This window comes from Haliotis cracherodii, unplaced genomic scaffold (assembly GCF_022045235.1).
Source record: "Haliotis cracherodii isolate W230 unplaced genomic scaffold, xgHalCrac1.p SCAF_10, whole genome shotgun sequence".
NCBI lineage: Eukaryota > Metazoa > Mollusca > Gastropoda > Lepetellida > Haliotidae > Haliotis > Haliotis cracherodii.
This window is the reverse complement of record NW_027266265.1, coordinates 35,847,264-35,985,864: the sequence shown is the minus strand read 5'-3', so window position 1 is coordinate 35,985,864 and position 138,601 is coordinate 35,847,264. Positions and strand designations below refer to the sequence as shown.

Genomic DNA, 138,601 nt, shown 5'->3' with positions numbered 1-138,601 from the left:
CGCCAGTATCATACATTCACGAGTATATTCATGTAGTGTAAATGTAGTATCAATATAGTCCCATATAATTATTATATTATTTTATTTCACATTTCTATCTCAAACAGCTTTAAAAATACATTCACATTTTTTATATGTTTTATTTTGATTAAAGCTGAAGGTAATCCAATATGTATAATTGGTATATATGTGTTTGTCAAATGCACGTTTATTGAATGGGGCATATGTTACAGACAAGCCTGGTTGAGGGATCATATGTGCTATGTAATGAGAGGCAACAGAAACAATATATCTCCATATGTTTGACTTTCAACAGAAAATACCTTAAGCTAGCAATACTATATGAAACATGAACTGTACTGGCGCTTAGCTCTCAAAGAATACTTCACCGTGGTTTTATTTATTATAACATAATTTGATTGTTTAAAATGTTAGCTTTAAAAAATTGCATTATACACAACTGCTGATGGGTGTCTTAGTCACGTTATCTTTGAAAATCCATCAATCTTAATGGCACACATTTACAACACTTCAAACATGATAGGGGTCATGTGGTTGCAAATATATTTCTTACCCCTTCATTTGATCAATTTGTTTTTACACAAAAGTACCACGCATTACTTTCTACAAACTGTTGCGGGAATGAGTGATGGTTAAATGTACCATTGTCAAATTTAACAACCGTTCTTTCAATTTAGAATTATATAAATTCAAACTCAGTATACTTTCTATTGCCACTCAGTTTAATTTACATACACTGCTTAACATTTGCTAAGGACCACACATTTGACTAAAGACGCTGGTTCTCTGCAAACGTTGAGTAGTATATGATATATATTTATGTATACAGTAAACTACGGTTATAACGAACACGCTTATAACGAACTGACGGATGTAACGAACTATTATTTTGGTCCTGTCTATTTGCTGTATATATTACGTACATTTGCTTATAACGAACTACGGTTATAACGAATTAAAATTAGTGGTCCCTCTAAGTTCGTTATAACCGTAGTTTACTGTATATCTAAACATTAGTGACAGGAATGTGCTTTTGTTAGTAACAATAATATTTGTGACCTTTGTGACCCGATGGTGCTTTGTAAATATTTCGAAAAATGTATTTTCATATGCGTTTAGACATTGTACATGAAACTTCGCATTTGATATGTAACTGTATGTCGTTTTTTCACTGAAGGTTAGAAGCATGTCGTTAATACACACAACATATTTTCTGTTGTTTATCAGGGGAAATATAGACACACAGCTAAATAGTGGATAGAACGTCTACCTAGAGGGCGGAAGGTCCGGGTTTGATCACCTGACCGCGTCATACCAAAAGACGTTAAAATATTGTACTTGTTGTTACCCTGCCTGGAGCTCGGGAATAAGGAGATAAGAAGAACCTGGTCGGCTCTGAGTCAGTATACTGCGTGTGACGGGGTATCCATGTTAAACTGCGACATGGTACCTCGGTTTGGCTAGCTCTATGCAACCGGAATAAATTCAGACTTTGTAATCAGTGTTACAAGATTGATGTACGTTATGATGGTTAAGTTATCATACTCTTGGTTTTGCTGATTTGAGGAACACGTTTGGGGCACGGGTGGCACAATCGTTTAAGGCATCGTAATTCGAGTGACCCCCCTTATATTTATAAGCAGCCAGTGATTGTGGGTTCGAATCGCGGGTCGCCCGGATTATGATAGGTTTGTGCTCGTGGGTTTCACCAAAAGTGAAACTTAAGGCTTATACGGCCTGCATCACTTCGGGCTTTCTTTCTACATCAGGCTGACACACCGTGAAATAACTGAAATACGGTTGAAAGTGGCGTAAAATCAAACTCACTCACTCACTCAAAAGAAATGCTAGAATCCCAGTAAGCTCAAGTCTAGACCCTCTTATAAAACAGGTTATTGTTCGGGGCAACTAGCTTGATGAGTCAGCAGTTGTATATATTTGTACTCATTTGAAACGAGTGAGTTGGGTTTAACGCCGCTTTTACCACTTTTGCAGTTATATCGCGGCGTGTCAGCATCGCGGCGTGTCAGCTAATTGTGGGAGAAAAGTGATGCCACAATGGTGAATCATTTAATATGGAAGGACATCTATGACTAATATAATGAAAAACTTTACAAGGTTCAAAAGGACATATGTTTATGTGAAAACTAAATAACAATGATTTATTTGCACATTTGTATTTCAAGGTATCAGTACAAAAAATAATGTTTTAATGTTTTTCAAGTTAACGATTGTGGAACAAGTGTTATATTTGGGATGACACTTTCTTAGTAAAAACATTTGTTACATTTGACCACTTTCTAAATGGCATTGTGTTCATAGCTTTCTGCCATGGGAGCCGTGCCAACTTACCCTTGTGAGAGGGGTACACAAAGTACGTGATCTAGACTACAAGTTGTCGGACTTTCATTTTTGTGGAAGCCTCGGTGACTGAGTGGGTTAGATCTCTGACTTTGTGTGCTGGCGATTAGGTGCCTCATTCTTTGCAGTGTGGGTTCGAATCCCGGACGGGACTCAACCCCAAAAAAGTACGAGAATCTGTACTTTACTAAGAAACATTTATTGCATTTGACCACTTTCATTGTGTGTTCATAACGATTATGGAGTTTATTTAATAAGAATGTTTCCAAGTTAAAGTCGCTTCCTATGGGCGTTTGGTATGGAATTATATATATTGTTCAGTTCTGTATTTATATTTGTATGATATACTGTATATATGAATAGCTTAAGTATAGGTCTTCAACGATGTCAAAAGGAAATTACGATACTTTAAATAAACTATATCAAAATAAGCTCTCTTTTGTGAGTTATAAAAGTGTTTTTGTTGACGCACTTTAACTGATGAATTGATATCGGTTGGAAGCCGTTTTGAGTGAGTGAGAATGATTTTACGCCGCTTTTTTAGCATTCCAGCAATATTACGTCTGGTTACACCAGAAATGGGCTTCACACATTGTACCCATGTCGGGAATCGAACCCGGGTCTCAGCGTGACGAGGTCTGTGGGTAAGTGATTCCCGACATGGGTACAATGTGTGAAGCCCATTTCTGGTGTCCCACGTCGTGATATTGCTGGAATATTGCTAAAAGCGGCGTTAAACATCATGCACTTGGAACAGACTGCAGCACAGAATCCTCACGAGGTATTTTTAAAAAACAACAACAGGTGACTCAAATTTAAGGGTGGTTGGGTGCGTAAGTCATCAAAGCGTTCGCTAGTCACGTCGAACGCCCGGGTTCGATTCCCTACGGGTGTAAAATGTGTCAAGCCCATTTCTTGTGCCCTCAGCCGTGATATTGCTGGAAAATTTCTAAAAGCGGCGTAAAACCATACTCACTGACTCACTCACTCGATTACCCATGGGTACAATGTGTGAATCCAATTGTTGGTGTTCAATGTTAACGAGGACCGCCTCCGTGGTCTAGTGGTAGAGCGTCCGCCCGGAGAGCGGAAGGTCCGGGGTTCGATCCCCGGCCGCGTCATACCAAAAGACGTTAAAAGATTGTACTTGTTGTTACCCTGTCTGGTGCTCAGCATTAAGGGGCTAAAACAAGGACTGGTGGGCTCGGAGTCAGTATACTGTGTCTGAGTGGGGTATTCATGTTAAACTGCGGCATGGTATCTCAGTGAGCTAGCACTATAAATCGGCATCAGTCCGGGCTAGTACAAGCACACACACACACACACACACACACACACGTGCATGCACGTCGCTATATAAGTGCAATAATCTAGGACGCGACGTTAAAACCCATTTCACCTCACCTCACCAATGTTAACGAAAGCGGCGTAAAGCCATTTTCACTCACTCAAGTGCTGCCGTAATATGTCAAGTTTTGATTATTAAAAACTCAAACACACTGATTGGTGGGCAGTGACAGGTTAATGGAACTCGTACCACTCTCAGCAATTCACATAAGAACTTATGTGAACAGGGACCGAACAAGACACGGGCTCGGCATGGTTGGAAGGCTTCTCTGTCGTGACTGCCACGTCTTACATAAACACGACAGGGAGTCATACATCAAGTCTAACAGGAAATTACCAAAGGCGTCAAATAACCTGTTTGTGAGAAATCTGCCTTTACGTAAGCTTCGACATATTGATGGTATTGTTTTGTGTCAGTCTCCAGTGCATTTCGTACAACATCACGATATGCGCAGTGCGCGCATAACTTTAATGTGTTTCCCGGCGATTATTTAATTGGACATGAATCAGGTTTCTTGTCAACTCATACATATGACGGCGAAGTCTTTGGTTGGCATTTAGAAGTTTTAATGGAAAGGAACGTTTTTTATTCTTTGTCACGACGTTTCAGAGCTACTCCTTGCTCCTTCTTCAGGTGAACGCTGAGAAAGCGCATAAGCGAGTTAATTTATATGTTTGATATATATAATTATGATATGTTTACGGGGCGGTCGGGTAGCCTAGTGGTTAAAGCGTTCGCTCGCCACGCCGAAGACACGGGTTCGACTCCCGACATGGGTACAATATGTGAAGCCCATTTCTGGAGTCCCCAGCCGTGATATTGCTGGAATATTGCTAAAATATAATGATGAAGTCGATGAGGTTAATAGAAGAGGATTCAATATAAGTACACTGGAGGTGTAGATATGATAAGGTCCTGGCTTTTGTGAAACAAGCAATAGGTCAATGAAGATGTCCATTGTGGCTGATGATGTGATTAGAGGACAGTGGAGTACATGGCGTAGATGCCTTGGTCTGTTAATGGCTGGCTTCTTTCTTTGGATTTCGATGCTTTCTTGAAATTTCCTCTCTTTCCAATGACTGATGTTGGTGTGGAGAATCTTGGTTTGTGGTCAGGGTTTTGATGAGATGTGCCGAAAAGGCTGATTTCATGTCAGATCTTTCAAAAGAGGTATTGTTTTCTTTTGTTCTGGATTCATGTACACAACTTAATTAAACACACCTTTATCGCTCTCAATGGACATCCCAAACATCTGTTGTAGAAAGCCATCAGGAAAACCCCAGAAACCCAACAATCAGATCCAGTTCCCAAGTCCAAACCAGCCCCATCGATCACCCATCCTCGTCAGCGTCCAATACCAAGGCCCTACCATTCACAAAAACAGTTAACATAGAGGTGATCTTCACTTCCGACAGGACACTGAAAAACATGTTACAGGCCAACGATAAAGGTCTCATCCAGTCCACCTCAAACCCCAGGGGATGTATGTATGAGGTATCATGCAGTTGTGGACACAAATACATTGGAGAGACTTCACTCCCACTAGCCACCAGGATAAGAGAAAACGATACCTCTGTTGAAAGATCCGATATGAAATCTGACATTTCGGAACGTCTCATCAAAAATCCTGACCACCCTATTTCCTGACTACAAACCAAGATTCTCCACACCAACAGCAGTTATTGGGAAAAGAGGAAACGTCAGAAAAGCATCGAAATCAAAAGAAAAAAGAAAGCCATTAACAGAGACCTACCTACCCAGTGTACTCCACTGTCCTATAATCACATCATCAACCTCAATGGACATCTTCATTGACTTATTGCTGGTGTCACAAAAGCCACCCCTTGTCATCACTACACCGCCATTGTAGTTATCAACCTCAGTGGACATCTTCATTGACTTATTGCTGGTGTCACAAAAGCCACCCCTTGTCATCACTACACCGCCATTGTAGTTATCAACCTCAGTGGACATCTTCATTGACCTATTGCTGGTGTCACAAAAGCCACCCCTTGTCATCACTACACCGCCATTGTAGTTATCAACCTCAGTGGACATCTTCATTGACCTATTGCTGGTGTCACAAAAGCCACCCCTTGACATCACTACACCGCCATTGTAGTTATATTGAATCCTCTTCTGTTTATCCTATCAGCTTCATCATTATATTGAAAGCTTTGTACATTAATCATATCCTATTGGCTTTGTCAATTTGATTTTATCTTTGTACATTCATCCCACTTGTGTTGTGTACACATAACATGATAACATATCATTCTCATGAATATAGGGGTGGTCGGGTAGCCTAGTGGTTAAAGCGTTCGCTCGTCACGCTGAAGACCCGGGTTCGATTCCCGACATGGGTACAATGTGTGAAGCCCATTTCTGGTGTCCCCCGCCGTGCTATTGCTAGAATATTGCTAAAAGCGGCGTAAAACCAAACTCACTCACTCATGAATATAGTGACAAAGAATAAAAGAAGTTGCTATCCTGAAACAGTGTCAAGTATGTATATGACGGCGGTCTGTAAATAATCGAGACTGGACTAGACAACCCAGACATTGACATCATGAGCATCGATCTACGCAATTGGGATACGATGACATGCATCAACCAAGTCAGCGAGCCTGACCATACGATTCCGTTAGTCGCCTCTTACGACAAGCATGGGTTGCTGAAGACCAATTCTAACACAGATCTTCACAGGTGGACAAGCATGGGTTGTTGAAGACGAATTCTAACCCGAATCTTCAGTGATAACCAGCATCAATGTTTCCTCCAATATCAAGCTGACACCTTGTGGTTTAACAAACATATGGTTCATTTCGGAGATGCACAACACAACTTGTTCATTAACTGACGTCGTCAAAGGCACCGTTATTCACTGTGCAGAGTTGTGTCCCTTATGCATGTCAGGAACATGTGATGATAGGTTTAAATTAAGTTCGTCTGTGTGTCTGGTCATATTTTTACGTTTGTCAGCACAATAACCGTATTCATGGGTTTTCACCAAAATGGCAAACGTCAAAGACCTGCATTACTTCGGGCTTTCCACCCATATCAAGCTGCTGCGCCATGTAACACTGTTCAAATTAGCGTGAAACAAAATTCGATCACTCACACACTGAAAACAAAAGTAGCAATGATTAAAAAAAACTTCAAACTCGGTACTAACCTTTCATCTTCAGAGATGGCAGTTTGAAAGAAGAAATAAGATCACATAAAAACTATGAAATTATTTTTGCCTACAGTTATATCTTAAATAGTGTACAAGTCCATACACATATGCAATTTGTCATGATTGGCGCTTTTGTTCGCCAAGTATCAAGAAGCCCTAATTAAAACATTTGTTCGAACGCAGACTGATGCAAATGTCAAACGGTGATCACACAGCACCGATTCAATAGACGCCGTGTCTCGTGCAGCCAGGACATAGAACTCCTAATGGGGAACAGTGTATTGGATATATATGGATCCGCGGGTCCTACAGGTCGCTATGTTCATTTAACATTGATTCGGCTATTGGCCTGTTGGTCTATATTAGTCCTATATAGACTCCCGTTTGACCATGCTATACAAACGTGGTCAAAACCTACAAGCACAATGAAACAACTATCATTAAGTCCCCCAGAAAACTCCATTAATAGCCCCTGACGCGTAATGATGTCTCAATTTTATCTCTCACTGAATGACGCCGCCTAAGATTCTTAGCTTTGATGTTCTGTCTCGGTACGGCGTATGGATTAAATTTCACCATGACATTTTGAAATAACAGATTTGTTCTGGCGTGATTGTTGCCATGCTGTGGCCTCGCTCCAGGTGGACAAGACGGTGATGACGTCGTATGTCCATATATTGGAAAGGAATATTAGTTGAATTAGACAGATGATAACAGGAGATGGAGACTGGGGGAATGATTGAATGTGCTAAGATGAGGTGAAATGGGGTCCAACGCTGCGTTCAAGATTATTGCACTGCTATACAGCGTGTGCTTGCGAGTGCGTGTGTGTGCGTGCGTGTGTGCGTGTATGTGCGTGCGTGCGTGTATGTGCGTGCGTGCGTGTGTGTGTGTGTGTGTGCGTGTATGTGCGTGTGTGCGTGTATGTGCGTGCGTGCGTGCGTGTGTGGGTGCGTGCGTGCGTGTGTGTATGTGTGTGTGCGTGTGTGTGCGTGCGTGCGTGCGTGCGTGTATGTGCGTGCGTGCGTGCGTGCGTGTGTGTATGTGTGTGTGCGTGTATGTGCGTGCGTGCGTGTGTGCGTGTGTGTGTGTGTGTGCGTGCGTGCGTGCGTGTATGTGCGTGCGTGCGTGCGTGGGTGCGTGCGTGCGTGCGTGTGTGTGTGTGTGTTTGGCTGCATGTTATAATCTGAGCTAGCCCACAATGATACAATGCCGCAGTATTAACAAGGATACACCACTCAGACATGGTATACTGGCTACAATCCAACCAGTCCTTCTTCTGTCCTCTAATACTGATGCAGGCTAACAATGGTACCATTTCTTAACGTCCTTTGGTGCCACGCTGCCTGGGGTCGATCGACCGACCATCCGTGCTAGAGCAGGCGTGCTTCACACTAAACCACGGACGCGGTCTTTGACTGTACTTGAGCACCGTTACAAAAAACAATGTAAAAACCTACAATACGTAATACTGGAAATTCTTATGGTTTATTTGTTGTTTAACATCGCACTCCGCAATGTTCCAGCTATATGACGGTGGTCTTTTAATAATCGAGTCTGGACTAAACAATCCAGTGATTGACATCATGAGCATCGATCTACGCAATTGGGATACGATAACATGCATCAATCAAGTCAGCGAGCCTGACCACCCGATCCTGTTAGTTGCATCTTACGACAAGCATTGTCGCCTTTTACGGCAAGCATGGGTTGCTGAAGACCTATTCTAACCCGCATCTACACAATTCAAATACTGGAAAAACAGGTACATGTTTTGTTTGAGACAAGACACGTGTTTTGAAAAAGGACACAATGTCTTCGTGTTCACATACATCATATGTAATATGTTAAAGACTATGATAGACGATAATTTGAAATAATATCATTTGATTATTCAGATTTATAATAATTATGAACATTGCATCTTTCGTGTTAGCATCAACATCCGTCGCCTACATGTACGTGTACAATGCAACCTCCAATAACATATATTTAATGTCTTCTTGGAAAAAATGTCACCTTGTGCAACCATTAATAAGCCATACAGACGTGTTTATGAAGCAATCATTACATGTGCCTGACAATGCATCGTCCAGAAAATAAGTTCAAACGGAAAGCAATAATTACACAGACGGTATTGATTTTTTCCAAAAACCGACGTACTGCCACCGTCGATGTATTGATTCTGTTTCTGCCATCCCAAAGACGTCGATGCTGCCACGGTCACAAGACAAAACGAAGTCCAAATGATACCATTGATATGGCAAAAACCACTCAAGGCCATCTGACATAAAACAATGGTCACTCAAAACTAAATGGAAGCGACAAATGTTATGGAAATATTTAAACATTTCCAAATTATTAAAATGTATTAAAATTAAAAGAATTCTTTTTTGAAATTTATTAAATATCTTTCACATTAGCTGCCGCGATTGTACAACTGGACCTACAGGAAAAGGGCTTGCTCTCGTAACTATTATTGTTTCAATAATCACTCACATTCTAGTTTGGAATTCTAGATACTTAAAGGAAACCGAATGATTGAAATATATACTGACAAGGCTTAACTAAAATTAAAAAAACAAAATTGACATTTTAATTTTGTTTCCGATTTAACATAATAAAACAGAAATATAGATACAGATAGATAAGTATAGTGAGTGGGTAGGGTTAACACCTCCCTAAGGGAGGTAACTAACGGTCGGGTTGAAATACAGAGCTCTGGATCGATGACGGGGACAGCCGTGAACCCGAGGAATTAATATATGCGTGAGTGAGTGAGTGAGTTGGGTTTAACGCCGCTTTTAACGGTATTCCAGTTATATCAAGGAGTGTCAGGTTAATGTGGGAGGAAAGCCTGAAGTGATGCAGGTCTCAGACGTTTACCACTTTGTGAAACCCACGGGCACGAGTAAAGTTCTGACATTATCGGAGCGAACCGGAATTCGAACCCTCATTCAAGATTCCTGGCGTTTCCAAGGGGCGCAAATAGTCCGTGTCCATTGTCAATATATGATTAGTTATCCAGCATGTTCAAAGCGCTACATTATTAGATAAATGGGGTTTAACGTCGCATCTATGATTGTTGCGCTTATATAGCGACGTGCATGCACGTGTGTGTGCCTGTCGATTTATAATGCCAGCTCACTTAGATACCATGCCGCAGTTTAACATGAATACCCCACTCAGACACAGTATACTGACTCCGAGCCGACCAGTCCTTGTTTTAGCCCATTAATGCCGAGCGCAGGGCAGGGTAACAACAAGTACTATCTTTTAACGTCTTTTGGAATGACGCGGCCGGACCCTCGGACCTTCCGCTCTCCGGACAGACGCTCTACCACTAGACCACGGAGGCGGTCATATCGCCAAGGAAGCGGCATATAAACAGCATCAGACAAGGAGGAGATCAAGTTCCATTTCATGACATTGTGCTGTTGCTTTCTGCACAGCAAATAAGAGCGTTCTTTAAGATTTGACGCCACGCCATTGCCACCTCGTCGTGTGGCCAGTGTGTGACGTCATCAATGCTAATGAAATGTCTTTTGACGTTAGAAATTGAGAGCAAATACGCACCTTTTTGTGGAGTTACGAAAATACATTGCTCTCTAACATTAAGATATCATCGTGCTTTCTCATAAAATGAACGTTTTATCTACATGTGATTAAATCTTTTTAAAAATTAAATACTGTTAATGTGTACATTTATGCGAAACTAGAAACACGGTAAGGGACAATCTCATTAAAATCAGACTTTAGTTCTCGCTACCGCTAAACAAAGACCTGAGGACATCCCATTAGGGGTCACGTCAGAACGACCTTTTATCCGACCAATCAGAGCGTCGCTTACCAGATCATAAAAGTGACAGTCGGAATGTTATTTCTAATCATGCAATCTCGAAAACTTTAACACGGGGTATTCCGAACGATAGTTACGGGCTTAACGATTGAATCCACACAATCTAGACTGTTAGCCATTTAAGAATGTTCTTTTGTTCAAATATGTTTCCAAGCGTAGTCACCAATATGAAATTAGTGACGTAAAGCACGAGAAAGGCGCCTTCTGATTGGCTAATGTCGAGTTATTGTCAGTCATTCCATTGGTCGGTCAAAGTTCGCGCAAGGTCTGTCTGTCGTGACCCGTAATGGGGTGTCCTCAGATCTTTGTTTAGCGGTGTCGAGAACTCAGATCTGATGTTGATGAGATTGGACGTGCATCCCCTTTCCTCACATGAAGCTGACACACTTGAAATAAACTGAAATTACCGAAATAACAGCCTTATAACAAACTGAAAATAACTCCTCCGTCGCATTCATAGTATATGTGGGGTTAAATAGTTCCCCAGATGGGAACAGTGTGTGAAGCCCATTTCTGGTGTCCCCCGCCGTGATATTACTGGAATATTGCTAAAAGCGTCGTTAAACCATACTCACTCACTCACTCACTCACTCATTCACTCACTCACTCCAGTGAGCTGAAAACTTTGTGAGTTGCGAACGCCACAAGTAGGGTAGGGCATGCTTACCCTTTTCGCGAACACCTGTTATTGATTTTCATGAATCCATTCATATAACCTTCACATCTGTTTAGCCTTGGAATTTCTCATCTCGGATAATCGATACTGGTAAATCTAGCGTTGACGTTCAATATTTTACGGGTGCCAGACAAGCGGGTGTCACTGTACAGACATTAGATATTTCGTTATGAGACTTGAACTCATTACCCTGTTGGGGAAAATATGAATAAACGTTTCTCCTGCGGCTTGGCTGATGCTATTCCACCTGTGGCAGTGATGGGATGGATGAGCTGTCGGTCGATGACACACCACTCATCATGAATGAGTACAGACGCAAGAAAAAACTTTAACATCGAGGCCGGTCATCAGGTGCGTCCGTTTCATCTGCGTACCTGACGCAACGTGTTTCCACTTCAATTATGCACTTGTGTCATTTCACTAATGAGTTTGAGTTTATTTGATAGATTTCATTATCTTTCGTGAAAGATATATAGGGTCCATTGAGTGCATGAGAAACTTCAAGGCAGACAGTGAGTGAATGTTGTTTTATTCTGTTAAGTTTTATGCAGTACTCGTCCGGCTGCGTCAAGTCGGGCTGTAAATAATCGACTGTGTGACACACACCATGCACGATAATGCCCCATTTGTCAGACACCCCATTTGTCAGGCACCCCATTTGTAAGACGCCCCATTTGTCAGACACCCCATTTGTCAGACACCCCATTTGTAAGACACCCCATTTGTCAGACACCCCATTTGTCAGATGCCCCATTTGTCAGACACCTCATTTGTCAGATGCCCCATTGTCAGACACCTCATTTGTCAGATGCCACATTTGTAAGATGCCCCATTTGTCAGACACCCCATTTGTCAGATGCCCCATTTGTCAGACACCTCATTTGTCAGACACCCAATTTGTAAGACGCCCCATTTGTCAGACATCCCATTTGTCAGGCACCCCATTTGTAAGACGCCCCATTTGTCAGATGCCCCATTTGTAAGACTCTCCATTTGTCAGACGCCCCATTTGTCAGACACCCCATTTGTCAGACACCCGATTTGTCAGACACCCCATTTGTCAGGCACCCCATTTGTAAGACGCCCCATTTGTCAGATGCCCCATTTGTAAGACGCCCCATTTGTAAGACACCCAATTTGTCAGACACCCAATTTGTCAGATACCCCATTTGTCAGACAGTTTAGTAGGGGTGGCTTACAAAAATATGTAAGGCTTACCTGTTGTAATAATAGATAAGTTCTAATATACGTAATCCCCTGAGTTGGAAAGATCAAATAACCAAGGACCTTCATCTACTCAGATATAAATGAACTTACCACATTGAGAAGTGAAAACCTTTTAAACTTATTGAATGAACTCTTTGATGATGTAAATATCATGTCACTAAGATCTCAACAAAATTTGTCTGATTTTTCTAAAGTATGTATGTATTTTCACAGACTAAAAAAAATCACAATAATGACAGGGATGCAGATAGGTACACCTCAGGGGGTGCCTCAGCGTCACAACAACACGAACAAGACTATGAAGCCTCGTGTTCACTGAGAACTGGGCAGATGCCGATTTATAGTGCTAGCCCACTGAGATACCATGCCGCAGTTTAACATAATTACCCCACTCAGACACAGTATACTGACTCCTAGCCGACCAGCCCTTGTTTTAGCCCCTTAATGCCGAGCGCCAGACAGGGTAACAACAAGTACCATCTTTTAACGTCTTTTGGTATGACGCGGCCGGGGATCGAACCCCGGACCTTCCGCTCTACCTTCAGACCACGACTAACTTTGTGAGTTATATTATATACAAGTTATATTTTGTATCTTAATGACTGCTTTGATTTATTTGTTATATTTTTGTGCTGTTTGTTTGTTTGTTGTTTAATGCCGCATTCAGCAATATTCCAGCTATCTGACGGCGGTCTGTAAATAATCGAGTCTGGACCAGACAATCCAGTGATTGACAACATGAGCATCGATCCACGCAATTGGGATCGATGACATGCTTCAACCAAGTCAGCGAGCCTGACCACCCGATCCCGTAAGTCGCCTCTTACGACAAGCATAGTCCCATTTTACAGCAAGCATGGGTTGCTGAAGACCTATTTACCCCGGATCTTCACGGGCCTATTTTTGTGCTGAAATATATGAAGTAAATAAATGATAAAATCGTCTAAGGCGCCGCGATTCGCTGTGCAGAGTTGCGTCCCTTGAGCACGCCAGAAACCCCTATGATTGTGGGTTCGAATCCCGGTTCACTTCGATAATGTTTACAGTTTTGTCAGCACCATACCTGTGCTCGTGGGTTTCACCGAAATGGTAAACGTCTGAGACCTGCATCACATCGGGCTTTCCTCCCATATTAACTTGACAAGCCTCGATATAACTGGAATACTGTTTAAAGCGGCGTTAAACCCAACTCACTCATTCAAGAATTCTTATTTCGAATATTAAGCAAAGAAAATAAATTATGAACTCTCCATATCTCCGTCTGTTAAAAACAACTTAAAATCAAAACAATTTGATGAGAATTAAATTAATTTAGATTCTCCAATTCTCGTCGCAACTTTAGTACTCTCGACAAAAAGCTTTCAATAAATTCAGGCTAATTGTATTTTCTTGTCAAAATAATATGTTTATATCATTGAGTGACATGACTAAGCTAATATTTTTTAACAGACAGATATATTTGTGTAAAGGCCATTTGGCTCAATGTAATGGTGAACGCCCTAAGCAAGGATGATTCACTACAAAACAAAACTGATAAGATTTGACGTGATATTTTCATGGACAAGCTCGCAAGCACGATCTGACGATCACGAATACAACAGCTGCCGAACGTTTATAAAACCAGTTTGTATCCACGCCAACGCAGGTTTTTGAAACCAATTACTTTGGCTCAAGGGGACAGATGTCCTTGTTCCATCTCATCACGTGCACGTGATGGCTTGTCAAGGCTTTCTAGACGTTCAGTTTTAACAAACACGTTTGCTTAGGGATGCATATTGTGTTGTACGGGTTATCACTTTAGAACCAAGGAGGATGTGCTTGTTGTTAACACAGTTTTTACATTTCAAGGCTTACTGTATTACCTTATTGTCGTCGGAAATCATTTATTATATTGCTTTAACAGCTGTTCAGGCGACCTGCGCCACGTGTTTGTCATACATGTGTTTGTGCTTGTCCTTCGTGATATAAGTATTATTATAGCTACCGAGCATGCTGCATAGCCGATAGACGGGCGAGTCAAGGCTGGGAATGTATCGGAATCCATAGTCTTATGTACCTGAGTTAGTGAGTGAGTGAATGGGTGAGCGAGTGAGTGAGTGGTTGAGTGAGTGAGTGTATCGGAATTCATATTCTTATCTACCTGAGTGAGTGAGTGAGTGAGTGAATGTATCGGAATTCATATTCTTATCTACCTGAGTGAGTGAGTGAGTGTATCGGAATTTATATTCTTATCTACCTGAGTAAGTCGTTGAGTGAGTGGTTGAGTGATTGTGTGAGTGAATCGGAATTCATATTCTTATCTACCTGAGTGAGTGAGTGAGTGAGTGAGTGAGTGAGTGTATCGGAATTCATATTCTTATCTACCTGACTGAGTGGTTGAGTGAGTGAGTGAGTGAGTGTATCGGAATTCATATTGTTATCCACCTGAGTGAGTGTGTGAGTGAGTAAGTGAGCAGCTATACCACGGACGACTTCTTGCAGTTATTAAAGGTATATACATAATGTCATTATACGATACTAACATGAAATTACGCTAATAGTTCATGTAAGATGGATATACATGATGTTTATATAGTTGGACAGGTTCGCTAATAGGTTTCATGTGAGCACGGATCGGACTGTCACTAAAATCTGACAGTACTCGAGTGACCGGGATTTTAATGATCTGAATGATTTTTTCAGATCTTCCATTTGCCCGCCCTCGGTAACTAAAAAGACTGAACTGAGTCATCTGTGATATGAAGTGACAGGCAAGTGAGGCCATGTTACACCAACAGCCGACCAGTATGGGTTTTTACAAGTGATGGGTTTTACAAATGTATGGGTTTTGACAAGAGTGAGTGAGTGAGTTGGGTTTAACGCCGCTTTTAACAGTATTCCAGTTATATCGCGGCGTGTCAGCTTAATGTGGGAGGAAAGCCCGAAGTGATGCAGGACTCAGACATTTACCACTTCGGTGAAACCCACGAGCACGGGTATGGTGCTGACAAACCTAGAAACGTAATCGGGGCGAACCGGGATTCGAACCCACAATCATAGGTTTCTGGCGTGCCGAAGGGACGCAACTCTGCAGAGCTAATCGCGGCGCCTTAGACGACGGGGCCACCCGTGCCCCCGTTTTTTACAAGACTGCGAATGGCAATCAAATAGCTACGACAGGTGGCGGAAAAGTGTTAAGACTAACTATGATTGACAGCGTTGATGGAGTTGGCTGCTAATTATCTTTATAACATAGATTGTGTACTTCCCTCCACCAGAGACCATATAATAGAGGGACGGCCCTCCCCAACAGTTTATCACTAACCATCAACGCTACGGTCTGGCATGTAACTGATACACCCCGACCCCCTGCTGTTAACTTCCCGGAACCGCTGCACGTGCGCAGATATTCACGAATGACCAGTCTGGCAACCACGTAGACAATATTACATAATATCCGGGGCTAGAGATTTCTCCGACTACGACCAGCGACAATCCAATAAAACGACGGCCCGAAACAGATTACAATAATCTTAATCTTATCTCTCATTAGCACATGTCAATTGGCTGTAAATAACTGCTAAACAGGTGTGTCTTCCGGGAAATGCATGTCTTGATAAGCCCGATACATTTATTTCGATTAACATTCGGCACAGCCATGGACGACTTCATTCACTGGGACGATTACGACTTGGACCTCGATATTTTACTTGGAGAATTCACAGACTACGACCAGGGGTTGGTTTCGGATGATTCGTGGTCTGAAGAGAGTGACAGTGATGTTACCGGTACCAAACCGTTGGTAAAATCTCCCAAAAGGTTTCAATCAAAGACAACAATTGGAAAAGAAGACACGACGGCTGTCTACGAGTGTCCCGAGTGTTCCAAAACCTACAAAACGATTATAGGTTTTCGGGGTCACGTGAAGAAGAAGCACAACCGATCCTATATCAAAGGTATTATAATTTAGATCCATTCTATTTCCAAAAATCAGTTAATTTATGTTAATTTATGTTACAATTGTATAACTATTGTCAATAAACAAAGTTACAAAATCATTTACAGATGTCACGGATAAATACTACCCGGTGAATTACGCAGGTGTAAATAATCAAAAACAGTCGCCAGCAAGACAGTTTTATCTGGTCACAATATTCTCGATATTACGAGTGAGTGAGTGAGTTGGGTTTTTAACGCCGCTTTTAACAGTATTCCTGTCATATCACGGAGTGTCAGCTTAATGTGGGAGGAAAGCCCGAAGTGATGCAGGTCTCAGACGTTTACCACTTCGGTGAAACCCACGAGCACGGGTATGGTGCTGACAAACCTAGAAACATAATCGGGGCGAACCGGGATTCGAACCCACAATCATCGGTTTCTGGCGTGCCTAAGTGACGCAACTCTGCACAGCAAATCGCGGCGCCTTAGACGAATGGGCCACCCGTGTCCCCTCGATGTTACGAAACAATAACATTAAAAAAATTCTCAAATTATGTTCAAATTATTTAATAAATACAGACCAGACTGATTGGCAAATAATCCTATTCTCGGGAATAGGGCTCGTGTAAATGCTTCAAAATTACTATCAGCCAGTAAAATGACGCTATTAATTCCCAGTATACTTTTTTATGTCTTGTAAAGTTGTTCATCCATAAATTCTTATCCTTACTTAGTACTCCAACTTCTATCAAAGAAATCTTGTAAATAGCTGATAGCAGAGACCATATATTAATCTGTTATATGGTCTCTGCTAATAGGCAATATTTCCAAAGAAATGATAATTTCACATATCTCCGAGCGTTGTTGAACGAATTTTCGATGTGACCGATAATGCGCTTCGCTGTTAATCCAATATTATTAGATAATGCAAGTTTGGGGCTAGCAGTGATAATACTGTTGGCCATAGCGCGACAGTTTTTCAAAGGGAGTTTACTCTTAAATTCTAAAGTCAAGATGATTGTAATTTCATGATCGTTATTTAATACTACCCGATCAATTGGAAAAGTTCAGCACGCAGATAATTCGGTCTGGCGTGTGAAACAGTGCAGCAGCAACAAGCGTAGTATGAAATATACATATCGTATTCAGGAGTAACGGTTGTAATATTCTAAACTGTGCTAATTAAGTTTTCTGTTTACTTCTGATCAATCAAATACCAAGTTAAGCTTTAACTTAGCTCGAGACATGCAACTACTATTATTAAAACAAAACAAAATACCACAAGTTCTTATATGTATATATATTTAGTATAAAAACTGACAATAGATCTATAAATGATATTTTATTTTCATTACACCATTAATTTGGATTTAGCTACAACTAAAACATGTAGATCTAAGTATGAAAGACAAAATTGTAATTCCAGCAAACAAAACTACAGAATAAAATATTTTTTTTAAAACTTGATCTTAGTAACTTGGTGCAACACAAAATAGTTTTAAGTTGTTGCGTCAGGATTTAAAATGCAAAATTAAAATACAAAAGTAAACATAACTTCACTAGATCTAAATATTTTAAATATACAATAATAAATAAGCGATGATTGTTACATGGGATTTTCCCTATCCTCAAGGTAATTTCTACACATTTGAAAAGAGTATATGATTTCATTTGGTAAACATCTTAATGATTTCAGCCCATGACCATAGGCAAGCAAGCGCTACGACAACCAAGCCACCCATCTCCAAATCGGATGAAAAACACAGTACAACGTCTATGCCACTTGCAAATGTACCTGAAATGAAGGACACGTTAAAGAATGGAGTACCAAAGGCACTGCAATTGATCATTTGCGACCCAATGATGGATGCATTGCAGTCAGGTTCAACGATAGGTCAAGATCTGATCCAAGTTGCCAAGTCCCTTGATGAACATGCAGATACTACTGATGATTTTATTGATATTGTGGCACCAAAGTTCCATAAAGTTTTCCAGGGGTTCGGCCACGGGAGCTCGCTGTCAAGTGACCGAGAGGCACTCTGGAGCAGGTATCACCAGTTGTGTCTGGAGGAAGATTTCCTTTCAAGCATGCGCACTTGTATAGAGGAAGTCAGCAGCCAACCAATCAGGATCATACACATCTTCACTCAGTGTTTGCTAGATCGGATTATTCAAACCCTCCTTCAAGTTCTATCAGATTCCATGAAGACAGCTGATTAGAAGCAAGCCAACCATATAAGTGAAAATTACCAGTCATTTTTATATTACATCTCAGGGTAATATGTCCAAGCTTTGCTAAAAAAGAAGACAATCAGCGGCAACAACACCGTGATTGTCATCGATAATCTTCGCACATCAACAGTCAAAAGAAAGCTACATCAGCAGATTTTCCAAATGGACTGAAAAAATCAACAGGGCAATGAAAAAATAAATGTAACTATTCATAATGTCAATATTTTAAGATAAATAACACATTCGATATGACTGAAACAGATTGTTTAGAATCAGTCCTTCACAAAATGATAGGTGTACATGTACTTTGCAAACATTCATAACTTGAATGACAAATGAATGCTATATGTTACACACCTGAGAAGATCTGGGTTAGAACTGGTCTCCAGCAACCCATGCTTGTCATAAGAAGCGACTGATGGGATCAGGTGCTCATGATCATTTGATTGTCTGGTCCAGATTTGATTATTTACAGACCACCTTAATTTAGCTGGAATATTGCTCAGTCGCGTTAAAAAACAAAACATGTTACAAGGATCTATCATTGAAGATGAGCCATGGCAGTCAATCAAAATCAGTATGTTCAACAAGATAATAAATTGTCATCATATCATTCATATGCAATCATTCAACCTCCCCAGTCTACTGTTGTGTTTGTCTTGTGTTCATAGTCTTAAACATGTTTAAATTACAATATTATTACAATACATGTGAGTGTTACACTCGATACAAAAACATGTGCACTGAATTTTTTTGTGGGCACTGAAATCAATGTGACCAAGACCCGTGAAGATTCCGGGGTAGAATAGGTCTTCAGCAACCCATACTTGCCGTAATAGGCGACTATGCTTGTCGTAAAAGGTGACTAATGGGATCGGGTGGTCAGGCTCGCTGACCTGGTTGATACATGTCATCGATCCCAATTGCGTGGATTGATGCTCATGCTGTCAATCACTGGATTGTCTGGTCCAGACTCGATTATTTACAGACCGCCGTCATATAGCTGGAATATTGCGGTGTGCGGCGTTAAACAACAAACCAGCCAACCAATCTGAACAAATTCAGGGATATTAACTGCACATTTCTCTAATTTTATATTATCCAAACTCATTAACAAGTTTTTCTACTACTCCCCAATGAGTACACTATACACGCCTAGGGAGAGCCGCATTATCAACAGTCAAGGTTTGTTGTGGCCTCTTGTTCGAAATGTTGCCACGTATAGGTTGGAGCGCAGAGGAAGCGAGGGCCTTCATCTGTGAAAAGGCATGTTTAACAGCATAAACTGAGGGATTGTCATTAGAGCCTCCTTTGTGTCGATATTGTCCAAATTGTTCTTCTGGAGGGTCTTGGTTGAATCGGTGGGTGAATACAAATTCTGCACCGGCTGTGGGCATGAATCGCAAACATTCTACAATGGAATTCACGGATATTTTTAGTCCTTTGAGAGCTTAATGACTGAGCACCATACGCTTCCTTAGTGATAAGGTAAACTGCCCATGTCGTCTCATGACACTGTCCTCCCAGGCTTTGAAAAAATCCAAGAATTCATTGAGAAGATAATGCCGTCTGGGATTATGAATGCTTCGATACTCTTTCTTGTCACTGTTCCGGGCTATGAATCCTTCTTGCAAACTCCGCGTGTTAAGACAATCAAAAAACGGTTCATTTGTCTGATAAGATTCACAGTTTCTTGAACTGAGTCCCCATATAGGTCCTCAAGAGCGTTTCTCACTGAACTACTAAATATATGTGGAATATTTTCATTGTGGAATATGGTGACAAGTCAATGTGATCTCTTGTAAGCTTGTAGGTTTTACAAAACAATTCATTTTCCACATGTTCTTCATAAAATTTCAAAATATGGAACCAACTAACATCACGACCATCCTTCCACAGCTCTCTGGTCTTCTTGTGAGATCCGGAATTGGCAAAACAGTTTCTTGTGGTTTTAATAAGATGAGGAAAATCAGATATAAAGTAAATCTTCCTGTGGGTGACTGTATCGATTCCATGTCCAGAAAAAAATATTCAATTCGGGCATGTAGCCTGAAAAACTTGCGGTTTGATGAAGCTCCATCTCATGTAATAAACAGCAGCTTCAGTCCAATGTTTTCTAAATTTAGAACAGCTGTCCAAGGTATAGGGGTTATAAATAGTCAGCTGTTATACCCCTCGTGGCAAAGGCTGCATATGGATACTTCAATACCAAGGATCATAATGAAACCATGGATCATGAGGACCAACATGGTATTAGCCAGTTGTCGTTGTCCCGCAAGTTATTGACTCCTCTAAACAGATCTAGAGCACATCGTTACCAGTCCTGTCTAAATCCACATATCCAACAAGTTCGCCCGAGTGTTTGTCATATACGAGGCCTTCAGAAACCTTAACCTTATCTTAAAGTATGCCAACGTACGATCTTACTTCAATGTCGAGCATTCCAAGTGACTTCGCTTCATCCTTGAAATGTTTTGAATAGCTGGGAAGAAAGCCAAGTGAACTTGGAAGGGCATATGAATACTCATACAATATATCCTTTTGCTCGGTAAAGCGATGAATCAAGATCGTCCAGCAACTTCATGGGCCTTTCGACTCCTACTACGCATGTAAAGACACCATTTGATTACAATCAGATGCCATTGCACGCTTGTCTTTAATTTCGTTGTATTTCATTTGTTGCTCCCCAAAAAGTCTCTGAATAGATGTCTCATCAGGGTAATCGAGCATTACATCATCTCGGTGGTCTTTCAATAATTGCTGAAAATCAGAGTTGCTTGAAACACTTAGCGTAAGAACTTTCTGTGAAATTGTCTGGCTTATTGTTCTCTTGAAACGCTCTATTTCAAACAGAATGGAATTACGGCTGCTTTTCATCAGCTCATACTTCTGGATGACTTGCTTCTTTGACATGTTCTTGTGGGTAGTATGAGTAAATGAAGTTAGCTTGGGGTTTTCGGGGAAAGACTGTCTTTTCTGACATTAGCTCGGAGAGTGGCTCTGTATCTGCTGCAAGGACCACATGTGTCTCTCTGTGAAGACAGAAACTGGCACATCAATGAACGGATTGTGGAACTATACGCTATTCCATCTATGTTGGAATCAAAGTCTCCTTCTCTGTATGCAGATATAGCTGAAGTAGCTCCTCTACAAACGCCTGCACTGACTGGAATCAAGTGAGCAAACCTGTCCTCGTAATTCCCCAAATATGGTATGTTGACAGTTTAGACAAAAGCTGCTTAAAATCTCTTACAGTTGAGAAGTATTCCAGATGTTTAAGCCGTCATATAGCTGGAACATTGCGTTGTTGCGGCGTTTAACAACAATCCAACCAACCAGATGTTTAATGTTAAATGTTAGTTCATAAATATAACGGGATCTCGCGAGAGCGAAAATCCATTCAAGAAGGCGGCGCCCGGCAAATGATCGCATTAGATGTCGTTACATATAACTGGAAACGGAGGTAGGTTGCTGGGGAAATGACGGTTAGACGTTAGTCTGATTGCAAGTGCTGCTGTGTGCGCACGTACATGTCTTGTTATCGAATATAGCACCGAATAAACAACCTTGACTCAAGATGTCATCGGTGTGTTATCTGGGACATATTCCGATTTATCACGGCAATTCTATATTCAGGACTGAGAGGATTTTGACATCGGAAGTCGCCAATTTCTGGTGAATACGAACAATGCTAGATGAGTTCAAAGCCACAGTCACACATGACAGACTTGTGCATAGGTGCATTGTCCTCGTGGAACAAAGCATCTTCAGAGAGTTTCCATAGACGTTTAACCGTGATCTTCGCACTCAGTTGGCTAAGCAGATTAACTGAACATTGGCCATTAATGGTTCACCGTCCCTAGGCAAGGGAGTTAACTGACTATAAAAGCGGTAACTGGACTTTTACGGTCAGTTAACTCCCTTGCGTCGGGAATGTGTTAATGGAATGACCTTTCGGGAGGTAGTTTAATGAGACTGGGAGGTAGTCAATCAGTAGGATTCCTTCGAATCTCAGAAATCCGAAACCATCAGTTTGCCAGCTGACTGAACAGACTTTGCCTTCTTAGAAGAAGGCTTGAGGGCGTCTCCACTGCTTTGACTGTTGTTAATCTCTGACTGGAAGTGGTTAACCAACCCAAGACACGTCCGTGGTCACAAATCTCTCAACAGAATCAGCTGGCTCTGCTTCGAAACGACGTTAATCATCATGAGAGATGACGAACCAGAGCGTTTCTGATCAGAAGTCAGAAGCCTTGAAACCCAACATACTGAATCCTCTGTCGTGTTCGAATGTCAGTTCCTGTACAGTGTGTTCTCAGCCCTCTCGATGTGGATGGGGTGTTATGGTGTGGGGAGAGAACACCACTGGTCATCGCTGAAGGAAATTTGACAGCTCAGCGTTACATGTATGACATTATTGTCCGATTATCCGACCATTTCTACAACAGCTACCACGTGGTGTCCTTTAACGGCATGGCACCGCCAGACCCCATACAGCCCGAATCGTACGGAACCCTCTTGCAGAAAACAAAGTCAACATATTGACGTGGCCTGCACGCTCCCCAGACGTGACCACCCATGGAACACCTCTGGAATTTCACGGATCGTTGTGTTCGACAGCGACCACATCTTCCAAGCAACCAACAAGTTCTGATCCAGACCCTCCAAGAAGAATGGCGACGTATCCTACGTGACGTCATCAGACGGCTGATTTTTTTCTGTGTGCCGGAGAGTTTAGGCGTGTCTCGTAGCAGGGTGGTAGTACACGTTATTAATATGAAGTGTGCCCTTTGTCCATTACGTCGGAAGCTTGTTCTTGCTACCCCACCTCAATTCGGGCAACTTTCATGCCAATACCGGATGCTGTATGATTGATTTCGTTGAGATTTTGATCTTTTTAATACATTTTACTTCATACATCTATCTTTTGTGTTTTTTAAACTAGAGTGATTTAAAACTATGGTAAAATTTCTTTTGGTCGTCGGTTTATAACAATACAGCGTTATGGGCAGTCGTTTGGTCAAAACTATCTGGCGCATTATATAAACCTTTGTTACAACAAAAAATAAAAAGTTAAAAGGTCAAACAATTAAAAACAAATTATATCTAAATATGGTTTGGGTGAAAGAATAAGCGTGAAGCAAGTACGTAAGTAACATACTACTGCATCTATATTCATGTCTTCTGACGTCATGTGAATACCAGATAAAGCGTTGATCCATAAACGCTTCTCCTTGAGCATGGTTATTCATTGCCAAGGTCACAGGTTCAGGACTGCTACTATAGAGCTATTGTCAAATCTAGACTATCTATGTAACAGTGAAAATAATTTCAATGTCAGACATGTCAAAGAGTTATGCTCAAAGTGTTGTCTCTGCGAAAACGGAATGTGTCTCAGGCATATTATGAAGTTATAAACAGCTTGGCAAAAGAAAGTATACCCTTGTTTGATGTTAGCTGAATGATTACGTTTCTAGGTCTGTCAGCTCAATGCCCGTTCTTGTGGTTTTCGCCAAAGGTGGAAAACGTCTGAGACCTGCATCACTTCAGAATCTCCTCCCACATTTAGTTGACACTGCTGATATAACTGGAATGATGTCTTGTTGCGCTGTAAGACATTCACCACATCAGACCTGAATTTATAACCTAATCACAGATTAATTAATTACCCCAGACACGAGAATGTCAGATACTGAATGCAATAGTGGTCCTACCACTAATTATACCTGTGATAACGGCATTAACTGATCATTAAATACACAGGTGGAGGGTTTTTTCCCTGAAGCATACCCTACCACCCCCAGCCCCCACCCCCCACCCCCACCCCCACCCCCACCAAACTAGACCCTTAGATGGAGCGTCAGACCATGAGTCATGCTATATAAGCCTAAGGAGGTGATGGATTGTCTGTCACAAAACAAATATCATTATTAACACGACACCAAATGGCGTGAGTCCATGATAACCCAAACACGGAATATATTCTGTTAAGTCAGTGGAGTGATTTTTCATGTTAGATTGATATTTAAACCTTTTAAGGGAACCCCGACGCTAAGGTGGACAAGATATAATAGATAAGGCTGCAATTCGAACAGCGATCAACATGATATATACACCCGCCATCTTGGTCTGCCTGAAAGTAACCTCGGGTCCCGCGAGAGATTATGAGATGTTGGTGGAGAAGCTTTATCTTGAGATATGTACTTTCTGACGGGGAGGATTTACTCCGATTAAGATGTATAACACCCAGAACACTTCTCCCCTCTCCCCTTCTCTCTTCTTCAACTGACACTGAAGTGAATAAATTTTGGGTTACGCCGCATGAATAATATTAATAATAATAATAATAATAATGGCAAATATGCAGACCTCGCGTTCGAAATGTCACGCTTGCATCCCAAGTACCAAGTTGTCCGACTCCCCATTGTTCTCCGTACCTTAGGTTTGGTACCCCCCAGTCCGTTGACTGACATTAGGAGAGTACCCGGGTTTGCTACCAGGAATACAACCCTGGGTAATGCAGAAGGCTGCAGTGTTGGGGAGTTTTCACATCCTCCGAAACGTTCTGGCCGGGTTTGACTAGGCAGCGCTTCCTGGGAGAAGTCCCATTCGCTGTCTGGGCTGCGTGTAGAGGGGGCAAGGCCCTGAGATGATGATGAACCCAACCAGCCTGACTGTGCCAGAATCACCCAAACCCACTTTGCTTCATTTCTTTATTTTAATCTGTAAATAATAATAATAATAATAATGATAATAATAATAATAATAATTAGAGTGAGTGAGTGAGTGAGTTTGGTTTTACGCCGCTTTTAGCAATATTCCATCAATATCACGGCGGGGGACACCAGAAATGTGCTTCACACATTGTACACATGTCAGGAATCGAGCCCGGGTCTTCGGCGTGACGAGCGAACGCTTTAACCACTAGGCTACCCGACCGCCCCATTAATAATTAGAAGAAGAAGAATTATAATAATAATAACAATAATAATAATCTGTTTACATACCCCCCGAGTCGTAGTTCCAATTCCTTGCATGTTTGTATTCCCTGTTTCTATCATCCCAATGCTGATAAAATAACAAAAAGGTGATGACCCATATTCACGTATTTTCTCAAATTATTGCGTCTAATCTGGTCTCGGAAATTGGTCCCCATCAAGTATGCCTGTCGCAAGGTTCGATTAACATGGTCAGGCTCTGTGACTTGGTTCAATGAGTATATCAGTGGATGGCTGCTCATGATATCGACCACTGGTTTACCGTGCCGAGGCTCATTGTACGTCGCTGAAGAAGTGCATTAATCTCACGTCACATCAAACCAAGTCACTTCATACGGCGAAATAATGAGGCTCTGTCTGTGGGCGTGTAAGTGCAGATAAGTTCTACATAGAAAAATCAATTTTTCCATTGACGTCCACTGACTTGACAAATGATTTGACTTGACCTGCTGAGGCCAACCGCGTTGGTGTCCGTATGATGGTGTAAGCTTACAGAACGCATGAAATCCACATATGTTACGATGTGTCTGTAGAGCGTGTGTCTGGACATTAACATATACGGTGTGTAGTCTAAAATATACATATACATGTGCGTGTTCTAAAATCACATTATGTCAATTACCGACGCAACGATTGAAATAGCAAAGCCTTTTATAATTACAAATGTAACGACAGCGAAACATGGATAATTAAAGTTTGTTTTATAGTTTTGTTGTCGCCTTTTAGGGCAAGCATGGGTTGCTGAAGACCTATTCTGACCCAGATCTTCACGGGCGAATTTAAAGTACCAATACTTGGAATCTACTTCCTGACAGAGAGGCATGACGGGTAACTTAGTCTCACCCGGAAATGACCTCACAGGGTCACGCGACGTCTGTTTAATGACCTGGGCCCACTTGCACAAAGCGATCTTAGTGCTTAGACTATCATAAGCCTATGTTAAAGTATAGGAGTTACGATCATCTTAGCGCTAAGATCGCTTTGTGCAAGTGGGCCCTGATGGGATATCCGTGTTAGAACTGTTCCCAAGAACCCTATGTTTAACCCAAGATTAAGAATAGCTTTCCAGTACTCTATTGCTGGTCATAAGGGGCGACTAAATCGGGCAGGCCATGTAGGTGACCTGGTTCATTGCGTGGCATCGTACCTCAACGGTGTGCAACATTGATCATAATATCAACCACTGGTTTGCCTGCTCCAGACTCGATTATTTACGGGCCGCCGTGTTATAGGTGGAGTATTGCTGAGTGACACTCACTCTCAATTACAGAAAGTTTAGAGATTCCTGTCATGAATCATCTGGCATCTGGCCAGGTATTGGCGATGCTAAATAACATATTGTTTGGTTTAAGGGATGTTCATGATATATTTGCAAATGCTGTCTGTGTGAGCATTGACAAACCGGGGTTATGAATCCGCCATCTTTGTTGCCGTTGATCATCAAGACTTGGAACAGAATTGTCTGTGCTAGTTTGAGTGTGCATCGTAAAAAGGCGGCTGTGCATGTCGTAAGAGGCGACTAACGGGATCGGGTGGTCAGGCTCGCTGACTTGGTCGATTCATGTCATCGATCCCAATCGCGTGGTTTGATGCTCATGATTTCAATCACTGGATTGTCTGGTCCAGACTCGATTATTTACAGACCGCCGTCATATAGCTGAAATAATGCTGAGTGTGTCGTAAAACAACAAACAAACCAAACGTTATTCTTATTATTGACATTGAGATCATCGCTGGTTGTCAATGTATCCATAAATTCATCAATCCATGGACTATATCCGTTCATCTATCATAGCCATCCAATTATCCATTCGGCTCTTAGAGAAAGCATGGGTTGCTGAAGACATATTCTCTACCCGGATTCATCATGGGTCCCATTCTTGCCTTAAAAGGCGACTAACGGATCGGGTGGTCAGGCACGCTGACTTGGCTGATGCATGTCATCGCATTTCAATTGCGTGGATCGATGCTCAGGATGTCAATCACTGGATTGTCTGGTCCAATTATTTACAGACCTTCGTAGGTCGAAACCATGGAATATATCCGTTCATCTTTCATAGCCATCCATTTATCCATTCTATCCATTTATATCTGAATCCATGCTATTCGTCATCCATACGTTGCATCTAACATCCATCCATATATCATCTAGCCATTCTATCCACCCAGTCATCTACCTATCTAGTCTATTATCTATCATTCATTTTCAATGTAAAGTATTTTTATTACTATCTAAGCAGATATCAGGTGATGATTTAAAACAGTCATGGTATTCATCAGTTAATGAATCTTCAAAGTGTGTATTTAGTAGAGAATACAAGACTTTGTTAAATGTTGAAAGATCCGGGGTAGAATAGGTCTACAGCAACCCATGCTTGCCGTAAAAGGTGGCTATGCTTGTCGTAAGAGGCGACTAACGGGATCGGGTGGTCGGGCTCGCTGACTTGGTTGAAGCACGTCATCGTATCCCAATTGCGTGGATCGATGTTCATGATATCAATCACTGGATTGTCTGGTCCAGAACTGATTATATACAGTCATATAACTGGAATATTGCTGAGTGCGGCGTAAACCAACAAACCAACAAATTAAATGATGAAAGATACCCTTGTAGTGATATTTTATAACACATTTAAGAATTGGTATCTCTACGTTCGGATGTTGTAATTATAATATTGCAGTTGAAACTGGTAGATATGCTGGAACTGAATAAAAATTAAAAAAATATGTCCATATTGCACATCAAGGGGCATTTCCTATTTTCAAGATAAATTCCGTGTGTTATTTGTTTGCGGTATTTATAAAGAATTGGGACAAGAACTATAAACTTATGAATGCTAGAAATTTAAAAAAAGAAAGAATCTGAAAATAGGATACATGTTTGTAAATACATACGCATAAATATTAAATCTGTCTATATTTTGGGATAAAGGCCTTATACTGAATAAATCTGCCTGTCTGTCCATCGTCTATCCATCTATCCACTGCATCTAACAATCCATTCATTTAATCATCCAATCTGCAACCTATATGTCTATTCATCACACATCAATTATCTATCTATCCATTCCCACCCATCTAGCTACACGAATCTGAGTTGAACTATCGGGCAGTAATTTATCGACATAAGTTGACCTTTGTCGAAGCGTAATATGGCACCAACAAAACACGACCATTGGTACAAACACCTCAATCCAAGCTGGTGACATTCGACGCCATACTGCTTGTGTCATATGGCTTCAATTCTGAATTACAATGTATCATTATCAAGGATTCTTTAGGTATGTTTTTCTTATGTTATTATTACAGCTTTATAACACCTTCCTGTAAACAATTGTTTAATAGCATAACACCTAATAATAACACACGCGACTTTTTTTCCCATAATATGTAAAAGCGTCAACACCCTTTCCATATTCACAAGAAATCTCTACTGAAAGCAGAAACCCGCTGCTGACATCAAAGGGTGCTTCTTCTACCCAAAGGGGGCACGGGTGGCCCAGTCGTCTAAGGCGCCGCGATTCGCTGTGCAGAGTTGCGTCCCTTGGACACGCCAGAAACCTATGATTGTGGGTTCGAGTCCCGGTTCGCCTGGATTATGTTTCTAGGTTTGTCAGCACCATACCCGTGCTCGTGGGTTTCACAGAAGTGGTAAACGTCTGAGACCTGTATCACTTCGGGCTTTCCTCCCACATTAAGCTGACACGCCGCGATATAACTGGAATACTGTTAAAAGCGGCGTTAAACCCAACTCACTCACTCACTCACTCTTCTACCCAAAACTTCGAGCAACGAGTCGAGCAACAGATCCGACGCGCGTGTCCTGCCCCTTGTTCCCTTGCGTCAGGTTCAGGATATCTGGGTTTAGGAATGTCTGCCCTGCTGTGCCCGGTGCCAATGACTTCAATGACTACATGGTTACGACTTGGGTTGACGACGACTCCCTTTTACCGATCCTGATGTGGAACCATCACGCCACCTTCGGAGCTAGGACTAACATCAACTTTGAGGGTTTCAACAGCCGTTGGAATAGTTCTCTGTCGTCCCGACATCCAAACGTTTACCGACTTGGGGATATTTTGAAGAGAATTGAAAAGGCCGATACTCTCAAGATTTCTCAGATTAACTTTGGTGCAGCCCCTCCTCCGAGGTAGCGAGTGTACAAGAGTTTTAGTGTTGAGAGGACGCTCCCGATTTCAATCGATAGTGCTGTCAATGATGTAATTTTGTTGATATGACTCATGTCATTTGAATTGATAGTGTTGTAAATAAACATATGAGTAACACTTTCTGGTGTTCTTTCCTTGGGTGAAGAAAGGGCTGAGTCCATTTAAACCGTAGGTAACAGGCATGGGATTAGTCCACTTAAACCGTAGGTAACAGGCATGGGATTAGTAATCAATTAACCACAACTAAAAGTGTCTAACAAGTTGGGTGTCTGACAGATGGGAGGACACCGTTTATGAATCACTATCAATTAGTGATGATACCAGGTATTTGTGAAAAGGTCAGCGTATCCTGCCCCTGTGGCCCCCGTTGTTCAGAAACATGCGTTACAGCATGGAGATGCAAAGTTCAGCCCAGATTCTTTTTTCTCAATAAGATACTGCTCTTGGGCTTTTTCTGAAACCTGCACTTTGTTCTGATCTCAATTCAAAAGCCAGCAAAAGAATTAAGTCGAAATCATTATCAGCTTAATTCAGTCTGAGTATTATGTCAACTTCACCTACACCTTTGCTGGTGTCTCAAAGGATTCTGCCCTGGTCTGGACCCGTGAAGATCCGTGTTGGAATACGTCTTTAGCAACCGATTCTTGCATTGTTTTTGTTTGTTGTTTAACGCCGCACTCAGCTATATGACGGCGGTCTGTAAATAATTCAGTCTTGACCACATAATCCAGTGATTGACCTCATTGAGCATCCATCTACGAATGCGATCGGTCGGCTCTTAGAGAAAGCATGGGTTGCTGAAGACAAATTCTCTACCCGGATTCATCATGGGTCCCATTCTTGCCCTAAAAGACGACTAACGGATCGGATGGTCAGGCACGCTGACTTGGCTGATGCATGTCATCGTATTTCAATTGCGTGGATCGATGCTCATGATGTCAATCACTGGATTGTCTGGTCCAATTATTTACAGACCTTCGTAGGTCGAATATTTCTGAGTCCTGCGTTCCACAAAGCGATCTTAGTGCTACGACGATTATAAGCCCATGTTAATGTTTAGCAGTTACAAATGTTACATTTGGGATAACACTTTCTGAGTAAAGCACAGATTTTCATACTGTTTTTGGGTGGAGTCCCGTCCGGGATTCAAACCCACACTGCCAGAGTGAGGTACCTAATCGCCAGCACGCAAAGTCAGCGATCTAACCCAGCCACCGAGGCTTCCACAAAAATGAAAGTCCGACAACTGGTAGTCTAGATCACAATTGTGTACCCCTCTGACACGTGTAAATTGGCACGGCTCCCATGGCCGAAAGCTATGAACAACACAATGCCATTTTAGAAAGTGGTCAAATGTAACAAATTTTATTTGGAATAACACTTTTTGAGTAAAGTACAGATTCTCATACTTCTTTGGGTAACATTTGTAACATTTGACCACTTTCTAAAATGGCATTGTGTATTTATTGCAGCTACGATCACCTCAGCGCTAAGATCGCTTTGTGGAATGGGACTCAGGACAGCTTGTACAAGTAACACCACTACCCTATCCCCACCACCACAACAATTCATTTGTCTGTCCTGCTGTTGACATTGCGAAGATATGGTTTGGAAGTTCGTGCAAAGATTGTCGGTTGCACCAGACAGCCATGTCGTGTCTTCCCCAAGTACTCCATCACGCAGTTGTGAGGTGAAATTGGGTTTAACGTCGCGTCCAAAATTATTGCGCTTATATAGCGACGTTCATGCACGTGTGTGTGTGGCTGCTTGTACTAGTCCGGACTGATGTCGATTTATAGTGCTAGCTCACTGAGATACCATGCCGCAGTTTGACATGAATACCCCACACAGTATACTGACTCCGAACCGACCAGTCCTTGTTTTAACCCCTTAATGCCGAGCGCCAGACAGGGTAACAACAAGTACCATCTTTTAACGTCTTTTGGTATGACGCGGCCGGGGATCGAACCCCGCACATTCCGCTCTCCGGGAGGACGCTCTACCTCTAAACCACGGAGGCGGTCCTCACGTAGTTGTGACAAGACGCACTGGGCGGACCATCTGTGTACCCGAGATGAGCTTCGTTTGTTTTGTTTGTTGCATAACGCCGCACTCAACAATATTCCAGCTATATGACGGCGGTCTGTACATAATCGAGTCTAGAATCGAATCTGACCACGCGATCCCGTAAGCATAGTCGCCTCCGAGAAGAGCAATTCACCAAGCATGGACTGCATGACATGTAGATGAAACGAAGCCAATACTTAATTACAAGCAGCAGTCGCGACGAGATGTCTGTGCATGTACTCAATGTGACAGCTTCGACATGCTTTCAACCGTGCACTGAAAAGGCCATGTGGTTCAAGTCAGTACTTGGTTACATTCCATATCAGCTTTAAGCTAACTGAGTGATGTTTCGTTTGTTTGTTTGTTGTTTAAAGCCAAACTCAGCAATATGACGGCGGTCTGTAAATAATGGAGTCAGGAACAGACAATCCAGTGATTGGAATCATGAGCATCGATCCACGCAATTGGGATAATACGTCATGCATCAGCGAGTCTGACCACCCGATCCCGTTAGTCGCCTCTTACGGCAAGCATGATCGCCCAATACGGCAAGCATTGGTTGCTAAAGACCGAATTAACAAAGTCACCGAGTCCGACTACCCGATCCATTTAGTCGTCTCTTATAGACGACAAGCAAGGGTATACATATATGCAGTCCGATGAGTTCATTTTTTGAATCACATGACAGTGAATGAGTGAGTGTGTTCAACTCCACTTTGAACAGTATTCCAGTTATATCAAGGCCTGTCAGCTTGAAGTGGCAGGAAAGCCAAAGTGATGCAGGTCTTGGATGTTTACGACTTTGGTGAAACCCACTGTGGGTCTAAATGCTTATCGGAGTAGTATTGAGACAAAGAGATTTCTGCAATGACAATACGCCCGAGATGGATAAAGATTCATTAATTAAATGCCCAAGCGCGAGGCAGGTTAACAAGTACCATCTCTTAACGTCTTTTGGTATGACGCGGCCGGGGATCGAAACCCCGACCTTCGGCAAATGCTCTATCCACAAGACCACTATCCACTAGATCACGGAGGCGGTCACGTCCCTGTGTCATTAGCTGATGCCTTGAGTAATACTGTGGGCACCAGTCATATAGTCACGTCACATACTGTAATCATCTGATCATTTATCACAACCTCGCCTCGACAAAAACACAGTACAACTAAGCGGTTTTCATTATGCACAAATACTTTATTTTTCAACAATAATCATCGTGTAATTTATAAACAATGTAGTTTGGTAAGAAGTTAATATAGATCTTTAATAACCTGTGACTATAATTGTTATTTTGACAATATGTGATGTACATGAATCTCAAACAGAACAACTTGTAGTCCCCATGCGTTAGGATTGCTTTGCAAAGTAAAGAGACAAAAACGTCTTCAAATTCTTTAAAAATGTTACCTCATAACAGTTATTAATCAAAATCCTAGACATTAATATTAAATTATCAGCCATGTGTACAACATACACACAAACAGCAGTGGCTTTAGAAATCATTTTACACTTTATGTTTGTCATGCACGTAAAATTTGTCCTTAAAATCTTTTGAGATCGTTTTGTAATTAACAAGTGGTTTGGGATCAATTATTGATTTTATTTATTAATATTGGTTGCATGTATAAACATTCATAATTCATAATATACATATATATAGTACATATGTGACAATTGTAAAATACTTGTGAACATTTCTTACCATTGATAAGAGGAAATATATGGAACCAAATCTACACATTTAAGTCACCAAACTTATTAATCTTCAAAACAGCATTTCTAGTAGTTATAGTCTCTCAACATGAAAACTTAATGCATAAACATATTTCTCCATAAAATATTGTGACGCAATCTCAGATAGCACAGATACCACACCATTTCATAGACAATTTTAGTTCACATGAGTATTTGTAGAATTTCTTCAGGTCCAAATCAAGCTGCTGCTTGACTGATGAGGAGGGAGCCTGGTCCCTCAATGCCTATCAAATATACTGTGTAGTATGTCAATCTGTTTCGTTGGTAGAAAGTCATGTGTCCAGTTTTTGATTTTGGAGGAAGTTTCCAACCACAATATTCCTTGTGACAATTCAACCAATAGTACTGACATTATTATCAAATCTTTGTAAGGCCATAAAATATAATCTTCCATCTCATCAACTCATAAAAAACACCCAGATAATTTGCATATTGAACTTGGTCCAGTTTGACACAATGCGAGTTTTATCCAAATCGAAAATATCCACATTTCAGAAAGTGATGAGAAAAACTACTTTAAATGTGGTCCTTTAGCCAATATCGATATGAATGTGGGACCGACATATTTGATGTGTGTTATGTTAATTTTCTGAAAAATACAATTCTGTCCCCTTAAAAATGGAAAAATACATAAATTTGGTCCTTTTTTTAGATTGAATAGAAACCTGTATGCCAGTATTTTTCAATAAATGTGTATTATTGATGCCTCAACAACTTTCACTGCTCCTGATTCATTAAAGCTATGTGTTGACAAATACAAATTTGATAAATAGTGACCGATATGATGCAATTCCCAATTATGAATGGTACCATATGTTCCCATATTTTTCAGCTGAACAATTGACTTGCCTTTGCATGACTTTGTGATGGTTGCTGATATAGTCGGAATTGACTCAGCTTTTAGTTCAGATTTCATGTGATTAATGAAAGGATTTGGATAATTTTTTCTTGAAAACATAAACAAACATAAGGCCTTGTAACTTATTTGTTGGTTAAAAATATTTTATAAATGAAATTTGAAAAAGAAATTAAATGCCTTATATAAATTAATAAATTACTGTGTGGTTCCAGGAACGTGTAAACCTTAATTATGGTTTGGACCACAAAACGATTACCATCTACAAACTGACAACTGCTGAAACTACATAAGATTTGACAATCAATACCTCAAGATTAGTGAATCTATTGCAATTTGTAATGTAAGCTATTTCATGTCAGTATAATATCAGTCATCAGTTATCACAATTGAAACAATTTCTTGACATGAAAAAGATAGAGAAAAGTATCTCCCTGACTTAGTATGAGTTCGGCTATGATCAATACCACAAAGAGCTGAACGGTTTTAGGACGAAAAAAGGATACAAATACATTAGATGCAAATAAACAACAAAATCTCTTTTTTTGTCAAGACTGCATTCTGCTAATACCAGCTAATACTGATTTCTTATGGATACATTGGTACAATCATATTGACAACCAAGACAAACAGCATATTTCCTTTGTAAAAGTTGACGTGTAATGTGAGAGACAGGGTCACTTTGACCAGCATTTCAGTTTCATCGTATTGTGTCAGCTTAAGGTGTTCGGAAATCCTGAAGTGGAGCAGGTACCATTTGTTGAAACCCATGAGAATGGTGCTGACAAACCAAAGATCATAATCTGGAAGAATCTGGGATTCAAACCCACAATCAGAACTCCTGACAGAATAGGGACACAAATCTGTATTTGGAGCAACTTTATAGACCTCAGACTCACCCATTCACTTAAGACTTGCTTCAAGTGAACTTTGAGTGAACTTTGACCTCCCAATCTGATTACAATCTGATTGAGCAAATCTGTTGTCATCTTCTAAATCAATTTGGTTTCATTTCCTTACCACCTTGATTCTAAAATATTTAAGAGAGGAAACCCTGCATATGTAATATATAGCATTGCTTTTATTATTTCCATTAGGAACTGCCCATTTATTGTTTTATTCAAGATACCGGGTACAGAGATCTGATGTGCAGCTCTGAATGTCTTAATCGCTCAATCCTATGGATGATTTGTCAGATCTTCACTCAGAAAGATGTCTTATCAGAGTAAAGAATCTGATGATGACCTTGACAGAACATAAAGATTACCTTATTTACCAATACATGCCAAAGTCTTAGCATGCAAAATAATTAATACCTGCAAACCAAGTCATATGTTATGCTGCAATCGAGGTTGACATTCTCCATTCTGTAAATTAATTATGATTAATTATGTTTAATCATCTATCATATTTACAAAAAGAAACACCAGTACATCACGTCTCTTTTTCCTAAATGACAACAATAAACTAGACATTGATATATATATATATATATATATAGCTAAAATGGATAGAATTATCATTAGAACGCCCGCACATGATCAGAAATAAGTAAATATTTGTAAAATGTGGTCAGTGACATTCGTGTTGATTGCAGTAAATGTTTTAAAACCGATGTTGTTGTTTCTTTTTATTTGATAACAAATTCCATCCATTTTAGCTATAATAACGGTAACGCTCTTTTTCAGGGCCTTATCATTTGCAGAAGCCTTCAGTCTTTTCAACTGCCCTCCTTCGTCGGGCAGTTAATGGAAAACCTCGGGCTTCTGCAAATGATAATGCCTTGAAAAAGAGCATTACCCTTATAATATATATATATCTTCAAAATGAACTATGCATAATTGTGTAGAAAAAGGACAAATAATTGAGGCAGCAACTGCAAACGTTTGGCATGACTGAGATAACCGAAATGCCCCAAAAAATCTGTGACCATGTGTTAACATATTAAACATTCAAAGTTGATTTGTTGATGGATTCATCAACAGCTGTACAGTTGCTATTATTCACAATCTCAATCAAATTGATCCGTTTCTCTGACATGATACCTCTCTGCATGAAACTCTGATGAAACCTCCATAGAAGGACACATCAGGCTAACATCTTCCAATCTAAATGAAGGATGGTTATGATTTTGTGCCAATCAAATGTCAGCTTTTGTAAAACGATTTGGCTTCAGTTCTTTCGATTCAAAATTTTAGATCTAAACTCAAGAAATCCTACACAGAACACAAGACCTGTGACCTGTGAAGATCCAGGGTAGAATTGGTCTTCAGCAACCCATGCTTACTGTAAATGGGGATTTTGGCGACTAACCGGAAAAGGGTGTCAGGCTTGCTTACTTGATTGATGCATGTCATCGTATCCCAATTGTGTGGATCGATGCTCATGATGTCAATCACTGGATGGTCTGGTCCAGACTCCATTATTTACAGACTGCCATCATATAGCTCGAATTTGCTAAGTGCGGCGTTAAACAACAAACAAAATTTGGAATCATGACCACTGATTGGTTGATAAGAAAGTTTATCTGATGCATACTCCAATGGAGATGACCTCGGATGTACATGCAGTATCTGAGTAAAGGAGTTGAGATTGCATTTAATCAGTAATATAAAAATAATCAATAAAAAAACACATCTATTAAAAACTATTCAATAAACTTCTTGTGGAAATCAGCACTAGTGTTATTTACATGAAATGTGGAAAACAAGTTATTTACACACTGTACAAACTTTATATACCACAAACAGAAATATGTCCACCGTACAATCTCAAGCTTTGCTCCAGTGCTTCTGAACTGTGAAACAATTGTGAAAGTATTATGACTTGTCAGAAGAAAAATGGCTTACGTTATCATTACCATATTCGACGTAATAAGTGCCCAGGGCGCTCTCAAAATTAGAAATAAGGGGCTCTTATTAAAATAATATTTTGGTGGAAAAAAAAACAGTTGAAAGATCGTAAATTTCATGGTTTATGCTGACAGCCTGAAATGTTTATATACGACAGATATATTTTTCCAGGATTTAATTGCCCATAATTAAGGATGCATATAACACACGAGTGCGTATTATACACGAATAAATAAGTCTTACAATAATCAATCGGAAGGGGTGCTTTTTGTGATTGTATCCTACCCAATATAATTTGTAAATATCGCCCCGGGCGCTTATTAGAGCGGGGCGCTTATTACGTCGAATACGGTACATTATGTCTTGTAACTATAATGGTTGCCATGAAAAATAATATGGTGTATCTTATGACCCAAATGGTGCCAAAATATACCAACATTGAATATTTGTTGAATTTATATTTCATAATTACATGTACTTTTGACAAAGGAATTTGTTTTTAATGTTTGCTGTAATAGAATATGTTCATTAGAAGTTGATCTATAATTTATAAATAAAATATCAAATAGAATCGTTTGGCCACAAGAAAAAAAGATAAAAATACTGTTTCACAACGGAATTAGTTTCTTCTGGTTGTATTGATCAATAGAATATCTACAAAACATTCTTATACCTTTGTATTGGTTCTTTGTAAAATTTTAAGAAACATTTTGCTTCTGGTTCTAGATATAACTGCAAATATGCCTGGGATTACTGGATATGTTTTCAATCATTGCTTCAAAACACAGGTCTTTTTTGGTGAACAAAGGAGCTGAACAAGTTTATTTCACAACACATTTTTTCAGACATAATTAATGATTTTAACACGGAATAATCAACATTACATATTTTACCTGGATAGATTTTACGGACGTCATTACATCTCAAGCATCTTATATTTCCGAGAAAACAGAACAATATAACTCGTCGATCATAATTGTTTAAGTGGGCATCTAATCACTTCACACTGAGCACAGATAACTTAAACTACTGAACAGTCAGATGTGAAACATGCTACTCAATGTGAGACAGGGATATTTAATATGAATGTGGCTGACAGCTTTGAGATAATGTTAAAAAAACTTTATTCAATATATCCATGGAACAATCTTATGAAATCCAGACCTTTGACTGCAATAGGATACCTCTCGGCTTGAAGATCTGAGGACTACAGGTCACAGTTGAACCATGAGCAAACTTGGCCTGACAAATCTACATGTGTGGTTCTTGATCCAATCAGATCAACTTTCTAAAATGATTTGGCTTTTTGTCTTGAAAATTGTGCATTTAACAAAAGAAAACCAACACAGTTTCAAAATATTTCCTCGATGGTACTCCCACTTGTGTGTAGGTGCCATGGCTATAGGAAATGACCAGGTGTATATAATATCCACAAAAACATAATGGTGCTGCTGTTATTATTTACATGTGGAACTGGTCATATAAGTCCATTTTTGAGATACAAAAATCAAGTGAACGCTTTACTCAGCTGATCAGAAAGTTCACCTTCCACTACTCTCTGTAGAAGGGGGGACACATCTTCATGGACTGGAGTAAAAGATATGTCTTTAATAATGGGACTGAGACTTCTAATAACATAAAACATGCCAGTATCCCTATCAAGAGTTGAGTAGTATACTTATAAAATCAGATTACAAAAATTGTAAAAATGGCACGATAAATAGTATTTCATCCTTATCAAGCATCATAGTGAAAGACATTATGCTTTTACACAGACTATACAAGCTTAAGACTTATACATGTATAGATACCAAACTTCTGGTCACTTCACGGCTGTGTAATATCTGTAGCTCTCTGGACCTTCAGGAATACATAGCAACAAAGAATTCCTCCAAAATACTTGAATGATAGTCTTACTTCAATCAAATAACAATGCTATTTTGCTGACCTTTGGCCCTATTTGGATATCAAAGAAAAATACGAGAGAATAACCTTCTGGTACTCAAAAATTTCAGGATATCTGTCCAATGTGAATTATGAGGCTAGTCCCAAGACTTGGCGAGTTATAACCCTTCATCTTCTTACCACCCTGGATAATATTTAGGTTTCAACACCACTTTTGAAACTGAAATGAATGTACAAACAATATTGGTGTTTCATGAATGATTGTTTTCAAATTGGTCATAGTTTAACTTGATTTACTACACTTATGCAAAGCGGAATAACAGTGATAACTTCAATTTAATGCAATCAACAGGTTCCATTTAAACAACTGTCTATTTCTTTTTCCAGCTTTACAACATTGAGACAGAGATTTATGCCACTTTTAGTAATGTTCCAGCAATATCATAGCGGGGGACACCAGAAATGGGCTTCACACATTGTACCCATGTGGGGAATCGAACCCGAGCAAACGTTTTAACCACTTGGCTACTCTATTAGTGTGTGGTGTATTTCACACCATTAGCAATATTAAATTCTTTCAATGTGGCAATTTGAAAACTTGTCTTCGTTTTTATGAACTAACTCTTTCACCACTTGGCTAGCAAACACCTCATCACAAATCTGAAAACAGTTCCTAAGAAACAGTGAACAGTAACAACAACTAAGAGTAAGTATTTGTTCAATAAATAAAGAAAAGTGAAAATTTGTGTTGAATATCATATATCTATTTGCTGCAATATGTAAATCCCTTACATGATTATAACTAAGAGAAAGGGTCTTATTATCTCAACAACCAATATGAACAATCGTAAATTCGTAAATTCTACCTCATCAAAAACACAAAATTCATCAATATCATAATATGTAAAGATTACAAAAACATCACTATGATAAAATAAAATACTGCTGACTCGGGTTATCACATGAAGTAACATATACAATTTAATGCTTTTTTCGAGAGACAAAACATGAACTCGAGAATAATTGATGTTCAAAATGTACTCTACCATAATCATAAGAATCATGTCAGGACATTTTGATTCATTATTAACTGAAACTTATCTTTCAACCTTCTTTTGATTTTGTTAAACATCCACTACCGTATTTGAAGTGATAAGCGCCCCGCTCTAATAAGCGCCCACAGCGATATTTGCTAATATACTTGCTAGTGAACAATCCCAATTAGCACCCCTTCCAAATGATCAATGTACACAAGACTTATTTATTTGTACATGATTCGCACTCGTGTGTTATATGCACCCATAATTATGGGCAATTAAATTCTGGAAAAATATACTCCTCGCATATAAACATTTCAGGTCTGTCAGCATAAACCACGAAATTTACGGTCTTTCAACTCTGTTTTTATCACCAAAATAATATTCTAATAAGATCCCCTATTTCAATTTGAGAGTACTCTGGGCGCTTATTACCTCTAATACGGTATTTCATTTGAAAAGAGACCCAATTAATTTACTTTACGATTACAATTTTTTACAAATCTGTGTTATCATATGTTTCCACGAGCTGATTAGATTAGGGTATATTGAACAAAAAGAGTTAGGGATCATGAATAATTTCGGGGCTATTTTTATGAAATTGTGGGTATAGTCCTCACTACAAACAAATATCCTCCAAAATTTCATGATCCCCAATGTTTTTTGTAAAGCATATATTTTTCAGTCAGAAAGAGGGAGGAAATTGAGTTTTCAAAAACTTGACCAAAGGTGGTCGGTCATGGACCCCAGGCTTGGGATCACCTGATATGAAAACAACTTCCACCTTGACCTTAGCACAAACTTCAAAACAACATGGAGGAAGGAGGAACCTGCAGTACAGTTTTGTCTGTATTTGGAGAAATGATCAATCAGCCGAACCAGCTGCTGTACGATTCTACTTCAAGACACCTGCTGCCTGTCTTTCAAAGATCTTATGTTTAAGGACAGAAATCTTTCTTGGAAAGTGTTAACGGCACAAGGGTTGTGACCAATGCTATGTGTTTTCATGACACGGGGTCACGTGACCGCCATGAGAAAACGCTATACCACGTTTCTGGTCATGATGCTTTTATAGTCAAAAACTTGAAAACAGCCACCTGACTAACCAGGGATCATAACCTGCACAAATCTGTTATTACCAACAATAAGCGAATCCTAGCACGTATCTGCAGTGCCTTGGAGCACTGGGCTGTCTCTGCTGAAAGGCAGAAAGGACCATGTAAGAAGTCACCATGGCCCCGTTCCACAAAGTGATCGTGGAACGAAAATGATCGTAACTCTAATACTACTTCAATAACAGCCGTAGCGCAATCATCTGGCTTTGGAATGAGGCCAAACAATGTTAGTATGGGAATCCTTGCCAGAGATTGTTTCCACTGCAACATTTATAGGAAGTCTGTCTTATTTTCAGTTATTGTTATGTTGAAGGGTCTCTTTTCAGATATTTATGTCAATGTTTATTCACCTATGCATGTTATGAGCATTTTATGACACATATCTATTTGGCATAGCAAAGCTGAAGCAATGTAGAGGGTCATTTGAGGAATCTGGAGCCATATCAGAGAAGACAATGATTACAAATGTTTGTAAAATATTGGCAAATTAAGATTGATTTGGCATAGACACAGGGCCAATGATTTCAAAATGCATTATACGGTTACCAAGGTATCACTATGCATCACAAACTGTAACCATGGTTTCACTATGCACAGACTGTAACCATGGTTTCACTATGCACAGACTGTAACCATGGTTGCACTATGCATCACAGATTGTAACCATGGTTTCACTATACATCACACACTGAAACCATGGTTTCACTATGTATCACACACTGTAACCATGTTTTCACTATGCATCACACACTGTAACCATGGTTTCACTATGTATCACACACTGTAACCATGGTTTCACTATGTATCACACACTGTAACCATGGTTTCACTATGCATCACACACTGTAACCATGGTTTGAATCAAATAACCAACATACTGCCTTCTGAATCATTATAAAAACACAATCATATTGATGAGTTAAGATACTGAATTCTTGATAAAGTATTGAATTAATACTGTCCAATATGTCCAGAAAGGGCTGTGTCTATACCCCTCAATCCAAACTCAACGACTTGTTTTGTAGTTCTTCACACAACGTTAGTAAGATGCTAAATACCGCTGGAAGCCACGAGAAAGTAAAGTACAGTCAGCTAACAACACACTGCCACACCACATCACTTACATAGCAACACACTGAGGCAACATCTGGACCAAACATCCTAGTTACGGAAACTACCAAACTCATAACATAACACTGAAACAACAATGACAATTGTTTGGCAAATTATCGAAAATTATGGCAGCTTGAGGATCTGTTGACCTTGAAATGGCCTTGAACAACATACAGAGATGCAACGCGTTTAAACATCACAGTTGGGCTCAACAGTGCTATGGACCCTAACATCATACAATGAGTAACTCAAACGTTACTTGCAAAATGAATATTCTGAAACCACAAATCATGACAATTGAGCACTTAGGTAATAAGAATTAATTATTTGATTTTCATTCTAACTCAGCTCACTATCAACGGCTAAAAAGTTGTGGTGTTTGTCCTCCATCTTTTTTAAGCATGATGAATTACACAGGCAACAGTCAAACATCTGAACTTCCCGTGAATCACATACCCCAACAGTTAATGTGACAGATGTAGTCAACAAAAATACAAAACCTTATGGCCTCGCACCTCACATTTTGGTCAAATGTGGATGAAAATATAAGTAACCTCAGCTGTGACACGTATGAGAAGCTTGGACCTTACTGTGAAGTGATTATATGAAGTAATACTTATAGTTTTCACTCGGTATCATTTCCACATAACATTTAAGTTTGAAACAATCAGCTTTTCATGTGCAAATACTGCCTTAAGCTGTGTCCCCAAAATGTCATCTATTCGCATCAACAGCTTTAAGCATATCAAAAATAATGAAAAGACAGGCTTGTGTAAAAAGGTCATCTAACTACACCAGGCCTTGCTTATTCATGAACACAGATGTGAGAAAACATTAGACCAAACTTTCATCTTGGTTTACATTGTTTTTTTGTGTGTGAATAATCCTGGTCAGGAAATGGGAAAAATATAACACAAATATTTCAGATTTTTCCATGCGAGCAGCGTTAGTTAAGTTTGATGGTCTTGAAATTTAATCTTTTAATGTACAGATTTTTAAAACTTTAATCATGTAACTTTTCCTTTTCAAGGAATCGAAAAAAGTTCATAAATATTCACTTTCATAATTTTGGGGTCAGGAAAATCTGTAAACAATCTCAAAGAGTCTGACTTTGTCATTGGAGTCTATTGTTTCATATGACCAACATTTGATATCTCTATCATGTAATAAGCATGGACTTTAATACAGGGATTGTCACACAATTTACAAGTAACGCTAACATTGATATCGTGCCCTGTTGGTCTCGCCATGGACCACTATCGACTTCCATGCTGCAAAACACAACCAAACTGTGCTCAACTGGGATGTCCAGTTCATGGGACTTTTAGTTTCTTAATGCTTAATCGGTTCAGTTGGATCACACTTCATCAGAGCCAATGTATGTATTTTTTGGTACCAATGCTTACGTGACATGCCTCGGGGTACATACAAACTGAGAAAATTATTCAGTTCAAATTCAGTTCTCAAAGGTGTTGCCTAAGAATGCACATGTTAAGATCAGTTTACGGTCAAATAATAAAACTGACCAGTTTGACGAACCAGTTTACATTTGACAAATTGATACTTCTGAATCTCATACAGAAAAAATCTCATTATTGTTCATGTCTCCGGTAACATGGTTGTTGTGACTGATGAGGCGATCTAACTACTCTTAACCCTCTTCCATCAATACCATCCAGGATCCAAAAAAGCAAACACATAAGAGACAAAACATATCAGAAAGATCAACCAGCTCCTGGGCCCACTTGCACAAAGTGATCTTAGCGCTATGGTGATCGTAACTCTTAGCTAATATCGCTTTGTGCAATTTGTTCCTGATGTGTTGAGCTACCAAAAAAACTTTCAAATAAAACAAATGTCAGCTTATCTGACCAAAGACACCGACCTATTATTAACATCAGACGCAACAGGTGAAGATGCTTCACATCCCTGAACACAATCTCAACACAATGTGTCGGCCATTTTATCTAATTTGAAAACATAACCAGATCACATATTTGTTACCTGGTCTGGTCTGGCCTGGCCACACATACAAGCTCTCCTTGTTTCTTTCTTCTCGGTCTAAGGCAGGCTGTGAAAAGGTCATACCGGACGCTTGCTGTCTTGGAGCTTCTTTCACTCCAACAGCCTTGAAATTGCATGTTCCATCCATGACCTGGGCCAATCTAACTTGGAACATCAGCCCCAAACATGCATGTGTATCACTCTGGTCATATGACATTGTTATGAACTTCATCAGTAAGGAACACTTGAGGCATCAAAGTGGGATATTCTGCACACGGAATACTATATCATATTAAATGGACATAACTGATTGACCCATATATACAGGACGTATCTCTGCATCCTCATCGGAACGCTGTACACATCTGTGGTTCCTGTGGTCCAACAACTATTAGCAGCTTCCTTCAGTTGTTTGACTGGCGTCTGTAGATGATCTGATGTCTGATGGCAGATCTGGAATCACAAACACACAATGAGTGAGTGAGAGAGTGAGTGGGTGGGTGACTATTGTTTAATGCCACTTTTAGCAATATTCCAGCAATATCACAGCAGGGGACACCAGAAATGGGCTTCACACATTGTATCCATGTGGGGAATAACCCAGGTCTTCGGCGTGACGAGTGAACGCTTTAACCACTAGGCTACCACACCGCCCCCAAACACACCATGATAAATTGTCCATGTATAATTAAATGATCCCAATGTATCATGGAGGCCTGTAAATAATTGAGACAGGCAAACCAGTGACTTACTGAATAATCAACAGTGAGTGAGTGAGTGAGTGAGTCATTACTTAAAGTCACAAATAATCAAGAAATCATTTAAAACATGACTGAGTGAGTGAGATTGGTTTAACAATGCTTTGAATAGTATTTCATTCACATCACATGGTAGGAAAGCATGAATTGATGCAGGTCTTAGATGTTTACCACTTTGGTAAAACCCATACAACAAACATGCTAGGATCTTTTTCCACCAGGGTAACCAACATGTAACTCTTGCAAGAAGAATAGGTTACTGAGGACCAATTCTAACCTGGCATTCACTGAAGTCAGCTCATGCAACAAGCTTATGTTGCCAAGGACCTATCATCCCAACAACTCTCCCCCTCCCCCAATCCTCCGCCCAGGGATGACTTACTTCCTCATCCTCCGCTCCTCTCTCTTGGCCAGCAGCAGCCCCTGCGTCTCCTCCAGCTCAACCCGCTTGATGTTGGCCGACTCCTTGTCCCCGCGCTGGTCCAGGTCCTCGATCACAGCCTCCAGGTTGTCAGACTCATCACACAGCTGCTGGATGGAGGCATAGATGTCGCTCTCCTCACCCTCCTGCAACACATGCGTCACAGGCCATGAGCAGTCGTCACAATAAGTGAGGTGAGGTGTAATGGGGTTAGCGTAGCGTCCAACATTATTGCACTTATATAGTGACAGGCATGCACATATGTGTGTGTGGCTGCTTGTACTAATCCAGACTAATGCCAGTTTTATAGTGCCAGCCCATTGACATACCATGCCACAGTTTAACATGAATATCCCACTCAGACACAGGATACTGACTCTGAGCCGACCAGTCCTTGTTTTAGCCACTCAAATCCGGGCGCAGGTTAGCCAGAAGTACCATCTATTAACGTCTTTCAGTATGGCATGGTCGGGTCTCCGGGGAGACACTATGCCACTAGACCACGGAGGTGGTGTCTTTACAATAGGTACTTGACACATTACAGGGATACATCTAGGATATCTACAAGGGTGTGGGTGGAGGGACATATAAGTGAATGAGGGAATAGGTCTATATGCTGCTTTCACCATTACACAAGCAATATTATGGCGGAGAGCACCAAATATGGGCTTCAGGCAATATACTCAAATGGTGCTGCGAAGACATCATGTCAATGTATTGAGAACATGGGTATTATGTTTGGGTTGTGTGTAGTTTGTTCATTTTCTTCTATTATCTTGTGTTATCCGAAATTGTGTTTTGGCATTATTTTCAGAATTATGATAGACTTTACTATATTTACACCAGAAGAAATATTACTCTGGCTTTGGACAAGTGGCTAAAACTGCAGACTGGAATACAACTGGAGTGAGTGAGTGAGGCGGGTGGGCAGGCTGGTGGGTGAGTGAGTGAGTGAGTGAGTGAGGCGGGTGGGCAGGCTGGTGGGTGAGTGAGTGAGTGAGTGAGTGAGGCGGGTGGGCAGGCTGGTGGGTGAGTGAGTGAGTGAGTGAGTGAGGCGGGTGGGCAGGCTGGTGGGTGAGTGAGTGAGTGAGTGAGTGAGGCGGGTGGGCAGGCTGGTGGGTGAGTGAGTGAGTGAGTGAGTGAGGCGGGTGGGCAGGCTGGTGGGTGAGTGAGTGAGTGAGTGAGTGAGGTGGGTGGGCAGGCTGGTGGGTGAGAGAGAGAGTAAGTGTTGTCTACAAGCCGTGACTGACCTTGGGGTTCCTCATGTCGATGCTGACCATCAGTGATGCCAGTTCCAGTTCTTCACTGTAGCCATTCTTCAGAGGAATGCTACGGTAACCTGCCAAGACAACAACCAATTTACTTGACGAACACCATGTTTTTTAAAGCTTAGTGTTATTGAGTATTTGAAGTCAAATTTGTCCATTTAAACATAAATTTTACTGTGCACTGTGTACTGGTCATGTTATGTCACGCAATCTTTTTATGTTATGTTCATGACGTACAATGGATGCCTCCATGACAACTGAACACTCCTTGTAAGCAGAATGCCAAGAAACATAAACTCAATCAAAACAATTCTCCTCACTCTAATGTCTGACACGAGTGATGTCACCCACACTCTCATGTCTGACTTGAGTACTCGACGTCACCCCTCCCTCTTATGTTTGACCTGAGTGACGTCACCCCTTCCTCTCATGTCTGACCTGAGTGACGTCACTCCTCCATCTCATGTCTGACCCGAGTGATGTCACCCACACTCTCGTGTCTGACTTGAGTACTCGACGTCACCCCTCCCTCTCATGTTTGACCTGAGTCACGTCCCCAACCCTCTCATGTCTGATCTGAGTGACGTCACCCCTCCCTCTCATGTCTGATCTGAGTGACGTCACCCCTCCCTCTCATGTCTGATCTGAGTGACGTCACCCCACCCTCTCATGTCTGACCAAAGTGACGTCATCCCACACTCTCATGTCTGACCTGAGTGACGTCACTCCCACCCTCTCATGTCTGATCTGAGTGACGTCACCCCTCCGTCTCATGTCTGATCTGAGTGACGTCACCCCACCCTCTCATGTCTGACCAAAGTGACGTCATCCCACACTCTCATGTTTGACCTGAGTGACGTCACTCCCACCCTCTCATGTCTGATCTGAGTGACGTCACCCCTCCCTCTCATGTTTGACCTGAGTGACGTCACCCCTCCCTCTCATGTCTGACCTGAGTGACGTCACCCCCACCCTCTCATGTCTGACCTGAGTGACGTCACCCCACATTCTCATGTCTGATCTGAGTGACGTCACCCCCAACCTCTCATGTCTGACCTGAGTGACGTCACCCCTCCCTCTCATGTCTGATCTGAGTGATGTCACCCCCACCCTCTCATGTCTGACCTGAGTGACGTCACCCCACTCTCATGTCTGACCTGAATGTCATCCCCACCCTCTCATGTCTGACCTAAGTGACGTCATCCCACACTCTCATGTCTGACCTGAGTGACGTCACCCCACACTCTCATGTCTGACCTAAGTGACGTCATCCCACCCTCTCATGTCTGACCTGAGTGACGTCACCCCCACCCTCTCGTGTTTGACCTGAGTGACGTCACTCCTCCCTCTCATGTCTGACCTGAGTCACGTCACCCAACAATCTCATGTCTGACCTAAGTGACGTCATCCCACACTCTCATGTCTGACCTGAGTGACGTCACCCCACACTCTCATGTCTGACCTAAGTGACGTCATCCCACCCTCTCATGTCTGATCTGAGTGACGTCACCCCCACCCTCTCATGTCTGACCTGAGTGACGTCACCCAACAATCTCATGTCTGACCTGAGTGATGTCACCCACACTTTCATGTCTGACCTGAGTGATTTCACCGACCCTCTGTCTGACCTGAGTGACGTGACCCCTCCCTCTCATGTCTGACCTGAGTGACGTCACCCCTCCCTCTCATGTCTGACATGAGTGATGTCACCCACACTCTCGTGTCTGACCTGAGTGACGTGACCCCTCCCTCTCATGTCTGACCTGAGTCATGTCACTCCTCCCTCTCATGTCTGACATGAGTGACGTGACCCCTCCCTCTCATGTCTGACCTTAGTGACGTCACCCCTCCCTCTCATGTCTGACCGGAGTGACGTCACCCACCTTTCTGTGTCTGACCTGAGTCACGGCACCCCTCCCTCTCATGTCTGACCTGAGTCACGGCACCCCTCCCTCTAATGTCTGACCTGAGTCACGGCGCCCCATCCTCTCATGTCTGACCGGAGTGACGTCACCCACCTTTCTGTGTCTGACCGGAGTGACGTCATCCCCCCCTCTCATGTCTGACCTGAGTGACATTACCCCACCCTCTCATGTCTGACGGAGTGACGTCACCCATCTCTTTCTGTGTCTGACCTGAGCGAATGCCTGGTACAGGGAAGGTGGCCTGACCAAGGAAGTTGGGGTCTCCAAAGATGTCTTCATCCATGACAGCGAACCTGATAATGGCCATCTCGGGGCAATAGATGTCAAACATACATCCCTCATTCCACACCGGATTCAAACCATTGTCAACTGAAACAAACAGAACATCAATATGGCACAATCAGTCTCTCACTAAAAATCTAACACATTTTCAGCAACATACTTTTCAAATAACCTAACAGTTTTTAGTTGGAATGTATGTACTTGGTAACAACATAATTTGTCAATGCAAGAGGAAAATTACAAATAAAATTTGTAAATGCAAGAGGAAAGCCAGTCTAAAGCAACATTATCTGACGAAACAGATTCAATTTGGCAAAAAGGCCAAAATAGCTATGAACACTAAGTACCAGTGATGACTCCAGGTGTTCACAAAAAGGTAAGCGTGTCACCTGCACACTATTTGCATAAAACAGTAAGTGAGTGAGTTTGGTTTTATGCCGCTTTTAGCAATATTCCAGCAACACCACGGCAGGGGACACCAGAAATGGGCTTCACACATTGTACCCATGTTTGGAATCGAACCCGGGTCTTCGTCGCGATGAGCGAACACTTTAACCAAGAGGCTGCCCGACCGCCCCAAAACAGTAGGTATTTATTGCCTGACACCATACAGCACTGCCATGAAACAGCAGCTTGTCATTAGTTTCAGTAGAGAAAATTCTACATTTTCCTACCCTGGCAGATTGGTTGCCATAGAAGCAGATGGCCAAATCAAGTGTACATGCAGAACGACAGGATATTTGATATGTGAGAACAGATTTGTAACCAAGCACTTTCTCTAAAGTTAACATTCCTTGCGACTGTCCATAGACAGTGTCAGCTTGCCAGTGTTACCAATTGCACTGTGACATTTTAGAATTGTGAAATCTGATCCTAGTGCGTGCAACAGCTACACGTGGATTTGAGGATCTCTCACTGCAGGTCGGGATGACCTTTCATCAGACCACTCAGAGCATTGCTTACAGGATTGGCAAAGTTAAAGCCTGGAGGTGATTTAAAATCATGCGAGCTCACAAAGGTTGACACAGGGTACAACAGTACTAGTACAGGCTGTATGACTGATTCTGTCAGATTTCCCATAGCCGGTAGGAAGTACTGCAATACAATCTTGGCCATCTAATAATATGACATTAGTGAGGTGAAATTGGGTTTAATGTCCAGGATTATTACACTTATATTGCGACATGCATGCAGCACGTGCGTCTGCTTGTACTAGTCCGGACTGATGCCGATTTATAGTGCTAGCTCACTGAGATACCATACTGTAATTTAACATGAATACCCCACTCAGACACAGTATACTGACACCGAGCCAAACAGTCCTTGTTTTAGCCCATTAATGTTGAGCGACAGACTGGGTACGACAACAAGTTCCATATTTTAACGTCTTTTGGTATGACGCGGCTGGGGATCGAACCCTGGACCTTCCGCTCTCCGGGCGGACGCTCTACCACTAGACCACAGAGGCAGAACGCCCTTTGACCTGTAATGGGATGCCCTCAAATCTTTGTTTAGCACTAACATTTGATTATAATGAGACTGATCAATGCTAGACCATAATTTCAAATACTCTACTTCAAAAATGTTATGAAATAATATATTGATGACCGAAAATTCAAAGTGTGGCATTACTACTTGATCTGAAAACCCTGATTAAAACTGACTAAAAGAGTGTGCGAATGAGTGAGTATATATTTTCTCCCCTTTACCAATATTTCAGCACTATCACCACAGAGGAAACCAGACATGGGCTTCACACATTTTACCCATGCCAGGAATCGAACCTGGGTCTTTGGCATGACAAGCAAATGTTTTAACCACCAGGCTACCTGACCGCCCCCTGACTAAGAGAGCAAATCACATTTGTTTGTTTAAATTCGTTTGTGAAACCATAGGTTTATCTTCAAAATAGCTCTGGGCTGTAAGGGAAAAAAACCACAGACTTCCAACTTCATTTTCCAACACAACTTTCAGTGGCAAGATTATCTCTAATTAGTTTGTTTGATGTTTCATGTCGCACTCAGCAATATTCAAGCTTTATGGAAACAGTGTGTTAATAATCGCGTCTGGATCAGACAATCCCATGAACGACATATATAGCCAATGATCCGTGCCACACGATGACACACAATCAGCCAAGTCACCAGGGCCAATCCATTTGGGCCATTTGAGCTTGACCACCCAATCCCGTTAGTCGCCTCTTACGACCTACAAAGGTGTCTGGGAACCTTATGCTGGACTCCTCACATGGATCCCTCTCTAATGAGTGAGAGAGTATGTTCTTAACGCCGCTTTTAGCAATATTCCAGCAATATCATGGCAGGGGACACCAGAAATGGGCTTCACACATTGTACCCATGTCGGGAATCGAACCCGGGTCTTCGGCATGATGAGCGAACACTAGGCTAAACGACTGCCCCTGGATCCACCTCTAACCATAGTCAACACAACATCAGCAATCTTACCTTTAGTTCCCGTTTTGAACTTCTGATTGTCACATTCTATTCCCATGACTTCAATTTCAACAAATGGACTTGCAATGCCACGCCCTGACTTCACCAGGTGCCGAGCACCAATAATCTGGAGAGAGTGAATGCATGATAAAAGATGGGAGTGAGTGAGTGAGTGATTTGGGTTTGACACCACTTTGAACAGTATTTCAGTTATATCACATATCAACTTGAGGCGGGAGAAAAGATCGAAGTGATGCAGGTCTCTAATGTTTACCAGTTTGGTGGAACCACAAGTCCGGGTATGGTTCTGACAAAACAAGAAGCATAATCAGGGAGACTCCGGAATTCGAACCCACGATCGATGGATTCTCTGCAAAGATTATTGTGGTGCCTGTGAAGACTGGGCGACCTGTCTCCTCATAAAAATGTAATTGTGACTTGTTTATTCACTGAGACTGAAGTATTGAAAGGACCCTTTATTTCTGAGTTTGTTTGCTTGATTATTGTTTTAGGCCATACTCAGCAATATTCAAGCAATATAATGGCGATCTGTAAATAATCGAGTGTGGACCAGACTATCCAGTGATTGACATCATGAGTATCAATCCACGCATCAATCAAATCAGCGGGCCTGACCACCTGATCCCATTAATTGCCTCTTTTGACAAGCATAGCCACCTTTTATGGCAAGCATGGCTTGCTGAAGACCTAATCTAACCTGTATCTTCACAGGTCTCATTTCTGAGAAACATACAGTATTCCTTAACTAAAAGGCCAAAAGTTCCATAACTTTACCAGGATCATATATCTTTTATCCATGACCTAAGATGATGAGAGTGAGTGAGTATGGTTTTATGCCAGTGTCAGCAATATTCCAGCAATATCACACCGGGGGACACCAGAAATGGGCTTCACGCATTGTACCCATGTGGGGAATCGAGCCCGTGTCTTCGGCGTGACGAGCAAACGCTTTAACCACTAGGCGGGAGGGTACTCACACTGATTGTGAGTGCGAGCGGCTCTACTTCCAGCTGGGAGAGGAACTTCTTCTCGTAGGGGTTGAAGCACTCCTTCCTCATCAGCTCCGGCTGCAGAACATAGCCACACCTGCAACCAGGAGACACCAGGGTGAGTGAGTGAGAGAATCTTGTTAATGCTGAAGTCAGCAATATTCAAACTAGATCATAAATATTTTCAAAAATGGCTGTATACTACAGGGACAAATAAGAATCTGCTATGACAAATAAGGACATGAGGACATCCCATTAAAGGTCATGCAAGAACAAACTTTCGCAAACTTTGACCAACCAATGAAATGACTAACAGGAAGTCTATATTAGCCACTAAGAAAGCTTACTTTCTTGAGCTTTGAGATACTAGTTTCAAACTGGCAACTTCCATTCCAGACTCTTCTTACAAAAGTATTTTCAATCAGTCAATAGCAGTTTTGTGATAAGCTTTAGTATTTGCCTGATTAGAAAACATATTCCACAAAAATTGTAACTCAACAATATAATTATTTTATTTTATTTTTTTTTTTATTATTAACTTGTTTGTATCGTTATCTATCGTGTTGTTGTCCGTTTTTTTATCACAAACGTTGACACAACGTAAATTTCATTTATCCGATATACTCATTAATCATTATCATATGCAATCAACCAGGTCGCATAAACAGGACTTGACTGTATCCTGAATAGCAAAAGTCACCAGCTCAAAAGCAAGAAGAAATACGGAATGGTCTATTAGTTATGTTCCAGAAACAAAACGTCCCAGACAGATAAATAGAGCCTTTTGCATGTCTCCTCCAAGACCAGTCGGGCACCACGTCGTACCTTCCATTCTGCAGAAAGCGGCCCTGGTACACCTGCATGGCCTTGTCCGGAGTCTGGTAGTTCAGCGCCAGGAGCTGTGACCCTGTGTTCCAGATCGGGACCGGGTCGTAGTTCGACGAGTCAACACGCTGCCCTTTTGGGTACACTCGACTCAGTTGTTGACGGTGGTAGGTGACGTTGTTAAGGAAGCAGTGTGTTATATATTCAATCAGACCGAATACTATCCTCTAGTATATCAGTTCCTGCTGTCTTTCTGCAGAATTTTTCTGTTCACGCAGAACCGTTACAGTCAAACACACTGCAGACACTTATCATTCAAATTGGAGGCCCGTCCTTAATGTAAAAGTTGCATAGGCTTAAAGAAACTAACTGTCAGCATGTATATAATTGTTTTTGTATTTTTGTGCTTATAAAATAATTCCGAATAATTATAAGAAGTATTCGTGTAATTTAAGAATACCGGTAGTAAAAGAACATTCTTCAATACTATTTTTACATATTTTAATATTATGAAAGTGTTCAAATCCATATTCTAGTTTCATTCACCAGTCTAAAGGGACTAATCTAAGATGATATTTTCTTCCCGATTCTTCAGATGAACCCTCCAATGAAAGGACATTTTTTGAGAAAAGGATATCTGAGGAAAAATTTGGCTTTGCTGCGGTTGATGTATTTCTCAACTTTTGTCTCTGGAAATGAGGACATCTCGTAGTATGGACCAGGGATTTCTGAAAATATACCATTAAAGTGATTATTCTTCCCCAAACTTGCAAAATTCAAAAATTTTCTTTAATATAACGAAACAGCCAAGAATTAACAATCATTGTGAAAGAAAGCATACAGCTGAATGATTTCAGAGAAACAAAACAAGCCTCATATTTCCATTGCTTAATTCATATACATGTAGCTTAAAACAGAACTAAAATAGATGAACTTTAAGAATATTCCCTGACTAGGGAAGTATAATTTGGTTCTGACACAACGGCATTGATCACCAAAATAAGAACACAATACTTTTATCGTATCAAATTAATGAATTTTTTCTTCTTTTATGCAGCATCATGTTATAAAGGAGACAATTTCTTTTTCTATTTTTTTGATTGAGTAAAAATGTTAATTCACTTAGTCTATCATAATTTATCAAAATGTACTCTTTATTCATAAGTATGTACCATAGAACCATGAATTATATCACATTTACATACACATCAAAAGACAAACAATAACTCTCAGAAATGAAGTACTTTTTACAGATTGTCGTTTGTCATTTCATGAAGGAACCCAGAGTTTTTTTTCAGACTGAACAAATCTAGAATTGCCAAAGTATTGTAGACTTGCTTAGGATATTTCAGGTATATTTTTCTATCAAAAACAAACGCACCTACATCTATAAAATACAACAGGCTCTCATATCCTCTTTGATCTCACCCACTAAAACAATTTCTAAACTACAAAGACAGATATTGTTCCTTCTGTTACCCTCTGGGTTAAATGGGACGGCTCGGCAATAGACTATGAGATCCGAAAACTCCCTAGCTATTCTCATCGTCCTCTCCAACATCTTCTGTTCGGAAGTCTGCAAGAAAGTAAGTAGAGGCATACAGGAACACAATTGTTTAGTCAGAGCTTCATCAGATTGCAAAGAGATACGCTTGTCATCTACTTCCTGTTTTGCACATTGAAATGATGCAAGACGTGCTGTTATTTCTTTCTGCACACAATAAACATTTTCATATTCATACATATATTATGTATAATTTGTGCTATTAATTAAAATAGTAATCAGAAAAATGGTAATACCTTCAAGCTAGACTATTGATAACCACACACATGTTAAAATCATTCTAAAATTTTTTTAGAAACTGTATACAGTCGAACTCTGTTGTTGAAATACTCTTTGATGGGTTCAATACATCCGACTTGACCTTATTACACAATGCCCTTGACATCAGACAACAGTAAGCAAAAAACATTTCATCACATTTAAATAATAACAAAATCAGATGGATTTGTCATATCTACATTTTTGTATCCATACTCGTCCTATTAAAAAAATACAAATTCTAACTTGTGTATATAGAAAAGATTGAGTTAGACTCAAGTCATGAGTTGAGTTTAACTTCAGAAAAGCCGACACTTCCTGTAGTGTTCAAAATAAGCGCCTGCCCGTAGATCCGTGACAGGTAGATATCTGGTCGAGGCCATAGTTTCAAATTTATATGGGTCCTTATGGCCTGCAGTAAATTTAGGTGTCAATATATTTGTAGTGAGTGAATGAGTTGGGTTTAACGCCGGTTTTAACATTATTCCAGTTATATCACGGCGTGTCAGCTTAATGTGGGGGGAAAGCCCGAAGTGATGCAGGCCTAGGACGTTTACCACTTCGATGAAACCCACGAGCACGGGTATGGTGCTGACAAACCTAGAAACATAATCGGAGCGAACCGGGATTCGAACCCACAATCATAGGTTTCTGGCGTGCCCAAGGGACGCAACTCTGCACAGGGAATCGCGGCGCCTTAGACGACTGGGACACCCGTGCCCCCCAACATATTTGTAAAAATACGCTGCAGGTTTTTTTAAATGTGGGCCAGAAGAGATCAGTCAGGGCCTGCAGCTTGTAAAGTCTGTGGGTCCTGATGGCAGCCTGGCAATCTATTATATTTCAAACATTGTCTTCCCTGTACAAACATTCCTGGGTGGTAAATAATGGTAAATAATGTGGTGAGAGTTCATGGGACTATAAGTTCAACACAACCGGGGAGTCTCAACTCAGAGTCTGAGGCAACAGGGTTCGACTGTACTTACAGAAATTCCATTATAACCGATGACATCACCATTAAAACATTCCAAAGAAGATAAACTTTGTTAAATTGAAATGACAAGGACTAGTAAATGCCACATGTCACACGATACAATATTACATGAATAGCTACAACAGACCCTAGAAAAACAATAACTAAAACTGTTCTGCACATCCTGAGCAGTTTCACCTGTCTGTACCGACACTTGATCTGGTGCAGATACAATCAAATGAAAGCCAGACAAAATGTGAAAGTTGAAGTGACTTACTTTACATGGAAGGAAGGAGGATAAAGGATTCCTTTTATACCAAAACTAATCTGATAAGGAATAGTTGGATGTGGGAGGGAGAATTTGAGCATTGAAAAATTAGCAAATCTGTTTCCTTGCTTCCAGCAAGGATCTACACGACGTAATAGGATCAAAGAAAATTATGACTGCAGTAGGCGTAATTAACCTCTGGCTGTTCTCAAGATGAACGTGACATTTAATTTGACCGTCAGAGAAGGACGTGAAATGTCGTATGTACCGGTACTGTAAATTGTTACTATTTTTGGACCTAGACGCAATGATGTTTACAAGATATTACATTTCCACCTACAACATAGGATGAGCTTGCTAATAACATCGACAAGTATTAGGACCATGTATTGGCTAAAGAATTGTAGCGCAATGTATTGCGATACAGGTAGCAGTATTGCGATAGGTATTGTGATATACTGGGAGCTGGAGTGTTGGACACTGACCGTACATCATCCAGATCGTATTTCCTAAATATTTAAGAATTGACTTTCACTTTGTGTGAGTTCATTGGAGTATGAACCTTCATAGAGTGAGGGCTAAACTGTATGAACGTTGGAGCTTGCGAAAAGCTGTATATTGTGTAAAATTAAAATTAAAAAATTATTAAAGTAAATATTTCTCAGCATGGTTACTCTCCGCCATTTTGTCGTCATGGATAAAGGGGAGATAACATGAGAGAAAAATCACTTCCGCGTTTCTGCAATAAAAAAAAATTTCGAAGAAAATGTTCATACGTAAAAATTTCCGTGAGGATTTTACATATAATAACAAACTTGTATGTACCAGAATACAGAAAAAAATATTGCAATACATATCCTTTAGCATTATACCGGCATACCAGTTATTAATACAATGGAATCTGAAGTGTTGGGTGAGTGAATAAATCGGTTACTACACTCTTGTCATATTATGGTGACTGAGTTGGGTTTTTACATTTGTATGATGCTTTTAGCAATATTCCAGTCCTATCCTGGCAGGGGACTCCGGAAATAGGCCTCACACACTGTACCCATGTGGGGAATCAAACCCTGGGCTTTGGCATGATGAGTGGTGCTTTAACCACAACCTCACCACAACTTGTAAAACCCCAGTGCAGAGTGAGTGAGTGAGTGAGTGAGTGAGTGAGTGAGTATGGTTTTACGCCGCTTTTAGCAATATTCCAGCAATATCACGGCGGGGGACACCAGAAATGGGCTTCACACATTGTACCCAGCAGAGTGAGTGAGTGTGTATTTGTTGTTTAATGCTGTACTCAGGAATATTCCAGCTGATGACGGCGGCATGCAAATAAACAAGTCCGGAAAACATAAGCCAGTAATTGATAGCATAATATGATTTTGTGACCACTGAGATCTGGAAAATCACATTTTTCCACATTTTCTTACAAATAAAGATTATATATAGGTCACAGGAAGAATAACCTACTCCCAACTCAGAATTACAGATTATCTGGCCTTCATGAATTAATATTGAAAGGTCTTCTCTTAGGATAGCTAATCTATAATTCCTCGTAGCTTGTAGGTTATTCTCTGAATGATTAATTAAGCATCATGCAATAATATCAGCTGGTCTCACCCTGCCTCACAACAACTGGATGTCACCCAAAAATAACCCTGTCTTCTCTACGCATGATGCAACACACAGTGATGTTTACACATTGATTGACATGCTAATGTACAAACATCTCACAAATCATAATCCTGGCCAACCCAGGGGACACTGTAAAACAAGGTCATATTCCATGGGCATAGTAAAACCAGGTCATATACCTTGGACACTATAAAACCAGGTCATATTACATGGGCACTGTAAAACAAGATCAAATTCCATGGGCATAGTAAAACCAGGTCATATCACATGGGCACTGTAAATCCAGGTCATATTACATGGGCACTGGAAAACCAGGTCATATTACATGGGCACTCTAAAACCAGGTCATATCACATGGGCACTCTAAAACCAGGTCATATCACATGGACATCGTAAAACCAGGTCATATTACATGGGCACTGAACCACCATGTCATATCACACGGGCACTGGAAAACCAGGTCATATCACATGGGCACTCTAAAATCAGGTCATATCACATGGACATCGTAAAACCAGGTCATATTCCATGGACATCGTAAAACCAGGTCATATTCCATGGACACTGGAAAACCAGGTCATATTCCATGGACACTGGAAAACCAGGTCATATTCCATGGGCACTGTAAAACCAGGTCATATTACATGGGCACTGAACCACCAGGTTATATCACATGGGCACTCTAAAACCAGGTCATATTACATGGGCACTGTACCACCAGGTCATATCACATGGGCACTGTACCACCAGGTCATATCACATGGGCACTCTAAAACCAGGTCATATTACATGGGCACTCTAAAACCAGGTCATATTACATGGGCACTCTAAAACCAGGTCATATTACATGGGCACTCTAAAACCAGGTCATATTACATGGACACTGTAAAACCAGGTCATATTACATAGGCACTGGAAAACCAGGTCATATCACATGGGCACTCTAAAACCAGGTCATATCACATGGGCACTCTAAAACCAGGTCATATTACATGGGCACTGTACCACCAGGTCATATCACATGGGCACTCTAAAACCAGGTCATATTACATGGGCTCTGGAAAACCAGGTCATATTCCATGGACACTGAAAAAACCAGGTCATAGTACATGGGCTCTGTAAAACCAGGTCATATTCCATGGACACCGTAAAACCAGGTCATATTCCATAGACACCGTAAAACCAGGTCATATTCCATAGACACTGTAAAACCAAACGAAACACAAATGATCTGTTATATCACACCAACCACAGCAACCACACAACTAGCATGTCAGTTTGTCATTGTTTCAGTTGAATTACATGCAATTTGTCTTATCATGAACATCACCATAAATTATTACCATAATAACAAGCATATTAGTTTGGAGAAAGACTAATGAATAAAATATAAGACGATTGACTTTATGAAATAATTATTAATTTGCCAATTGTAAATATAATTGTTTTCTGAACCATGCAAAAATGTGAGAGCAGATGACACTCCTCTTTCTTCAGTTGAGATTACAGAGCAAATTCTGATATATATATAAGTATTCAGTTATCAAGTGTGTGCCTGTACTGGTCTTGACTGATGCAATTTTATAGTGCTAGGCCCCTGCCACAGTTTAACATGAATACACCACTCAGACATAGTATACTGACTCTGAGGCAACCAGTTCTTGTTTTAGCCGCTCAATGCCGAGCGCCAGCAGGGTAACAAGTACCATCGTTTAACACAGGGGTCCGGAAACCGTCATATGCGCCGGACATGTCCGATTGGGAATCTCAAATGTCCGGTTTAAAATATTGCTTACTGGACATTTTAAAAAGTATTGTCCGGACATTCTTAAATTTTGACCGGACATGATCAACAGTTAGGACTGAGCAGTTTCTGTCTGCAGTTGCAATACAATGAAGATTAACTACACTGACAAGCTTTGTTTGTTTTGATTGCTGTAAATACATCGTACCTACATGATAGTCCAATCGGTCAATCACTGTAATAGGCAATAAACTGAGTTGACACTGATTAATCATAGATTAATTACTGAGAAACATCTTGTTAATTTGAGTGAAAGGTGTGTACAACTGTACATAAATACCTTGCATCATGGATGTACCTCATTATCCTCACAATGCTACGATACGTAACCTCAGACAAGTAGCGAAAGCGTGACGACAGCCATTCGACCGATGCAGATCAGTCGAGCGGATCTGACAAACCCTCAAAGTCTGGACGATCATTTTGTAAGTCGTGGCTAACGACTTTCACTTGGTTGACATACAATGAGGATTTGCAGATTTTATTGTTTTCAGTAGCTAGTCATATATTGAATCTTGATTGACCGCCATTTTGCTTTCTCGGACAATTGATATCAAATTTTTTTACAGTCAATAATTCAGTACAGATGAAAAAAGTATTCAAATAACTATTGCTATCAACGATATTTTAGTTCTTGTGATTAAATTATCTGTCTTGTTTTTAAAAAAATCTTGAGTTTAAAAAAAACCTTTTCCCATGAGGTCACGTGATAACCAAATATGGGATAATAGTCTCGATCCAAATGTTACATACAACGCTTACACTTGAGCAGACTCATGAATATAACTCATGAATATTAATTAGACCGTTCACTACGTTAACAGATCGTTATTATAACAGAAACATACGTATGTTTTCCATGTAATTTAAAATGATATTATTTGTTATTAATTGTCCGGTGAATTAAACATTTTAAATTGAAACAATTCATAATTCATCATATTATGAATACGTAAACTTGTACTGTGTGAAAAGTCGTACTAAAATACGCTATTTGAAGGGGGCGTGGCCTAAATGCAAATGTCCGATTGGGATTTTAAATTTTCCGGACCCCTGTTTTAACATCAAATCCCCGACCTTCTGCTCTCTCTACCACTAGAACACGGAGGCGGTCTCAGGACAGGTAATAGTGTGAGTGACTTTGGTTTAACGCCACAGTATTCCAACAGTATTCCAGTTTTATCGCGGCGTGTTAGAAACTAACATTTTTAGTCCACTAGTTCTCATAACGATAACATATGATAAACCCCCTGTCATGGATGATTGGGATATTGCCAATTTCTATCGCTGCATCCTAAAAAAGGTATTTACTAAGTGTAATGACAAATGCATTGATACTTTCTGAGAAATTGTAACCATTAACTTTCTAGTGATTTTCTTTTCATCTCATGCCCTTGACCTTTTGACACAGGCAAAAATAACCCCAAAGAACCAAGTCAATGGAAAATAATCTCTGTTATGTAGTAGCAATTCGAAAAAAAATCACTGGCAGTAGCAAAATGTCGAACAGAATCTTAAACAGGTCCATTTCACAAGGCTGCTAAGTACATCTATCACTACAGTCAATGCTGTACAATTTAATAACAACAGTCATATTAACCAAAGGAAACAAGTCTTTTGGGCAGGGGTCCGGAGAATTTAAAAGCCCAATCGGACATTTGCATTTAGGCCACGCCCCCTTCAAATAGCGTATTTTAGTACGACTTTTCACACAGTACAAGTTTACGTATTCATAATATGATGAATTATGAATTGTTTCAATTTAAATTGTTTAATTCACCGGACAATTAATAACAAATAATATCATTTTAGATATACATGGAAAACATACGTTTGTTTCTGTTATAATAACGATCGGTAGCGAACGGTCTAATTAATATTCATGAGTTATATTCATGAGTCTGCTCAAGTGTACGCGTTGTAACATTTGGATCGAGACTATTATCCCATGTTTGGTTATCACATAGAGTGTGAGTGGGTGTGGATGGTTTAACGCCGCTTTTAGCAATATTCCAGCAATATCACAGCGGGGGACACCAGAAATGGGCTTCACACATTGTACCCATGTCAGGAATCGAACCCGGGTCTTCGGCGTGACGAGCGAACGCTTTAACCACTAGGCTACCCGACCTCACCCTTTCGGGTAGAGTTTGCTCATTCGTACAATCTGAAAGAATTCCACCTTCACTGTTGCTATGCAGCTCTCAGGCATTTCTTTCATACACAGCAAACTACTGTCATAACGAGCTGAAAGTGACCACTTATTTTAGTTCATTGTATCCGTCGTTCGTTATACGCATTTCGACCGTCAGACATCTTTTATCAAGCCATGTGACATCATTTTACTCTGATGAGTGCACTGTACATGTACAGAATATATCCACTTCAATCACTGTGTTACTATTGTTAATTGAGGGTGTAATTTGAAGACAAGGTGTCAGTTCTTAAGAGTAAATCCATTGCCTTCAATTGCCTTCAGATGTTTTTGACAGTTTAATATGTTTTGTTTTTAACAGTTCGTTAAACTCTTACACATTATTGTTGACAGAGTACACACGGGACCACAAGGTGAGCTGCTTTATCATTGTTTATCCGTTATTTCGTCATGAGCATGTTGGTTATATGCATCAACTTTATGTGATAAACTATTTGGCAAATAGCCGGGATCAAAAGAATAGTGCGTTATATCCGTCAGTTTGTTATAAATGTGTTCGTTATAAATATAGTTTACTGTAGCTTTACAGTGAAAGGGACCCGTGAAGATACGGGGTAGAATAGGTCTTTAGCAACCCATGCTTGTCGTAAGAGACGTTTGATCCATTTCATCGTATCCCAACTTGTGTGGATCGATGCTCAAGATGTCAATCACTGGATTGTCTGGTCCAGCCTCGATTATATACAGACCGCCGTCAAATAGCTGGAATATTGCTGAGTGCGGCGTGAAACATCAAACAAACAAACAAACAAACAAACAACAAACTAAGTGAAAGGGCTCTTCAAACACATAGGCAGATCCATGCTTTGCGAAACAGAAATAATTATACTCTACAAGAGCAAAAACACAGCAATAAAATACTTGTAGACAAGTCAGAGATTGAAAGAATCATCCTCACAACACACAGAGTGTCAATGTGGAAGTGGAAATGAAGGGGCATATCAAGTTTTCACAAGATATCAAAGCAAGATTTGGCAAAACATTCCTAGAGAATGCAAAAAGGCATATGGATTACATGTAAGAACTTTTCTAACAGCCACATGTGCATCAACATTAAAAAAAACCTCTGACAATCATATATAAATCCAAACTGCACTCGCAAACCTAGTAAATTGATCCAGTGGCTGCTAACAGGGCACAGAGCATAACTATAGGCCCACCTATCCCCTGTTTAATCATTGCCAGTAATAGATGACAGTTGGGTGAGTGAGTGAGTATGGTTTTACGCCGCTTTTAGCAATATTCCAGCAATATCACAGCAGGGAACACCAGAAATGGGCTTCACACAATGTACGCATGTCAGGAGTCGAACCCGTGACAAGCAAACGCTATAACCACCGGGCTACCCGACCGCCCCTATGACAGATGGGACTTATTCTGTCCATGTTTCCAATAGTGGGACTCACTACACCCGGAACAACCCAATTCCATTTACACCCACTGTTACAAGAAGGATGGGGTGGTGTGTTTTACAAAGACACATATTGACGTCATTCTCAACAATGTTCCAGCCATATGACAGTGGCCTGCATACAATCCATTCTGGACCAGACAATCCAGTGATTGATATTATGAGCATGTGTCACGCTGTCAGGCTACCATGATAGCAAGGCCATGAAACTAAGTCTCACACTCTGATCAGCTGAAGCAGCATCTTGTCTCATCTGACAAGCGCAGGTTGCTGGAGACCTATTCTAACCCAGAATCCCCACTGGGAAACCAGCATACATTGCTGGCGACCTATTCTAACCCAGAATCCCCACTGGGAAACCAGCATACGTTGCTGGCGACCTATTCTAACCCAGAATCCCCACAGGAAGACAAGCATACGTTGCTGGTAACCTATTCTAACCCGAAATCCCCACAGGGAGAACAGCATACGTTGCTGGCAACCTATTCTAACCCAGAATCCCCACAGGGAGACCAGCATACGTTGCTGGAGACCTATTCTAACCCAGAATCCCCACAGGGAGACTAGCATACGTTGCTGGAGACCTATTCTAACCCGGAATCCCCACAGGGAGACCAGCATACGTTGCTGGAGACCTATTCTAACCCAGAATCCCCCCAGGGAGACCAGCATACGTTGCAGGGGACCTATTCTAACCCGGAATCTTCACAGGGAGACAAGCATATGTTGTTTGGGATCTATTCTAACCCGGAATCCCCATGGAGAGACCAGCATACGTTGCTGGAGACCTATTCTAACCCAGAATCCCCACAGAGAGACCAGCATACATTGCTGGAGACCTATTCTAACCCAGAATCCCCACAGTGAGACCAGCATACGTTGCTGGAGACCTATTCTAACCCGTTATCCCTATGGGAAGCCAAGCATAGGTTGCTGGAGACCTATTCTAACCCAGAACCCCATGGGAGGAGCATTGGGGACCACTGTTCCCAAACATGAAATCTTGAATCAATAACAGACCATAAATTCATCCAGGGAGACATTAAAAAACCCAAATGCACTAAAGCAACCAATTCATAGCTTAGATTGTCACTGGTCGTTGTTCCACAACGACTGATCCCTAGCTGCACCACTAACGTGGCAAGTATCAACGCAGTGCATAAAAATCATAAAAAAACAAACAATTAACAGCGGATGCTGGGATGCCTTTACGACAAGTTGCGGAGCTAAAGAAAATCAAGTGCTGCTGATGAAGAAGGGATAAAAGGCTCCAGTACACAGGATGAAGTTACATGTATGCTTCACAGCAAATGAAGGTAAACTTTTATGTGTTGATACATGTGCAATACGTGACAAGATGATGAAAAAAAGCAAGAAGAGGTTACAAGGAAGACCCTTAAAGAGTTGACCAGGAACTGACCATCACTCTTACAAGTCTCTGGCTTAAAATATCAATAAAAAATTATTAATTATTTTCTTTCCTTAAAATCAATTCCTAAGTTACTTATTTAAAAGTATATAATAACACATACCGGTACTGTATTCGACGTAATAAGTGCCCGCTCTAATAAGCGCCCACGGAGATATTTGCTAATATATTGGCTAGTGAACAATCAATGATCAATGTACACAAGACTTATTTATTCGTGCATAATACGCACTCGTGTGTTATATCACCCTTAATTATGGGCAATTAAATTCTTGATAAATATATCTGTCGTATGTAAACATTTCAAACCACAAAATTTACGATCTGCAACTCAAAATATTCTCATAAGCGCCCCCTATTTCTAATTTTGAGCGCCCTGGGCGCTTATTACGTCGAATACGGTAATCATAATTCGAAAATATTCCAGTATAATGAGTGGACAAAGCATTTAAATATCCTTTTTTTCTTGAATATAATGCAAACAAATACTGAATATTTAACCCATTCTTGTAGTGGTCATTCCTGAACTCCAAACTCTGTAAGAACCTTCCTGTTTTCAGCTATGATAGGACAAAGCTTGAGTGTTAATCCCTTACATACCATCCTTTCAATGTCATGTTTAGTTATTTTCGACATCTGGAAACAAGGGAGAGAAATATATGCTTCATGACAACAGTTACTTCCCTTTGACCAGTGAGTCTGCCTCAATCACAGTACACATGTGTAAAAAGGCTACTTCCCACAATCCTAAGGCAATATTCTAAGGAAATGCTTGATAATGAATTTATTAGTTATAAACATGTGTAATTAATTCTCTTGAAATTAGTTGCAACATTTATCTAGCATTAACAGTAGTAATATAAGCATTTATATTTGGGGCAGAGCTCTAAGCTCACTTTCTTCTTTCATAACACATCAACATCATCTTTTATATAAAATATATCATTCTAAAAACAATAGGGGCTTCAGATGTACCAAAACAAATTGGACAAAAAACAGTGAGAGTAAGTTCTGCAACTATTGACATCCAAATACAAAACTTTTGGCCCTAAACCTGATCAAAACTAAAACAAATTTCCTTATCAAATTCAATTTTGAAAAGGAACAGAGAACAATCAGTAAACAGTTATAAGATCCAAAAGGTTAGGTAGTGCTTGCTAACTACGCTCCAAACACTACCAACAAAACATATTCCAGTACACATGCACTAGGCTACTTGCAGAGCAAGTTGTTAGAGCTTCTCCAATGCAAACTATGCAAATAACTGATACATATATTATTCATACAAGTCTAAACAAACTAATAAATAAATAAAGAAAAAAATGAAAGGATGAACAAATTGTGGAATGAATGAAATGACAAATTAATGGATTAATGAATTAATAAAAGCAATAATCAATTAAATACTAGAATGATTGAATGAATGAATGAATGAATGAATGAATGAATGAATGAACATAATGCTATTGATAACTGAAAAAAATATCTCTAAATTACTTCAGCCTCCAAAACCGGACTAGGCATTAAGTTCTGACCCTACTGCTCTGTCAAGGAGTTTCAGAGAGCTGGGAAAGTCCCTGCAGTGGGAGATACACTACTCAACTCACCCGCTGCACGGCACTGGAGGAACAATGGGCTATCTTCTCCATCCAGTCCTTCATGTCAGCGTCCGTCTCACAAGCCACCTCCAGGGGGAGGGCCTGGTACCGGCTGAAGATCTTGAAGGCAAAGCTTCGGCCTCTTCCCACAGATATCTCTGAAATACAGTGAGTGATTTAACACTGCTTTGTACTGTACTTAAGTCATATCATGGCAAGTCACCTTGAGGTGGGAGACAAGCCTGAAGCGAGTGAGTGATTGAGTGAGTTGGATTTTACACTGCTTTGTATTGTACTTAAGTCATATCATGGCGAGTCACCTTGATGTGGGAGGCAAGCCTGAAGCGAGTGAGTGATTGAGTGAGTGATTTAACACTGCTTTGTACAATACTTAAAGTCATATCATGGCAAGTCAGCTTGATGTGGGACGAAAACCTGAAGCGAGTGAGTGACTGAGTGAGTTGGGTTTAAAGCTGCTCTGAACTGTATTACATTCATAGCAAGGCGAGTCATCTTGATGTGGGAGGAAAGTCTGATGTAATGCAGGTCTTAGAAATTTACCATTTCGGTGAAACCCACAAGCATGGGTATGGTGCTAACAAGCCTCGATACATAATCATGTCAAATCCACTATCACAGGTTTCTGCTATGCCTAAGGGACGTAACTCTACACAGCCAACTGCAGCACCTTAGACTTCAATCTTCATGGAATCAGTACAGTCTATCTCACCTGTCATACATCCCTGGACGTCTACAGAGCCCTGCTGTAAAGATCCCAGAGGTGCTGACTCGGCAGAATCATTCTCGGAGTCCAGCTCCTCAACATAGTTGGAGGGAAACCAGTGTTGCTTCTTCGTCCCATAATCCCCCCTCCACCTGTGCAGCCAAATACAGACACAACTTGCAATCCAAACACAACTGCACACATTAAATATCATTAGAATTTTCTGTCTCAAAACGACATTGTTACCAACTTCCTAAAACCATTTACTTGCTTCTCAAATTAAGTAAGGAAAAGATATACCGTATTCGACGTAATAAGCGCCCAGGGTGCTCTCAAAATTAGAAATAGGGGGCTCTTATTAGAATATAATTTTGGTGAAAGAGTCGAAAGATCGTAAATGATACAGCCTGAAATGATACAAAAGAAAAGTCTGTGCGTATTATACACGACAGATATATTTTTCCAGAATTTAATTGCCCGTAATTAAGGGTGCATATAACACACAAGTGCGTATTATACACGAATAAATGTACACGAATTGTGTACATTGATCAGTCGGAAGGGTGCTAAATGGGATTGTTCACTAGCCGATATATTGAAAAATATCGCCGTGGGAGCTTATTAGAGCGGGGCGCTTATTACGTCGAATACAGTATATATGAACACCTTCTTTATTAGGAGCTACGTTTCGTTGTAGGTTCTAACACTCTTATCAAGCAAGTGATGTACAGAGTACAATTAGGAGCTACGTTTCGTTGTAGGTTCTAACACTCTTATCAAGCAAGTGATGTACAGAGTACAATTAGGAGCTACGTTTTGTTGTAGGTTCTAACACTCTTATCAAGCAAGTGATGTACAGAGTACAATTAGGAGCTACGTTTCGTTGTAGGTTCTAACGCTCTTATCAAGCAAGTGATGTACAGAGTACAATTAGGAGCTACGTTTGGTTGTAGGTTCTAACACTCTAATCAAGCAAGTGATGTACAGAGTACAATTAAGAGCTACGTTTTGTTGTAGGTTCTAACACTCTTATCAAGCAAGTCATGTATATACATTACGAAAAGATTCGCAATTTCATCCCTGACACAAAAACATAGTCAATCATTGGGGGGTTTAAAAGATGAATAAGACATATTCATGTCAACAAAGACAGGCAGTGGTAAATCACTTTCATACGAATGTGTTCCAGCCGTCGATGTTGATTTTGTGAAACATTCTCTGATTGAACTATCGATATGTGCGATAGTCCAATCACATTTAGCACAGGAAAGTGGGCTTGATGTGGCAAGGGCGGAAACAAGACTTTGGTAAAAAGGCTAGTGGATGCCCTTGCCTCAGGAAGATGGACATCGAGTGAGTGAATACTGTTTAGCGCTACAACAGCAATTTTGCAGATTTTCACAAATTTCATGACAGAACATAATCAGCGAAGTGACTGTACCATCCTCCATCTTGTTTGGTGACATTAGTGATGATGGCCTCCTTGAGGAAGGATAACTCGTCCGCTCTGTTGGCCTGGTAGTCATGGAGGGCCTTCACGCGCAGCTGCATCAGACAGAAACACAACACAAACTTACTACAGTTCCTTGTCCTGTATACACATGATGTGAAGTTGGTTGATTGGCTGGTTTGTTGTTTTACGCCGCACTCAGCAATATTCCAGCTATATGACGGCGGTCTGTAAATAATCGAGTCTGGACCAGACAATCCAGTGATTAATGTCATGAGCATCGATCCACGCCATTGGGATCGATGACATGCATCAACCAAGTCAGCGAGCTTGACCGACCGATTCCGTTAGTGGCCTTTTATTACAAGCATAGTCACCTTTTATGGCAAGCACGGGTTGCTGAAGACCTATTCTACCCTGGAATCTTCACGGGTCACTTCATGTGAAGACTTGAGACAAACATTTGAAAGCCTGTATATTTATTACAAGTAAAATTTCATAACACAACTGTTCTCAATCTGGTTCCTCCCATTAGCCACGAAACACAATAGCTATTCTCCACCAGAATATTATTCCCATATCAATTACTGTAAATGAGAATTATTTTTTTAAAAAACATTTCAATATGATTTATCATAAAGACCTTAATAAGAACACGATTCAAGCAAATATCAACAGCATTGCAGAAAATCTATCATTTTCAGAACTCACAAACTGTCATTTCACTTAAGTGATAACATTAGTACAAGAAACATTTTGACACAAAACTATAGGAAAACAATAAAAACATAATTCTACAAAATTAAACAAAAGGCTACCCATGCAACAACTTGACATTGCCATAACAACATAGAGTGCTCGTCAACATACACTTGCTATCCGGCTAACTAGTGTCAGTAGAACTACATCCATGACGAGCAGAGCCAGGTATTACAAAGCCAGTGTCAAGTAAGTCATGCAGCAGAAACACCATACTACTGGATGTCATGCAACTATTAACACGTGCATATGATAATCCTATAATTGAACAAAGCACACAAATACTTCAAACTAATCAGAGCTAGTTACAGAATAGCCTGATACACTATGGCTGAAGGGGTCGTCAGTACAGGTACTACAGGTATGTACCCAGGTACGTTTCTTTAAACAGAAATGTAGAGAAAATCAGAATACAGAAAGGTATCCTAGGATGAGTGATTCCACTGCAGGCCATATTCTGCAATGCACTGAACCGGTTCCTTGAACGCTAATGTATACGAAACATCCTGGATGCCAACGAACCTCGGTAAAATTCAACATGGCAGTACATGTTGTCATTTTTTCTTCTTGTTATTTCCTTACCATAAATGATCAGAGCTGTAACTATGTTGTAGACATGCATTCCAATCTGCTATATAAAAAATTAGCAAAAACAGTGACGTACGTACATTACACTGATATTCTGCAATGCACAGCATTCTCCAGCATGCACTGAACCAAAACTACAATATTAACCGGTTTTGGGTTGAGGAATATGGACTTGTCCGCCGCTTAGGGTACAGGGTACCTTTCTGTATTCTGATTTTGGCTAGGGTACATTTCTGTATACAGAAGTGACAGAAACATGCCTGGGGTACATATCTCCAGTACCCATGGCGACAACGACCCCTTCAGCAACACTATCCCCATCCTTAAATGCTGAAGTGGAAATACAATTACAGGAAATTGGAAAATCCTTTTCACTCAGAATAGAACTCGGACAAGTATAGTCCCAGGTTGAAGACAATGAGAAATACAACAAAACCTGTTACCCCAAATCAAGCTTGCAGCCTAAAAATGATAAATCAAGCAAGATGAGTCGAATTTGAAAAATTCTTCAAACTCATTCAATAGCCTTCTAACACTGTACCATGCCAAATTTGGAGACAATCCCCTGAAAAATGCAAAAACCCCGACAAGACTGCATAATATTGGATATTTCAAACATCTTGTTTGTTTTAACCTCTTAATGCTCTTCATGTTACGTTTTGAGGAAGTATCATAATCCAAAGATATTTTAATAAATGATATCCAGAAGTCTGAAACAAACTTGAAGCTGTTGTTCTTGTCTCAGTCAATGAATTTTCTTGGCATATTGGCCTGGAAATCAATTATGCTGCCTCCAAAGAAAGGTCAAACCTGTATTATTTGATTTAAACTTTCAAACTTCTCCAAAATTGTAGTTGAATAGTTGACATAATGCAGTTTCCTATTGAGTTTGGACTATCTTCCTTATTGCTGGTGTGTGATGGGATTCCTATCTGAACACTTCCTAACGAATCTGAAGTGAGCCCTACATACATTGTATTAGCATTCATCCTGTTGATACTGCAAGTACTTCCTTCTTTAGCAGATTTGCTTTCAATACAAAAGTATATACAGTAAATGTTCATTAGATATATCATGGGCCCTTAAATCGAATTAAGTGTCCATGGATCTATAAATTCTACAAATGCCTCGCCTGCCCTTGAATACCTGTTGATTTGCTATGTCCCACTCCTAGCCATAGGAAATAACAACTTAGATATTACCACAGTTCAAAAACACTATAACAAACTACCACATAATTTGATTGTCACTATTTACATTTGTTCAACGTCATTTAACTTTCAAAGTTTGCTTTTAAATAATCACTGTCTTGTATATCAGTGTTAATGATTTAATTTCACATTTAAACCACACATTTAAACCACACATTTAAACCACACATTTAAACCACACATTTAAACCACACATTTAAACCACACATTTAATTTCACATTTAAACCACACATTTAAACCGCACATTTAAACCACACATTTAAACCACACATTTAAACCACACATTTAAACCACACATTTAAACCACACATTTCATACACTTCTCTCATCTGGTAGGGTCTGTCTATTTGCAAAATTCTTCTGGGAACATTGATTTTCCTTATATCTGGCCACCAGTATGCTTGATATTATAACCCTTCTGTGTTGATGGGGTGCACTTCGGCAGAAATTTGTTCAAAATTGGTAATTTGAAGTTCTTATTGTCCATTAAATTTGGATGGTTTCTAAAATTATATCTGAACATTTTAATCACCACTACAAAACCATAACATTACAAAAATCATTTGGAACATTGTTAATTCAAATTTGGGAGGGGTGGTGGGGTAGCTAGTGGTTAAAGAGTTAGCTTGTCATGCTGACGACCCGGGTTCGGTTCTCCACATGGGTACAATGTGTGAAGACCATTTCTGGTGTCCCCTGCTATGATATTGCTGGAATATTTCTAAAAGCGGCGTAAAACCATATTAACTCACTCAAATTTGGGAAATTGTATTGAACATTTGTTGCAGATATATCAGTCTAAAGTTGCCCTTCCTTTCAACATAATTCATAACAAACACATATCCACTTCACGTTATAATCGGCCTATGAGTGGCACTGACTGTTGCCGATTGTCCCTTCATCCTTACCTTGGACCTATAACAATTGGGAAGATGGTATACCCATGACTCATACACTGTCGCGTCGTTGTCGTCGTCAGCCTAGAAAAGCCGTCAGTGGTGAGAGCAGCTGATGGTTAGTACAGGTTATTCTACATCACAACCACTAGCTAAACTCAGGCCAACACAGAAACATGCAGTTCCAATTCACTGACTGACCAGTTTGGGGGCATTCCGTCACAGGAAAAATAGCTGGACAGGAAAAAAGTAACGCCATACCCTTAAGATAAATATGAAATTAAGAAAAATATGTTGTAATGGTTATTTGATGTTAATAACCTTCCAAAATTCCTCATAATCATGTCAAACAAAAAGATGTTCAAACTAACCATATACTACTCAATAAGTGAGTGAGTATAGTTTTACACCGCTTTTAGCAATTATACTACTCAAAATTTGCTAAGGACCAAACCTTTGACAAATGACAAGTTTGCTCCTTAGCAAATGTTGACTAGTATATTTTCACCTGTAAAACAAGATTCATAATTGTTTTGGTCTTGCTAAATTACTTTAATTTCTCGTTTGTCTGATAAAATCACTTTTCTCAATTTATTTTCTGCTTGTTAAAAAGGATAAATCTAAATCTAACAGCATACTTTATTAAAGAAACTCAAAATCAAACTGTTTTGTTTTTTATCTTATGCTAATGGCAATGGCCTTTCTTCGAAAAGACTCTAACAGTAAACATTGAATTGGAACTGCATGTTTAGCTGGCGTAGAGACTCCACGCCCTGGGACAACATGCTGTCTTGGCTCCTCTAGAAAACATTGCAAGAGGAAACATGTCATGCATCTCCTGTGTATGAGGCAGGGCTTTATGTAGGTCTGCTCACAGGCTGATATTCAGCCCCTAATCTGCAGCAAATTGCAGTACAAACTCCTAAAGTGGAACTAAACGGTTCATATTGTAATAGTTAAGACTGCTTTACCAGGTAATGGCCCTGTCCAGGTGACTCCTATTTCACCGATATAAGGCTAAAAAAATAATAGTCTTGGTTCTCAAGCACCGCCCGCATCATTGTTAAGTCTGCTGCATGTTTTGATTTTATTTCCGTTTTTAAAAAATGTAAAAATTCTAATACTTAAAAACAATGCGATACAACATAGTATGCAATTACTTCCCTTTACATGCGCACTGCTTTACTGCACATCTTGTGTGATGGTCATGGCAACAACAGGAGTTTGTAGGCTTGTTTATGTAGGGGGGCCCTTTCCCACGTTAATGGTACACAACTGTTTATTTGGTTACAAGCCCCCCAAAAAACACCACCCGCCCACACTATATTTTCAAAAGTCATTGCCTGAGAACCAATTCTTTTATTTTTTTAAGCCTAACAGGACACTACTTCACAAACACAATAAATATATTTAAACAATGTTAAAATATCTCCAAACTTTAGAAAATAAAAACTTTAAAACAAATTTCACAAGTTTGAATAAAGTAATAAATAATTTGTTCCCAATTTGCCAGCCAAGGGAACTACTCTGGATCCCTACATAAAACCCTGTTAGCAAGATACAAGCATGTTAGCCTCATCATAAGGAAACTGATTAACTATTGTGCAAAATCTGTTCTTTAAATCCATCATTTGCTGAAGAACTGACCAGCGCCATACACAGTGTGACGCTGAGAACTATTCTCACTTGAAAAGTATACACTGTTATACATACCAGGGGGCACGGGTAGCACAGTCATCTAAGGTGCGGCGATTCGCTGTGTAGAGTTGCGTCCCTTGGGTACACCAGAAACCTATGATTGTGGGTTCGAATCCTGGTTCGCTCCGATTATGTTTCTAGGTTTGTCAGCACCATACCCGTGCTCGTGGGTTTCACCGAAGTGATAAACGTCCGAGACCTGCATCACTTTGGGCTTTCCTCCCACATTAAGCTGACATGCCGCAATATAACTGGAATACTGTTAAATGGCGTTTAACTCAACTCACTCATTCACTCCTTACATACTATGGATGAGGTGTGATCAGGGACCTTTCTAGCAAAACAAAACTGCCAAATTCTAAATCTTGTGAAGGCTTTTCGCGAACTGTTCTTAAAAGGTGGGAGAAAAAACAGTTTTCAGTGAGCAATTTGATATGTGATTTTAACAAGGACAAGGCATTGTCCCTAGCCGAATTTCTTACAAGATTAGGTAAACATAGTTCATTATTACTGTAAAATTCTAAAGTCTCAGACATGCAGACTTTATGATGATAATTTCGAGTGAGTGAGTGAGTTGGGTTTAATGCCGCTTTTAACAGTATTCCAGTTATATCACAGCGTGTCAGCTTAATGTGGGAAGAAAGCCCAAAGTAATGCAGGTCTCGGACGTTTATCACTTCGGTGAAACCCACGAGCACGGGTATGGTGCTGACAAACCTAGAAACATAATCGGGGCGAACCAGGATTTGAACCCAAAATCATAGGTTTCTGGTGTGCCCAAGGGACACAATTCTGCACAGCGAATCGCAGCGCCTTAGACGACTGGGCCACCCGTGCCCCGTTGATAATTTCGAACATTCATCATGACCTGATGCGGCTTTCTTCAGAGAACAAATGCAAATTCAAAGACCAGATTGTGTAAACTAGAAGTGAGTGAAGCAAAGTGACTGGAAGAAAACAAGGTATTAGTGAAGCGGTGGACCAGCCCGACAGAACACAGACGACATGCACACTACCACCACAAGCTGTGCCGCCCCACCAGCTTGGTTACCTTTGTTGTGAAATCATTAGGATTGATATATAAATCTGGTGTGCCATAGATCCCTGTCTCATCGGGGGCCTGAAAGGGGAAGAACTCATAATGAAAGGGGAATAACTCATACTGAAAGGGCTATCACTCATACTGAAAGGGAAATAATTGATAAAGAAAGGGAAATAACTCATATTAAAAGAGAGTAAAAGGGGAAGAACTGATACTGACAGGAAATCACCTCATACCAAAAGTTTGTTTTGATTGTTTGTTGTTCAATGCCACACTCAGCAATATTCCAGCTATATGAAGGCGGTCTGTAAATTGGGATATGATGACATGCATCAACCAAATCAGCGAGCCTTACTACCCGATCCCGTTAGTCGCCTCTTATGACAAACAAAGTCGCCTTTTACAGCAAGCATGGGTTACTGAAGACCTATCGTACCCAAAGGAGAATAAATCATACTAAAAGGGAAATAACTCATACCGAAAGGGGAATAACCCATACTGAAAGAGAAATAACTCACACTGGCATCTAAATGCTTGCACATCAACCTCTGACGATTTACCATTAAACATATAGATATGTCCATTAATACCAGTGCTTCATATTCCTATCACAACCATTACATTTGAAAATCCATTGAAAATCAGACAATGTGAATACAACTTGAAAAGATTAATTTCTTTCATTAACTCATATTTCAATTAATTTTATAAAAATGTTGCCCTTTATCTTGAGTTTATTTGATGGTGGACGTTTTTACGTATCATCACAATCATATTACCTGAGACATGTATGTATACTACTCAAAAGAAGTTAAAGAACACCCTCTTTTTTCATAGGACTGAAGTTAATCTGTCATGGCAAGACATTACCATATGAACAAATTGGGTGTTCTATAGCTTCTTTTGAGTAGTATATTATCACAGACATACTCACGCTATAATTAAGTTGATGTCAACAATTCATCATAAATCTGACTGTCATAATTTTTTGAGCAGTCAGCAAGTCTATGTGCAAGTGCTCACCATGTCCAGCCTGTTGACGACCTCATGATTGACGGCATGTTTTAACTTCATCTTCTTGTACAGTGCATTCTTCTCATAGTACGTGACCAGCTCCACCAGACTCTCAAACTGAGCGTTGCCGATGAGGAACAGTCGTCCCTCCTGCTTGATACGGCAGTGTTTGATCTTGCCCTCAGCTCTGAAACAACAGCAGTCTGTTCTGAAGCTGTCATCTTTCAAGCAGGGCCGTGTTCCACAATAGATCTAAGTGCTTTTGTCCCTCAAAAGCAGTGATGAAAATTAGCAACATCCTGCTTGCCTGGATCAGTTTCGCTAGAATAGTTTCAAACATTTTGGGGTGGTGTTGTTATCACTTATCGGGCAAGTAGATGTTCTTGGTTAATTTCCATCCTTGTTCTTCAAGGACCAGCTATTTCTAGGGGAGGGTTGGTGCGGTGCAGGTTTTGTTTGAGATAAAATGATTTCAGGCAGTGCTTCAAGATATACAATGTTTTAACTGGAAGATGGCAACAAACAATCTTGCTTAAACAAAAACACAATTATTTTCAAGACCTACACTCTGCCCTGTGAACGTTTGTTTTGTTTGTTGTTTTACGCCACAATCAGCAATATTCCTGCTATATGATGGCAGTCCGTAAATAATCGAGTCTGGACCAGATAATCCAGTGATTAACATCATGAGCATCGATCCACGCAATTGGGATACATTGACATTGATCAACCAAGTAAGCAAGCCTGACCACCCGATCCCATCAGTCGCCTCTTACGACAAGCATAGTCACCTTTTACGGCAAGCATGGGTTGCTGAAGCTGCATTCTACCCCGGATCTTCACAGGTTTGAACAAAACAAAACATGAGTAAGGTATGGTACAGGCAAACCAAGGATCATCTTGAGACTGAGATTCAAACCCATGACTGTAGGACCCCTGACAGAGGGTCACAATGTCATTCAGAGAGTCATGGAATCCCAAACAAATCGGCCACTTGCACATAAACAACATGAATTTACAATACCCTAACTGCAACAGTTGATTTACTGTATTAAGGGGCAAGATGTACTGAACTATTATCAAGGGAAAAAAAGTACTAAACTGATATTAACTAACAAGATGTACTGAACTGATATTAACTAACAAGATGTACTGAACTGATATTAACTAACAAGATGTACTGGACTGATATTAACTAACAAGATGTACTGAACTGATATAAACTAACAAGATGTACTGGACTGATATTAACTAACAAGATGTACTGAACTGATATAAACTAATAAGATGTACTGGACTGATTTTAACTAACAAGATGTACTGAACTGATATTAACTAACAAGATGTACTGAACTGATATTAACTAACAAGATGTACTGGACTGATATTAACTAACAAGATGTACTGAACTGATATAAACAAACAAGATGTACTGGACTGATATTAACTAACAAGATGTACTGAACTGATATAAACTAACAAGATGTACTGGACTGATATTAACTAACAAGATGTACTGAACTGATATTAACTAACAAGATGTACTGAACTGATATTAACTAACAAGATGTACTGAACTGATATTAACTAACAAGATGTACTGAACTGATATTAAATAACAAGATGTACTGAACTGATATTAACAAACAAGACATAGTAAACTGATATTAACTAACAGGATGTGCTGAACTGATATTAACTAACAAGATGTACTGAACTGATATTAACTAACAAGATGTACTGGACTGATATTAACTAACAAGATGTACTGGACTGATATTAACTAACAACAGTGTTCCCATATACCAGTAATTACCAGCTTTTTAACGGTAAAATTAGGCTTGGACCGGTAATTCATGTGACTGCCAGTCCCTGTGGACCGGCAAATAAAGTACCTTATAATTCTTTGTTGTTGAACAAAATATCGGTGATATTCACATCAGTACATTTTTCGAACAAAGTCAGCTTGTCTATTATAATCAGGGTTTCCCCTTGTCTATTTCTAGGTTAAATATCCATTTGTAGCGAAAAATATTAAAAAAATTGAGAAATTTGTGACTGAAGTTTTTGTGAATGACATATATAGATCTAACTAAGTTACTTCAGAGATGACATATTTGCACTGAACATGATGTTGAAAGAATTAAGACCATAAAATTTTCATACGTTTTTTTATTTGTTGAAAGTTGGGACTGGCAAAAATTAGGGGGACTGGTAATTTTTAGCTTTTCAGTGGGAACACTGTAACAAGATGTACTGAACTGATATCATCTAACAAGATGTACTGAACTGATATCATCTAACAAGATGTGCTGAATTGATATTAACTAACAAGATGTACTGAACTGATATTAAGGAACAAGATGTACTGAACTGATTGCATGTGGTCACTTACCTGAATGATATAGCGAATGAGTATTGGTCAGTTCCGCTGTGTCGCACCAGGAAGGAGCCATCGTGAGGCATCCGCTTCAGTAGGTCCTCTCCCTCTGCCCGGCTCATGTTGTCATGGTACCAACTGCACATCAAGCATGAAGCATCAAACATCAAACATCAAACATCAAGCATCATACTTAGTCAGTGGGAGACTTCGTATTACCATCGTTTTGAACAGCATATTTCAGTTATATCATGACATGTCAGCTTGATGTGGGAGGAAAGTCCAAAGTTAGGGGGGTGCAAAATAACTGGTGTACTGGTATATGGCTGTCAGCATCACACATACCACAATATAACCCTTGCATACTGATATTTGTCAATGCAGTCACAGAAGATTTAATATATAATTAATTATATAAATCATATCCACTATCTTGAGGCAGTTGGATGGACTGGGTTCCTATCTAAACCATGTAAACAGCACATGACTTCATCTTTACATTAACATTCCATGTTGATGTCATAATAGGTAGTCTTGTTTATCCATAATACCCAACTGGCAATCTAAAGTTTGGATTACTCAATGACAAAGTACCATTAGGACTGCCCAAAAGTATATAATTTGGGCCCTAATATGTATTGTCATATGTATCGCAATACAGCTCTCCATATTGCGACATATTGCAATACAATTTTTGTGCCAGAGTCTTGCATGTCTTAGACATTTACCACTTTGGTGAAACCCATGAGTGAGTGAGTATGGTTTTACGCCGCTTTTAGCAATATTTCAGCAATATCACAGCGGGGGACACCAGAAATGGGCTTCACACATTGTACCCATGTCGGGAATCGAACCCGGGTCTTCGGCATGACGAGCGAAGGCTTTAACCACTAGGCTACCCGACCGCCCCTGAAACCCATGAGCACAGGTTGGTGCAGATAAACCTAGAAACATATTCAGATGTGGGTGACAGGCCTGCTTAAGGGACGCAACTCTGCACAGAGACTTAGATGACTGGGCAACCATCAGCTTCGACCCTACAATATCCCTACAATGCTAAATAAATAGCATTCCACTTTATCTCAAGACATATATTTGGGTCAATAATTAAAGCAGCTGTGCTTGTAGAATTCAGTACCTCGTGTTCACTGAAATTGATTTCATTGTCCGAATGTGAGAGTCATCACACTTGTTCTGCAATATAACCTTGTAAAACTATGAGTAAGGCTATGGCGCTATGTATGAATGCATAGAGGCCAAGGCCATAGCCTACTAACTCCTGCCTGTCATGACTGTAACAAAGAAATGGAGACAATAACTCTGTGATGTATAGAAAAGCAGATGTTATGAATCTGTGACGTATAGGGAAGCGGGGGCTATGACTCTGTGATGTCTAAAGAAACAGAGGCTATCACTATTTGATGTCTAAAGAAGTGGAGGCTATGACTCTGTGATGTCTAAAGAAGCAGAGGCTATGACTCTCTGATGTCTTAAGAAGCGGATGATATGACACTGTGATGTCTAAAGAAACAGAGGCTATGACTCTGATGTCTAAAGAAGTGGAGGCTATGACACTGTGATGTCTAAAGAAGCAGATGCTATGACTCTCTGATGTCTAAAGAAGCGGAGGCTATGACTCTCTGATGTCTAAAGAAACAGAGGCTATGACTCTCTGATGTCTAAAGAAGTGGAGGCTATGACTCTCTGATGTCTAAAGAAGTGGAGGCTATGACTCTCTGATGTCTAAAGAAGTGGAAGCTATGACACTGAGATGTCTAAAGAAGTGGAGGCTATGACTCTCTGATGTCTAAAGAAGTGGAAGCTATGACACTTGAGATGTCTAAAGAAGTGGAGGCTATGACTCTCTGATGTTTAAAGAACTGGAGGCCATGACTGTGACATATGAAGAAGTGGAGGCGTTGATCCTACTTGCACAATGTTCCTACTTGTGCCATGATCCTACTTGCACAATGTTCCTACTTGTGCCATGATCCTACTTGCACAATGATCCTACTTGCACAATGATCCTACTTGTGCCATGATCCTACTTGCACAATGATCCTACTTGCACCATGATCCTACTTGCACAATGATCCTACTTGCGTCATGATCCTACTTGCACCATGATCCTACTTGCACAATGATCCTACTTGTGCCATGATCCTACTTGCACAATGATCCTACTTGCACCATGATCCTACTTGCACCATGATCCTACTTGCGTCATGATCCTACTTACTCCTTGCCCTCATGACTCTGTGGCTGTGGCACAGGCTCCTTGAGGATCATAGTGAAGTCCGAGCTTCGGAGTGGGAACTGCCGGTAGTGGGTGATGAGGCTGTACAGGGAGTCAAAGGTCACCGCGTCAATCAAGTAGTACTTCACCTGACCTCTCTCTTGTCGCGATCTGATGCGGCAGTGGTTCACCTTACCCTGGCGCCTACAACAGAGATGGGGGCTGCTTTAACCTTGAGTGGAAATCAGTAACTTCAGGAAAGTGAGTGAGTGAGTGAGTGAGTGAGTGAGTGAGTTGGGTTTAACGCCGCTTTTCAGAGTATTACAGTTATATCACGGCGTGTCAGCTTTATGTGGGAGGAAAGCCCAAAGTGACGCATGGATCAGACGTTTACCACTTCGGTTTAACCCACGAGCACGAGTATGATGCTGACAAACCGAGAAACATAATCGGGGTGAACCGGGATTCGAACCCACAATCATAGGTTTCTGGCGTGTCCAAGGGACGCAACTCTGCACAGCGAATCGCGGCCCTTTAGACGACTGGGCAATTTAGGCCCCCAAATGTATGTAGATTGACACCTAAGTCATCAATATCCCAAATACATCCCGCCAGTCTGTAAATAATGGTGTCATCCATCTAGACATGTGACTTAAAACATGAGATCCAAAGCTTCAAGGGACATTAACATGACAAACAATCAGTCTCAATATGTAGTTATCAATTCTCACCAAACCATTCCACTGTGAACCGAAATAGGTGAACAAAAATGGATTGTTATACCTCTTGCAATTTCACTGGTTATTCCATACTATGTGACGAAACAATACATTTCAATACAGACCCCCAAATCATGTGACAGACACTGAGACTGACTCATCACATGATCAGTATTGATGAATACTGACTCATCACATTGTCAGTATTGATGAATACTGACTCATCACATGGTCAGTATTGATGAATACTGACTCATCACATGGTCTGTATTGATGAATACTGACTCATCACATGGTCAGTATTGATGAATACTGACTCATCTGCAAGAAAACACGATGGCATCTGGTAAACTACCATTTTACGGTTTACAGCTGTAATAAAACAAAGATCAGATTAAAGGCTTCTTAAACAATAATGTGCATTTTGGTAAAAAAAACACGAAACATTCGGAGGGCAGACCACCTCAGGGATCGGGTCCGAGGGTCTTTGTTTTTGGCATATTGATCTCGTCGAGTAATTATTTGTATATCGTTTGTTTGTTGTGTCTGTCAAGACAGTCAGCAATATTTTAGCAATATTTCAGCCATATCCAGGACGATTGTAAACAATAACGCCTGGTCCAGGCAAATGGTGACTGAAAACAACCAGTATGTATACTGAACAAAAGAAGTTAAGGATCATGAATATTCAGAGGGTTTGTGTTTGTAGTGAAGACTGAGAAACAATTTTAAAAAAATATCCCAAAAAATATTCATGATAATTTTTATTGTGTTCAGTATAGTCAATCAATAATTCGGTTCTAATCCCAAAATGCCACTACTTGTTTGTGTTTTTGTAACACCGCAGTACGCAGTAGTCCAGATAGCCTTATCAAGTTGTACTGTTAATAAGTCCTGACCAGACAAACCAGTGAAATGAAAAACAACTAACAGATGCTAACTGATCATTTTCAGTTGGGATCACAGAGTCATCAAATACAATTTTGAAAATATCCCAAACTATCAAAAGGCATCAGTTTACCATTAGACCTATCTATGAGCCAAGTTTGGCTAAGATAGCTCTTATGGTTTTTGAGTTCTGCTCCAGAAATGAAATGTGACAGAAGGACTGAAGGATGCACAGACAGCACCCTTTCCTATATCCCCCTTCCACCTCATGGCGGGGTATAATTAATTGTGTGTATGGGTCAACACATACAACACAACACAACACAATCAACACAACAAGTTTTTTGTACTGACAGACAGACAGATTTATCAATATTGCAGTTCTGATCCACAGTAATTACCAAACTTATTCCAAAATCATAAAGCATCTCATCAAAATAGGAACCATGCAGGACCCATTCCACAAAGTGATCAAAGCGCTACGACTATCGTAAGCCTATGAGAGTTGATCTTAGTGCTAAGATCGCTTTGTGGATACAGGCACAACGGACACAACGTACCAGAAGGACAACGAGAAGTCTCCAACGAAGGTATCACTCTCCCTGACAAGGAAAGTGCCATCCCCGAGGTAGCTGTACTGATGGAGGAGTTCCTCGGCCCGCCGACGTCCCCCCTCAAGGCGGCCATGGAACCACCTCTCACTGAAGTGAAGCTCTTCTGTAGCTCGGTTCTGATTCAACAAGTACAGGGAGAAGGACACAATCAGTGAGTTCAGTTAAACGCCGCTTTGAACAGAATTTCAGTCATATCATGACAAGTCTCACAAAACAAATTAAATATATCCATAAGAAAAGCATCCATAAGATGAGAAGAATTGACGACAACTAAAACACGAGCTAGTTCATGCAACTTGATAAAACCAATTATTGTGGTAATTCATTTCTCAGTTTCATTAGTTGAGTTTTACCCTGATGAAATAAGGGTGTACCTTCACTAGTTCAATGGCTTATTCAAAGATTGTGTCAGCATTACCTCAATAGTGTTTTACCCTGATGAAATGAGGGGGTACCTTCACTAGAAACACATCAAGTTCAAGGATTTATTCAAAGATTGTGTCAGCATTACCTAAATAGAGTTTTACCCTGATGAAATAAGGGTGTACCTTCACTAGAAACACATCAAGTTCAAGGATTTATTCAAAGATTGTGTCAGCATTACCTCAATAGATGCACTGTCATCATCATCGGTCTCATCATCCATGTCGGACGTCTGGGTCTCCTCGGTGTAGTAGAGCTTGTTGTGGGTCAACACAAAGAAGTGAGGGTGCCACGTCTGAAACACAGAAGTAGGCTTCACAATGCTGAACAAGCCTTAATACAGATGCTTGAAACTGTATGCATCATCATCATCATCATCATCATCATCATCATCATCATCATCATCATCATCGGGGACAGTCTTCATCATCATCTTCGGGGACAGTCTTCATCATCATCATCGTCATCATCATCATCATCATCATCATCATCATCTTCATCGGGGACAGTCTTCATGATGCTACAGCCTCACTGAGCCCATTCATTTCGATTAGCATAGATTGCTGGGGACAATTCTAACCCAGATTCCCCATGGGGTGAAATAGTTATGAGTTGTGCATGAGGCATGTCATAACTTTTGTCCCTTGAGAAAATAATTACTGTTCTGAGGCTCCATAAACACGGTCATTTAAAACTCCTAATTGTCTAATCATCCCGTTCAAGTGACTAAATATGTGGGTGATTGTACATTAAATATATTTGAACACTTTTTAACAATGAGCCAAATGAAAGCTTTTTCACGGAGAAATCACATTTTCCAATGCACCTATATTCCCCAACAATGTTGTAATCATAATGTTAATATTGCTAACAATTTAATTGAACAAAATTGTACGCCATATACTAGGGCTGGGACAGGTAACTCGGGTACTTGGGGCGGGTGGGTCCTGAGTAGTACAGGACGACTCAGACCCGTGGTTAATCACGTGATGTATTGATAAAGACAAAAAATTATCCCAAACTCTAAAGTTACACTACAAGTCACTCATGATCTCATTTCTTTCTGACAATGCACCCAATCCTTCTGACTTTTATATGTTAGAATAAAGATAAAACTTCATGCAGGAAAACTTCAGTGTATACATGACCAGATTGTTTTACACGTGTATCTAAATACATTTTGCCAGATCGTCTTACACATGTATCTAAATACATTTTTCTAGGGCTACGGTCAAACGATTCCAAATCGGACAGTTTGTGCATATCTCCAAATATCTACAACAGGTACCTGGGTAGGGTTGGGTAATAGGGTGGTGGGTACCCGGGTAGTAAATCTGGACTCGTCCCAGCCCTACCATGTATCTGTCCAAATCAGATTAGTTCCAGGAATGAAAATTGCGACTTGACTGTATTTATTTCTTCCCCCCCAAGCACTTCAACATACTAAATTACATGTAGCAAACCTCTTACAACGACCATGATACGGAATGGTGAAGTAACCAGGGTAACAGTAACTGTTGGCAACGTACATGATCGACTGGGTCCTCGAGGTACATCATCCCGTTCTTCATGGAAGAGCTGAGATCCACATCCAGGTTGCTGTCTTCGTTGGACACCGTGTACTTCCACTCGTTGCCATCAACCCATTCAGGGAGTTTCTTATGCTGTGAAGGGAAATACAGGACACTGTTTAACTTGCTGGAGATTGGGTGAGTGAGTGGGTGAGTGAGTGGGTGAGTGAGTGGGTGGGTGGGTGGGAGGGTGGATGGGTGGTTGTTTGGGTGAGTGAGTGAGTGAGTGAGTGGGTGTATGGGTGGTTGTTTGGGTGAGTGAGTGAGTGAGAGAGAGAGAGAGAGAGAGAGAGAGAGTGAGTGAGTGGGTGGGTCATTGTTTGGGTGAGAGAGAGAGAGAGAGAGAGAGAGAGAGAGAGAGTGAGTGGGTGGGTGGGTCATTGTTTGAGTGAGTGAGTGAGTGAGTGAGTGAGTGAGTGAGTGAAAGAGTGAGTGAAAGAGTGAGTGAGTGAGTGTTGTTTAACACCGCACTCAGCAATATTCCAGCATTACGTCGGTGGTATGTAAATAAGAGTGTGGGCCAGACCAACCAGTGATTGACATCATGAGCATTGATCCATGCAATTGGGATATGTTGACATTGATCAACCAAGTCAACGAGTCTGACCACCTGATCCCGTGAGTTGCCGCTTACGACAAGCATGGGTTGCTGAATACTTATTTCAACCCAGGTTTTCACAGGTCCTATATCTTATACTGACCACCCGATTCATTTCTATGCTGACCACCCAATACATCTCTATGCTGACCAACTGATACATTTCTATGTTGTGTATACGACAAATTTCTAAGTTTACCAACCCGATACAATTCTAAATCACATCCTCACAGGTGGGACAATAATTGTCTTCATTGTACAAGTGATTATTCAAACCACTTTGATAGCATGTGCCAAACTCAGCTACATTCCCAACACTCACCTTCAAAATAATCTTATTCTTCAGGTTTGCTGGGGACGGTAAGGCTGTTGCATCTTTGCTGATGGGCTCGATCAGAAGATGATCTGGAAGGCAGTAATCAACATTCTACCATGAATATGTAAAAAGCATGCTGATTGGTCAATCAGGGGTATCAGTTCACAATAATCATCTCAGATTGAAACAGCTGATTTTAAATTCCAAGCTACACTATCTGTATATCTTAATATGCTTACTTTAACATTTGAAACCTCATGAATTGAAGTTCATACATGGAACGAAACAAGATGCTGTTACAACAGAATGTTTACTTTTCAATAAATACGCAGCCCTCTAGGGGCACCAGATGCTCGCTCCTGGGCAGCAAAGGCATTTGGCAAGTATATAACATTAAACACATGATCAAAATCCCAATTTGAATTCACCCGATATACTGAGCATGAAAAAATGATATTGTGACACGTATTGTGGAAAGAAAAATCTCAATTTACCGAAATACCGGTAATACCTCACATCCTTACCATGTTCAGTATTGTTTGCACAAACTATTTCTGTAAAAATAATCATTGATGATGATAAGCTGTAAGACTAATCAAGGAGTTTTTATAATCACAGCTGCAAGGGACAAGTGCTACTCACCACCAAATGTTTCTCTGAACGCCATAGCCATGTTTCTCTGCTGCCCTAAACTACAGTGATTCTCTATGGACAAAATCAGAGGATACCTGCAATAAAATAAGCATATCAGTCACAATGGTACAAGTCGGAGGATGGTCGAGTGACATGGTAAATGGATGAGACACAGGGTGATGGATGAGACACATGGTGAATGGATGAAACACATGGAGAATGGATGAGACACATGGTGAATGGATGAAACACATGGTGAATGGATGAGACACATGGTGAATGGATGAAACACATGGTGAATGGATGAAACACATGGTGAATGGATGAGGCACACGGTGAATGGATGAGGCACACGGTGAATGGATGAGACACATGGGGAATGGATGAGATACATGGGGAATGGATGAGACACATGGGGAATGGATGAGACACATGGTGAATGGATGAGACATATGGGGAATGGACGAGTGACATGGTGAATGGATGAGACATATGGTGAATGGATGAGACACATGGTGAATGGATGAAACACATGGTGAATGGATGAGACACATGGTGAATGGATGAGACATATGGGGAATGGATGAGACACATGGTGAATGGATGAGACATATGGGGAATGGATGAGACACATGGTGAATGGATGAGACATATGGGGAATGGATGAGACACATGGTGAATGGATGAGACACATGGTGAATGGATGAGACACATGGTGAATGGATGAGACATATGGGGAATGGATGAAACACATGGGGAATGGATGAGACACATGGGGAATGGATGAGACATATGGGGAATGGATGAGACACATCGGGAATGGACGAGTGACATGGTGAATGGATGAAACACATGGTGAATGGATGAGACACATGGTGAATGGATGAGACACATGGTGAATGGATGAAACACATGGTGAATGGATGAGACACATGGTGAATGGATGAGACACATGGTGAATGGATGAGACACATGGTGAATGGATGAAACACATGGTGAATGGATGAGACACATGGTGAATGGATGAGACACATGGTGAATGGATGAGACATATGGGGAATGGATGAGACACATGGTGAATGGATGAGACATATGGGGAATGGATGAGACACATGGTGAATGGATGAGACACATGGTGAATGGATGAGACACATGGTGAATGGATGAGACATATGGGGAATGGATGAAACACATGGGGAATGGATGAGACACATGGGGAATGGATGAGACACATGGAGAATGGATGAGACACATCAGGAATGGACGAGTGACATGGTGAATGGATGAGACACATGGGGAATGGATGAAACACATGGGGAATGGATGAAACACATGGGGAATGGATGAGACACATGGGGAATGGATGAGACACATGGGGAATGGATGAGACACATCGGGAATGGACGAGTGACATGGTGAATGGATGAAACACATGGTGAATGGATCAGACACATGGTGAATGGATCAGACACATGGTGAATGGATCAGACACATGGTGAATGGATCAGACACATGGTAAATGGATGAGACACATCAGGAATGGATCAGACACATGGTGAATGGATGAGACACATGGGGAATGGATGAGACACATCGGGAATGGATGAGACACATCGGGAATGGATGAGACACATGGGGAATGGATGAGACATATGGGAAATGGATGAAACACATGGTGAAAGGACGAGTGACATGGTGAATGGATGAGACACATGGTAAATGGATGAGATACATCGTAAATGGATGAGACATATGGGGAATGCATGAGACACATGGGGAATGGATGAGACACATGGAGAATGGATGAGACACATCGGGAATGGATGAGACACATGGAGAATGGATGGGACACATGGAGAATGGATGAGACACATGGTGAATGGAAGAGACACATGGGGAATGGATGAGACACATGAGAAGTGGTCTGTGTCTTAGATGTAAATTTAGCATGGGTGGCATGGGTCAACATATAAACATTATCGGTGTGCACAAAGATTCAAACCCAAGTTCTTAGGCTTCTGGCATGCTTAAGGGAAGTACCTCCGCACAGTGAATTGCAGTGTCTTTGTTGACGGGGCCACCCATGACCAGTATTTGATATTAAAGGAAGCTCGACCCAACTTTGCTGTCTACTTACGCTGATGTTGAGAAAGCATGTTCTTTGATCACTTTGAGAACATCTAGGAATTTGACCTTTGAAGTGAGTGTGTGGCCATGGTAGATGTATGGATGACTGTCAGGGCCATCCCAACAGTCCACTGCAATAGCAAAAATAGGAATATAGAAAATGGTGTCAACTGCATCAACGAGTAACATTTAAAAGGTGTGTTCGTTTGTCACTAATGCGAATCCTCAGCAATATTCCAGCAATACGACAGTGTCATGTAATTAACCTAACCAGACAATCCAGTGATTGGTATTAAGCGCAACAACCAAGCCATTAGGGTACAATGACATACCATAAAGCAAATCACTGAGTCTGAACCACCCGATCCATTACAACTAGCAGAGGTTGCTGGGGTTCAGTTCACCTACTAAAGTGAGTGAGTTTGGTTTTACGCCGCTTTTAACAATATTCCAGCAATATCATGGTGGGGGACACCAGAAATGGGCTTCACACAATGTACCCATGTCGGGAATCGAACCCGGGTCTTCGGCGTGACGAGCAAACGCTTTAACCACTAGGCTACCCGACCGCCCCCACCTACTAAAGAAGCATACACAAACATGGTAAGCTCTAGTCCGGACTGATGCCTATTTATGGTGCTAGCTCACTGAGATACCATGCCACAGTTTAACATGAATACCCAACTCCGGCACAGTATACAGACTCCGAGCCGTCCAATCTGTTTTATCCCCTTGATGCCGAGTGCCAGGCAGGGTAACAACAAGTACCATCTTTTAACGTCTTTTGGGATGACGTGGCCGAGAATCGAACCCCGGACCTTCAGCTCTCTGGACGGACGCTCTACCACTAGACCACGGAGGCGGTCCTTACATTTTTAAGATTACCATGGATAAGATGGACAATTCAATTTTAAACATTTGATGGATCAGCTCAGTTCATATTTAGTATTAAGTTGATTAATTGCTGGTCTAACAAGTATCATCTTTTAACCTCTTTTGGCATGATTTAGACCTTCCGCTCTCTGATTTCACTTACTTGATCCCTCACTTGATCATAAAAAGAATGAGGAAAAAACACTTACATTCAAGGCACCTGCAGCCCATTCTTAAACACCGGACGTAGGCTTCAACTGATGATTCACTGGAGAACTGATCACCTGTTAAGTATCTGAAATAACAGGATGCTGTTAGTCACATCACTATCACTTGATGTTATGCAACATCCAACGCTGGTCGGATACAATTGTGGAGGTACAAATATCCTCGCCTCTTCCCTCATGCAAGTGAGGGACGATTCTAACAGGTCTGCAGTAGCACATACATTAACCATGGAAACAAAGAAAATATTATCAAGATTTTTGTCATTAATATCTGATTTTGTGTGTAAGTGAGTTGGGTTTAATGCTGCTTTTAACAGTATTCCAGTTATATCACGGTATGTCAGCTTAATGTGGGAGGAAAGCCCGAAGTGATGCATGTCTCAGACGTTTAGCACTTCACTGAAACTTCCAAAGGAAAGCCATTGATGATGACTGCAGCTGCAACCGACTGACTGTCATATTTAATGAATTCAAGTTTTTATATTGTCTGGGTACAATGACATGGAATCAACCAAGCCACCAAGTCTGACCACCTGATCCATATAGCAGCCTCTTACGATGCTGGAGACCCATAATAGTCACATATAATGGAGGAATGCAGAGTATTCAAACTGTGAGCAAAACGGCTGCCTGCCCACAAGACAGTCGATAGAAAAATGAGCATTTTTGATTAAATGCAATGTTTTAATACTGACCTGACGCTACACAATGCTATAGGTGTAGCATCAGGTAAGGTAAAACATGAGCAATTCTGAATAAATGCAATGTTTTTATGCTTACCTGCCGCTACACCTATAGCACTGTGTAGAGTCAGGTAAGGTAAAACATTTTAGTGAGTGAGTGAGTTGGGTTTAATGCCGCTTTTAACAGTATTACAGTTATATCGCGACGTGTCAGCTTAATGTGGGAGGAAAGCCCGAAGTAAAACATTTTAGTCAGGTTAAAGAATCTGAAAGGGCCCTAGCCCGACTGGCTACTGAAATTTTTTAAGCACAGTTCTCCCGTTTCTGTAGATCAACAAGACCATCAAATATTCGAATCAAGGTTGCGGTGTTGCGAGGTTACAAGCTACAAATTACCCCCTTCATAACATTTGACTCATTTGTAATTTGGGATTCCTTTGTCGAAACCTTTGCAGAACAAACCTGTCACTTATTTAAGCTAGTGAAATTTGAAAATGTAACTTTAAGGCCAGCTGGCCAACCTGACAAGCAATACTTTGAGACTATTTCACACACTGTATACAAACCCATGACTTATTGCCAAAGAGCGTTTTGGAAACTATACTTACGTGTTATGAGATGACGCGATCCAGTAATGAGAAAGAGGGAAATTCATTTCATGGGTGATGGCATCATTCCTTGTGTCCCATATTGTATTGTGAGGCGAGAACAAGAAGTCTTCGAACTGAAAACCACGGATACACACAAAGATATCAGCAAACACTCCACTCCACTCTGCCATCTTCTTGAGACAAGGGTGTTAACTGACCATAAAAGTCCAGTTTCCACCCTTGCTGAACTGGGATGGAATTCCGAAGTTTCATTTTGGCTGGACTAACAATCTATGCATAGTCCATGCCTCAGTTTAACATGAATAGGTCACTCAGACACAGTATACTGACTCCGAGCCAACCAGTCCTTGTTGCATCCCCTGAATGCGAAGCACCAGGCAGGGTAACAACATGTAATATCTTTTAACGGCTTTTTGGTAAAACAAATTTGGGGATCGAACCCAGTACCTTCCTCTCTCCGGGCGGATGCTCCACCACAAGACCAAGGAGGCTGTCCCTTACACTAACAAACCTAGTCAGTTAACAACTTTACAAAAATCTTTTATGCAAATAGATGTGGCCAATCAATCTTCTCCATTGATGTAATATTACTAATAACTAACTAATTCTGTTTGACTTGATGATGACTTTGAGACCCTAGGCTTGTTTCACATAGCAGTCGATAGCGTCTGGGCCAGACAATCCAGTGATTGACAACCAGATCCAAAACTCGCCTCTTATGATAAGCTCTGAACTTCTAGGATCAATTATAACCATGATAACCTGATTCCCTTCAAAGGGTATGGTTGTCTAACGTTCATCTGTTCTTAGCCTGTTTAAAAGGATAATTATCTTAGCAAGGACTGACCTCTATCTCTGTGAAGTAGAGCCCTCCAGCCACACGCACCATCTCGTCCAGGAACGTCGTCATCAGGTTCCTCACATAGCTGATGTCTGTCGCGTTCACATCCTGACAACACATAATTAGAGGTGTAATAATATGGTGGGGTTGCGATACAATACGTACCCAAAAGCTATGGTTGCGACACAATTCATATCACTATACAGTACTTTTATTATATAAGTTGATATTCTTTTTGCAGGTGAATCACAACCCCGAATAATTTGTTTCTAAACTTCAAAGATCGATGACTGGACAATGAAGGACAAAAACATATTGGTGAGGTGAGGTGAAATGGGGTTAAACGTCGCATCCAAGATTATGGCACTATGGACTGATGCCGGTTTATAGTGCTAGCTCACTGGGATACCATGCCGCAGTTTAACATGAATACTCCACTCAGATACAGTATACTGACTCCGAGCCGACCAGCCCTTGTTTTAAACCCTTGATGCCGAGCGCCAGACATGGTAACAAGAAGTACCATCTTTTAACATCTTTTGGTATGATGCGGTTGGGGATCGAACCCCGGACCTTCCGCTCTCTGGGCGGATGCTCTACCACTAGACCACGGAGGCGGTTAAAAATTTTTGGCTAGAGGACACTGTGAATGTTGAGTTATGAATACAAGAGAATTTGCATCAGCCTGTTGTTGAACAGTTTCTGTTACTATTCAAATGTATTTACACCAAAATAACTTGGAATGTTTGTTTGTTTGTTTGTTTGTTTGTTTGTTTGCACTCAGCAATATTCCAGCTGCTGCTGTATAATGCGATCGGTAAATAATCAAGTCTGGACCAGACAATCCAGTTATTGACATCATCTGCATCAATCCATACAATTGTGATACGATAACATGCATCAACCAAGACAGCAATCTCACCACCCAATCCCGTTAGTCGCCTCTTACGACAAGCATCGTCGTCATTTACAGCAAGCATGGGTTGCTGAAGGCCTATTCTACCACAGATCTTCATGAGTCGGTCACACTGAGTGAGTGACTGTGGTTGAATGCCACTTTGAACAGTATTTCAGCTATACAACAGCGTGTCAGCCTAATGTGGGAGGAAAGACCAAAGTGATGCAGGCTTAGACTTTTACCACTTTGGTGAAACTCATGAGCACGAGTATGGTGCTGACAAACCTAGAAACATTACGGGGGCGGATTGGGATTGGTACCCATGATCATATGTTTCCAGCATCCCAAGGGACACAACTCCACACAGCTATTTGCGGCCCCTTCGACAACTGGGCCCCCACCCCATCACTCCCGTTTCCCCGACTGTTACTGGTAATTAGGGCTAGGACGAGTCCAAATTTGCTACCCGGGTACCCACCCCCTATTACCCGATCCTACCCAGGTACCCACTGTAGGTCTCAGGAGATGTCTCAAAATGTCCGATTGGGAACATTTTTAGCACAGCCCTGGCAAAACATATTTAGATACATGTATTAAACAATCTGGTCATTCATACACTGAAGTTGAATTAAGTTATATCTTTATAATATCAGGAAAAAAAATCAGAAGGAATGGGTGTATAGTCAGAAAGAAATGCGAACATTGGTGACTTGGAGTGTTACCATAGAGTCCTACTCAGTACCCACCCGACCCGGGTACCCGAGTTACCCGCCCAGCCCTACTGGTAATGTTTATCAGACATCATGCTATCAAAATGTAACACTGTACAACTATTCACCTTTTGTTCATCATGTAAAAATTGTTGAAATCTTTCAGCTGTCATCCTCCTGTTAAAAAAATGGATCAAGGCAAAATAAATATGAAAAATGCAGCACTATCATAGTCAGAATGTCAATCAATCATTTCAAATTCAAAATACACCACATACATCTTTTTGTTTTGTTTTTTGTTCTATGCTGAAGACATATTCCCTTCATATCATGACAGTCTGCAAAAAATCCATTCCAGACCAGAAAAACATTGAGTGTTGAGCCATTGGGGTACAAAGACATCCAATCAACCAAGTCACCATGTCTGACCAAGTAATTCACTTCAGTTGCCCAGGGCTACAGATAAGCAGCATATTTGCGTAAAATACCCCTAGAAATATACATAACCCAATTACTTTCAATTAACTTGTGTACAGAAACCCATGCATTAAATGAAAATCTCAAATGTATAGAGCAGCACGCGTAAATACCCAATGAAGCTTTTTTAGCATGCATACAAAGGAGCTGATTTCCGACACACAAATTACAAGCTAATCTATTTTCCGAGTCAAGCCTATATATTAAGAACAGTTATATACATCTAAAACATTATTTCATTTTTTTAAATCTTAAAATGTTCATTAATTTTGGGAAAAAACAATAAAGTGATGAATAGAGGAGGAATAAAAGTATTGGTTACCCAATGAAAAACCCCATAACCCAATAAGAATAGAAACCCTAGAGTTAAAACTCAATTGCTCAAAAAGTTATCTGGAGCTCTGGTAGCCTCTTACAACAAACAATAGAAGTGAGTGAGAGATATTCCAGCAATATCATGGCAGGGGACACCAGATATGGGCTTCACACATTGTTCCCATGTCGGGAATTAAACCCGGGTCCACGACATGACGAAGAAATGCTTTAACCACAAGGCTACCTGACCACCCCACAAACAATGGAAGGCATGGGACCTGTTCAACCCGGGGCCTAACTGGGTACCTCATAACAGAAAGGAAACAAAGACAACTGTATTTTCTTGAGTATAGTGCACGCCCCTCTAGAGGATGCAGAATTTTTGAAGAGTAAAAACAACATGTTTTTTCGATTATTATGCAAATATCTACATTGTATCCCTTCAGAACAAACAGGTGATAACAAATTTGTTTAATATAGATGCAAATTTTCCGATAAAACATCACTAGACATGACATACCATTGAAATTAACAGAGCAATATTGAATGAAATTTTGAATAAAATTAGAGAAATTAATAGAATAGATTACAAACATAAATCCATACAATGAACACTTTTTATAACCAGACAGTGATAACAGGATTGACTTGTGTACTTCTGTACAGATTTGTTGACATGATATTTCTGGGGTTACATGCTCACAGTAATGTCTTTGTATCAGAGAAAAACATCAAAATCCATTTATAATATGGTGTGTATTATGCACACACCTCTCTACACAGCTCGATATTTTAGAACAAAGTGTGCAGTATGCTAAAAATATGGGTAAATGACTGCCAGTCAGGTGAGCTAAAACCATGCCAAGGGTCTGCATAATACAAGTGTTATAACAAACGTGTTTGTAAACCAACAAACAAAAACAAAACATTAATATCATATGTACATGATATTAATGTTTTGTTTTTGTTTGTTGGTTTACGCCGCACTCAGCAATATCTCTGCTATATGGAGGTGGTCTGAAAATAATCGAGTCTGGACCAGACAATTCAGTGTTTGGCATCATGAGCATCGATCCATGCAATTGGGATACGATGTCATGCATCAGCCAGGTCAGCGAGCCTGACCACCCTATCCCATTAGTCGCCTCTTACGACAAGCATAGTCGCCTTTTAACGGCAAGCATGGGTTGCTGAAGACCTTTTAACAATAACAAACAATGACAATAATCTCTAAATATGTTGCATAAACTACCACCGACACCTCATCTTCAGAGACTAATGGTCACCTACCTTTCCTCGCCACATGATTCAAAATACTTCTCAAAGTGTTCAGAGGCAATCTGAAGTCAAGGCAAACAATACACTAAGGATGCAAAAATATTAATTAATATAAAATAATGTAGAACACAAGAAGGGAGTTTGGTTAAGCCTCAAGAAGTGTTTGTTTGTTTGTTGTTAAACACCACATTCAGCAATATTACAGCTATATGACGGCAGTCTGTAAAAAAATCGAGTCTGGACCAGATATCCAGTGATTGACATCATGAACATCGATCTACATGATTTGGTTACGATGACAAGTATCAACAAAGTCAGCGAGCCTGAATGATCCCGTTTGTCAACTCTTACAACAAGCACCTTTTACGACAAGCATTGATTGCTGAAGACCTATTCTACCCCGGATCTTCACGGGTATATATATAATGAAAGAAGAAAAAGATTTCAGCAGCCATAGTTATCAGCTGATTAAATAATATGTTTGTTTGTTTGTTTAACACCGCACTTAGCAATATTCTAGCTATATGATAGCAGCCTGTAGACAATCAAGTCTGAACCAGACAATCTCAGTGACAGATATTGCGAACAACGATCCATTCTGTCAGAGTGCGAAAACATGCTATGAAACAAATCACCAAGATGACCACCCATTCCAATCAGTCGCCTCTTCAACCAGCATAGCTAGCTTGGAACCAATTCTAACCCGGGTTATTATGTCATAAACTTATGCACGTCCCTTTATGAATTGTTAAACAATACTAGTTGATTTGTTTGTAGCTGGACTTACACTCTTCACATGGACCAGTCGGTGGTAGAGGCAGGAGAACTGTTCAAACACTATCTCTCCTTTACCACTGGAGTCAACCTCCTGGAACACAAAGTCAGACCCAGGCATTTTATTTGGTAATACCGCATTTGATGTAGTAAGCGCCCCGCTCTAATAAGCGCCATTGGCAATATTTGCTAATATAATTGGCTAGTGAACAATCCCAATTAGCACCTTTCCGACTGATCAATGATCAATGTACACAAGACTTATTTATTCGTGTATAATACGCACTCATGTGTTATATGCACCCTTAATTACACAATTTACAGGCAATTAAATTCTGGAAAAATAAATATGTCATGTATAATAGGCACAGACTTTTCTTTTGTATCATTTCAGGCTGTAAGCATATACCACAAAATTCAACTTTCAACTCTTTCACCAAAATTATTTACTAAAAAGAGCCCCTATTTCTAATTTTGAGAGCGGCCTGGGCGCTTATTTCATTGAATACGGTAATTGTTTGACAGGTCTGTTTTGACCAGCATCTGCCCTAGAATCCCCAAGGAAATAATGCCCCCATTCACTACGACCACGAATATCCTGAATCACCCCGAACAGGAAATTTTTCATGTTCGTAGATAAATCTCAATCATTTCTTGAAGTTCTCATATGAATCTTATTTGATTCCTAAAACATTCATTTTTGTATCATTTCAGGCTGTAAGCATATACCACAAAATTCAACTTTCAACTCTTTCACCAAAATTATTTACTAAAAAGAGCCCCTATTTCTAATTTTGAGAGCGGCCTGGGCGCTTATTTCATTGAATACGGTAATTGTTTGACAGGTCTGTCAACCTAAAAATTTGTAATTTGGAGAAAGAAACATTTAAAAAAGTGAGATGAAATGGGGTTTAACATCACATTTAAGGGGACATGGGTGTACGTATGTGTGTGTGGCTGGTGTATAGTCCAGACGTAGTGTATACCGGTTCTATAGTGACAGTCCATTCAGAAACCATGCCCCAGCATACACAAGGGAGACAACTGTGGATTCCTGGGAACCTATTCTGACCCACTATAAGCTCCTTCCCAGCGAGTGTTACACTCTCGGTAACATCACTGCCACAAATTTGCCCTCTAACCCAAACTTTGTAACATTTATACCTTTGCTTATGTCATTGAGAATGCTATCATAGCGAATTTGGAAAAGATCTACACCTGACCAGATTTCCCTATTGAATTTACCTTTTTCTTTGTTTAATCAGATTGGTTTGAGATTGCAGACTAAAGGAAAATCACCCAACCTCACTCTTATATTCCCACTATACCATGATAGTTAAAATGAAATAGAAATTCAAATTGACAGACAAAGAAAATACTTTATTTGGGATAAGAGTATTCAGCATCATGACAGTCATCACTTGTTTGTAAACATATTAAACGGTCAGTCGGTTACAAACTCAACTCCAAGCATGGTTGTAGCCACCTATCACAGTAGGGAGTTTTGACGGGTGGCAGTGATAGTATAGAGAGCTCCACGAACAGGCTATCGTTGCGAGGATCTTGGCCCTAGCATAAACGAGGGAGACAACTGTGGGATTACTGGGAACCTATTTTGCCCAGCATCTGCCCTAGAATCCCCAAGGAAATAATGCCCCCATTCACTACGACCACGAATATCCTGAATCACCCCGAACAGGAAATTTTTCATGTTCGTAGATAAATCTCAATCATTTCTTGAAGTTCTCATATGAATCTTATTTGATTCCTAAAACATTCGTACAGTTCGAGGGAGTTTGTCTAATCGGCGAGAAAAACCCCCATTTCACTACGACCACGAATATCCTGAATCACCCCGAACAGGAAATTTTTCATGTTCGTAGATAAATCTCAATCATTTCTTGAAGTTCTCATATGAATCTTATTTGATTCCTAAAACATTCGTACAGTTCGAGGGAGTTTGTCTAATCGGCGAGAAAGTTTTTGTTTGTCAAAAACTTTCGTGGAAGGGTCCCTTAATTGCAATTTTGTGGCTGTATCATAATCCATTCGTAATTAATTTTTATGTTCCGTAACATAATCGTAATCGATTCTTTTGCATTCTTGGCAATTTGTGGCTCCCAAAATTTCTTGTCCTCAAACCGAAAACATCCCGAAACAGCCATGAATGTCCCAAGTCAACTATGAATCATGTAAGAATTAAGTAAGAACATTCGGCATATTCGTAATTAGTCGTAGGTGATTCTTTCAATTCGTGCATGATCCGTACATCAATCTTGTAATTTGTACATGTTTCTTAACCCATTCCTGGCATTCTTCATATTATTCAACCCGATTAGCCGCGAAAGTTTGCATTATTGGCCAAATCCTCACAAATTTCATAAGTTTCGGATTCAAGGTGATTCGGGATATTCGTGGTCATAGTGAAAGGGGGGCATAAGATAGGACAACTGAGAGACTATTTTACTATTTTATCCCCCATGATCGGTCACAGTGCCCACCTGGAAAGTCTCTCGGAGTTTGCTGGTGGACATCTTGTAGTTGATCCTGGGCAGCCAGGCCTTCACATTCTTCAGAGTTACTCTGAAACACAGAATATAAACAACATAGCCATGTACATCACACTGCAATACTACACAAAAAGCGTTGAAGGAGACCTGATTCTTTCATATGAAATAGAAACGTTGGGTCTTCTTTACCTTCTTTTGAGTAGTATAGGATCCGTAACATTTGCCCAAAGGATTCATGCATTGTGGAGTCACATGAACATTTTCAGAATTCAGTTGTTGACATGTGAATTCTATTGTTGTGATGTTGAGGTTCAGTTTGACAGTAGCGGGAACAGTTTTATGGTAGCTCCTGCCAATAGTAGTTCAGCACTCCAAGCTTAGATTTTTCTAAGTGACATTTTGAACTTTAAGGAGCCATATTCAAATTCAAGGAGCCAAATTGATTTAGGCTTACAAACAATTTAATATTTTAGAAATTATATGAGACAAGACAAGATATTTTGGCTGGACTAAGGAGTCTATGCATATAGTCCAATCGAAGTCGCATTTCGGTCCTTAAAATGCCATACAGAATTTGATCGATTACAGGATTTGCAAAGTATGTGCCCCCTACTAAGTGAATGAAGAATCATGATGCTAAAAGCTACATCAACAATATCCCCAGAAGGATACGGAAAAAAGTTATCATACTCACATTTCGGATCCTGACTTTTCCATCATGTAAAATTCTTTCCTCAGCCACCTGTTTGAAGATGAAGGAAAGGAGTATTATGTTTTTTTGCACTTTCGGTATATTTCTGTATGGAATCTATGGCCAAATAAGGGTATTATTACTATATTTTGTTTACACAAGTGGTGAAACCATGTGAATCACACTCACTGGACACACTACCATTCACACTACACTGGTCACACAACTATCAACACTAAACTTGTCACCACTATTCACATAACACTGGTCACACCACTATTCACACTACACTTGTCACCAGTATTCACACTACACTAGACACACCACTATTCACACTAAACTTGTCACCACTATTCACACTACACTGGGCTCACCACTATTTACACTACACAGATCACACCACTATTCACACTACACTAGACACACCACTATTCACACTACACTTGTCACCACTATTCACACCACTATTCACACTACACTGGTCACACCACTATTCACACTACACTTGTCACCACTATTCACACTACACTGGTCACACTACTATTAACATGACAAGCATCACACCACTATTCACACTACACTTGTCACCAGTATTCACACTACACTAGACACTACACTAGACACACCACTATTCACACTACACTTGTCACCACTATTCACACTACACTGGGATCACCACTATTTACACTACACAGATCACACCACATTCACACTAGTCACACCAATATTCACACCAGTCACACCACTATACACACTAGTCACACCGCTATTCACACCACTATTCAAACTACTCGTCACACCACTATTCACACACGTCCCCCTTGGCAGTACCCACCGCTCCAGCTGCAGCTGGTAGGAGGCTTCCTTGGTGTCCCTGACCAGGTAGTCCAGCCCCTTCATCCATACCACGAACTCCTCCTTCGAGTTGGCTGCAATAACAACCAGCATCTCAGTGCCAGTAACACAACAAGTAGTAACCAAGAGGTGTGTGGAATCACACACTATCTGCCAATGTTGACATCAATTAAAAAGGGACAGACAAACGATTAATTTGAATTGTGAGTAGTCAGCGAGCCTGATCACCTGATCCCGTTACTCGCCTCTTATGACAAGCACAGTCACCTTTTACGCTAAGCATGGGTTGCTGAAGACCTATTCTAACCCGGGTCTCCACTGGTCAATAAGGGATGTGGCAGCACCTTGACTGATTACCTGGCCGCGCCTCTGGACCAGACACTACAAAGGCTCAACATATGTTGAACATGGAAATCAAATTGAATGAGTTCACTGTGGAAATCAACCCATTTATACTACCAAATCAGTGTATGAATCTTAATAATAGGGTACCACAGTCAATTTGCAAAATTGATGCATGACCTTTACCACCATTGTACAGCCTCTATTTTTTAAAGTGATTGAGTGAGTGAGTATGGTTTTATGCTGCTTTTAGCAATATTCCAGCAATATTGTGGCAGAGGACACCAGAAATGGGCTTTACACATTGTACCCATGCACAGGAATCAAACCAGGGTCTTCAGCGAGAACGAACGCTTTAACCACTAGGCTACCTGACCGCCCCCTATTATTTAAAGGAATATAAAAGTCCAAACCTACACAGTGCAAGGCAAATGAGCAACTTTACAGAAGGAAGCTGCAGCGATCTCCATGGAAACCAAATAGTGACACCAACAGATGGAAAACAGTTCCTATTTGTTTTTAATTTTCGATTGCAGTGCTAATTCTCAAGGGAAATCATTAATTATCAAATATTCATTTTCCTCTTTTATCTTGAACAGCCCGACAGCTGAAGTCAAGACAGCTGAAGTCAAGAAAGCTGCAGCGCTGCACTACACCATGCTCAAGGGCAATTAGCTCTTATAGCCTGTACTGTACAACTTGCTCACCTTGATGGCTTATCACATTATATTGACTCATTCTCGAGTCAGTGCTCTAGTTGGAACAAATATACCAGAGTACATGCACACTATGACATCCATTAATATCTACCATAAGATTTACTATTAGTTGGTTGGTTGGTTGGTTGGTTTGTTGTTTAACGCCGTACTCAGCAATATTCAATCTATATGACCACGGTCTGTAAATAATCGAGTCTGGACCAGACAATCCAGTGATTAATATCATGAGCATCAATCCACGTAATTGGGATCGATGACATGCATCAACCAAGTCAGCGATCCTGACCACCTGATCTCGTTAGTCGCCTTTTACGACAAGCATAGTCGCCTTTAAGGCAAGCATGGGTTGCTGAAGACCTATTGTACCCCGGATCTTCACGGGTCGATTTACTATTGGAGTAGATTGGTTAGATTTTGGCTACAATCTTATTACAATCAGATACTTTGCTCCGATACAATCCCTCTCTGGGTGAAGATCTGAGGCACCTCTATCATGTCCATAGGAGGTCGCGGCATGTGAACCCTGATTTTGTTTGTTTGTTGTTTAACACCGCTCTCAGCAATATTGCAGCTATATGACGGTGGTCTGTAAATAACCTGTCAGACATAGACGACTGGGTGGCCCATGCCCCCTCCCTCGCTGGTTTAAAGTGCTAAGTTCTAAAACCAACTGTTTTACTATGTAATTTGGGTACCAATACTAAGGTGTACAGATAGCATGGATAGTGATGAAGGAAACTAATCATGGTTACATACTAGCCAGCTACACATGGCAAGAATCAGGATATGACATAGAGGTTCCTTAACTGTTTCAGGGGTGTTATCAAAGTTTGAATCAAGTGTTAATTTCTGTGACAAATGACTCTGCATGCAACACAATCACCATGATCAGTATACAAAGTTAAAATTTATTTCTTTGGGTGTGATGATATCTAAAAGGCTGTTTACAATTTGGAACATTACTGAAACACTATCTTTAACAACCCACATGTTTGCTAAAATTAAAACTAAACATAAATGTATTTGAAATTATTCTTCCTTAACATGCCTAAAATAACAAAATTAATAGTTTTAATGTTGAAATCACTTGTTGACAATTATTCTTGCCAACATCAATATCAAATTGGCATTTGGACAATAAAAATCTGAGAAAATTTTTTTTACCTTAACCTTATAGATAGTTAGAATCATCAATACTATAGGTACAATAATGATAAGCTGTGGAATTTCCTTGTACACAGGATAATCAGCTCCTTCAATAAGCCTCGGCATTGATGCTTTAGGGAAAGAGGGAAACTTTCAGAGTTTCAAAAGGAATAATTACACACAATTCACTTACATCAAAGAAACAAGGGTGACATATTAACGGGGCAGTGGGGTAGCCTAGTGGTTAAAGCGTTCGCTCATCACGCCAAAGACCCAGGTTTGATTCCCCAATTGGGCACAACGTGTGAAGCCCATTTCTGGTGTCCCCTGCCTTGATATTGCTGGAATATTGCTAAAAGCTGCGTGAAACCATACACACTTACTCACTCACTGATATATCTACATTGAAATGATGACCTTACCAACAACAGATAGACTCTTGAGTTTGAAGTCACTGCCGTAGAAGAGAGTGAAGCATGCCTTGGTGTCGGCCTTCCGAGAATCCTCAAGCCACTTGTCAAACTCCTTCGAGTTCTTCCCCGATCGGATTTCACGAACCTCTCGCAAATTTACTGGAATTAAAAAAAGAATTATGACCGATACAAGAAGAGTTCTGTGTCTTAGCCTAGTTGATCTATGGGTCAACTGGTCAATTCAAAAGGTCAGCGACTCACAAAACTATAAGGTTATCATGGCGATTGATAGGTGACTAATATCCTCAAGATTGTTAAGCATGCTAAGAAGGCTGGCATGTCAAGTGTCTGAAGAGCCAGTGTTTAAGATTGTGCAACTGACAATCATGTACTATCATGTAATTACTGATCATGAATTGTACATGTAGTATTTGCATTTTAGCAAGGGATTCATCAATAATATGTCAAATAATTCCTAATTAATTTAATTTGTTGGAATGAGGACAAGTCTTTTAAAGTTCACTTCTTGGGACATGCAAACCACCTGGGGACCTCATGATCAAACATCCAAGCCAAAGGGATACAATGACATTGATATGTTGTTTGTTTTGTAAGTTCGCTTGTTGTTTAACAACAGCAATATTCCAGCTGTTTGTAAATAATCGAGGCTGGACTAGACAATCCAGTGATTGACATCATGAGAATCGACCTACGCAATTTGGATATGATGACGTGCATTAACCAAGTCAGCGAGCCTGACCACCCGATCCCATTACTCGCCTCTTCCGACAAGCATAGTCGCGTCTTACGGCAAGCATGGGTTGCTGAAGACCTATTCTACTGCAGATCTTCACGGGTCGACATTGACATGCAACCAACTGATACTTACAACATGCATCAGCCTTCAAAATTCATGCTAGTCCACTAGCCTGAGACTACTAAATTGTGCTAAGGACAAGTAAAACACAGTGATGGTAGTCCTCACAGACTAATAGCATTTGATAATGTAATTCTGATCCAGTTCTCAATGCTTCAATTTTCCTACAAATTGAAACTGAATACAACTGACAGAAAATGTAATCACAGTAAGCATTGTTGCCTTGCTAAAGCAGAACTAGCAACAAACTCAGATGGCTAGTGAAATAAGATTGCCACTAGTCCTCAACACTAGTCTGAAATTTCGAATTTCTAGGGCTGCAGTAGGGTCACAGAAGGTGAGGAGGTCGTTACATGGGCGGTACAAACTTATATGTCTACTGAAATAAGGTCTCCACTAGTCCTCTACACAAGTCTAAAACATAGGAATTTCTAAGGCTGTAGTGGGAATGCAGAAAGTCGAAACATGGGCGGTACAAACTCTCCACCAGTCCTCAGCACTAGTGCTAAAAGGCAGTGCATCGGTCACAGGGGACAAATTCTACCCCAAAATCCCTGCAGGGAGCTCTTGGATAAACAAGCATGATAAGATAACAGAGATCAAACTGTACCATACCAACAGCCTGACACAGGAATAGAAATAAGCCCAGCCCTCTAGCATTCACTGGCTTCAACAAGATTGCCTAATGTTATAGATAGCCTTGGACTGGTAGAATTACATGTCATAATGCCAGAATATGAAGGGGTTGTTCTTTACATACAACATGCTATCACTATTGGGACTCAATTATTTCTAACCCTCCAGACATGACACTCATCTTCCATCTGAGGGAATGTTTTAGTGTTTTGGTGTTTGTATCATGAATGTTGTCCTTTAGTTACTATAGTTAATGATGTTGAGGTGCCACTGTTTCAAATGTCAGAGGTACCTACTCCTTAGATTCAATACCTCAGCAGCCAGTGTTAAGGATCTCACCCTTCTCATTTCTAAATTCACTGGGTCTCCAATAGGGCTGGGACGTGTAACTCGGGTAACTCGGGTAACTCGGGTAACCGGGTCGGGTGGGTCCTGAGTAGGACCCGCGTACCCACAGGACTACCCGGACCCGTGGTTAGTCACGTGATATATATTGTTTGATGACATAACGTATCTAAAACTCTATGGTTACACTATAAGTCACTAATATCCCATTTCTTTCTGACAATGCACCCATTCCTTCTGACTTTTATATGTTTGAATAAAGATAAAACTTCATGCATTAAACTTCAGTGTATGCATGACCAGATCGTCTTACACGTGTATCTAAATACATTTTGCCAGGGCTACAGTCAAACTTTTCCAAATCGGACAGTTTGTACCTATCTCTAGATATCTACAGCGGGTACCGGGTAGGGTTAGGTAATAGGGTGGTGGGTACCCGGGTAGTAAATTTGGACCCGTTCAATCCCTAGTCTCCAACACCTTGTCACCAGTCCTTCAGCTACATCACTGAGACGTTCAATAATATTATATTAGATATTACGTGGATATTTTCATATTTGCCTCGTTATACTTCCAAGGTCAGTCATACTGAACCAAGGCAGACTTCATTGGCCCGAGGTAGGCTTTATTGGCCCGAGGTAGGCTTCATTGGCCCGAGGTAGGCTTTATTGGCCCGAGGTAGGCTTTATTGGCCCGAGGTAAGCTTCATTGGCCCGAGGTAGGCTTCATTGGCCCGAGGTAGGCTTTATTGGCCCAAGGCAGGCTTTATTGACCCGAGGTAGGCTTTATTGGCCCGAGGTAGGCTTTATTGACCCGAGGTAGGCTTCATTGGCCCAAGTAGGCTGTATTGGCCCAAGGTAGGCTCTATTGGCCCGAGGTAGGCTTCACTGGCCCGATGCAGGCTTCATTGGCCCGAGTCAGACTGTGTTGGCCCAAGGCAGGCTTCATTGGCCCAAGGTAGGCTTTATTGGCCCGAGGCATAAAGCCAAATTGGCACGCACAAATTCAGTATTGGCCTGCTCAAATCCTGTATTGGCACACTCAAATCCTGTATTGGCTTGCTCAAATCCTGTATTGGCACACTCAAATCCTGTATTGGCCTGCTCAAATCCTGTATTGGCTTGCTCAAATCCTGTATTGGCACACTCAAATCCTGTATTGGCTTGCTCAAATCCTGTATTGGCTTGCTCAAATCCTGTATTGGCACACTCAAATCCTGTATTGGCTTGCTCAAATCCTGTATAGGCCCCCTCAAATTTCTTTATGCTTTTTTATTTTATGCTTGGGTGTAACTCCCCTGATTTACAGAAGATTCATTAAAAAAAATAAAGTTAGAGTTAACTCATTCCTTTGAGGTGAAGTGAGGTGAGGTGAGGTAAGGCGAGGTAAGGTGGGGTTTGATGTTGCGTCCAAGCTCATTGCACTTATATAGCGACGTTCATGCACGTGTGTGTGTGTCTGCTTGTACTAGTCCAGATTACAGTTGATTTTGTAGTGCTAGCTCACTGAGATACCATGCCGCAGTTTAACATGAATACCCCACTCAGACAAAGTATGCTGACTCCGAGCCGATCAGCCCACTAATGCCGAGCGACAAGCAGGGTAACAACAAGTACCATCTTTAAACATCTTTTGGTATGACGCAGACGGGGATCGAACCCGATCTTCCGCTGTCAGGGCGGACACTCTACCACTAGACCATGGAGGCAGTCCGCACTCCCTTGAACATAAATGATCAGTGTTGTGCAGTCACTTAGTTACTTACTTATATTTGAGATTTTGGTTTCCGAAAAGGGGAAAAAGTTGTTTGGCAATCCAGTAGGGGTGTTTCAGTGAAAGTCCTGTTTTGATTAAGTATACGCCTAAGGCTTTGAATTTTTCTATTTTATTTTGTGCATTCCCCACCACTGCTGTAGCAGTTATTATATGATTATTTGACAGGGTCACCATGAGCAAAGCTTGTCATACACCACGCACACAGTTAACAACTGTCATAACTGCTTGATCAACTTAAGTACTGTAAACAGCTTTATTTCTGCGCCGTTAAAATATTGCGAATACCACACCAAAGACAATACTGCGACGAGATATTTTTGCGAGTTGCCGTGTTGAGATGACACCTCGATTACCAAACAATAGACAGCTTCTCTCCGAAGCTAGTTAATCTGAGTTGGCCGGAAAGTTGACCAGTGTCATGAAACCGATTCACGCAAGATGGCTTGTTTCCTGTGTGGACGCAATCAAGCGAGGTTGGAAGAAGGCAGGATTACTGTGAGGCAACAGTGACACTAATTGGTCTGTTTACACTGTCATTTGTGATGTATTGTGTGACCATTCTGCATTCATTTGTGTTTTTAACTTATTGAGTCACTTGTGGTTCTGGTTGATGATTTCAATATTTGATGACGTGTTGCAATGAATAAAGGATGTATGTATTATTTATACTTATTTTTGCGTTTTTAATTTTTGCAATTGAGTCTCGTTCGCAAAACTCGCAATAATAAAACGGTCGCAAAAAATTCCCTGTTTACAGTAAACATGAGACCCACCATGAGATAAGGGACATTGTTGGTTAAAATCACATTTTGACTTCTCACTATATCATGTATATTTTCAAACTGCAGTATTTTAGGAACACAAAAATACAATTCATAAGCACCAATTCATAATGATTACAGCTCTAGATACATGGCATCAAACATTTCAACCCATTTCCCAACGTATCCCAACGTAATAAGCGCCCAGGGCGCTCTCAATATTAGAAATAAGGGGCTCTTATTAGAATATAATTTTGGTGAGATAAAAAACAGAGTTGAAAGATTGTAAATTTTGTGATTTATGCTGACAGCCTGAAATGATATAAAAGAAGAATCTGTGCGTATTATACACGATAGACATATTTTCGAGAATTTAATGGCCCAATACATGAATAAATAAGTCTGAAGGGCTGTTAATTGGGATTGTTCACTAGCCAATATATTAGTAAATATCGCCGTGGGCGCTTATTAGAGCGGGGCGCTTATTACGTTGAATACGGTAACTGTTATTATAATAATTGCAGTTGTTAAGTATAATGTATGATTAATGGAAAGTAGAAATTCATGCTGAAAGGTTTTGAAATAATGTTTTTATTACATTACGAACTAACAGCAGAAGAATTAGATACTTTTATACAGTCCTCACACATGGCGATTTTTACTGAAGCATCTCACGTCTTTATGACGTCACAGCACAATTGCATCCAGCAACCATAAGGTCCCTTTCCTCCTGGTGGGAGACATCATTGTTTCGGCCAATTTGCAGTGAACATGGTGTAGCTGTCATGACAGTTTACACCAATATGACCAGACAAAACGGTCACTTTATCAATTGTGTCACAAGGGACAAATTCATGTTTGCATTAATTTAATGCGTTTCAACACATCAGCCATGTCACACCCAAGAGATACTCAGAGTCTCTCCAAGTCCAACCGCATGAAACCATATTATATTTTCTCTCCAGGCAGCCATTGTTTTACTTAACAGCACTGAAACTGTGGACTTTGTGCCAGAAACCACTCGAAGGGCATGGTCCAAAAAGAATGTCTGACTCAGGCTGCCCATACCGCTTGTATATAACATCAGTTGTCAGAGAACACTATCCATACAAATGAATCAATCTCGTCAGTGGTACAATTCCAATCTAAAAACCATTAGCAAAACAAACAAGTTCAAATCAGCAATCAGTTAACGCCGGTCTGAGCTATTCAAAGCTTACATACATATCATGAAATATACAGCTAGCGGAATAAATTTAACATTCAAGCTTAAGGTCATAGATCGACATGAATAGAAGGACATTACCACATTTTGTGTAAAATTCATCAACTATCCTGACTAGGTGTGAGGAAACCATTATCAGATCACTGCAGTTTCATGACTATTTATGTTCTGTAAATATTAACAATGTAAAGAACTGACTATTGTTGATGTACATGGGATCACCATGGCACTGATGGATTGGTGCTAATGAACCATTAGTCCATTCCTGTCTTGCTGGGCTCTGCACCTGCTTCAATAATATCCAGAGTCAATGGGTGAGGTGAGGTGAGGTGAAATGGGGTTTAACGTCGCGTCCAAGATTATTGCACTTATATAGCGACGTGCATGTACGTGTATGTGTTTGTGTGGCTGCTTGTACTAGTTGGACTGATGCCGATTTATAATGCCTGCTCACTGAGATACCATGCCACAGTTTAACATGGATACCCCACTCAGACACAGTATACTGACTCAGAGCCGACCAGTCCTTGTTTTAGCCCCTTAATGCCGAGCGCCAGACAGGGTAACAACAAGTACCATCTTTTTTACGTCTTTTGGTATGACACGGCAGGGGATAGAACCCCGGACCCGGAAAATCTTGCTTATAAATAGAGAAGTTCTTATAGAAAATAAATGCTAGTCAAAGCATCATGTTCATGGTTTCAAATCTGTTCATTTAACAGGGCATTGACTGATGGTCGTCCAAAATGTCCCAAAGATGCTGTAGAGAAATGTCCTATCAAAAGCTGATGAAATCAAGGACATGTCCTATTGCTATTTGTCTCCAGTGAAACCACTGCATATTCCTACCATTGTCCACAGACATGATTTGATTGTTTGATTGTTTGTTTCTTTGTTTAATCCCGCACTCCGCAATATTCCAGCTATATGACTGCAGTCTGTAAATCAAATCTGGATCAGACAATCCAGTGACTGACATGATGAGCATCAATATAAGCAATTGGGATACGATGACATGCATCAACCAAGTCAGCAAGCCTGTTAGATGACTCTTACGACAAGCATAGCTGCATCTTACGGCAAGCATTGGTTGCTGAAAACCTATTCTACCCCAGATCTTCACGGGTCCAACTGATATGAGAAGTAGAACAGGGCCCCGTTCCACAAAGCGATCGTAGCGCTAAGGTGTTCGTAACACCCATACTTTAACATCAGCTTACGACAGTCGTAGCGCTACATTCGCTTTGTGGAACATGGGCCCTGGTCTCTAGTACCCTATGCTTGTTGTAAGAGCTGAACCAACTGCATCAAACGTTCAGGCTCTGCGAAAGTAGCCTTTCATGACTAGTACTGGCTTCTGCCAGGATCTGGTTTTTACGTGGTGCAGAAATGTGTGTCCAGTTCGAACAAATGTACAGAATGGATGCAGAAAAATTCCGAGGGATGCACAATAATATTCATAGAAATATAATACTTCTGTAATTAAAATAATTATTAAATCTTACAGTACACTGATCTACAAGATGTCATTACTTTACACATGTGTGCGGACCCTCATACTTCCTGTAAGGACCCTTGAAATTAGTAATTGGGGGCCTGTGGACCCTTGGTTATTTAGGGCAAGGTAAAACCCTTGGATACATTGATATGCAATTAACTAGCCCAACCACCCCATCCTCTCGTTGCTAGCTTAGTCTGCCGACAAGAGACATTGATATGCCATCAACTAGCCCAACCACCCAATCCACGAAGTCGCCTCTCATGGATGGCTAGCTTAGGCTGGTGTCAGGATACATTGATATGCCATCAACTAGCCCAACCACCCAATCCACGAAGTCGCCTCTCACCACTAGCTTAGTCTGCCGACAGGATACATTGATATACAATCAACTAGCCCAACCACCCAATCCACGAGGTCGCCTCTCACCACTAGCTTAGTCTGCCGACAGGATGCATTGATATACAATCAACTAGCCCAACCACCCAATCCACAAGGTCGCCTCTCACTAGCTTAGTCTGCCGACAGGATACATTGATATACAATCAACTAGCCCAACCACCCAATCCACGAGGTCGCCTCTCACCACTAGCTTAGTCTGCCGACAGGATACATTGATATACAATCAACTAGCCCAACCACCCAATCCACGAGGTCGCCTCTCAGGACTTGCTTAGGCTGGTGTCAGGATACATTGATGTGCAATCCACCAGTCCAACCACCCAATCCACAAGTCGCCTCTCATAACTAACATTAATTGCTCGAAATAATTCTGACCAAGAATTCCTACTTTGTAAATTACTTATATGTTCTGACTACAGGGCTGTTTGGTCTTTTTAATTCAATATGAATTCAGAGGAATTGGGTTTCACATCAACATGATCAATATTCCATACCAACTAGAGACTGTCACTGCTTTTAGAACTGATACATATATCATACTCAAAAGTTTCACGATATATATAGATATATTGATAAACAGTAAAATTAATTACCAGCATTCTGAATATGAAGGCACAAAATTTTGCTATGTACACCAGCAATTAATCAACTTAATACTAAATATGAACTTGGCTGATCCATCAATGTTTAAAACTGAATTTTCCATCTTAACCATGGTAATCTTAAAAATGTAAGGACGGCCTCCGTGGTCTAGTGGTAGAGTGTCCGCCCAGAGAGCAGAAGGTCCGGGGTTCGATTCCCGGCCGCGTCATACCAAAAGACGTAAAAAGATGGTACTTGTTGTTACCCTGTCTGGCGCTCAGCATTAAGGGGCTAAAACAAGAACTGGTCGGTATACTGTGTTTGAGTGGGGTATTCATTGTTAAACTGCGGCATGGTATCTCAGCACTATAAAGCGGCATCAGTCCGGACTAGTACAAGCAGCCACACAAACACACACTCATACATGCACATCGCCATATAAGTGCAATAATCTTGGACGCGATGTTAAACCCAATTTCACCTCACCTCACCTTAAAAATGTAAATGTTTCTCTGGCAGTGAATTATTAATCAATATTAATATTCATACATTTTTATAGCAATGCAGCATTGAAATTAAGAATATATTAATATCACAAGGTTTTTACCCTAAGTTTTAATTAAAATACTTAATCAGCAGCTCAGTGAGTCAAGTGAGGAACGTATCACACACACACTTAAACAACCTGATCCCACTGATGGGCAAGATAATGACGAAGGGAGGTAAAGATAACACAGCATTACTGCACTTTAAGCAACCAGTGATTCTTTTATACAAATTACAAGTCCAATAATCTGAGATGAGAGGGAATGTCTATGACCTGTAGGTACGACATGATCAAAGCTTTCACAGCATCAATAGGTTTCCATGGTCACAGTGACACATTGCGTTGAGCCCCAGGTGCAGCATTTCTTTAATTACTTAGAACATAACAACAGCTTTCACCTTACTCTTGTTTTCATGTTTGTTGTTTGATTCCGAACTCAGTTAATTCCAGCTGTATGAGGGGCAGTTGGGTAACCTTGTGGTTTAAGCGTTCTCTCATCACACCAAAGATTTGGGTTCGATTCCCAAATGGGTAGAATGTATGAAGCACATTACTAGTGTTCCCAGCTGTGACGATGCTAAAATTATCACTCACTCACTCACTCACTCACTCAAGCTGTATGATGGTAGCTGGTATACTTTCAAGTCTGGACCAGACAATCCAGTGATTGATATCATAAGAAACATCCCAATCCAGTACAATGAGACACACTCACCAAGTCTGACCACCAGATAAATTTCGTCACCTTGTAAGGCAAGCATAGATTGCTGGAGACCATGTTAAACGTAGGGAACCCTAAATAATAACAATATAATATTACTATTATGATAATATTACTATTATGATGAGAACCCTTGACATAATTTCGAACTCTGTTTGATGATGATATTGTTCTAATGAGTGAGTTTGGTTTTGCCCAGCTTTTAGCAATATTCCCTAAATAATGTCATTATATGAGTATTATGATGAGGGCTCTTGATTGCATAGATTGCTGGAGACCATTTTGAATGTTTTGACACCGAACTAATAATATTTTGATATTACAGTCATGATGAGGATCCTTGAATTAAATTCAAACACTGTTTGATGATGATATTGTTTTAAAAAGTGAGTGAGTGAGTGGTTTTAAGCCGCTTTTAGCAATATTCCAGGAATATCACGATGGGGAACATCAGAAATGGGCTTCACATAATAGTAACCAGGACTTGATTTAAGAAATCTGATTCAACTTGCACAGTTGCACCAGAAAAAAACAGTTGCACCCTGCACCCATATATTTATCAAACTTGAAATGTGCACATAATCTTGAAGTACACACATTTTGACTACATCAAGCCCCAAAAAGCAGGACTGATTACACATAAAATGGGGGTATTCACGTTATATATTATATATCATATCAGGATATAAAAGAAATACTGATTAAAGCATTGTTTAACCCAACTCACTGATTCTACCCTGAGGAAAATGCACTTCAACCTGAAACAGCCTTTTCAGCAGTAGTAACTTACATTTTTAGTCCACTTGTCCTTAAAATGACAACAAAAACGCTTAAAAATGGCAAACTGCTTTTCGCACTATCCTTGCCAAATGCACTTAGGCTCAAGACACGCACCCTGCTTACATAATCATGCATAAACAGTGCCCTTCTATTACTATGAACCCTTCTCCAAGGTGAAGATAGACGGGCGGGCGGTCGATTACTATCTCCCCATGTCACAGATCAATCCCGGCAAGTGAATCTGTTGCCATGTAACCTGATCATTTCCATTTTTCAGTTCATCTTGAAGCCTCTGGCCATTTTGTCCATTAGGGCACCATGTTTGAATAAGACAGAAGACAGACCACTCTTCATGTCGGACACAACACAAGAGGTAGCTACACAGCCTCAGAATGTCTGATCTTCATGATAAAAGCTTTGGTGAATGTTATGCACTGAATGCTTGCATGGAACTACACCAGTTCATCATGTTCATTCTAGACTTCAAATAGGGCCTCATGTCCCCTTTCACTGTCCAAATGGTTGATTACAGGGTACCTATAAAACACTGAGACATCGCAATATTCCCCATGACTAAGCAAATCTTCAGTAGGGTCTTCCTTATATCTCTTAGAATGCCTTCTTGTTAGAGTTTGGGGCTCCTACTGGCAGAATAACACTTCATTCTTTGGTCGCAAGCCAACAAAATGTCTTTTTTAATTTTTCAGATTAATTTTCAACACGTTTTGACATGTTAGTATTTTAAAAAGTATATCTATTGACAACAGCAGTAAAGGAGGTTTTTTTAACATTTTAATATTTCTGGTTAGCACAATAAAAAAACTGCTTGCCTTATTGACCAAATATATAGGTGCGAAAGTCACCATTATGGTATTCACAAAAGAGTAGAGTGAGTGAGTGAGTGAGTATGGTTTTACGCCGTTTTTAGCAATATTCCAGCAAATCACGGCGGGGGTCACCAGAAATGGGCTTCACACATTGTACCCATGTCGGGAATCGAACCCGGGTCTTCGGCGTGACGAGTGAACGCTTTAACCACTAGGCTACCCGACCGCCCCACAAAAGAGTAGAGAAATTTAATATGTGATTACATAAACATGACAAACAAAACACATGTTTATCATGTGTTGAATATTCCTTACTTCAGACTTCAAAACATCAACAAACTTCAAACGCTTAGTTCAAGTAGTAAAATATGTTAATACACAAAGCAGTAACCAGGTAACACACAATATAAACACAACAAATTCAATGAAATATCCAACATTTTACCAAAAAAATTGACAAAGGAAACTGAAAGGGAAATTATTAATGAAGGTATTATTTTCCTGCTGGTGTTCCCTGTCAAATAAGACATAAAAACATCATCTCCACGTCAGGAAAGGGAAATATTTCTGATTAGTTGTCACACCCTTAGTACATGCAGGTCACGCTGATCTTGAAACCATAATGCATTTATTAGAAAACTTCCAGTTTTCCAATAGGTAAGAGTGAACTATTTAGGGTGTTGTGGAATAATCAATAATATTGACAACTTCGACAAAGGGTGTTGTGGAATAATCAATAATATTGACAACTTCGACAACAGAACCTTGGAATATGAGTGGAAATTGTTTGTAAAGTTCCATCTTGTAATCAGGAATCACCAGGGTTACACAGAGAATGGATGCATATAATTTACTCTAGGCATCCCCTGGGAGCTGGAAAACGTATGGCTGTTTGCATCATTAAAACCAATTCCGTTGTAGCCATGGTAGCATGCACATAAACTTTTACACGCAATCTGTGATTCTACCTAACATGATGTATGAGGAAGCGAATTTATGGATGTCAACTTCTTTATTGTGATGAACAACGTTTCAGAGTATATACTTACTCCTTCATCAGGTGAATGAATGCTATGAGGCAGAGAACATATATATGTTAATATAAGAAGAACAATACTACTAAGATAACAAAAGGTGGAAATCTTATTAGTATTGTGTACTTAAATGTACATATGTATGCTCTCCGCCTCATAGCATTCATTCACGTAATGAGTGAGTGAGAGAGTGAGTTGGGTTTAATGCCGCATTTAACAGTATTCCAGTTATATCTCAGCGTGTCAGCTTAATGTGGGAGGAAAGCCCAAAGTGATGCAGGTCTCAGACGTTTACCACTTCGGTGAAACCCACGAGCACGGGTATGATACTGACAAACCTAGAAACATAATCGGGGTGAACCGGGATTCGAACCCACAATCATAGGTTTCTGGTGTGTCCATGGGACGCAACTCTACACAGCGAATCACGGTGCCTTAGACGACTGGGCCACCCGTGCCCCCTCACCCAATGAAGGAGTAAGCATATACTCCGAAACGTTGTGTTCCACTCAATCAAGAAGCTGACATCCAAAAATTCTCTTCATTATGTGTATCACTTCTGAAAGCCTTTCAAAGACTAAATATATATGAGGGGCTAACCTCCGATTTTCTTCATTCAAACACTGTTTGTTTTTTACAAGAGAATTCTCACCAATAATTAGAGAATGGCTTCAGAAATTGATTATACGCCACTCAAAAGAAGTAAGAGAACACCCGACTGTCATAGCACCTGATTTACGAGAACCATTATCTGAATGAACATTTAATTCCAAAGGCCAATTATCCTGTCGCCACTACGTGTATATATCTCCATAACTTAATTACCATTATTTATAATCCCTGTTTATAATCCCCAACATTTCATTGTATATTGACTGACAGCCAACCTGGGCTACAATATCACTTCCCATTAATTACAGTTATTCATAGTATGACATTTCTAGCCTTAATTGATCATCAACGTCATTGTCTCTTTGTCTGTCCATTGTTGTCCCTTACTATATATGTGTTACAATTACATTGTTCGTCAGCTTGGTATTCCGAGCGCCGGTGTGTACATTGTTTAAGGACGACCTCGAGCAGGATGTGCCGCTCATAGGAAATTTCCTGAGGTTGAGCTGTAGCTCCGCTCACCTCATGTATGCCTGAGCTGGAAGGTTCACTCATCATTGTGCTTGCATTGTCAGAGCAGGTATTGTGTAAATGGTGTTTATTGTTTTTATGTTGTGCATAAAACGTTCCAGCACAGTGATGCCGATTTTGTCGTTGATTCCCCTGAGAGCTAATTCCCCGTCAACATGTGCGTTGACATGACTATAGCTGCAGTAGAGTTTAAGTATATGATGCTGCATTCAATCAGTAAGCATTGTTCCACAGGCGAGGCGAAATTGGGTTTAACGTCTCGTCCAAGATTATTGCACTTATATAGCGATGTGCATGTACGTTTATGTGTTTGTGTGGCTGCTTGTACTAGTCCGGACTGATGCCGATTTATAGTGCTAGCTCACTGAGATACCATGCCTCAGTTTAACATGAATACCCCACTCAGACACAGTTTACTGAATCCGAGCCAACCAGTCCTTGTTTTAGCCCCTTAATGCTGAGCGCCAGACTTGGTAACAACAAGTACCATCTTTTAACGTCTTTTGATATGACGCGGCCAGGGATAGAACCCTAGACCTTCCACTCTCTGGGCGGACGCTCTACCACTAGACCACGGAGGCGGTCATTGTTCCACAGGACCTTCAGGGTTGCCCATATTGTAATGAATGTGGGGACACTCATTACATGATATAGCCAGCTTTTAACAAAAGGGTTATGACAACGACCCACTGACTTTCATGCTTAAGTTTGAACACTAGTAAGGCCAGGCGTTTTATATTTTTCAGATATAGACCCGCTGACTCTAATTTTTGAGAAAATGTAAAAAAATTAAAAAATCAGATTTCCATTTTTTTCCCCGCCGATAGCCGCGTAGTCAGTTATTTTATTTGTTATCAACACCTTTTAGTAAAAAACATATGAATATACCATAGTAAACTAGTAAAGAGATACATAATTGATCTTTGTTGATCTCAAAGCTGAACATGAATAGCCTCCCTTGACAATTGTCTGCGTTGTAAGTGGTAGAATTGTTATTGTTACAAGGGGCTTTATCGTCACTAATGGCGGTCTTTTGAGCACAGAATATGTTTATAAAGTGTGCCAGAGGCATTCTGCATTAAAAAAAGATATATCTGTCTTTTTTTCTTTCTATTTTTCCCTCCTCCAGCCATAGACTTTGGGCTGAAAAATCCGTAATCCTAAAAAATAAAAAGCCTGGCCTAAAGGAATATCTGTACATAGACTTAGATATCTACTTTGAGTAATTACACACAGTGTCCTTTCACTCACAGATTTTGCTTGGAATCATAACTTAAAGCGCCCACTGCAGGCAAATTTGGAAAAGAAAATCTGTATTTTGTTCAAAAATGGGATTATTAAAATAGTTCATATTTTCTAGAAATCAGAGTTATTTGAAATTCTATTTAATGACTACTTGATTTTACCACTGGCTACCTGGGAAAAATGCTTGTAGCCATATGGCTACTTGGTAAAAATTTAAACTTTGAGACCTGAAAATGGGAATTTTTAGGGATATTTGCTGTAGACTTGAGGCCGAATATAGCCCTTTGAGCAGGTCTAGATAAATCCCTGACACTATTGGGTTTTTAAATATTTCATGAATACTTGTACACTATAGCAACTGAAAAACAATTGGGTAATGGCAACACTGTTTTGTGTAGTTATGCAGATATGCCGCTTATCAGGGTATATTGCACCTCTACCGTTGTCTAGCCTCAGCAATATCACATATACCCATGACCAATGTGACGTGGTGTGTGTTGGAAGAGTAACCATGGTAATAATGGATGAGATGAGCAGAGGCGAAAGGTGGTTTAACGTTGCTTTAATGAGTATTGCTTTTACATAGCAATGTGCCAGCCAGCAAGCCTATCTGTCCATTTGTCCATGTCATGTCAGTGGAGTAAGTGAGTATGGTTTTACGCCGCTTTTAGCAATATTCCAGCAATATCATGGCTGGAGACACCAGAATTGGGTTTCACACAATGTATCCATGTCGGGAATCAAACCCGGGTCTTCGGCTTGATGAGCAAACGCTTTAACTGCTAGGCTACTTGACCTCCCCTCATACATATTATAAATAGAAATAGAAATTTTATAAGGGGGAAGACAAATATCGGGTTGTAAATAGTGATGTGCATGCAAGTCTGTGTCTGTGAGCGTGAGTATGTGTGTGTGTGTGTGTGTGTGTGTGTGTGTCTAACTGTGTATGTGTTTGTGTGTGTGTGTGTGTGTGTGTGTGTATGTGTGTGTGACCACTAGGCTACCCGACCGCCCCTCTGCCTGTAATAGCCCTGTGTGTGTGTCTGTCTGTCTGTCTGTGTCTGCTTGTACTAGCTCTCCGTGTGTGTGTCTGTTTGTCCCTGTGTGTGAGTGTGTGTGTGTGTGTCTGTCTGTATGTGTCTGCTTGTACTAGCCTTGAGTGTGTGTGTCTGTCTGTATGTGTCTGCTTGTACTAGCCTTGAGTGTGTGTGTCTGTCTGTGTGTATGTGTTTGTGTCTGTTTGTACTATTGTACTAGCCCAGACTTATGCTGCTTTTATAATGTTAGCCCACTGAGATACCATGCCACAGTTTAACATGAATAACCCGCACAGTATAGTCACTCCGAGCCGACTAGTCCTTGTGTTGGCCTCTTAATGCTGAGCACCAGGTTGGTAATATATTGTCCCGGACATTATCACGGAAACTAATATTTGTCATTTTCATGAGAGCCCTCTTATTGTTAATGTAAACTTCTGCCAGCTCCTTAAATACAAGGCAGCCATGATGTTATGACAGCCCATATCTCAGGTAGATCATGTACACATAAATTTGTTTGTTTATCATTTGAGGCATCTTCATGAGGCAAGGGCACTAACTGACTATAAAAATCCAGTTTCCACCCTTGCCGAACTAGGCTGGAAATTCCAGACTCGATCGTAGTGCAAAGGTTGACTGGAAGTGATATCTTCTGAAACTATCACTGAGTGAGTGAATTGGGTGTAACATGTTTAACGCCACTTTGAACAGTATTCCACTTATATCACGGCCTGACAGCTTAGGGGAGAGAGGAAAGCCCAAAGGGATCTACTTTGGTGAAACCCACAAGCACGAGCATGGTGCAGACAAACCTGGAAACATAAACGGGGTGAACCCGAATTCAAACCCACAACCAAAATTTTCTGGCCTGCCCAAGAGACGCAACTCTGCACAGCCAATACAGGGGCGTTTAATACACGACTGTGCCATCCGTACCCAATTACATGCCTAATGGAGATTTATTAGTCAGTTTAGACTTATGCAACTCTGCACAGCGAATACAGGGGCGTTTAACAGATGACTGTGCCATCCGTACCCAATTACATGCCTAATGGAGATTTATTAGTCAGTTTAGACTTACGCAACTCTGCACAGCGAATACAGGAGCGTTTAATAGACGACTGTGCCATCCGTACCCAATTACATGCCTAATGGGGATTTAATACTCAGTTTAAACTTACGCAACTCTGCACAGCGAAAACAGGAGCGTTTAATAGACGACTGTGCCATTCGTACCCAATTACATGCCTAATGGGGATTTATTACTCAGTTTAGACTTACGCAACTCTGCACAGCGAATACAGGAGCGTTTAATAGACGACTGTGCCATCCGTACCCAATTACATGCCTAATGGGGATTATTACTCAGTTTAGACTTACGCAACTCTGCACAGCGAATATAGGGGCATTTAACAGACGACTGTGCCACCCGTACCCAATTACATGCCTAATGGGGATTTATTAGTCAGTTTAGACTTCAGGTGTTGAGTCAATTCTTACAAAAAATATACATGAGGTATGAAAAGCTCGGACTGAATTTTTGCCTAGTCATCTGCACATTTCCATACACTCATTAACCAGGGATTCTAAACTAACAACTAATTCAAAATCAGAATTTTGTTTAAGTTCTTATTTTTGAGGAATTTCAGCCTTAGAAATTGGCACTCGTCTTGTAGTCCTTGCCAAACTGCCCTGTAGTTAAGGTATCATAAGGACTAGTAGAAATTTGCCATTTTTAAGAGTTTTGCTTATATGTTGTCATTATAAGGACTAGTGGACTAAAACTGTTAGTTTCAACTACTGGATTTTCACAACATTGTATTAACATTGTATTCAATTCAAGAACACCAGGGGCGGTTGGGTAGCCTAGTGATTAAAGCGTTCACTTGTCACGCCGAAGACCCGGGTACAATGTGTGAAGCCCATTTCTGGTGTCCCCCGCCGTGATATTGCTGGAATATTGCGTAAAACCATACTCACTCACTCACTCAAGAACACCAAAATTAAGCTTTCAAGCCTCTTCCTCATTTCTGGTCAGAAAATATAAGTCACCACCCCTCAGCCATCACAATAGTTAGCACCATATTAACATGCAGGGGTCACTCTAGGAAGTGTCTGACATGGGCCCTTCATGTGAAAATTTCAAATATTCCAGAGGTACACCCACACTTGCCCATACAGCACAGTGTTAAAATGCCCCATTGTATTTGAAAATGTGGGCCTTTTTTCAAATTTAGGTTCTATAAGCACAAGGCCCCACCCTAGATTTATCCCTGAACATGAATTAGGGAAAAATTTTAATCCCATGAGGGAATATACTGGCAATTGGGCCTGAATATCAGCCTCTGAACAGGTGTTCATAATTTCCCATTTAAATTCTCAGGACCCATAAAATTCTGAGAACAAAATCATCCAGGAAATTTATTATCCAGATTACAGGGGTTTCAGACTAACCACTGCTCAGGGGGACCAGAGTAACGAGTTTCACTATTGATGTTTTAAGCGAGTTTTTAAAAATCTACATTTACTGCAAAATGATTGTCATTGTGATAAATTTAAATACAGGACATTACAAAACAACCACTGGCGCTAGTAGAACATATTTACTATCTGTCTATTATCAATGGTTATCATGGTTATAGCAAATAACACTACCAGTATCAACAAACAAATGCTGAGATTTGCTCTTACATGGGTGGAGGTATAGAGAATTAGGACTTTTCATGTTGTTTGTTGCCTTAAGACGTCACAGCGCTTCAAATATACAATATGACGCTATGCATTGTTCATGACATACACACTGATTACATTATGTCATATGAACAATAGGTAGCCTTCGGTGAATTTTTGTGTGTGTTTGTCTTTTTTGTGTGTGACTCTTTTGTGTGTTTTTTTCTCTCTTTATATATCAATGAGTAATAAATAGAATAAGCTCCTGGAAACTGGGAACTACCAAGTATATCTTTTTTTGTTTGTTTGTTTGTTTGTTTGTTTGTTGTTTAACGCCACGCTCAGCAATATTCCAGCCATATGACCGCAGTCTGTTTATAATCATGTCTGGACCAGACAATCCAGTGACTGACATCATGAGCATCCATTCACGCAATTGGGATACGATGACATGCATCAAGCAAGCCAGCGAGCGTGTCCATCCAAGCCTGACCACTTTATTCAACAGATGGGTTTGCTGAAGACTAATTCCAATCTGGATATTCACTTGGAAGGACACTTCATGATTTTATCAACCTTTTAAGGAACATTATGCAGTATCGTTATCAAATTTGAAAAATCACATTTTGATTGGCAACCCATCAATCTCCATGAAATAACACTGATCAGAAACGGTGTTACCATGGTTACTACCCTCAATAGAACTGTACACACAAATCAATTATATTTAGCACGTTTTTAGTTCTCAGGTTGTAAACAAGGTAAAGGGATGTCTATACAGAAGGAATTGAATTATAATTCCTTTTCAAGCGGAAAAACTATGCATGCTGAAAAGATTTTAAATCAATAAATCTGTTTTGTTCTTGCAAAAACAGTAAAAGTTGAGTATCATCTGCTATTTAAAGGTAAAATAAAACATATTAGGCTATGCATTTTGTTATGGCACCCTGGTCATCGTAAATAAGATAGCAAAAATAGTGTGAAATGCTCCATAGAATGACATAGCCATGGTAATCTGAAGTGTGAAATGTTATCACATAATCACTGCATAACATACTGTTGCAACAGAATATTCAGGTCATTTGATATCCAGAACTCTAACTGACAGGAGTTCGCAATGCTCTTGAGTTCCAGGTAAATACCATTAGCAGGCAAATTGGAAAACAACCACTGTGGAAGATTACAAATTTGTATCTAACTTTGCATCAATTACAATAATTGGGAGTAGTGCACTTTACTGGGCACACTTTTTCAGATCCAATTAGCACTGTGGGGGCTCACCGGCTCTGCTAATTAATGCATTAATTAGCCGACGCTCTACCACTGGACCATGTAATCAGTTAAATTCTGGAAAAATATATCTGTCATATATAAACATTTCAAGCTGTCAGCATAAACTGGGAAATTTATCTTTCAACTGTTTTTTTTTTTCCACCAAAATAATATTCTAATAAGAGCCCCCTATTTCTAATTTTGAGAGCGCCCTGGGTGCTTATTACGTCGAATAAGGTACTTCATATGGCCTGGCATATTTGAAATACCTTTCCAATCATGAAACTTCCTAAAAGTGTAACCAGGTAGGTCTAACCATGATTCAAAGCATGCAAAGTGACATTAAAGTAAACATTCTAATCTAATAGCACATAACTGACATTAGTCCCGCCAATCTACGGCATTGAAAAAAATCAGTCCATACTCAACAACAATGATGCATAAATGACAGATCAAAATCTTACCAAGAATAGAACTTAGTCACCTTTGACATTACATGAAAAAATTGCCCAACATTCGACTGAATGTATACAGTTATTATGCAATGTTTGTCACTTTCTTCTGCATAAGAATGAGGAGACAAAATTTTCTCAAAATAACTCAAAATCATTTTTTGGGGCAGAGAGGATGACCATTATTCAAATTCTGGCACCAAGTTAAATCGAGGAATAGAACTTAGAAGTTTCGTCTCGCACCTGTTCCTTCTGGCCTGCTCCCTTGGCTTTTGATCCACATCAACTGTCGAGTTTCTAGTTTGATCCGCAAGGTTCTTCTTTCTGGTTTCTTTCGATAAAAGAAGACGGTAGCGACCAGACCCCTTTCAATTGGCCGCAACACTTCCACAACATCGGGGCCAGGCAACCCACCGTTTGTGATGGGGGCGGCCATCTTTGATTCTCTGCTCCTGTTCTGTAAATACTGCTCCCCGGCCGACTAATGTCGTTTCATATTGTACGCCTGTCGCGCATAAGCGTTTGGTTACATCGGAGTTGACGACAACGGAGATAGGTTGCTAATGGTAATAATAAAAGTAATATCCACGTCCGCACGAATATAATGATTTACGGAATTAAATCCGGGACTAGTGCAGACGGGACCAGTGACTCTAACGTAGTATTATCATGAAGTGTCACATGCTTCTGCAGTGTTTGGACAATAATTCGAATATTTCTGTACGTAAGCGTACTGCATTCAAGGCTTCAGTAAAGCTTTCAAGTGGAGGAAAATTCTCGATGTGACGAAAAATTATATCCAGTGCAATTCATTATTATGCCATGATGCTCCCATGGTTTTTTTTTCAATTTTGAACAATTGACCTTTCTTTGCATGTGTTTGTGACGGGTGCCACTAGTGGTGCAGGATACGCTCGCCTTTTCGCGAACACCTGGTAACATCACTATTTGAGAGTGATTCATAAACATATGTTTATGATAAAGGTATGATTATAATACTGGATTCTGCTTTTGGAAGAGAGTTCTTCCGATTATGGAAATGTTTTTGCACATATAAAGTTCTCACGTTAACTCACTACGTCATTCTTTGTATGATGACGTCATATTATAAATTATGTTGGATGACGTCATCAGAGTGACGTTTGTTTGCAGACATATGGTATATATTTGTATTATTACCCATAACGATTATGATTTTTACTTCACGCTGATTGTCTCGTTCGTTACAACTGACAAATGTGCCACTGTTTTCTTTGTTTGCAAAGCGTCTCATAGCAACGTAACGTCAAATGAACACATTGTCACAAATGTTGAAGATGTTGTTATTCATTGTTCATAACGCCACACACGATTTTACGTGACGTTAGTCCAACGATAGTCTATAGATGATGTCTTTACTAGAGGTCAAGAAACCCATCTTCTCAGAGAAAAAACATTATGGATTGCATAAAGAATAATCTGCTCGCATCTCGGAATTACGAATCATATGTCCCTATTGAATTCATGTTGAAGTTGATTACAAAATTAATTCTCTCGAGAAATACAATCCGTGTTTCTTCAGCACGTGTTGTTTTTTGTTTGATTGAAGGATTTGACTATATTTCTAAGTTGTTGTTTTTTAAAATGTCTTCGATTTTGTTGATGCATGTCATCGTATCCCAAATGCGTCGATCAATGCTCATGATGTCAATCACTGGATTGTCTGGTACCTAACATTTTTATACATTCTCAAGGGAACCGGGCGTTAACGTATATATTAACACTATATTAAACTCAACTTGGGATATGTTGACAGACAACAAGAACAATACGATTATTTGCGTTCATGTAACTACACTGAACACAAAAGTTAGGGATCATGAAATATTTTTATGTCCCATACTTCCCTATACTGTCTATACGTAAGATCCGTCGACGTAAGGAGTTGTTAATTGACATTTATAAATAGCGCTGGAGAATCTGCCCGTCGGGGCGCTGCTGAATATATTAAACAGACAAAGGGCATAGAATTTCGGTGCACTTGGAAACATATTGAACTAATTAGTTATTAAAGACAAATGGAGTTTTAAATAAAAAATATTGAAATGGTTTGCACTATAACAATTTCTTTTCTAATCTAATCGATTTCTGGAATGAGGGCCCGTCTGCTTGCTATTCCACTGGCACTCATGTTGACAAGCGGTGAGGTGGGTGGCGAGTATCTACAGCATAGGAATGCATTACACGCAATGTGTATCATAAAAGCTCTGCAACTTAATCAAACATCCGCGTACGGTTGGTTGACCTGGTGGAATGACACCCACAGCGGCAAACAGTCATTTTATTACCCGTTTCCTGCCCATCCCAGTCACGCATACGTGATACGTCACGCATACGTCTGTGTTGCGTCCCTTGTGCGTGCCAGAAACCTGTGTTTGTTTGTTTGTTTGTTGTTTAAAGCCGCACTCAGCAATATTCCAGCTATATGACGACAGTCTGTAAATAATCGTGTCTAGACCGACAATCCAGTGATTGACATTAAAAGTATCGATCCACGTATTTGGGATACGATTACAGCAAGAATGATCACCCGATTCCGTTAGTCGCCTCTTACGGCAAGTGTGGGTTGCTGAAGACCTATTCTAACCCGGATCTTCACGGATAAGAAACTTGTGTTAGTGGGTTCGAATCCAAGATTCGCCCCAAATATGATTCGAGGGTTGTCGGCACCATACTCGTGCTTGTAGATTTCAATGGTGAACGTGACCCGTGAAGATTCCGGAGTAGAATAGGTCTTCAGCAACCCATACTTGCCGTAAAAGGCGACTATGCTTTGCGTAAAAGGCGGCAAACGAGATCGGGTGTTCAGGCTCGCTCATTTGGTTGATACATGTCATCTATCCTAATTGCGTGGATCGATGCTCATGATGTCAATCACTGGGTTGTCTGGTCCGGACTCGATTATTTTACAGACCGCCGTCATATAGCTGGAATATTGCTGAGTGCGGCGTTAAACAACACACAAACAAACAAAACAAACAATGGTGAACGCCAATAAGACGTGCATCAATCACTTCGGGCATTCCGCCTCCCATCAAGCTGAAACGCCGTGGTATAAACTGGAATACCTTTCACCGAAAACCAAACTCACTTAAAGCTATCTAATTTAATAGCACTTCAGAATTGAATCAATAATTGCTTTGAGTTATTAGAACAGACTAAATAGTATAACGTATTTTAAAAAATATTATTTAATTTTTACTCCGCATAATTGTTGATTAGAGCCCACTTTTTTTTATTGTGATTGTATGATTACACAAACATGTGTAAACATATATGATTCCGCGTCGGTTATGTGTGAACGGTTAAAGTAGCACATTATCAGTCAAACCAAACCCCGACTCAATCAATTGAAACAAAGTCTGAGGTAGTTCTACGGAAAGTAGTACCTAACTTATATCTATCGCTACAGGAAATCTTATTGAAGTGGTGAATTGTTCGACTGTTGTGATAAAGTCCTGTCAATATTCCGTGTGCGGGAAGCTCAATTTTCGATGCATTTGTAGCATACAGGAAACTATCTGAAGTGATTTCCCGGAGAAAAGTGGTGGAAGGGACATAACTCTTGAAACACTCGAGATCTGGGGACAGCATTGTTTCAATAAGCTATAGTGAAACCCTGTTATTTAGGACACCCAGCATTACGGACGACTGTGCTGTAAGGGGCATACGTATAAGAATAGACGCTACACAGTCCGGATAATGGGGGTTTCACAGCTTTTCGGAAAAGGGTGGAGGTTAGGTGGGTGGGCGTTGCAGACTATTTTTTAAAAAGATGGGATCACTTAAAATAAAACAAATAAATAATGGGGATGGTCGGCTGTTAAAACAGCCTTCTGTCTCAGCAATTTCGGCTGACCTCAACCTCTTTGGGACTCGTGTGTGGGTAGGCTTTACATATCTAGTTTCAGTATTGATAAAATGTTTGTTTTTGAATTTATTAAGATTTCTACTTTCGTATTAATATGATATTAGTTTTGGTTTTTAGAAATTGATAGAATGCCTTTGGCTGCTCTGTTTATATGTGTTCAAGTAGCTTACCATCTCTCAGAAATAGTTAGTTTGCCCTTCACTATTGTATCTCTTGCGTTCAGGAGATATACGACTGATAGCGGATGTATCTGTAGTTCTTGTTTTAACCGAACCCGGGCTGGGACGTACGTCTTGACATTCCAGTAACACGTGAGCAATGGATTCAGGTTGATTGCAAGATGGGCATACCTTCTCATCGTGCTTTTTATGTCTGAGTCTGAGGCGTGAGATGGCTACTTCAATTTTCCTTTCATTTGAAGATGAGGATGGCTTTTTGTTGATCTTGGTTGAATTTTGTATAGGTACTTAAATATCTTCTGTATATCTTACTTGCATCCCACTGGGCTTGCCATGTTTGGGCTATAGAGGCTTTGATTTCGCTTTTTTTATCTCTTGTCTGCTGAAGTGAATCGGCTGTATCTCTGCTTTGTCTAAAGCTAGCTTCGCTAGTGTGTCTGTATCTATGTGAGACGGGATCCAAAACAGATCCACCTGTTGCCCTTTGTCCGATAGTTTTGTATAATCGTACAGAATATAATTGACTGTGTTTGGGCGCGAGTTGCTACCGATAGGATGACTGCCTTGGCTTCCGGTAGTTCCGGTATGAGTATGAGTGCATGGCAACTTGCCTCCAATTCAGCTGTGGATACTGACCGTCAGGCAGGCGAACCGAATGTGCTTGGGGTTTGGAGCTGTCGATATGGATCCCGTAACCAGCACTGTTGCTGATAGGATTCTTGGACCCACCAGTGTATATATGGGCCCAGCTGTCCCAGGACGTTTGACTTTTTTTGTGATAGCTACTGATCGTAGTTGGGTTGGGTTTTCTTTTTCAGTGACTTCTGATGTGAAACCAGTGTCAACTTTGGGAGTGTTTAAAGTCCAGGGAGGGTGTAACCCTTATGGTGACTTTCTGGTGGCTGAGTGTTATCCTAATTGTGACTTCGAATGAGTTCACGTACTAATATCCCAGATGGCTTTAGTGAGGGATTTTCCCGAGCTATGGCTTCATGTCGTGTGTTTTTGTTTTGCCAAATCTTTTTCACCAAAGGGTTTGATGTTCGTCCCCAGAAGGATAATATTGCCTGCTCTCTTCTTAGTTTCAATGGGAGTTCTCCTGTGTCCTAGTGATCGATCGAGGTACCTGTTGCCTCACCTGTGGTTAGCGTTAGGGATTTGTATTGTATTCTGTCGAGGAGGCTCACGACAGTATTTGATGCTGAGTGAAAGGCCTCACAACCATAGTCTATTTTTGATCTGATAAGTGATTTGTAGAGATCCAGCTGAGTATCTCTAGAGCTAGCCCACGATGTGCCTGAAATTGCCTGCAATACGTTCAGCTCTTTATGACAGCTGTTTTTAACATAGTCTATGTGGTGTTGATCTAGGATCACGCCTAGAAACTTTTGCTGAGTTTTCTAATTTGATTGGTTTGCCTTTTTTGGAGAGATGGGGTATTATAGCATCTTCCTCGAGCTTTTGAATAGAACCCCCACAGTTTTTGCACTTGAAAGGAACTGTCACTTATTGGTCTTTTTGTAATAGTTCTGTAAAACGTCTGTGGGTACACGGGGGTTTATGGGTAATTGTATAGGATATTCGTGCATTTCAAATTTTGTCTCCAATTGTCTGTGACAATTCAGTGTTGGTATATGTGTTTTAAACATCACCATTATGTAGTTTTTTGCGCCATTGATTTACTCCGTCCACGGCTTCCTTGAGTTTTTTCGGATTTGTGAAATATCACTGTGTTTTACCCATATTGCTCCGTCATCAACGAATTTAGAAGTTTGGGTAGGAGAGCTGACGGGATCAAATAGATCATTGATTTTAACAGGTTTGGTCTTATAATGCTGCCTTGTCATGTTAGTGGCATGCCGTTGCCCAGTGACATAGGATCACATTGATTGTTCCCTGTTTTAACTGATAGCGACCTGTCTTTCAGGAAGCTGTCTATGAACATGATGAAGTTTCCCATGTTCCCTTCTACTCCATTTGGGGCGGTCGGGTAGCCTAGTGGTTAAAGCATTCGCTCGTCACGCCGAAGACCCAGGTTCAATTCCCGACATGGGTACAATGTGTGAAGCGTATTTCTGGTGTCCCCCGCCGTGATATTGCTGGAATAATGCTCAAAGCGGCGTAAAACCATACTCACTCACTCTACTCAATTTGGTGCTCGTTTGGTGAGGAGTCCGTCTTGCCATACCATGTCGAAAGCTTTGCTTAAGTCCAGAAGTACTGCTGCTGGGTATAGTCTGTTTAATAGAGCTGTTTTTATTTCATTTTCCAGTCTTAGTCTATGATCTAGCCATGAGATGCACGGGCCAGACTAGGTTACATTAATAACCGAACAGAGTAGCTGGATTGGGGCGCCCACTTTCGTCTACAGTGCTATCAAAACAAAGTTATGCGTGAGTGAGTGAGTGAGTTGGGTTTAACGCCGCTTTTAACAGTATTCCAGTCATATCACGGCGTGTCAGCTTAATGTGGGAGGAAAGCCCAAAGTGATGCAGGTCTCAGACGTTTACCACTTCGGTGAAACCCACGAGCACGGGTATGGTGCTGACAAACCTAGAAACATGATCGAGGCGAACCGGGATTCGAACCTACAATGATAGGTTTCTGTCGTGCCCAAGGGACGCAACTCGGCACAGCGAATCGCGGCGCCTTAGACGACAGGGCCGACCGTGCCCGGTTGACGTACAAAAATACAGTTTAACCATGTGACTAAATACCTTGCCTCCCCGCCAACCCTTATCTTTCTTATCAAGCTGATATAAACTGATATAGCTGAGATATATAAGGTGATAAGCCCGTCTAAATCATTGATATAATTAATGGGAACAACCATCAAACGACCAGGCAAACAAGAATTGTTCGCTTGAGTGTTGGTGCGACACGACAAGAAGCGCACGTAAAATATCTTATGGGACAGCAATTTCATTTATCGTAAGCTTTACGCTTCGCAACCAAACTAAAGCGTTCGCTCATCACGCCGATGACCCGGGTTCGAATCCCGATATGGGTACAATGTGTGAAGCCCATTTCTGGTATCCCCCGCCGTGATATTGCTGGAATATTGCTAAAGACGGCGTACAATACAACTCACTCACTGTTGTGATCGCCTCATATACAGCTAGGACCGCCAGATAACATCAGGCCATCCGCTCTCCTATCTTTTCACACAGGAAAACATATTTTCCTGCAAAATTCCGTAAATACGAATTCCCAATAATGAAGATCTGTGCCGAAGACTTGTACATATTTTGATTGGTAGTTGATGAGCTCCGCCGTTCTTTCTGTCTGTTTTTTTAGGCTGAAGAAATTAATTAACATACTCCCTTTGTCGAAATCTTTATAGATCACAGTTAACCAATCAGTGTTTATGCAAAAATATTGCCTCCAGCCTCCAAGTTTATTTAGCTGTCCTTGCAGACGGTAGCCCAGTCACTGGTCACGCTCAGATGCGTTTCGTATCATCCGGGTACTCACGGGGAAAAAAACAATAACAAAGGCAATAACCAGTCCGGGGAATTGCGTTAGATCAGTGCCCCTTCAAGGTCATGAGCGAGAGACGTTCAGTGCAAGGGTTTGTTTTCTTTGTTGTTTAACGCCGTAATATTCCAGCCATATGGGGGCGTCGGGGTAGCCTAGTGGTTAAAGCGTTCGCTCGTCACGCCGAAGGCCCGGGTTTGATTCCCAACATGGGTACAATGTGTGAAGCCCATCTCTTGTGTTCCCCGCGTGACATTGCTGGAATATTGCTAAAAGCGGCGTAAAACAATACTCACTCACTCCAACCATATGACAGCTATATGTCTGTGAATAACCAAGTCTTGACCAGACAATCCAATGATCGACATCATGAGCATCGATCTACGCAATATGCAGAGTTAGTTATAGGCAAGATTGAAAGGGTGACATCAGTTTCAATGGGAGACATGCAGATTGGTGTTGCATCCTCGATAATCGAGGGTATTGTATCTCCATTCTGTTAAGACAAATACCATGCACCCATTGCTACTATAGCATTTGCTACTTTTTTAGTCCGACTCGAATGACACTTTGCTAAAGTTACCCGTCCTATCAAAATAACTGTGCTAAGGTGCAACAGGGTAACGTTTTAGCTTGGCTCTGTCTCTACATGTCACAAGTTATCGCGGTGCGCATCGAGCCGGGAACCAGACCGGAAGCGACTGGTTGGACCGTCGCTTAGATCATTACAAAAGGAGAGTTATTGCCCTTTGGAACAAAAAGCACGCCCATTGAATGAAAGGAGATGGTGAGTCACTTCCAAAACGAGGCTAGGGTGACGAATATATTACACTGGAAAATCGAGGGTGGGATCTTGCAGCTATTACCAAAGGATATGATATTCGGCCACATCATGAGAAATAAGCTGCCGTAAATCCTCGAACAAGCGACCGGAGATTTTTTTCAAGTCAACAGGGTTTTCTTTAAGGGAACTGATTTAACGTTCAATTTTGGGGCAAAACATCTTCCCGAGGCAAGGGAGTTAACTGACTCTAAAAATCCGAACTATTCTGCAATTTCTGGGATCGATCGTAGCGTCACCAGTGGCTATTACGAGTTATGTCCCTTCTATGCCCCACCTATTGACCAATCAGATTCCACCTTTCATATCACTTGCATTTGCTTAAAACAAAATGGCGGCGCCCATCGATGATCGAGATCTATATTGTACTATAACGGGTTTTTCCTCGCGAAGTGCATCAAACCACGTGAGCTCATTGATTAAAAACATGGAAAGATTTGTATATATCGGACTCCCAGTTGACATAACAGACCCTTTGCAAACTTGGAATCGACCGAAATCTGCACGTTGAAATCCATATTTCATGGTCAGTTAACTACCTTGCCTTGGGAAGAAGGGGACAAAAGAACATGTTTCATTTAAGGCATATATTCCATTTCCCGACCAATTGTTGCATGTTGTTGCATTGAGAGGCCGCCTTCTGCCTGAGCAATTTCGGCTGACCTGTCTCTCTTTGGGACTCCTGTGTGTGAGTAGGGTACACATATCTATTGTGAGTTTGGTATTCACATAATATATGTTTTTGTATTGATATGATTTCTATTTTCTTATATTGATATGATTTCATTTTTATCCTTGGCTGCTCTGTTTATATACGTTCGAGAAGCTGTCCATCTCTCAGAAATAGAGTTTGTTTGGCCTTCGCTATTGCATCTCTTGGCTTTAGGAGATCTATGATAGATAACGGATCCAACTGCAATTCTTGTGTTAACCTAGCCCGGGCTGGGGCATGGTTTTGACATGCTAGAAACACGTGAGCAATGATTTCAGCTTGATTGCAAGATGAACAAACCTTGTCATAGTACTTTTTGTGACCTAGTCTGACGCGTGAGATGGCAATTTCAATTTTCCTTTCATTTGGGTATGAGTTTGGCTTTTGTTGGACCTTGAGTTGAATTTTGTATAGCCTTCTGCCGATCTTACTTGCGTCCCATTCCCGACTTTCACCCAAAGGACCTAAATAATGACCGTTAAAAAATCTCTTAATACATTCCCCTTGATATTATATCTTTGACCGGGCACCCAAGGCAGGTGTTCATATCTTTCGGCGTGCCCTTTCTTCTTTTTGTGTTATTCAGTGCAATCGTTGATTAAAGGATTTTCGCTCACCCGGTTGACACCTGTTATCATAATGTTGACTCCACGTAATCCAAACATTTGATCTCTGTTGGGATTATCAGTGTGATTCCTACCCAAATCAATATTGAACATTTGAAGAGCTTTATTTGCGAACAGGACAAATCAATCTCTCTTGTTCAATTGGCTTAAGATTTGAAAAAAAAAAACCAACATAGATGATAACCATTGGTAACTGTCAATACACTAAGTACAAACGATATGTGATTTTGGAATCGAATTTTGGAAGTTTATTTTACAAGAGGACTTTGTGCCTTTTCCAATCAAGGTGTTAACGTAACACCTGACTGTAAAATCCCTGGATACCGTTACCTTGGGGGACAAGATGGCGCCCTAGTGACAAGCTATTCGACAGTGATTTGGTTGGTTGGTTTGTTGTTTAACGCCGCACTCAGCAATATTCCAGCTATATGACGACGGTCTGTAAATAATCGAGTCTGGACCAGACAATCCAGTGATTGATATCATGAGCATCGATCCACGCAATTGAGATCGATGGCATGCATCAACCAAGTCAGCAAGCCTGACCACCCGATCCCGTTAGTCGCCTTTAACGACAAGCATAGTCACCTTTTACGGCAAGCATGGGTTGCTGAAGACCTATTCTACCCCGGGTCTTTACGGGTCTATTCGACAGTGAAGGAGAGCAGCGTTTTCTTCGGTTTCTTTGTTTCTTTGGTTTGTCGCTTGTGCTTGTCCAGTGAGTGAGTGAGTATGGTGTTACGCCGCTTTTAGCAATATTTCAGCAATATCACGGCGGGGGACACCAGAAATGGGCTTCACACATTGTACCCATGTTGGTAATCGAACCCGGGTCTTCGGCGGGACGAGCCAACGCTTTAACCACTAGGCTACCCGACCGCCCCTGTGCTTGTCAAGTATGTCTTATCTCATGACGAGGATTATCAATGATAGCTGGACACAACCAACTACTATAGTATTATATTATATTAGTGTACATTTGTATACCGCAGATACCCAGGTACTAGTATCTGCTCAAATGCGGTTTTATTTGTTCCCCGACTAGTGTATACGTTTGCATCCCAGCTATCGTTCTCAACTCCCTGGGAAATATACAACTCTAGGGCGCTAGGTTTTTACATCCATCTCACATACCGGTTAGCCATTCCCTGCTGGGTGAGGCACATTTCTACTAAGTATAGACTGTTGTGTTTTGTATATAACCTGATAGTTTTTTAAGGCAATGAATAAAATATCAAGGTGTATAAGCACGTACACACATGCAAGAATATTTAATCGTGTCTTTTTATCGGAAGATAAGCATTAAACCGTCCCAGTGCATAACATATAAAAATATACTTATTTGAGAATATACTTATTTCAGGTGCCCCTGAATCACTTGTATTCGCAGTTGTCCGCCCTTCGTTTTGAGGAGCTTGTCTCGCGAGTGAGTGAGATGGGTTTGTAATTAACGCCGCTTTGAACAGTATTCCAGTTATATCACGGCACCCCTCATCGCGCGTTAGGACAAAGACTGAATGTGGTTTGTCTGGGCCAGTCGTACGAGCGTAAAACCTTTCAAAACGTTGAAAAATATTATCTCAACTATCCCTTTATTTACAAAAGTTTAAGAAGTAGACTTCAATTCCTAAATTAAGGATATGACTGAGAGGTACAAATTCTTAAACTTCCCTAGAGAGTGAGAGAGAGAGAGAGAGAGCGAGAGAGAGAGAGAGAGAGAGAGAGAGAGAGAGAGAGAGAGAGAGAGAGAGAGAGAGAGAAAGAGAGGGAGTGTGTGTGTGTTTCGGCCTATCTTTCCAAATCGGAATCCAGTTCCACGATCAGAATAACTCACGCATGCGTACCCTGTATTTCCGAATGCTTGTGTTTCATTGAGATCGTGTGTCTCCCTGACAAACACACTGTGTACCTAACACTTGCATGGATGTGAGTACTCCCGTCGAGCTGTCAACACACACGATAACGATTATAAAGATGCATTGCATTACTCTGACAGAGAGCACTGGCTAGCTGCCCTCACACCGTATATGTACGAATACTACAGGCTCACATTACAGCTCACGGCCATATTCTCTGCATTGATTGAATGTTAGGGAATAATGTTTGCTCAAGTATCCTGCCGGGCAAAAGAAAGTACACACCCATGTTTGATGGTGGCTAAAAATGAAACAAGCAAGAAATGGTTATTCGATGGTGATGTTTTTGATACGGATATGATAGTAGTGTTTTGGACTCTAAGTTAGCCGTGTTTCGGCGACCGTTTCAGCCTATTGACGTCTGTAATTATTTGGTCAAACCCTTTTCAACTGTATACGTTATTTTGTCCGGGAGTGTAATTTGATGATACCGTCCTACTGTGGGGTCAGGGTTAGGGTGGCGTCGAGTGGGCTGGGTAGGTGTCTTTGTTGGGACTTCTATAACTGCAAGTCCTTTTCTTTCACGTATCGACTAACCGAGTAGGACATATGAAATTTTTGATGTGATTTTAATGTCAGTTACCAGTTTTAGATATATATTATTTCTACGTTATATCTATATTATATTTATACGATATTGGGGTAAGTGTTATCTACGGCGCCACAGGAAGGGAGGAAGTAGATCTGAGGGTGATTTTGGACCACATAAATACAAAGCTGCCTTATTTATGTACGTCGACTATACAAATAATCATATATAGTTTAATAAAATTAAATGGATTGCTGAGAGAGAGAGAGAGAGAGAGAGAGAGAGAGAGAGAGAGAGAGAGAGAGTTGGGTTTAAAACGCCGCTTTTATAGGCGCTTAATGTGTGAGGAAAGCCCGAAGTGATGCAGGTCTCGGACGTTTACCACTTCGTTGAAACCCACGAGCACGGGTATGGTGCTGACAAACCTACAAACATAATAACATAATCGGGGCGAACCGAGACCACGGTATGTTATAGGTGTTTCTATCGTTTGTCACACTTATCTGACACGTTGTCACGGTGGTATCCTCGATTATCTAGTGTCTGTTATATCTCAAGTCTATAATTATAAATCTATATAAATATGTTATCATACTGGAATTGAGATATGATGCGCTGGATATGAGGGTGTCACGTCAGTGGAACAATAAAAAAACCCCGAAAGAACATCAAAATGTCAGTACAAGTTTAAGTTGTTGTTGGTTTGTTGTTTAACACCGCACTCAGCAATATTCCAGCTATATGACTGCGGTCTGTAAATAATCGAGTCTGGACCAGACAATCCAGTGATTGATATCATGAGCATCGATCCACACAATTGGGATCGATGACATGCATCAACCAAGTCAGCGAGCCTGACCACGCGATCCCGTTAGTCACCTTTTACGGCAAGCATAGGTTGCTGAAGACCTATTCTACCTCGGAATCTTCACGGGTCTACATGTGTAAGTAATCACATCACACATATTCCAATCAGTTTCCATCACTCTGTGAAGGGGAGGTGAAATGGGGTTTAACGTCGCGTCCAAGATTGTAGCACTTTTATAGCGACGTGTGTGTGTGTGTGCGCGCGCGCACGTGCGTGTATGCGTGCGTGCGTGCGTGTATGTGTGTGTGTGGCTGCTTGTAGACCGGACTAATGCAGTTTTATAGTGCTAGCCCACCGAGATATAGCGTAGTTTAACATGAATACCACACTCAGACACAGAAAACTGACATCGGAATCACTTCCTTGTCTTTCCAAATTAACTTAGATGATGACGTCACGCCTTTGTTCTTGCAGCTGATTACGAGCCCGGAAGTGTCCATCTTCCCGAGGCAAGAGAGTTAACTGACTTTAAAAGTCAGTTAACTCACTTGCCTCGGGAAGATGGGAAGTCTCTGGTCATTCTGAACATGCATTCTAAACAAGTAAAACCGATGCAACTATAGGTCATTGTGCAAAATTATAGAGAACTTGTACATCAACCATAACATGGTTTAAGTTGAAGAAATCACTAGGATCTATTGATTCTACTTACGGAATGATTTCTCCATTGCAGAATACCAATAAGAACTCAGTGCCACAAATGACAAATTATGCTCTTTTTTTAGATAGAAGATGGTGATGGTGGAGTGCATATAAACAAACGATCGTTTTCCAGAACTATATACACAGGTGAGGTGAGGTGAAATGGGGTTTAACGTCGCGTACAAGATTATTGCACTAGTGTGTGTGTGCGTGCGTGCGTGTGGCTGCTAGTCTGGACTAATACCGATTTTATAGTGTTTCCCACTGAGATACCATGCCGCAGTTTAATATGAATACCCCACTCAGACACAGTATACTGACTCCAAGCCGACCAGGCCTTGTTTAAACCCCTTAATGCCGAGCGCTAGGCAGGGTAGCAACAAGTACCATCTTTTAACGTCTTTTGATATCACACGTCTGGACACCGGACCTTCCGCTCTCCGGGCGGACGCTCTACCACTAAACCACGGAGGCGCTCTATATACACAGGTTATTGCTCTCACGACCATTAAGACAAAGGAATTTGGTAAAACAAAATTTTCCAACCGTTTTCACGATGGATGACCCGTTTTTGGGCTGGCGCAGTATCCTCAACTTGGCGTTGAGGATCTTCACGAGGGACGTGCTATATCTGTGGCAGATTTGTGTTGGTGTTGAGAAGAAGTTCCTGGTCACATTTCTACAACTTCTGATAATAGTGTAGCTGGTGAAATATCAACGCTATTCGAGAATAAGACGCACACAGATTCTCGCATTATAGATCCGGGTTCATTCATAGGGAAAATGTAAAATACCCAATTTGTCGTGCGGTCTAAAAAACACAATTTGTGAGTGAGTGAGTGAGTGAGTGAGTAGTTGAGTAAGTGACCAAGTAAGTGAGTGAGTGAACGAGTGGGTGAGTGAGTGAGTGAGTGACCGAGTGAGTAGGTGAGTGTGTGAGTGAGTGAGTGAGTAGGTGAGTGAGTGAGTAGGTGAGTGAGTGAGTAGGCGAGTGAGTGAGTGAACGAGTCACCGAGTGAGTGAAAAAGTGAGTGAGCGAACGTCAGCGGGTAATCATCCAACACCTCTTAACATATTTCACAGAAAATACAAACTATACTTTAATCGTCAATTATAATATAACGCGTGTCGTTACGCTCTCAATCTCCAAATGGGCCAAATCTTACGTTCAGTCAAGGATATCATGCACCAAAGTACACAAAGGAGTTGTTAAGCAACTTATATCCCCGTAAACCTCCATTTCTGAGAAGTCGCTCGCCTGATGTACTTTGATTAAAGATAGGGGCGCGGTGTTGAAAGCTCTGATCTCTCACGGTAATATGGTACGCGGAAGACGATTGGTTCATGTGACACAACGGAGGATAGGATTGGCTCACATGTCATGTAGTGTTGAAATAAAACAAGGAAGTTCACACGACACTTCAGGTTTCAAATGTAATGAGATGTAGTGGATTTCAATGTAATATTTCTATATGTCAACAGCTGAAACTACATTAAATAAACTAATATAATAACTAATATTTATTTTGAGTGATGCTGAAATGCGAAATTCGATTAATACCACGAGATTCTCTAAATCATTTAGTTCATTACCTTTTAATCAATTTAATCGTTTTTCAGTCTTATTTCTTGTCATTTTATTTACAATTGCCAGAGAGGGCTTAAGGGATAAATAGTATTTCGTCGTAATGGATTATTTTCGGAAACCGCTTCTTTTTCGCCAGGAATTGGCCCCTGTGAATAACAGTAAACCCAGATATAGCTTACTTGGCTGAAATTCCAAACACAATTGTGCAGTAGGTTGTGAATAACACGGCTTAGAACAGTTTGTATGAATTTAATATCCTTGTTCATCTCGCCGCATCGGGTTTTCCTCCCACATTAAGATGACACGCAGTGATATCACTGGAATACTGTGAAATACGGCGCTGAACCCAACCCACTCACTCATCTCGCATAGAAGACTGCAAACAGCCCGCCTTCTATGTGAATTACAATAAAATATATAACATCTTAGATACATTGTCCCCCATG

General features: G+C 40.6%; 1 protein-coding gene across 2 annotated transcripts; it reads right to left on the bottom strand.

Annotated features, from left to right (window-relative positions):
- Positions 1-39,207: 39,207 nt before the first annotated feature.
- Positions 39,208-123,303, bottom strand: LOC139454344 (1-phosphatidylinositol 4,5-bisphosphate phosphodiesterase gamma-1-like). 2 transcript variants are annotated; one of them, XM_071235977.1, is made up of 34 exons: positions 123,111-123,303; positions 103,047-103,196; positions 100,398-100,491; positions 99,566-99,613; positions 98,863-98,944; positions 96,375-96,455; positions 95,600-95,649; positions 93,646-93,694; positions 91,916-92,017; positions 91,066-91,181; positions 89,757-89,842; positions 88,685-88,805; positions 86,557-86,642; positions 85,921-86,003; positions 84,959-85,093; positions 83,611-83,724; positions 82,953-83,122; positions 80,789-80,989; positions 78,565-78,687; positions 76,179-76,356; positions 75,165-75,233; positions 68,952-69,055; positions 67,517-67,662; positions 66,796-66,944; positions 65,789-65,824; positions 55,114-55,210; positions 54,272-54,362; positions 53,635-53,805; positions 52,798-52,906; positions 51,812-51,926; positions 49,275-49,433; positions 47,122-47,210; positions 45,833-46,017; positions 39,208-45,145 (listed from the first exon to the last, which is right to left on the bottom strand). In XM_071235977.1, exons 1-34 carry the CDS (start codon positions 123,301-123,303, stop codon positions 45,097-45,099), a joined length of 3,831 nt encoding a protein of 1,276 aa, XP_071092078.1. In that variant the 3' UTR covers positions 39,208-45,096. The 2 variants fall into 2 exon arrangements, with proteins under 2 accessions (XP_071092078.1, XP_071092079.1); XM_071235978.1 differs by lacking the exon at positions 65,789-65,824.
- Between the last annotated feature and the right edge of the window lie 15,298 nt (positions 123,304-138,601).

Excerpts from the sequence above, each read along its gene's own strand:
- LOC139454344 (XM_071235977.1), bottom strand. The coding sequence starts at position 123,303 with ATGGCCGCCCCCATCACAAACGGTGGGTTGCCTGGCCCCGATGTTGTG. Across the intron at positions 93,695-95,599 it reads GAATCATGTGGCGAGGAAAG|GAGGATGACAGCTGAAAGAT; the intron begins GTAGGTGACCAT and ends TTTTTTTAACAG. Across the intron at positions 65,825-66,795 it reads CCTCCAGTGCCGTGCAGCGG|ATGTCGAAAATAACTAAACA; the intron begins GTGAGTTGAGTA and ends CCTTGTTTCCAG.